The 144,179-nt window shown below is 41.8% G+C and overlaps 2 protein-coding genes and 1 pseudogene across 3 annotated transcripts; 2 read left to right on the top strand and 1 right to left on the bottom strand.

Moving 5' to 3' along the window:
- Window positions 1–12,641: 12,641 nt before the first annotated feature.
- On the top strand, window positions 12,642–43,489 carry SMIM13 (small integral membrane protein 13). Its single transcript, XM_081085609.1, has 2 exons — window positions 12,642–12,721; window positions 42,104–43,489. Exons 1-2 carry the CDS (start codon window positions 12,646–12,648, stop codon window positions 42,289–42,291), a joined length of 264 nt encoding a protein of 87 aa, XP_080941735.1. The 5' UTR covers window positions 12,642–12,645; the 3' UTR covers window positions 42,292–43,489.
- On the top strand, window positions 24,770–25,733 carry LOC308516554 (spindlin-1-like; annotated as a pseudogene). Its single transcript has 2 exons — window positions 24,770–25,309; window positions 25,492–25,733. The product of its transcript is annotated as a spindlin-1-like (transcript).
- Window positions 43,490–98,072: 54,583 nt separating the features above from the next.
- NEDD9 (neural precursor cell expressed, developmentally down-regulated 9) lies at window positions 98,073–124,782 on the bottom strand (the record flags this gene model as incomplete). Its single annotated transcript, XM_081085610.1, has 6 exons — window positions 98,073–100,624; window positions 103,248–103,337; window positions 104,854–106,101; window positions 107,151–107,252; window positions 107,745–107,846; window positions 124,342–124,782. The coding sequence occupies 6 exons, from the start codon at window positions 124,780–124,782 to the stop codon at window positions 100,115–100,117; spliced, it is 2,493 nt and encodes an 830-aa protein (XP_080941736.1). The 3' UTR covers window positions 98,073–100,114.
- Between the last annotated feature and the right edge of the window lie 19,397 nt (window positions 124,783–144,179).

Below are 144,179 nucleotides of genomic sequence, written 5' to 3' on the forward strand. Positions count from 1 at the left end.
ATCCCCTAGAGACTGTAGGTGAAGTACAATGTCCTCTACTCTCCAGCTGGGGCTAAGAGTGAAACTGACATAAGACAGTTTGCCAGGAGAAAAGCGTACACATTTCACTTGGTAATTTTCACATGCACATGGGAGGCTTCACAAGGAAATGAAGCCCTGAAGAAGCAGCCAGGATCCAAGCTTATATTATAGGTTGAACAAGAAATAGTAAATTGTGAAAATGTGACAAGACCAAGGGGTTTGAACTAAGGCAGTTAATCATGGAGACGTGGCTAGGAAGATCAGGGTAACACAAGAAGACTGGTTTGTACAGTTTTCTCTTGGCCTCGATTGCCCATCTGTGGTGATAAGAATGTCTTCCTTCCTCCTGGCACAGGAAGGGCACCTTTGACAGGGCAGTTATCTCCCGCTTTCAGGAAGAAAAGGGAGGTCAGAATGCCCTTCTTGCATATACTATTTTTTTTATCAATATGCCTAAGTGGCATATTTTGAGGTAACATCTTCAGAACTCCTATAAGGCCTAAGATTTTTCCAACATATCCTCCACTCCACTGCTAGGCCTAATATTTTGTGTGTGTTTTGGGATGTTCTTTTTTTTTGTTTGTTATTCCAAGATGTCTTTTTACTTTCTTTTTAGGCTTATTTTTTTTAAATCCTCACCAAGGATATGTTTCATTGATTATTATTATTATTATTATTATTATTATTATTATTATTTAGGAAGGGGAAGGAGGGAGAGAGAGAGAGAGAGAGTCATCAATCAGTTGCCTCCCACACACACCCCAACAAGGGATCTAACCTGCAACCAAGCATGTGCCCTGATGGGGAATGGAACCAAGCTAGGCCTAATCTTTTTTAAACACTATGTCAACCTTGTTCTATCCTTATACTTCATCACTCCTTTAACTTTAACACTCCCAAATATGCAGATGGCTACTTGAGTCCTGACTGCTCTCTTGAACAACCTCCAGACACCCACTAAGAGCTTTCTGCTGAACATCTTTATCCAGGTGTCCCACCATCATGATCTAAATACAGCATGCCAATATTACCTATTCCCTAACTCAAAGATTTCTGTCCAGTACAACGACTTTCAATCAGTCACTGGGGCTAACGATCTGGAAGTTATTGGCTCTCTGTGGCCTCAGTAGAACAGACAACTCATTGGTCCAGTCTTCATGGTGTTGTTCCCTCTGCCCTTCCTTTGCCACACTCAATGTCTAGGTCTTGTGTCTTTTTGCCCAGATGAATAGCATGTGCAATATTATACATTGAGAATGTTGACCTTTAACAAAAAGATAGGAATATACCTAGCCAGCAAAAATAGGTTTATTTAAGAACAACAAAAATTTGCAATTCAGGATGCATGGTTTAATGGTGAACCTCTCAAAAGTCCAAAGAAACAAAGAAGATGAATTTTTTTTTCCTATGGACTGGAGGGGGAGGGGAGTATTGTAAACAAAGAGTTCATTGTAGGAAATTAAGTTTAAAGGGTAGTGACTTTCCATTGGCCGAGTTATGGCAATCTCCCATTGGCTAAGCTCTTACTGGATGAGGAGGAATCTTTTCTTCTTCCTGGCGAGTATCCCTTCTTTTAGAGGATGTCTTAGCAATAAATGAGAAAATAATGGCTTTTTCCTGTGGGGGTCAGTATTATGTATTGAGTGTCATGTGCATGAGAGTCCTCTTCTCCATTTTAAATGTGGTTTCTATTTATTAATTTTCATATGAACATAACAAGGAAATATGAGAAAAATGTATATTTTTATCTTAAAAGGCAAGAGAATAAGCATGCCTAACATTTGCTGTAGCAAATTGACCCTGTGGCTCTCACTTGGCCCATATGCTTTATGGCCAGATGTGAAAGAGAATAATAGGAAGTATCCTGAGGCCATAGTAAGAGTTCCACTTTCGTTGTATTACAATGCATTGCTGTTTCCTTGTTATGAGTTGATTCCAATGGGCTTAATTTTGTAAAAGCAAGACCTTAACATAGTAAGTCATTACTAGACTGGCCAGGCAGCCCTTTTGTACCACACAGGAGTTTTCTGTTTTCTTCTTGGCAAAGCATGTATAGACAAGTTACATTTTTTTCCTCCTCTTAAAAGATGGTGTTGCAGGTTGGGTTTCTGAGAAGGAAATTCTGAGACACAGCCTGCAAGATGATTATGAAGGCATGCCCTTGTTTCAACATGAGTAAAAGGAAGGAGAAGAAGGAAGCAGGGACGAGAAGAAGAAAAAGACAAGCTGCATTGCAGGCCAAAGGCAACCTTGGCTGACCCCATGGGAGCTCTGGGGCTAGTTTGACCTTCCAGGTTGTGCTTAGGCTGAGCTGGCCAGATCTTTCTTTTCATGCATGGGCCAATCCCTGGTGTAGGCCGCCACAGGACAGGGTGTGGAGGAGGCAATCCCTGAAGTACCACCAGAATTCCCTACAGGTAGAGCCACACTCTGACATTGAGGGGGGCACATAAGGATGGTCCATCCTAGAAGAGAACTATACAAGGTTTGCTGGCCTTTTCTGCAACAAAATGATAGCATGGCTCTTTAACGCATACTACATAGCAGGCAGTTCTGGGGGGAATAAAGCACATTTGATCTGTTTCCTCAAGATAAAGAGGATGGCTTAACAATAAATGAGAAAGTAATTGCTTTTGAAAGAAATGCAGCCTATTAAGAGAACATTTTGAAAACATTCCCATTATTTTATGACTTAATTGTCAAAAACTACACACTTGCGTGTCTATCTGCACACATACTTGGAACCAGATTTTTTTTCACTTGTTTAAAAATGTTCCAAACAGCCGAAACCGGTTTGGCTCAGTGGATAGAGCATCGGCCTGCGGACTGAAAGGTCCCAGGTTCGATTCCGGTCAAGGGCATGTGCCTGGGTTGCGGGCATGTCCCCCGTGGGAGATGTGCGGGAGGCAGCTGATCGATGTTTCTCTCTCATCGATGTTTCTAACTCTCTATCTCTCTCCCTTCCTCTCTGTAAAAAATCAATAAAATATATTTTTTTAAAAAAATGTTCCAAACAAATAGTTCCCATGGATTTATTTTATTTTATTTTAGAGAGAAAGGGGAAGGGAAAGGGAAAGGGAGAGAAAGAGAGAAATGTGAGAGAGAGAACATTTGTTGTTCCATTTATGCCTTCATTGGTTACTTCCTGTCTGTGCCCTGACCTGGGAGCCAACCCCAAGCCTTGGTGTATCACAATGCTGCTCTAACCAAGTGAGCTTCACAGCCAGGGCTCCCATGGATTTCTAACCTATTTATAAAAACAGTAAAAATGCATCATCTTCCAATTAGTGTTTGAGAACAATCAACACAGGAGAGATGGAAATTTACTAGCTAAATATAAACAAAAATCTTTTTATTGTAAGTGGGTTGGGATTGAAACAACTTGTATCACAATGTAGAAAGGTGGTCAGGAATGCCCTGCTTTAATTTGCATCCCTGGATATTTTGAGTAATTTTTTACAATTCTGACAAACATTAAAATTAAGCATTAAGATAAACCAAACTTAAATCATTGAGCTGCTGAATTTCAAAGTATTAATCAGCTTCAAAAGATTTTTTAAGTAATGGAGCCTATTTTGTGATTGTTATGGGTTGAATTGTATCCCATGAATATATCAGTGGAAATCCTCACCTCCAATTCTCCAAGATGAGTGACTTGGAAATAGGATTGTTGCAGACATTCAGGTATTCCCCCCTTTTCAAAATTTTGCCTTACCCCACAAAAGACCTACATTAGTGCCTCTTTTCACTATTTGGAAGAAATCCAAAGAGTTTTTTGCTTTTACATATAAAAGGGAAAAACGAAAATAGCATCCAATGCGTGTTTTGCAGAGGCAGCTCCGGGCAGCCCACACCCTGAGCAGCGAGGGTGGCCCTTTCAAGCTCCCTCCCCACAAACCAAAATCAGCATTTCAGCAAATTCGCCAGGGCTGTGGACTGTGTCTGTGACCCCTGCGCTTTATCTCAATTTACTCTGTGCATCTATCTGTTAGCAAGATGTGTCCTAAAGGTATCAGAGCTCACAAGGTGCTTAGTGTAAAATGGGCGTAATTAAGGGTATTTGGTATAATTTGGTCTGTTACCTTTGGGGTCTGGGAACAATAAAAAATTTTTCCTCGCCGAAACCGGTTTGGCTCAGTGGATAGAGCGTCAGCCTGCGGACTGAAAGGTCCCGGTTCGATTCCGGTCAAGGGCATGTACCTGGGTTGTGGGCACTTCTCCAGTGGGGGATGTGTAGGAGGCAGCTGATCGATGTTTCTCTCTCATTGATGTTTCTAACTCTCTCTCTCTCTTCCTCTCTGTAAAAAATCAATAAAATATATTAAAAAAATTTTTTTTCCTTATAAAGTAATGGTAATTGCTTCTTCGTTTCTTTGTTTATGAAAGATGTCATAGGAACATTCTAATTTCAGATAGTGGGTGAAACCTGGAATTAGTTAAATTAACGACTGTTGATCTTATAAAAAGAGAAGACAGTGGCACAGAGGGAAAATAGTCATGTGAAGAAGAGGCAAAGATTGGTGTATGCTGCCAAAGGTCAGGGCATGTTGGGGTTGGGGGAGGCAGTGTCCAGAAACTAAAAGAGCCCAGGGCGGATCCTCCCCTAGAGGCCTTAGCGATGTCATGGCCCTGCCATCACTTTGATCTTGTACTTCCAGTCTCCAGGACTGTGAGAGAATACATTTCTGTCATTTTAAGTTACCCAGTGTGTGGCACTTGTTACCCTGGCAAACTAAACATGAGTATGAATATTGTTACCTATCATTAAAAATAAAAACTTACTTTATTTCATTTCTAGCTCTTTTTTTTGTAAGCAAAAAACCATGTATTAATGTGTGTGCTCAAGAAAATATTTTAATGAGAATGGCAAGCAATAAAAAACTGTTTGCATTTGTGCTGAAAATTACTTTTGAAAGGTCATTTGTAGTAACAATTTGAGGTGTAGGATGTTGAGCTTTTTCATTTGTTTCAGCCAAGCCTTGGAGCTGTAGTAATCCAGGATTCCCTTAATCCAATTTCAGGATTTGAACTTTTAGGGGTCAGCTAGATCAGGCAAAGCTGACCAGGCTGCAGGTTTATTTTTGGTTCCCCCTTTCTCCTGCGGTGCAGCCCTCTGGTGTCTCAGTCCTATGTGCCTGGTAGTCTCCAGGCACCCGAGCCCGGGCCAGCTTCACCATAATCCCCAGCATGCTGGAAAGCACTGCTCAGCCTTCTCTTCAGGACCTTCCAGTGCTCCCCTGGGTAAACGAGCCCCCAATGCCAGCTCACTAACATCGCTGGATTTCCATTTCTGCCTATTCCCCAGTCTTGGCCCAGTTATCCCTCATTATTAGTTTTTCGACACTTAGAAAGATTTATTATCCTATCTAATAATAGACAAACATGGTAATTGACCGTACCTTCGCTACGCCTCCCACGGGCTAATCAGTGTGATATGCAATTAACCGCCAACAAAGATGGCGGCTAATTTGCTGCCGGGGTCCAACCCCAGCAGGTCCAGGGGTCCCCAAAGGCGTGGACGGAGTCGGCGAAGAAGGAAGGACACAGAGGCAGCGTTCAGTTGATCAGCAGCCTAGCCAGGATCTCTAGCCAGGATCTCCAGCCAAGTTCTGGTCTGGATCTCCAGAGAGCTTCTGCTTAGGATCTCCATGTTCTGTGTCCATGTTCTCTTGCTAGGTTCTCCAGGTTCTCCAGCCAGGTTCTGTAGCCATGTTCCCTCTCTAGGTTCTCCATCCAGGTTCTGTCCAGGTTCTCCATCCAGGTTCTGTCCAGGTTTTCCAGCCAGGTTCAGTCACCAGGTTCTAGTCAGGTTCTCTTGCCAATTTCTGTAGTCAGGTTCAGTCCAGGATCTTTTGCCATGTTCTCTCCAGTGAAGTTCTTCTGAGTTCTCTATAGGTTCTGTCTTCTTAGTTCTGTCTCCTGCTGTCTTGTTACATCTGTATTTATACCAGTTGATTCAATCCTATCAATCTCTATTACAAAGGTTAGGGCGTTTCTTATCTCCATTCCAGGGAGTAAAGATTATGTAGCTTAAGCATGATTGTTCGTAGTTAAAGTGATTAATTACCAGCCTGGCACTTAGTTGAGGGGTTTTATTCCCTCCCTAACTTCAGGGGAAAATCCCTACCTGGGGAAACAACCTTTCTCAGAGACCTTGGTTAAAACACATAGTGCCAAGAAGGTGAGCAAACATATTAAGAACAGTATGCCATATATGCCAGGTCCCTTGAAATAGCAAGGATGGACCGGCTCCTGGCAATTTGCATACTGCAGGCAGGGCTGGAAGCGCACGGCATTGCCCGTGGGAACTGGGACTGGACCACTGACCCAGCGAGGTGGGGCCGGCAGCGCATGACGCTGCCCGCGGGCCCCGGGCCCCGGACCCGTGACCTGGCGAGGTGGGGCCGGCAGCGCACAATGCTGCCCGGGGGATCAGGGCCTTGGATCCGTGACCTGGCGAGGGAGCAAAGCTGCTGAGAAAAGGGAGAGAGCCCAGGTGGCAGAGAAGGGAGGGAGCCGAGGGCTAAGTGGCGAAGGGAGGGAGCGAGGCAGTGGAGAAGGGAGCGAAGCCCGCCTCAGTGGGCTTTGCTCCCTTCTCTGCTTTGCTGCGGTCTCAGGAAGCCCTATTCTTGCAGGAATAGGCCCGAGGAAGCCCTATTCTTGCAGGAATCTTCCTGTAAGGGGCCTCTAGTGTATATGTATGTGTGTGTGTGTGTGCGCGTGTATATATATATATATATATATACATATATATATATATTTGATTAATATATATATTTATATATATATATATTATTGATTTCAGAGAGGAAGGGAGAGAGAAAGATAGAAATATCAAGGATGAGAGAGAATCATTGATTGGCTGCCTCCAGCATGCCGCACACTTGGGATTGAGCCCGAAACCTGGGCATGTGCCCTGATCGGAAATCGAACCTTGGTTCAAAATGTTACAGAAAAACTGGAGAAGAACCAAGCAATGCTTAGAGAGATGGAGTTACATTTATTACGTGTGGGCCCAGAGGAAAATGTCTCTCAAATTCTGGCTGCAATCACACAGGAAGTTTCCTGTATTTATACTATCTTGCCCTCTTTGTCTCCCAAATATGGTTTTTTTCCTGTTCCCTTTGCAAGTTCTTAAAGGACCCTATGTGCTGGCGCTTTGAGACCTCGACCAAAGGCGTGACCTGACGCCAGCACTGACAACTTCGTCTGGGGAAGGTTTAATGGCCTCTCTGAAATGGGAGTAGTCTTATTTTCCTTATTATTTAAGACAGCAAGCCAAAATAGCAGGGTTAAAATTTCAAACAGCAGTTTTTATATAAGATGGATGCTTCAATAGGTTGACGCCCAACCACTGAGCTATGCTGGCCAAGCTAGAAAGGTTTTTTAAATTCAGATTTTTAAGTTGTATTGAGCCAGAGGCTTGGCCCCACTTATGTAGTCTACCTTTACCAAAAGGACAATAAAAAAAGGTCCGGAGACCACTCTTCTGGACTATGCCAATGATCTCTTTCCTCACCCCCAATCTCACCTCTACTCTGCTGACAGATCTATGTTTTTAAAATATTTTCATCAAGTCATTTCCTTGCCAAAAAAAAAAAAAAAAAGGAAATAAAAAAGTCTTAGTGACTCTCACTGTGTGGTGGCTTTTACTGTGTCAACTTATCCTGTGTGGTTCTGGATCAGTGTTGGCCATTAGAGACATTTTGGATGCTATTTGGGAGATAGAAATGAAGCAACTGCTAATGATTTTTTCAATGTTTTAATGGCTGGTGGAAGGTGCCAGGCACAGTGTCTCTGATCTGCAGCTAGCCCACCTCCTGCGAGCAGGTCCATGGGGAAGGGTTCCAGCCTCGTCACCCAAAGCATCGAGGTTGGAGGTGAGACGAGGCAGATGTGGGTTCCAGTTAGTAGGTCACAGTTGTCCCCTTAGTCCTAGTTCACTCTTGCTCTTGTCCACATCCAACTTTCCTTCCCTAATTCCACTATAGCCACTATACGCTCGGCACTAGACCTGGAGGCAATTGCCTGTATGGACTGCCCTGCCTTCTTTCTTATAATAATTGCCTTTACTTCTTATAATAACTGCTTTTAATTCACACAATTTCCTTTGATTCTTAAAATAATTCCCCTATTACCTTATGTGCGTATGGTGGTTCTGCTTCTCTGATCAAACCCCAACAGCCTGTATTCCAAATTAAGTAAAAATGAATTGAATAACACCAATCCTGCTACCCAGTTCCTCCATTGTATATTAGAATATATTAGGTTATTGAGATTTGTAGCTAACATTTATTGAAGACCTCCTAGGTGCAGGGCGCTTGTTAAGTAAGCTTTCTATTGCATCTTATTAAATTCTCAAAACAATCCTCTGAAGAAGATACTAGTATTATACTTTTTTTACAAATGTTTACAAATGTCACACAGGCTTAGTAATTCAATCAAGTCAGAAGTCACAGCCACAGCCTAATTATAAAACAGGAGTTCTCAACCACCTGTACTCCAAATTCATTAGAACTGAAAGAAATTGTGTCTTTTCCATGGACTCTTAAGGACCCTCACCCTTTCTCCACATACATACACAAAATGCATGTTCATTACTTTAGGACTTTTCCCTTAATCTTCCCCTTTTCTAAAGAACTTTCCTAATGTCATAGCCAGTCTTGTGGTAAAACAGAAACAAAATTTCAAGCCAGACTGACCACGGGTTGAATGTCAAATCTATCCATTACCTACTACCAAATTTTTTAGATTCCCTAAGCCTCGATATCATCTATAAAATTTCTATGATATATGTGTAAAATAAGATGTAATATTGTCATTTATGTACAGTAAAGAAATAAAAAATTCCTGAATCCCCTTGCTGGAGTATGGATTTTCAACTTTTAAAAACTATAACCCACAGTAAGAATATATTTTGCTTTGCAACTGAATTTACACATACACATACACACACAAATAACTGAAACAAGTTTCATGAGTACTGCTTGCCTTTACTACTAGTAGTACACAGTGATCTATTATTCTATTCTATTCTATTCTATTCTATTCTATTCTATTCTATTCTATTCTATTCTATTCCATTCCATTCCATTCCATTCCATTCCATTCCATTCCATTAGTGGCTGGTCATGACTCACTTAACTGATTTCATGTAGCACAGATGGGTCAACATTGAAAAAATGCTGAGCCGTTTGGATTCTTTTATGTAAGGAGGCATATTTTGTTTATTTTTGTATTAGTTTTGGCACAGAGTAGGCATTTGGTAAATATTTGCTGTAGAACTGGGTTTCCTTGAGGACAGGAGTCTTGTCCTAGTTACCTTGTATGTATCCCACATTTAGTATAATTCTTTCCACAATACTTAGAGAACAAATGACTAAAATTCAGGCCTATTTCCAGGCTTTAGAGACCAAACATTTGGATCAATCAATATGTGACAAGCACCTACTATGTGGCAATACCTAAATGCCAAATTCCTGGCTCCTTCTGTTAATTATCTTAAAAGCAGTGTGGGATCGCTGAGGGGGAATAATGAATACATGTTGCCCAACTGAGAAATTTAAAAAATGAGTAAGACATATGGAGGGCATAATATCACCTTTGTTAATAATGAAGACTAAGTCAGAGAACGCATAATAATGTGAGAGCCAGTCAGGCCTGTTAATTAACCCCTAATTTGAGGCATTGCTGAAGTGGGGTGGCCCTCCCTCATGCCCAAGTAGAATGTGGGAGGAAATGAGCTCAGCAAACCCAGTTTGTTTTTTCTAAATGTACTAATTAGATAAGTCACTCCTCCCCTGACCAGCGACAGAGGGAGTAAAAGCATAGAGAGACCAGACATATTATTACCAATTGAGCTTCCTCTTTTATGGAAGGAAATAGCAGAGTAGACGTTCCCTTTAAAAAATCATATTTTGGAAACGACATATATAGGTGAAATGCTAAATAATATATATGTATATATAAATTACTACATAATATAAAACAACCCAAAAAATATCAAAGGTGGTACCTAATTAATTTTTAAATATAGTTGGTACTAGTGTTTCTCAAGTCTGATTGTTTATCAAAACCTGGAGGACACTATCAACAATAAAAAATATATTTAAAGTGTGTCGGTGTGTGTGTGTGTGAGTGTGTGCGTTCTGAGTGTGTGTGTATTTGTGTATCAGTGGTCCCTCAGGTCCTGGATGTTGCAAACAGTATGAGGCAGGCGCAGGGGGATGGGGAACCACTTAAAAAAAATATATGTATATGTTATACTAGTGTGTGTATATATATATATGTATATATATATATATGTATATATATATACATATATATATATATCCTATATAATAAAAGGCTAATATGCAAATCAACCAAACAGTGGAACGACCGGTTGCTATGATGTGCACTGACCACCAGGGGGCAGATACTCAGTGCAGGAGCTGCCCCCTGGTGGTCAGTGTGCTTCCACAGCGGGAGTGCTGCTCAGCCAGAAGCTGGACTTAGGGCTGGCAAGAGCAGCGGTGCTGGTGGAAGCCTCTCATGCCTCCATGGCAGCGCTAAGGATGTCCAAAGGCTCCCAGACTGCAAGAGGGCGCAGGCTGGGCTGAGGGACCTCCCCGCCCCAAGTGCACTAATTTTGTGCACTGGGCCTCTAGTCTAAAATAACACCCCTATCTTTATCACCTTGTCTTGCTTGTTTTCAATATAGGAATTAACAGTTCCTGAGATTTCCTTATTTACACTTATTGTCTCTATCTTCCAACTATAATAATGATCTTGAGCATAAACACCTTTGCTTGTCTTACTGACTGCTGTACCCCTAGCACTTACAACAGTGCTTGGCATATGTGAAGAATAGAGAGAAAAGCCTTTAAAATAAATTCTTCCAGTTCTGTTTTTTCAACTCTTCAACTAGGTTTTAATAAAATGTGTTTTATTTATGCAATAGAATTGAACCATCTATTAAAAAGGCATCAATTGATTAAAAAATACATCTTAGTTGCACTGGGCTCATTCTCTCCTCATAGAAAATTGTGTTAAATCTTCTGCAGACTCATTATCCCTTAATATTTTCATATACCAGTATACTATGGATTTGTTCATAATACTGTTGTGTAGGGAATACACAATTATTTTCAAATATATCCTGACAAGGTGAGGATATATTTAATAAATCCAGGGATTGCAGCATAGATTCTGTTTTTTGTTTTATGTTTCTTTTTGTGAGAGAGAGGAGAGGGTAAAGGAATTTGTAGAATGGAAAGGTATTGCAAGGGAGCAAGAGTCATAGGAAAACATGAAGGCTTTATCTGGTTCTTTCTAAAAGTGGACTATACATTTATTCTCTCCTCTTTTGGGGGCACCTCCTTAATGAATGAATGTCATCTGGCGGAATTGAAGACTTTTAATTTCAGGTGCAGAGAGAAAACTTGAGCTTATGAAAGTGTCCTGTTTCACAGTGGTTTGTTCAAGCCAGTGCGGCAAAATCTTCAGTTGTGGGTCATCTGTCGCTTGGTCGCAAGGGAGCAGCATGGATTAAACTGACAACTGAGGTGAATTAAGGGCAAAGCAGATGTCCTTAAGTCCCCCGCGGACCATTTCTAAAATACATTATCTTTGAAAACATACAACATCTGTTACAGGGAGAAAAGGAAGCTTCCGTGTCTCAGGCCGGTGTCTTCGGCAGGGATGTGAGGACTTGCTCAAAAGTCCCAAGTATACAACCAGCGCCCCCAGCTATAAAGCTAGGTTCACAGGCAACCAGTTTTTCAGGCAGCTGCCACCCCTTTCTTTCCTCTTCGTGCTTCGTCAATCATGGTTTTAAACAAAACGGCTTTGTATGTGGAGTAATGGTTGAACTAACTCCGGCGCTTTGGCACAGACAACTGCGCGGGTATTGGGAATACAAAACCCGCAGTCTGAAGACAGAGGTTGTGGCTTGAGAAAAACCAAAGGCAGAGAGGGGGAGAGAGGGAGGGAGAAGAAACGCTGCTGAGTCGGTGGTGCATTCTGGGAGTTGTAGTCCACGTGGGACAGCTTTCTCAAGCCTCCACGGGGCTCTGGACTCCATCTCCCAGCCGCCCCTGCGCCACGGAGGAGGCCAGGGGTGGGGACTACGGGGGTTGAACTGCCGCAGGGGGAGGGGGCCTGGAGCTGAGAAGCAGCTGTTAGCGGCTGCCAGGAGACGTTATCGGCCGTTCGTTAGGGCCGAGGAAACCCTCGGGAGGGCGGCGACGAGGGCCGTGTGATCGCCGCGCGTCCCTGTGCCTGTCCTCTCCTTCCACGGGCGCGTGGGGTCCGCCATGGAAGCGCATCCGGTCGCCGCCGGGGTCTCCCGGCACCGCGTCCCAGGCTCCCGGGAGCGATGAGGGGGTAGACTAGAGGCATTCCGCGACCCGCCTCTGCCCGCGCTCCGCCCGCCGGGGCGTGAAGAAGGGTCGGCCGGGTTGGCCCGCCGGCCGCAGTGTCTGCCCCGCGCCGCCCCGCCCCGCCCCCTGGGGGCGCCCGCCTCCCATGCCGCCCCGGCGCCGCGCTGCGCCCGGAGCCCGCCGCTGAAGCCCCGGACCCGCCCGCCGGCCGCGCGCGCCCACCGCCCCGCCGCTCCGAGCCGGACGCCCCTCCACCCGCAAGATGTGGCACAACGTCGGGCTGACCCTGCTGGTGTTCGTGGCCACGCTGCTGATCGTCCTGCTGCTGATGGTGTGCGGTGAGTGGGGCATCCGCCGGGGGGCAGTTGCACGCTGCGGTGCACGCGCCAGCGCTCCTCGTGTTGCTGACTGGCTTGTTCTGTCTGGTTAAAAAAAAAAAAAAAAAATTAAGGCGTGAATGGACAAGTGTCTGAAAATCATCTGTTGTCCAGTTACCTCTCAGGGGTGAGCTCAGCGGGGATGTGCCCCTGACCTGTGACCGCCGCTGGCATCCCGGAGAGGGAGGGAGAACGGGATCCAGGGCTGGGCATCTTCACTCGGGGCTAAACCAGATATTGCTTCACCGGCAGCGTCTGCTCTTGATTGCCATTCTTACCACACTCTGCCCAGATTTTAACCTTGGCCTGTATTCGAAGGTGAAGTGATTGGCTACTCCTTTTTCTTTCTTTACCGGTTCTGACCCTAAAGGTAAATTCAAATCAGGAATAGGATCAGAGTTGGCTTTGAAGCCCATGGGAAATTGTTTGTTTACTTGGAGTTTCAGGCTTCAGCTAAATTCCAAACAGAAATGTTGAGACGAGGCAGAACTTGAAAACGCTGGCTGCGTTAAACTTCCAGGGTTGGGTAACCCGCTCTTAGTTCTGTGATAATGGTGCTGTTTTGTTTGCTGTGAGTTTTTTCCTTCTTGGAAGGACAGGACATAAACTTTCTTCTCAAGGTGCTATTAGCTCAGTTTTAGATCTTTTGGAGTTTTCTTTTTATACACAGTAACTGATAGCCACAAATCTCTTAGCAGAGTGGCTCAACAACTGTGAAAATTTGGGAAGTATTTCAGTGTCATTGAGTTTATTTTTTCATAATTGCATTGACATATGGCTTCAGATTAATGCAGTAACTGGTCAGAATTCAAAATAAATACTATAGGATGTATTCATTACATGAAAAATGTACTAACTGAGTTGGGTTTGGAGAGGATATGTGCGTAAAGTGTGTTTGTAAGTTCCTCCACCTCCCCCGTGGTTCAGGGTTCAGGATCTGGAAGAAGGGCCGCACACAAATGGAAGAGACTAGACAAACAGATAATTTGGAAATTGGGGGGCCAGGCGAGAGCACATCCCAAGAGGATGGACTCTGCTTGTGCTCAGGCCTTGCCTTTTATTGAGTTTGGGATCCACCTATAGCCCTTAAGCAGGCAAGTTCCAGTAACAGGCAGACTATCTTATCAGTAAGGATTTACATGACTATCTGGTGGGGAAGTTGCTTCAGCTACCATTGTCTCCACTGAACAGTGGGTGCATAGCCCTCACCTCTGCCAGGGCTTCAAGGGTCACCAGCCTTCTGGGCTCCCTGTCCACACCTCTCTGCTAGAGAAGACAATAGGCGGCTTCCCACAGATATGGGTGTTTGTGCATATGCATATATATGTGTTTGTATTTACAAACTTGTATGTATATATTTTTAATTTTTAATTTTCTCGCTTTACTAAGGCACCAGAGTACAGCCTTTCTTTTCTGATGATAAAACAATTGAAAAGACTTTCTCAATTTCCTGCTTTTGAAGTCAAGATTTTGGGCTAATTGTAGGTATTTAGGATACTTGAATTAAGGAAAATCAGACCTTTGTTATTTGTTTGGATATGAAGAAGGAAGAAAGCATATACTTTCTTTTCTAATTTGAAGATGCAGGCTACCTGGAGATGGCAGTGAAACACGTAGACTGCGTGATATGTGGCAACACCTTTGATAGAATATTTGCCAAACTTGCCTTTGGGACATTAAAATTCCTAATTGCTACAAATATCAGTCTTTCTCTTGAGACGGACTAGTAAGCCCAGGACAAGTGAAATAGGGAAACTGAGACAAATAGTTAAAAAATCTTGATGCCAAGCAGTTTGTAGACATCTAGCAAATCATGTCTTCCCTAAACCAAGGACACTTAGGAGTAAATGGTTTACACTTCTCCCCAAACAGAGGGTAAATAGCTTAAAACACCCTACTCAGGGAGACAGATAGTGGAAATCCAATTAGTGCTATTTGCCAACCACTCCCAAGGACAGAAGCAGTTGAGACCCTCCCCTAAACACCTAGCATTTTCTTTTTTTAAATTTAAATTCTTTTTTATTTTATTTAAAAAATTATTTATTGTTTAAAATATTACATGTCTCCTTTTCCCTCCATTGACCTCTCCCTGGCTATTCCCACCCTCCAGCACATGCCCTCACCCCCCCTGCTCTCTGTGTCCATGGGTTATGCTTTATGCATGCATACAAGTCCGTTGGTTGATCTCTTACACCTCCTCCCCCTCTAACCCCCACCTCCCTTCTGAGGTTCAAAGGTCTGTTCGATGCTTCTATGTCTCTGGATCTATTTATTTGTGTTCATCACTTTATATTGTTCATTATATTCTACAAATGAGTGAGATCATGTGATGTTTATCTTTCTTCAACTGGCTTATTTTCACTTAGCATAATGCTCTCCAAGTCCAACCATGCTGTTGCAAATGGTAAGAGGTCCTTTTTTACAGCAGTGTAGTATTCTATTGTGTAGGTGTACCATGGTCTTTTAATCCACTTATCTGCAGATGGGCACTTAGGCTGTTTCCAAATCTTAGCTATTGTAAATTGTGCTGCTATGAACATAAGGGTGCAAATATTCTTTCTGATTGGTGTTTCTGATTTCTTAGGATGTACGGTATTCCTAGAAGTGGGATTATTGGGTCAAATGAGAATCCCATTTTTAATTTTTTGAGGAAACTTTATACTGTTTTCCACAGTGGCTGCACCAGTCTGCATTTCCAACAGCAGTGCACAAGGGTTCCTTTTTCTCCACAATCTTGCCAGCACTTGTCATTTGTTGATTTGTTGATGATAGTCATTCTGACAGATGTGAGATGGTATCGCATTGTTGTTTTGATTTGCACCTCTCGGATGATTAGTGACTTTGAGCATGTTTTCATATATCCCTTGGCCTTCTGTATGTCCTCTTTCAAAAAGTGTCTGTTTAGGTCAGGGGTGGGCAAACTTTTTGACTCGAGGGCCACAATGGGTTCTTAAACTGGACCGGAGGGCCGGAACAAAAGCATGGATGGAGTGTTTGTGTGAACTAATATAAATTCAAAGTAAACATCATTACATAAAAGGGTACGGTCTTTTTTTTCAATAGTTTTATTCATTTCAAACGGGCTGGATCCGGCCCGCGGGCCGTAGTTTGCCCACGGCTGGTTTAGGTCCTTTGCCCATTTTTTGATTGGGTTGTTTATCTTCCTTTTGTTAAGTTGTATGAGTTCCCTATGAATTTTGGAGATTAAACTCTTATCAGATATAACATTGGCAAATATGTTTTCCCATGCAGTGGGCTCTCTTGTTTTGTTGATGGTTTCTTTTACTGTGCAGTTTTTTATTTTGATATAGTCCCATTTGTTTATTTCTTCCTTAGTTTCCATTGTCCTTGGAGCTGTAGTGGTAAAGATATTGCTATGACATATGTCTGATATTTTGCTGCCTATTGGTTCTTCTAAGACTTTAATGGTTTCCCGTCTTATGTTTAAGTCCTTTATCCATTTTGAGTTTATTTTTGTGTATGGTGTAAGTTGGTGGTCTAGTTTCATTTTTTTGCATGTACCTGTCCATTTTTCCCAACACCATTTATTGAAGAGACTGTCTTGACTCCATTGTATGCTCTTGCCTCCTTTGTCAAATATTAATTGAGCATAGTGGCTTGGGTCGATTTCTGGGTTCTCTGTTCTGTTCCTTTGGTCTGCGTGTCTGTTCTTGTGCCAGTGCCAGGCAGTTTTGAGAAGAGTGGCTTTGTAATATAGCTTGATATCTGGTATTGTGATCCCTCCAACCTTGTTCTTCTTTCTCAGGATTAGTGCAGCTATATTTTTTTATTCCACATGAATTTTTGGAGAGTTTATTCTAGGTCTGTGAAATATGCCTATGGTATTTTAATGGGGATTGCATTGAATCTGTAGATTGCTTTGGGTAATTTGGACATTTTAATGATGTTGACTCTACCAATCCATGAACACAGTATACTGGTATTCTTCAACTTGTTTATATCTTCCTCTATCTCTTTTTTCAGTGTCCTGTAGTTTTTAGAGTACAGGTATTTTACCTCCTTAGTTAAGTTTATTCCTAGGTATCTTAATTTTTTTGTTGCAATGGTATATGGGGTTATTTTTTTAGTTTCTCTTTCTGAGAGTTCATTATTTTTATATATATAAAAAGCCAGCAACTGGAGCACTGTAATGACCAGAACGACCAGTCACTATGACGCCCATTGTGGCCAGCCAGCCTGCTGATCTTGGGTGGGGCTGGTGGCCAACCTGTGGCCCCTCCCTCCAGCCAGCCCCGACCACGATTATCCCTCCTACACCCCCCCCCCGCCCCCCCCCCCCCCAGATTAGGGGCATGGCCGGCCAACTCACAGCCCCTCCCCACAGTCGGCTCTGCCCCTAATCAGCCCCACACCCCATTCAGGGGTGGGGCCTGCTGGCCAATCACCAGCGGCCTCTCCCCCCACACTCCCCCCCTCCCCCCGCTGAGCCCTGATTGGGCCCTGATTGGGCCCTGATTGGGGCGGGCTGGCTGGCCAACCGCCTGCCATCTCCTCCTCCCTACAAGCCTGGTCCGGATCCACCCGATCAGGGCCAGGCTGGCCGGACCCCATCCATGCACAAATTTGTGCACTGGGCCTCTATATAAAAATACTGTAGATTTCTGGGTGTTAATTTGTATCCTCCAATGTTGCCAAATTTATTTATTTAATTTAGTAGTTTTTTGATGGCGTCTTTAGGGGTTTTTTTTTATGTACAATATCATGTCATCTGTGAATAATGACAGTTTTACTTCTTCTTTTCCAATTTGGATACCTTTTGTTTCTTCTTATCTGATTGCTATGGCTAGCACTTTCAGTACTATGTTGAACAGGAGTGGTGAAAATGGGCATCCCTGTTTTGTTCCTGTTCTTAGGGGAAATGGTTTTAGTATTTTCCTGTTGAGTATGATGTTGGCTATAGGTTTGTCATATAAGGCTTTTATTGTGTTGAGGAATGATCCCTTTTTATCTTATCCATTCAGCCATCCTTTGTCTTTTGATTGGAGTATTTAAGCCATTTACATTTAAGGTTATTATTGATAGGTGCTTGTTTGTTGCCATTTTTATACTTCACGCCTGTGTTCCTTCTTCCCTTTCTATTTCTTCTTTTTTACAACAGTCCTTTTAGCATTTCTTGCATTGCTGGGTTGGTGGTAATAAACTTTCTTAGCCGTTTTTTGTCTGCGAAGCTCCTGATTTCATCTTCATTTTGATTCATAGCCTTGCTGGATAGGGTATTCTTGGATTCAGTCCCTTGTTTTGTATCACTTTGTATACTTCATTCCACTCCCTTCTGGCCTCATGTGTTTCTGTTGAGAAATTATTTGATAGTCTAATGGGAGATTCCTTGTAGGTAACTTTCTGTCTCTCTCTTTCAGCCTTTAGGATTCTTTCTTAGTCATTAACGTTTGCCATTGTAATATTGTGTCTTAGTCTGGGTCCTTTTGGGTTCATCTTGTTTGGGGCTCTCTGTGCTTGTGTGACTTTTCTTCCCCAAGTAAGGTAAATTTTCTGTCACTATTTCTTCAAATAGGTTTTCTATTCCTTGCTCCTCTTTTTTACCTTCTGGTGCACCTATTGTGTGGATGTTGCTTCGATTCATGTTGTCCCAAATCTCTCTAAAACTTTCCTCCTTCTTTTCAGATTGTTTTTCTGCCCTGTCTTCTAACTCGCTGATTTGGTCCTCTGCTTCTTCTAGTCTACTTTTGAAACCTTCCATTGTGTTTTTTATTGCCACTATATCATTCTTCATTTCCTCTTGATTCTTACATATGTGATTGATTTTCTCATCTAGCCAGTTAAGGAACTTTATGACCCTTACTTGAATACTTTCTCTGACATATTGCTTGCTTCCATTTCATTTAGTTCCCTTTCTGGTGATTTCTCCTTTTCTTTCCTTGGGGGTTGTTTCTTTGTCTCCCCATTTTTGCTGTCTCTTTCTGGCCCTGGGCACCCTGTTTGAGGTTTGAGAGGTTGAAGACCCTATCTGGCCAATGGTCTGGATATCGTTAGCCCAGAGGCTTTATTGTCTCTGCTCTGAGTTGTATCCCCTTATCCCATGGATCTGGTCCCTCAGTTGTCTTCTTCAGATGGTTGGGGTGGTGGGAGCATTTGCACAGTTCCTCTCATGTGCGACTTTCTGTGAGGACCCAGAGGCCTCTGGCATGCAGTTCGCTGTGTGGTCCCAGCACTTGTGGTAGGGTGGTGCCCTAAGTCCCTCTGGCAGTACGCTTTCATCACAGTCCTGTTGCCCCTGGCTGGGCACACTGCATTGCTCCAGACTGCCCTAGCAGCACTCTCCTGTGGCCCAGAGTGGGGCATGTGCTTGGTTGCTCCGGGTAGCCCCAGCAGCAAGTCCTTGGGCTCAGGGTGGATTGTGCATGGGTTGCTCTGGGTCACACAGTCCTTGCTTTCCTGTGGGTGGAGTGAAGCGTGAGCTGGGTTGTTCCAGGTTGCTCCTCCCCAGTAAGGAGTGGGCGCAGGTTGCTCTGGGTCACAGTCCGCGGTCTCCTGTGGCCCAAAACACCCAACCTTTTTAAAACCCCCTCAAAACGAGGTCCAGTGTGTTCTCTCCCTCTCACGAGAATCCCTAGCCTTTTGCCTTCCCTCCCCTTCCTCTTGCTACACAGGCATGCACCTCCTAAACTCTAAGGGAACCCATGAGACTTGCAACCAGGGCAGCAATGGGCAGTGGCAGTTCATCCTGGGCAAACCCCCTGACTCTGTCCCAAGATTCCCCTTTCTCCTGACTTCTTAAGTGAGCCAAAGTAGTCTCATTTCCTCAGCCCTTCCTTGTTTCATTGTCCCCAGTTTTAGTAAACATTCTCTAAAACTCACCTGGACTTGTGTTGTGAAATTTTTCCTGCACAAAGTCCAGAAGCCACACACTACCAGCTGGCCCTAGGCAGACCCACTCAGGGCCAGGTCCTCTTTCTAGTAACACTCTCAGCTCTCAGTAGCTATTTGATTTTGGAGAAGTAATCCAAGACTTTCTGTTGGAAGAACTAATGGTGGTGGTGTAGGTGGCAGAAATGACACTGGATGTTAGACCCATGAGGTCAGAGTGGACCTGGGTTCAGCAATCTCAGTACTTGAGTTCTTGCTAGGAAATAATGCGGAGCCAAGACTCAAACTGTAATAGAACATTTATTTATAAAACACAGAGGTTGTTATAGAGGTAAAGGAAGAACCCTTGGAGCTTGGGAGTGAGGAAGCTAATGGTAGCTGTGTGTCAATGTGGGGGGAGGTAAAAGAGGGGAAAAGGAAAGGCCTGGCTGGCTCCTAGGAGGGAGAGCAAGCTAGGTCCTACCTCCTAAGGGTTTTAAGGGTGGAAATTTTAGGTGAGGCTCCAAGAGAATATCTCAGCAGTTTTCCAGGTTGCCCTTTTAGGGTTGTGGTCTCCACTGATTAATTGGCTGGCATCAGGGGAGGGGGTCATTATTCAATGCAGCTGGTCCTGAGTATAACTGTGGCTGGTTTTGTTGCTTATCTGGGCCTCAAGCTAAAATACAACTGAGGCCTAGATGTTATCTCTAGGGTGGAAAGGTCAGGGGGTCCAAACTGCATGACCAGCGATATGCTAGGGGAGGAAAGGTCACTCTGGGGGTCAGGGTGGGGGAGATCCCACCCTACAATTGTCTGTTGCTATGCAATCAGGGCTTTCTATCCCGGTGACCTTCTGTACCTGGCCCATCATCCTTGCTCTGCTCATGTTTATCTAACTGCCTACTGCAATGGGGTAGCTTCATGTTTTGACTTGGGTGGGCCTGGGGCTTGTGAAGAGGAGGGGAGGATCCACCCAGACTTGAGGGAGAAACTAGGGCCTTGTATTACTTTGCTAGGGCTGCCATAACAAAATACCACAGACATTAAACAACAGAAATTTATTTTCTCACAGTTCTGGAGGCCAGAAATCTGAGATCAAGGTGTCAGTAGGGTTAGTTTCTTCTGAGGCCTCTCTCCTTGGCTTATAGATGGCTGCATCTTCCCTGTGTCTTCACATGGTCTTTTCTCTGTGTGGCTGTGTCCTAATCTTTTCAAATAAGGACAACAGTTATATTGGATTAGGGTCCCATCCTTATTAATTTATTTCACCTTAATTAACTGTTTAAATGCCCTATCTCCAAATACAGAACTACAGTTGACTTTGGGGGTTAGACATCTATGACACAGGTCTGCCCCATGGAAATCATAGCAAGTTTATTTTAGAACTCTGATTGGGCTCTTTTACCCAGTGAATTGATTTTCAAATTTCAAATTCCTGGGGAGGTTTTCCTTCTACTGTCTATATTGATTGTGTCCACTTTGTCAGTCTCTCATTCAGTCTAAAATGTTTTGCACTCCCACCATTTACTGAAGCTGCCTTTGTCAAGGTCAGTAACAAATGGCTTCCATATTGCCAAGTCTGTGGTCACTTATTAGTCCCAATTGTACTCAATCTTTTATACAAGTGAGCATTCTTTCCATGAAACATTTCTCGTGGCTTTAGTACATATACTTTCATGGTGTTCTTTCTACCTTTGTGGCTAATTATTTGTCTTTTTCTGGCTTCTCATCCCATCGAATTTTTTAAGTGTTTTTTTTTATCACAATTTATGGTAGGAAATACATTTTATGTTATCCTAGTACATTCATAAGTATGTAAATTATATATATACTAGAGGCCCGGTGCACAAAAATTTGTGCACTAAGGGGGGGGGGAGGGGGAGTCCCTCAGCCCGGCCTGTGCCCTCTCGAAGTCTGGGACCCCTCAGGAGATAACGACCTGCTGGCTTAGGCCTGCTCCCAGGGGGCAGAGAGCAGGCCCAATCCCTAGGTGCAGCCCCTGGTCGGGCTTAGAGCAGGGCCGATTGAAGAGTTGGGGCGCCACCCCCTGTCATGCACAGAGCAGGGCGGATTGGGAGGTTGCGATGCCACCCTCAGTCACGCTCAGGGTATGGCCGATTGGGGGGTTGGGGCACCGCCCCCTGTCACACTCAAGGCAGGGTCGATGGGCAGGTTGCGGCGCCACCTCCTGTCACGCACAGAGCAGGGCCAATCAGGGGGTTGGGGCGCTGCCCCCTGTCACACACAGAGCAGGGCCCATCAGGGGGTTTGGGGCTCCGTACCCTGCACGCACAGAGCAGGGCCCATCAGGGGGTTGAGGAGCTCCCCCCTGTCACACACAGAGCAGGGTGGATCAGGGGGTTGGGGCGCTGCCCCCTGTCACACTGATCCCAGTGCCAGGAAGCCTCTCAGCTCTGCTGATCCCGGTGCTGGGAGGCCTCGCGGCTCCACTGATCCCGGTGCTGGGAGGCATATTACCCTTTTACTATATAGGATAGAGGCCTGGTGCATGGGTGGGGGCCAGCTGGTTTGCCCTGAAAGGTGTCCTGGATCAGAGTGGGGGTCCCCATTGGGGTGCCTGGCCAGCCTGGATGAGGGGATGATGGCTGTTTGCAGCTGGTCACACACCCTTCAGGGTGGGGTCCCCACTGGGGTGCCTGGCCAGCCTGGATGAGGGGATGATGGCTGTTTGCAGCTGGTCACACACCCTTCAGGGTGAGGGTCCTCACTGGGGTGCCTGGCCAGTCTGGGTGAGGGGCTGAGGGCTGTTTTCAGGCTGGCGGGTGACTGAAGCTCCCAACTGCTCCTTTTTTTTTTTTAAATTTTATTCTGGGCCAGCTTTAGCTCTGGCTACAGCTCTGAGGCCTCTGCTGCTGAAAGCAGGTATCTGGTTTTTTTGTGTTCTATAATAGAAACACTATCAACTCCGGCTCTGAGATCCCGGCTGGCTGAAAGCAGGTTTCTGGGGTTTTGTTTAGCTTCTATATTTGTAACAATGTTTCAAACTGCAAGCTCAGAGGCCGGCAAGGCAGGCGGGGAACGTTGGAGTCCTCCGTCACTGAAGCAAGCAAGCCTCATGTTAGCTTCAAGCTGCCTGGCTGTTGGCCGCCATCTTGGCTGGCAGTTAATTTGCATATCTCGCTGATTAGCCAATGGGAAGGGTAGCGGAGGTACAGCTAATTACCATGTTTCTCTTTTATTAGATAGGATATCCATAAATTTATATATATCTTTCTACCTATCATCTCTCTATGAAATAAGAATTTATTGCTCTTTCTCCTTGAGATGCATGCTATTTTGGATTATCCTACCTAATAAAAGGGTAATATGCAAATTAACAGTCACTCCATCACAAAGATGGCGGTGCCCAGTCCCCTCAGCCCCTTCGGAGTCCCCGAGTCCTGGGGGAGCGGCCGCTGAGAGCAGGCAGCGTGAACGGCCTGGCGGAATGCTTGCTTTGTCACTGTGGCGATGAGGCAAGCGTCCCGCCATGGCTGTGGAGGGCCTCTGGGCCATGGAGAGCCTCTGAGCAGTGGTTGTGGAGAGGCCAGGCCCCGCAGAGAGCAGGGAACCACAGGGAGTGGGCCTAAGCCATCAGGGCTCCCAGATTGGATAGGGTTCCCCTGTGGGCTCCCAGACTGGAGAGGGTGCAGGTTGGGCTGTGGGACCCACCCCCCGTGCACGAATTTTGTGCACCGGGCCTCTAGTATTTCTATAATATACTATGTTGTAATGCAAACATATTTCTGCTTTCAACTTCTTTCCTTTCGTTCATATCTATATAATATACTAGAGGCCCTATGCATGAAATTTGTGCAAGAGTAAGCCTTCGCAGCCCCATCTGCCTTGGCCCTCGCAGCCCTAGCTTCATCGGAAGGTCGTTCTGCTGTTTGGCCAATTGGTCAATTTGCATATTATGCTTTTATTATTATAGATTATTATAGATTATCCAGTCCTAGAGACTTAAATATAAACTAACTCTAACTAATGACTAAAATTAATAACTTCAACTTCCACTTCTCTCCTCTATCCCAGCCATGTGCATCAAACTTTTTTCCTTTAAAAAAGTTTTTTTTTTTATTGATTTGATAGAGAGAGAGAGAGAGAGAGGGAGAAAATTGATTTGTTGTTCTGCTTATTTATGTATTCATTGGTTGCTTCTAGTATGTGCCCTGACCAGGGATCAAACCCACAGCCTTGGCATATCAGGATCATGGTCTAATCAACTGAGCTGCCTGTCCAGGAAAATGTTTTTTATTTTTTTTTAATATACCCACTTGGAGATCTAATAAGCATCTCACATATAATACAGGTGGTCCCTCACTTACAATGACGGTTCAATTTAGGATTTTTTGACTTTTTTCATTTACTATGGTTGCAAAAGCCATATGCATTCAGTAGAGACTGTACTTTAGATTATGAATTTTGATCTTTTCCTGGGCTAGCAATATGCAGTTGGATGCTCTTGTGAAGTTGGGCAGCACAGTGAGCTGCAGCTCCCAGTCAGCCACAAGAGCCACCATCACAAGGGTAAACACCACTGGTACTCTACAAGTGTGCTGTGTTGTGTTTTTTGGATATTATATTTTGACATCCCATCATGTCTATAAAAAGGCCCATTTGTGTCTCCTGTTACTGGAAGAAGAGGAAGGCTATTACCCTTAGCACATTTAAGGTAGCTGGGCTATGATGTTTGGTAGGTTAAGTTAATTAAATGCATTTTCAACTTACTATGTTTTTGTTTTGTTTCTGTGTGTGTGTGTGTATGTTTTGCATAACCCCATTGTAAGTTGAGGAGCATTTATATATCTAAAACAGAACTCTTGATTTATACCACCTGTCCCTCCTGTCCATCTCAGATGTTACTGGCAGCCAAGGATTTGGGTGTAATTCTAGGTTTTACCTTTTATTTACTTTCTATCCATCTTCTTTACAAATAGCCACTCCATCTGGAAGTCCAATTTGATCTCTTTAAAAAATCTGATATAGGTCGAGCACAGTGTGGGATGGCGGGGACCGCCGACTGAGGACAGCAGCCTCAGTGGCCGACAGAGTGCTTATGATTTCACGTATTTTTGCTGAATTTGTAAAAGAGGCATGTCAATGATGGATTAACAAGAACGTTGAAATTCTATGCACAGTTACAAATTGGAGCATATTGAATATTCACTTAAATGCAGATGAATGACGACCCCATTTAGGAAGACATCTGGCCAGCGATCCAGAGCTGATGTAGGCCATGCTGGTGTATCTGCAAGCATGATGAAGAAAAGGATGTCCCACAAAAAACACCGGAGTAGCGTGGGGCTGAGCAAACCCGTGTCCCAGCCTCGACAGAACATCATAGGCTGCAGGATTCAGCATGGGTGGAAGGAGGGCAGTGGCCCTGTTACCCAGTGGAAAGGAACCGTTCTGGATCTGTAAACCCTTCTTTGTATCTTAAAAAATACCATGGATTTGACTGTGTTGATGGACTAGAACTTAATAAAGATGAAAGAGTTTCTGCACTGGATGTCCTCCCTGATAGAGTTGCAACATCTCGAATTGGCAATGTACACTTAGCCTACACAATGATTGACAAAGCTGTAGAGGACATGTTTGAGACTGAGGATAGTTCTAAAGATGAATGGAAGGGAATGATCTTAGCACGTGCCCTTATAATGAACGCATGGTTTTACATCATCTATGAGAAAGACCCTGTGTTGTACATGTACCAGCTCTTAGATCAGAGGTCCTCAAACTTTTTAAACAGGGAGCCAGTTCACTGTCCCTCAGACATTCCACACATGCACACTGCGGGCCCGGGATGAGTCGGCTGCCAAGCAGGACAGGCAGCGGTGGCAAAAACACCCGGCGGGCCGGATAAATGTTTTCAGCGGGCCGTAGTTTGAGGACCCCTGTCTGAGATGATTATAAAGAAGTTGACCTACACATTATGCCTGATTCTAATGATTCACCTCCAGCAGAAAGGGAACCAGGAGAAGTTGTGGACAGCCTGGTAGGCAAACGAGTGGAATATGCCAAAGAAGATGGCTCTAAAAGGACTGGCATAGTCTTTCATCAAGTTGAAGCCAAACCGTCTGTCTATTTCATCAAGTTTGATGATGATTTCCATATTTATGTCTATGATTTGATGAAAACATCCTAGATTTTGTCATGAACTTTGCCAAATTTGTGGAACTATTGAATGTGTAATTTGTAGACATAAAGACTCTGCTTGCCATTTTAATGAAAGCTTCAATGTCCCTGCGAACCCACAATCTCTGCCAGCAGAACGGGTTTTGTTTTGAATAGTACAGATTTATGTGAACACAAAGCATTTTGTGTAAGGAACTCCTTCCTCTTAAAAGAAGTCTGTCTGTTTGGAGGGGAGTTACAGGTAAAAGTTAAGCTAGTATCATTGTCAATTAAAAGTGTAATAGATTAAAAAAAAATCTGATATGTTTTCTTTTCCATGTCTGCCACCACCACCACCTTAATTTTTGGCTTGTCTTGGTTTCCTAACTAGTGTTTTTCCACTCCCTCTTTTCTTTATAACCTACGTTTCACATGCTGGTCAGACATTTTTATTCAGAAAACATTTTCTCAAAAGTTTTGAACAAGCCCGCTGGCATGGCTCAGTGGTTGAGCATCGACCTATGAACCAGGAGGTCACAGTTTGATTCCCAGACAGGACACATGCCCTACCCAGGTCTTGGGCTCTTTCCCCCGTGGTGGGCATGCAGGAGGCATCTGACCAATGATTCTCTCTCATCCTTGATGTTTCTATCTCTCCCTCTCCCTTTCTCTCTGGAATTTTATTTTATATATATATATATGTTAATTAAAGGTTTGAACAAAAGAAATCAAGTTAAAAAGTCAGTAGTGTTACTGGAAAGGGGAATTGGCCCTGAGTGGGCCTGCCTAGGGCCAGCAGGTAGTGTGTGGGTTCTTGAGTTCATGCAGGAAAAATTTCACATGAGTTCAGGTGAATTTTAGAGCAGCAATCGCCAACCAGTGGTCCGCGGACCATTGGTGGTCTGTGAGGTCTGATAGGTTGGCAACTGCTGTTTTAGAGGACGTTTATTAAAGCAAGGACAATGAAACAAGGAGGACTGGGAAAAGGAGCCTAGGCTGGGTGCTTTGACTCACTAAGAAGTGAGAAAAAGGGGGGCCTTGGGGATAGAGTCAGGGGTTTACCTGGGATGAACTCTCACTGCCCATTGTTGCCCTGGTTGCAAGCCTCATGGGTCCCTTAGAGTTTAGGAAAGGCATGCCTGTGGGGAAAGATGCTGGCATGCACCTGGAAGGGAGAGCATGTGTTAGGACCTTTGTTTTGGAGGGTTTTAAAGGCGGGGCACTTAGGGGAGGTTCTCAATAGAATATTCATCAGATTTATGCTGATGCATTAAAATGTGGTTTATTCTCTTAACTTAATCTGTCTTTGGGGGTGGTTGACAAATGGCACTAATTGGATTTCTGCTCTCTGTCTCCCTGAGTAGGGTGATTTAAGCTATTTACCTTTGGTTGGGGAGAAGTGCAAATCATTTACTCTTAAGTGTCCTTGGTTTAGGGAAGACATGATTTGCTAGATGGCTGCAAACTGCTTGGCATGCAGATTTTCTAGATGGCTGTAAACTGCTGTTTAACTATCTGTTTCATTTTCCGATTTGGCTTGTCCTGGCTTACTGGCCTGTCTCGATAGTACTAGGGAAAATGCAGTTCCCACTCTCAGTTTCAGTTTCCCCTAGTTAATTACTTCCATATTCCTGAATACTTTATTCATAGTTATTTCTTGATTTTTGCAGTTTTAGACATTAGTAACCATGGTAAAGTCCCCATTTCTTTTCCTGCATCCCATTAATAATGATTATTTGGCTAACTTGATAGTCAAAATTTATATTTTGACTCTGTAAATTATCCCTGTTGGTCAAATAGTATAATTTGACTACACTTCCTTTATTATATGGCTCTCTCTCTCTCTCTCTCTCTCTCTCTCTCTCTCTCTCAACTCCAATTATAAGGGAAAGTTTATTTAGAAGATTACAGAGGCAGTAGACAGAGCGCTTGGAGCTTAGGAGAAAGAGGGAGCGAGACACACCCCTTGAGGGATGAAAGAGGGAGGAGAGGCCCAGGTGTGCTCCAGCAAAGAGAGGGAGAGCACAGTGATTCTCCATTTTTCTTGAGGTTAATAATTGCATTTTTAATTTACCTTGTATTACTGTTTTGTATATACACATTATTTGTTACCCTCCCCTATGTTCCATACTCTTACACACATCCATTAGTAATATTTGCCATATGTTCAAAGAAATTGTTCCTTTCTTCCCCTGTCCCTACCTCCAACTCTCCCACCCAGTCCCAAAGCCCTTCTTCCTTCTCAACAGCTTTTATTCTCTGCCTGCCCTTTACCCGCTCTGCTGGAAACTGCTTTCAGATATCATGTCACCATCTTTCTCAGTTTATACTCTTGTTTTGTTGGAGCACATTTTTCAGTAGCTCTCTAAGAAAGAATTCATGGAAAATAATTTTTTGAGCTAATGTCTGCCTGAAAATGTCTCTTTATTTATTTTATTTTCTACCTTTATACTTGATCGATAATTTGAATAGATTTCATGTTGCAAATAATTTCATCCAGAATTTTAAAATATTACTCCATTGATTTCTAGCTTCCTAGGTCTGATTTTGAGAAATGTAATACCTTCTCTTTCTCTGTCCTTATTGCTATTCTGAAACATCGTAATGATATGCTTTGGTATGTTTTTTCATTTTTCTGGTTCCTTCGATTCAGGGTTTATTCTGCATTTCTGGGAAATTTTTCTGTTATATTTTTGATAATTTTCTCCCTTCGTTTCTTCATCCTTTCTGCAACTTCCGTTGGTTGGATGTTGGATTTCTTGGGCTGCTTGTTTAATTTTATCTTTTTAGCTTTTATTTTCTACCTTACCTTCTTCCTCTCCCTTTCTTTTGGAAGATATTTGGGGTTTTATTTTCTACCTCTTAATTTTTTATTTTAGCTATCTAATTTTTAATTTTAGAGCTTCCTTGTTTTCTGATTACTCCTTTTATGGCAGCTGTTCTTGCTTCATGTGTGTAATATCTTATCTCCATAAACATATTAGTTATAATTGTTTTGTTGTTTTTAATAAAGTGTTTTTCTTTTCCTTGTATTTTTGCTTGTTTTTAACACATATTTCTTTTTGCTTGTTTACTTTGGATCTTTTTGTGACTGGAGGTTTTCTGCAAATGTTTAGTGATCTGTTTTCTGTTCATGTTTAAGGGTAAGGGAGTAAAAGATGGTGATAAATTCTCAGTGTCTGCTTTGGGCTCACTGCAGGATGATAGGGTTTCTTCTTTAGAGGAATCTCCAATTGTAAGTGTCTGGAGGTCTATTCTCTGGGTATTCCATCTCTCCAGGGAGACATCCTCTTATTTCCCTCTTGGGTGTTGTAAACTTGGCTGCCTACAAGACAGTTCTGTAAGTGGGCTTTGAACTCTTCCTTTTTTTCTTCCCTCCCCACCCCTCTTCCCATCGCAAGACTTTTTTACTGGTCCTTATAGAATTTTGGCTCCAATTAGTCTTCCCCTTTCCTGCCATCCAGAGTTTTCTTTCTTTTGCTTTGATGGATCAGTTACCACTCTTAAAAATATCCCTCTGTTAATGGACAGGGCCTGGTCCCGGAGCCTGTCCACCTTGGGCCGGCCTGAAGTGTGTGGGTTCTTGACTTTGTGGAGGAAAGATTTCACAACAGAAACCCAGGTAATTTTGAGAGTACATTTATTAAGGCTGGGGACTGTAAAACAAGGGAAGGCTAAGGACTCAAGAAGCATCGGGAGAGACTAGGTGGGACTGCTTTGGTTCTTCAGAAACGTTATGGGAAAGAAGTGAGCAAAGGCGGGACTGCTGTCAACGCAGTGGAAAGTCAGAGAAAAGGGGGCCTTGAGGAGCTGCTGCCCATTGCTCCCTTGGTTGCAAGTCTCATGGGGTCCCTTAGCGTTTAGGAGATTCGTGCCTAAAGTGAAGAAGAGGGGGAAGGGGAAGTACCTTTGTGCTCTTGGGAAGCATTCTGGGTCCTTTGTCTTAAAGGCTGGGGGTTCAGGGGAGGTCTTAGGGGAGGATCTCAATAAAATATTCATCAGCTTTATGTTGATGTACCAAAATGAGATTTATTTCTTTATCTGTCCTTGGGTGTGGTTGGCAAATGGTATTATTGGATTTCTACTATGTATCTCTCTGAATAGGGTGATTTAAGCTATTTTACCCTCTGGTTGTAGAGAAGTGTAAATCATTTACTCTTAAGTGTCCTTGGTTATGGAAGATAGGATTTTTGATTCACTAGATGGCTGTAAACTGCTTAGCCATTTAACTATCTGTCTCAGTTTTCCCATTCCATTTGCCAAGGAATATTCTTAGCTTCTTACTGCCCTGCCTCAACTCCTTGCTTAAAATCTATTCTCTGATGGTTTCTCATTTCCCTCTAAATACAGTACAGCTTAAATTTTTTACTATGGCCTTCAAGGATCTGTGTGATGTAGCCCTCTGCTTCATGCATCTTTTCTTTTTTCTTCCCACTATTCTCAACAGCCCACCAACAGACTGACCTTGTACCTTCCTGGGTCTTCCATTGGCTCTTCACATGGCCAGTTCCTCTCATCGTTCAGGTTTTCACATCAACTGACCACATAGGTAGTCCAGCCAGTCACTCTATCTCATTTAACCTTAGTTTTCAGAGCTCTTAGCACTCTCTGAAATAAGCAATTTCATTTGTATGTTTTCCCAGTTTTGTAAGTCTCACTTATTGTTTTGTTTTGTATTTAATGGTTTTTGAGTCCTATCTAAGAAATAATTACTTACCTGAAGGTCACAAAGATTTTTCTCCTACAATTTTTTTCTAGGCGTTTTATATTTTAGGTTTTACCTATAGGTCTGCGATCTACTTTGAGATCATTTTTGTGTATGGTTTGAGTTAAGGATTGGGGTTCTTATTTTTTACATAATTACATCCAACTGTTTTTATTGAAAAGGCAATTGTTGCAAATCAATTCACTCTATATGTATAGGTTTATTTCTGGACTATTCTGTTCCATTGACCTGTATATGTCTATTTTTATGTCAACTGTATAGATTATATAGTATTATTAATTTCAAAATGTTTGGGCTATTTTAGTTTCTTTGCATTTCCGTATAAACATCAGAATCAGCTTGTCAAGATTGATATATTGACTCTATAGGTCAAGTTGGAGAGAACTGACATTTAATGTTGAGGACTATGACCATATTATATCTTCATTTCTTAAAGGACTTTAATAGTTTATCTTAGCAACATTTTGCATATTTTGATATGTAGTCTAGTTCTTGCACTAATTTCATCTAATTTAACTGTAAAGGTTTCATATTTTTGATGCTATTGTAAATGGTATTCTTTTAATGTTTGCTGCTAATATGTAGAAACAAATGATTTTTGTATACAAAAATATATTTTGTATATTCTGCAAAACTGCTAAATTCATTCAAATCATTGTCATGCATTCATGTATTTGCATATTGCCTTTATATCCTGCAATCTTGCCAAATTTCACTGTTCTGTAAGATTTGGGGAAGGGAGAGGAAGCAGAGAGAATTCCTTTATTTTTTGTAAATTCTACAGGATTTTTAACCCAGAGTCATGTGAACTGTAAATGAAGATTGTTGAACCTATTGTTTTTAATTTGTATGTCTTTTAATTTTTGCCTCATTGCACCTCCAGTACAGTTTTGAAAGAAAGGGTCATCAACAGATGGTCCTTAGCACCAATTCGGTGCCAACAGGAATCCCCAATTTTGGGTATGGTGTAAGAAGAAAACTTTATTATTCATTGTAAATAGCTCAATTGTGATTCAGCATGGTTGTCAGGACATCATGGCTGTGGAACAGCATAGCTGTGAGGTGACCCTGGAGTGAGGTCCCTCTCTGGCTAGACAGCTCTGCTCTGCTCTGCTCCACTTGCTTAGGTCTGGTCTGCCCCACTTTGCCCTGCCCAGTCTGCTCCGCAGACATTAGGAAAGCAATCTTCAGTCTTTGATAGAAAGGGAAAGTGAGTGTGCTCTTGGAGTCAGAGGGGCCTCTAGTTTTCAATAACAGCATTAGTAGCCTCATGTCTGGAGCCGAGGAGATAGTAACTGTGACTAACATTTGATGAGTGTTTACTATGTGCCAGGCATTCTTTTTAGCGTGTTACATGTATAATTTTTGTTACCATATTGACTCTTTGAGAGTAGGCACTGTTATCTCTGTTTGATAGAAGAAGAAACTGAGACACATAGATGTTAACCTTCCCAAATTGCAAGTAAGTTGTTGAGTTAGGATTCATGGCCAAGCAGTGTGGTTCCCACATGCTTCTAAGATATAAGAGGTTATGGTGATAATCTAGTTGACATAATAAGGATTTGATCTAGGGTAGAGAATGGCACTAGGAACATATAGAAGGAAACAGATGGGTGATGGTTTATTAAGGTGGAATCTGTAGCACTGAGGGGGCGGGGCAGTGTGCCCACTAGAGAGATGGGGAGAAGATATAGTCCCTAATACATAAATATAAAATCAAAAGAAGAAGCTATAAGGTATGGATGAACAATTTGATTGTTATTTGTAATAGAGGTAATATTTGGACCCATGGGAGTGTTGTGACCCCCAAAGGGAGAAGAAAATTGACAAGAGGAGAGGTTTTAAAAGGCAACTTTAAAAATGTCTTAGAGGTTTTGGATAAAAGAGTTTTGGATATGGAGGTATTATGTTTCCACATTGTGTTGATTCAGTAATAGTATCTCTAGTGGCGTATCTTCTGGTGTTGCCCAGTGTGTCATTAAGAACGGACAGTAGAGGGAGCAATAGAAGTGTCATGGTAGGAATTGGAAGAGCATGGCTCTATTTTTACTTAGCTTATATTGTCTTAGAAGTGAGCCTTAGCTGCCTTTAGAGTAAAATGAAAATAAGGTAATAGGATTGAAAATGGAAAAGAGCTTTATACAAATTGAGATTGATAGAGTGCCAGTTAGTTAACAATTTAGATACCATCATGAAGGTGGGATTATGTAAAACTCCATTGGGATGATTCCACAAAGATAAGAATTTGTGATTATTCTGTCTCTAGGCTTTTGACTTAAAAAGATCTTGAGTAATGAAATCAAATTCTCATTCCCTAATTACCTTACTTTCACCATGAAAATCTAAGAAATCTGATACAATTTTTAAATTCATTGCTTTGTTTTGCCTGGCTGGCCTTCTTCAGTGGTTATGAGTCACTTTTGAGCCTTTATTTTATCTAGAAATTGGGGATGATTCTGAGTCCAGTTAATTCAGAGGCTTAAATGGAATGTTGAATGTAAGAGCACTTTGTGAACTGTGAACTCTGTTAGAACTATTCCTCTATGTTTGTGGTGTGTTGATGATGAGGATTCATCACTCAAGTTCATTACTACCCTCCTGCTGCCAGCCCATTTATCTTGCATAGAAAAACAATGTATAGTATAGTTCATTTTTTTGAGCCAACTCTTGGCATACACAAGTGAATGCTCCTTTGCTTATCCCAGAATACATACCCTCTGTTACAAGCCAGTTTTTCTGATAAACAGGGCTTATTCGGTATGAGCTTATTAGGTGATCTGGTCACATGTTGTTTCATCTCTTCCCCACTGGTGCTCCATTGCTAATCCTTTCATCCTGGAGCAAGGCACAGACTTGCCTTAATTTAAACTATAAAAAACTGCAATACTTGTTTTAACAGTCTAAATAATTGGACAGAGTATAAATTTCTGATTAATTGTAGACAGTCCTTCCCCAGACCTCCACACTTCTTTTTTTTCTCTCTGTTCCCATGTTTTCATACTAAATCCTAAGACAAGCTATAAGACACATGCCTCATAGAATAAGGACAAGTAAGGAGTTTCTGGTCTGCATATTAGGTTTTGGTGGGAGGAATTTTATGAGCCATCTATATATAAAATAGAAATATGCTAATTAACCAGGACACCATAACGGGTAGACCAGACAGGAGGAGGTTGCGCACAGCTTCGGGGGCGAGGTGGCAGGGGCCTCTTCGTGCCTGTGCTGGGGGAGGGCCTGATCAGCAGCGGCCGTGGCTGCTTCAAGGGCTGGAGAGGGAGGCAGGGCCGGACTGGCAGCGGCCGTGGCTGTTGTGGGGTTTGGGGAGCGAGGCAGGGCCGGACCAGCAACTTGAGGGTGGGCGGCTCTGCGCGATTCAAAATCGCGTGCTGGGCTCCTAGTACTTCGATAAGAGGTTCTCTCTGCTATAGGCATGTAGGGTACTGCAGGAAGGTCCCTTTTAGTAAGAGGTAGCCTGAGTTTTATTTAGTGGTATTATTTCTCCTATCCTGCTGCCCCCTAAAGACACATATACACACCTGGGAAAAGTTAGTCATTAAAGCCCAGAGTCCAAGTTAGGTTTGTCTATTCCAGTGGTCGGCAAACTCATTAGTCAACAGAGCCAAATATCAACAGTACAATGATTGAAATTTATTTTGAGAGCCAAATTTTTTAAACTTAAACAATATAGGTAGGTACATTGTTATTAACTTAATTAGGGTACTCCTAAGCTGGCCTTTGCTAAAAACGTCCTCAGTCTGATTGAGGTACGTTCGCTGAGGTCGACTCCTTCCAACTCTCCCATCCACACTCGTCTTGTATACTTGTTTTGTCTATCTTTTGTCACCCGCACGCGATTTGCGGACGCAACTAGCACTAACCACTGCACAATGAGACTGCTGACTGACTGGCTCACTCAACTCGTGCATGAATTGCGCATGCCTCCCCCGCGCTGCGTATCCCACGGCCCGCCTGCACCCCGTCTCCCGTGGCCTGACCGGCCGACACCCCCCACTTCTTCTAATGCCACTTCTTCAAAATAGACTCGCCCAGGCCGAAAACCAACTTCTGTGCATGGGCCACGAAGTTTCAGTCGCACTGTACGTGCGCACCCGCATGTGGTATTTTGTGGAAGAGCCACACTCAAGGGGCCAAAGAGCCGCATGTGGCTCGTGAGCCGCGATTTGTCGGCCATGAGTCTATTCTTATGGTAAAGTCAGAGTGAACTGGTGATTCTATCCCTTGGGTCTGTGGTACCTCTCCCCCTCCCAACACACACTCCAGTACATATTCCTCTCTCCTTATTTGATGATCTCTTACAACCAATAACATGTAGATAGAATGTGATGCTTCATTTTATATTATGTATCTTTCCGCATGTTTTCTCTTATATTCATAGTGTACAAAAGAATGAACTCTGACTACATAAATGTTATAATAAACCATTCTGTTTAACCAGACAATACAATTTTACTTGGAACAAAGATATTTAAAAAAAATATTTTCATTTATTTCAGAGAGGAAGGGAGAGGGAGAGAGAGATAGAAACATCAATGATGAGAGAGAATCATTGATCAGCTGCCTTCTGCATGCCCTCTACTGGGGATGGAGCCTGCAACTGGGCATGTGCCCTTGACTGGAATTGAACTGAGGACCCTTTAGTCCGCTGGCCGATGCTCTATCCACTGAGCAAAACTAGCTAGGGTGGAACAAAGATATTCTTTATGTCCAACTTCTGACCATCCATTGCATCATTCATCACACATCCATTGTCTCCTTGCAGCTTTGCCCCACCCATCAGCAATATCTGGGCAGTGTCTTTATAGCTCCCCTTTATATACTCTGTCCAATTACTAATACTAAGGTGGCTTTTCCTGCCTTTCTGAAGTAGGATCTTCTCAAATAGGTGATCTGGTCAGTTGTTGTTTCATCTCTTCCCCACTGGTGCTCCATTGCTAATCCGTTCGTCCTTTTCCTTGGCCAATCTTTGTAATTGATCTGCAACAGTACTCATGGTTCTTCTTAACTCCATTTGTCTTTTCCAAACTTGTGTGTGCATCAGAATCATCTAGGGGACTAAAAAAATGAGTAAACACAATTTCTGGAGATTAATTTGGGAATTCAGGGAGAAGTTGCTGGGAATCTGCAATTTTTCGAAGCTCCGTAGTAGAATAAGATGAGTGCCCAATCTGAGTGATTCTTCCTGTAATTGGCTGTAATGTGGTAACCACATTATCTCCAACTGGGGTAATTTTGCTGGATATTAAGTGCTTTTGAACTTCCCTTGCATTTACATGTGCCCTTTTCTCTAAAAGAGATATATGACTCATCTGATGCCATCTCCACCGCTACCCTAAGTAGTTCTTCTGCTACAGAGGCTGAGGACCTCTTGCTGTGTGAATATTCATCAAAGGTCACATATGTGTTGAGATTTTAAAGGAATTGAGGCAGATCCCAAGAAAATTGAAGGTTTGGGTTACACCTTACCCATTAAAAGAATTGCCTGCCAGCTCAGGGATTTGGGGCGTGAGTCCCTCAGTTGAGAACATCCTCCAGGAGCCTGTTCCCTAATAAAAGTAGAGGAGACATTTTACTGGAGTTCTTTCTGTAGGGTATTTTACCCACTCCCCTCCAATCTCTAAAATCACTTGAACTTTTAAGAGTAGGCCCTACAGCCATGTTCACAATACCTAACCCAGGTAATGCACATTGGTCTTGGGGCTTACACCTGACCCAAGTTGGGACAGAGATTCCAGGTTGCTCTTTTGAGGATATGAACTGAAAAGTCACATAGAGCTTGGAAGAAGCAGCCATGTGCAAGAGAAGCCTAGGAGAGAATGAAGCAAGCTTGTAGAAAACACAGTGCTGAGAGAATGGTGTCAGTTCAGAGTAGCCTAGTACGAGTGCTTCCTTCCATGTGTCCTATGAGACACTTCTGTAAACTATAGCAGTTCTCCCCTCTTTGGTTAAGCTAAGTCAGGGTTTCTGTTACTAGAACTAAAAGCTGTCTTATTAAAGTAACAGGAGATGGACTATGTCTGCAATTTTTTGCTTTGTGTTTATCATAAGATCAGAACAATAAAATACTGTAGGTGAATAAGTCAAGGCCCTACTAACTAGCCACAGGGCGTGTGACATACCAGGCGTATGTGAAGGGATGTTAGTTAAATTACAATTTGGTCATTAAATGGTATGTACAAAGCATTTCCTCACAGTACCTGTCCCAAAGTTAGCTATTATTATATTTCCATGTCTAATTAAAATAGCCAGTGAATCTTTTATTAGCAGTTTTATCTGGTGCTGTACTATATCCTTTTTTTTTTCTAAGTCATGCTTTTCATGGTATATACCCACTGGAGTTTTAGAAATGGTACTTTTTCCAAAATACAGGGTGGGGCAAAAGTAGGTTTACAGTTGTTCATATGGAAAATAATACAAGAATTAATAAATAAAATATAAGAATAAGTAGTTTTACATACTCACAACTGTAGACCTACTTTTGCCCCACCCTGTACATATGTAGTGTGTAGTTCTTCCATTCAAACTGCCTGGCATTTTTATTTTAATATATTTTATTGAATTTTTTTTTTTTTTTAACAGAGAGAAAGGGAGAGGGATAGAGAGTTAGAAACATCAATGAGAGAGAATGAGAGAGAGAAACATTGATCAGCTGCCCCCTGCACACCCCTCATTGGGGATGTGCCCGCAACCAAGGTACATGCCCCTGACTGGAATCGAACCCGGGACCCTTCAGTCCGCAGGCTGACACTCCATCCACTGAGCCAAACCGGCTAGGGCTGCCTGGCATTTTTAGTATTGTCCCTAGTTCAGACTCTTAACACTGATAAAGAATCTGTTGTAGAAGCATTAGATTTTACTAATTATAGATACTGTGATATGGAAATCCCCCTCTCCCACATCTTCCTTCCACCTCTCTCCCCCAAATTACAGCTATGTAAGAACTTAGTCATTTTACTTAGAGGACAACTTGTTGAACTTCCCTTAATGTAGTGAACACTACAGCAATTCTTATCAACACTACAATTTATCCCTTAACGTTGCCTTCCCAGCCTATCATTAGAGTAGCCATTGTAAAAACCAAGCACAGTGGGTATTTGTTCTTTGTGGCTGCCCCACAGATGAACTCCATATGTATATTAGGGGAATTCTCTATCATGATTTTTTTTTTTGTGGGAAACAGTGTCACTGTCCACATGCTCCCCCTCCACCCTACCCTTGCACACCTTATACCCAGGGAGAATAGGGGGAAATAAGCATACTTTTCAGGGTTGCTTAGCCCCATATTTGGGGGTAAAAATGAAAGAGACGTGGAGTCGAGTGGTGTAGCTGGTGTGGAGGGCAGTAGTAAGTGTGGAGGTAGTGGTCTTAACGTGCTGCTCCATGCTCCACACTGGAGTTTCTCTCATTGGCCATCATGTTCTCAATTTTGACTTTACGATCGAATCCCTTATATTGTTTGGTTGTTACAGTGATTAAAAAAATTGGGGGGGTTTGTTGTTTTATTAAAATTAGGAAAGAGAGTTTGTGATCTAATTGAGTGCTCTTATATCTCCCTAAACTGACTCCTACAGCTATCATCAGTTCCTTGTTTTTATAGATTTCCATGCTGGGAGACTTTGCTTTCTCATAATCATCCCCAGGGCACTACGGTATTTTATGGTGGGAACTCCAGTGGCGACAGCCCTTCACCATAGTTTCTTTTTAGTCAAAAGACCTTTGGTAACCTCCCTTTTCTTTGTGGTCATTTTATGCCTTGTAGCCACTTTTGCAATCTTTCATCTTTATGAGGTTAAGACTCTCATCTTTGAGCTTGACTATAATTTCCTTCATGGTAAATTCACTTTCATGATCTCTGTAGCACAACACCTTGGGCAAATGAGTTCTTTTAACTTTTAGATTGGGTTCTCAAAACTAACCTAAGAGTTAATAAGGGTTTTTCTTAGTATATGTTGACATTAATTGGCTTTATTAATTTAAGCCACTTAATGGCATTGGGCTATTTAAAACATAAGTCTACAGAGTATTTATTATTTAGTTATCAATTTCTGATTTTTCTCCTGATTTTCCTGATTATCAAAACCACATGTGCCCATTGTGGAAAAATTTGGTAAGTACAAAGAAGTATTTTTTAAAAAAGTATAGATCCCCACATTGATCTGCAGATTCAGTGCAGTTCCCTTCAGAATTCTTGCTGCTTTATTATTTTTTTTTTTGCAGAAATTGACAACATAATTCTAAAATTCACATTGAAATGCAAGGGACTCAGATTAGTCAAAATAGTGTAGTAAAAGACAAAGTTAGTGGGCTTATACTTGATTTCAAAACTTAACACAAAGCTACTGTAATCAAGATGGTGTGGTACTGGCAATAAGGATAGACATACAGATCAATGGAATAGAATTGAGAGTCCAGAAATAAACTATAACATTTATGGTCATTTAATTTTTGACAAAGTTTCTAAGAGAATTTAATGGGGTTGGGAGGAAGAACAGTGTTTTCAGCAAATTGTTTGGGAACAACTTGATGTCTGTGGGGAAGCGCCGGACTTGGGTGGAATGTCTGTGGGGAGGATTCTCCGAAAGGTCGGGGCCTTTGAGAGGACCTTGCTGAAGGCAGCAGCCCCTACCTTGACTTTTCCAAACAAGTCTGACCCCCTCCTCCCCTGTGGTGTTTTGCTAGGATTTCAATGTTTAGTCTTTAAAGACCCGACCTTGTAAAAGCATATACTTTCTCAAGGATGTTTACCTTGCTAATTATATCTAAAGATTAATTTTAATTCAAGCTGTTATGACAATAAAAGCTAAAGAAGACAGGCGAACAGGGCTACTTGGAGGCGATAGCCAAGTAGTGCCTTAGCCCTCTCTTTCACAGAAACGTATATTAGAATAATCATTCATTCATCGTTCAGTGTCTGCCGGTCAGCCCCAGCAATATCCACATGCAAAATAATGAATTTGGAACTCTCTCACACAGCATTAACTAAAATAGATAAGAGACCTAAATGTAAGAGCTGAAACTATTAGAAGAATACATAGGTATTCATGACCTAAGTTTAGTCAGTGGTTTCCTACATATGGCACAAGCAACCAAAGAAAAATTAGATAAATTAGATTTAATCAAAGAAGAAATGATAAATTATGCTTTATGATAATTAAAATCTTTTGTAGTTCCAAGGGCATTATCAAGACAATGAAAAGATAACCCACAGAATGACAGAAAATATTTGCAAAATCATACATTTGTTAAGGTTCTAGAGTCAAGAATGTATAAAGAACTATTACAACTTAATTATAAAAGAAAAACAACCCAATTTAAAAAAAATGGGCAAAGGAATTAAAGAGACATTTCTCTAAGAAAATAAACAATAAACACATGAAAAAATGTTCAAATCCCTAGTCATTAAGGAAATGCAAATAAAAGCCACAAGGATAAACAATTCACACCCACTAGGATGGCTATGATAAAAAAAAGGGTGGACAATAAAAGTCTTGGTGAGGATGTAGAGAAATTGGAATTTTACATTTTGCTGGTGGGAATGTAAAATGATGCAACTGTTCTGAAAAACAGTTTCACAAATGGTTAAGCATAAAGTTACCATATGACCCAGCAGTTCTCATAGATATATACCTAAAAGAAATGAAAATATGTCCATGTGAAAACTTATACACAAATTGTCATTGCAGCCAAAAGATGGAAACTTCGTTTTTTATAATAGCCAAAAACTAGACATTAGCCTTATGTTCATTAATTGGTGAATGGATTAAAAAAAAGTGATTTATCCATACAACGGAATAATATTCAGCAATAAAAATGAATGAAGCAATGCAAGCAATAACATGGATGAAGAATCTTGATGATCTGAGTGAAAGAAGCCAGACACAAAAGAAAACATCTTTGTTCCATTTATAGGCATACATCAGATATTGTGGGTTTGGTTCCAGACCACCACAATAAAGTGACTAGTGTATTAAAGCGAGTGACACAGATTTTTGGTTTTCCAGTGCATATGGAAGTTAGTTACAGTATACTGTAGTCTATTATGTGTGCAATAGCATTACTATATATATAAAAGCCTAAGTGACCGTCGCAACTGAAACAACCGAATGGACGACTGAACAGGCTGTGTGGGGCGGCCAGGCTGGCAGGGGGCTTACTGAGGGACGACCAAATGACTGAGCAGCAGGCTGTGTGGGGCGACCAGGCTGGCGGGGGTGGGGGAGCAGTGAGGGGCAACCGGGCCGGCAGGAGGGGGAATTAGGGGCAACCAGGCAAGTGGGGGGGGCAGTTGGGGGTGACTAGGCTGGCAAGGGGGGCAGTTAGGGGTGACCAGGCCATCAGGGGGGGCAGTTAGGGGTGATCAGGCAGGCAGGCAGGTGAGCAGTTAGGAGCCAGTGGTCCCGGATTGTGAGAGGAAGTCCGACTGCTGGCAGTAGGACATCCCCTGAGGGGTCCCAGGTTGGAAAGGGTGCAGGCTGGTCTGAGAGGACCCCCCGCTTCATCCCCCGTGCATGAATTTCATGCACCGGGCCTCTCGTATCTAATAAAACAGTGTACATACCTTAATTGTAAAATACTTTATTGCTAAGAAATGCTAATCATAATTTGAGCCTTCATCAAGTCATAATCTTTTACTGGTGGAAGGTCTTTCCTTGAGGTTGATAGCCTCTAACTGATCACAGCAGAGGTTGTTGAAGGTGGGGGTGGCTGTGGCAATTTCCTCAAATAACAATGGAGTTTGCCACATCAATTGATTCCTCTTCTCATATACGATTACTCTAGAGTGTGATGCTGTTTGATAGCATTTTCCCCACAATAGAATTTACTTCAAAATTGAGTCAGTGCTCTCAAACATGCTGCTGCTTTGTCAACTAAGTTCATGTGATAGTCTAAGTCAGCGGTTCTCAACCTGTGGGTCGCGACCCCTTTGGTGGTCGAATGACCCTTTCACAGGGGTTGCCTAAGACCATCCTGCATATCAGATATTTACATTATGATTCATAACATTAGCAACATTATAGGTAGGAAGCAACGAAAAAATAATTTTATGATTGGGTGACAACATGAGGAACTGTATTTAAAGGGCCAGAAGGTTGAGAACCATTGTAATCTAAGTCCTTTGTTGTCATGAGAAAGAAACACCAATCGGTTTCCTCCTGTACATGCCCTGCCTGGGAATTGGACCCGAATCCTTTTGGTATACGGGACGATACTCCAACTGAGCCACACTGGCCAAGGCTGTTTCTTTTGTATTCTCATTGAAGAAAATTTGCTTTTAGTCAATATTAGTATTGAGGTATGAATTTCCAAGTGAATAGCAAAGTGAATTATTTCTTCCCAAGAAAAATGCTCTCAAATATTTTATTTTAATATAATAAACACTTTTACTTAGGTATGAAAGCTCATTATAATTTTAATGTAGATGGACTAAGCTTGGATTCTAAATTCTATTAAGGTAGAAACTGTTTCTGCCATCCTTTATAAATTCAGAGTTTATCTGTATGCCTTGTCCGTAGTAAATGCTTAGAAAATACTTGTTTTATAAATGTGTATTTGTAATCACTTTTATGTATAATAATGTTTTGTAATATACTCCCCACAATTAACTGGAATGTTGTCAATAACATATAATTATTCTTAATGTTTTTGTCTCTCTTTAGGTTGGTATTTTGTGTGGCATCTTTTTCTATCGAAATTCAAGTTTCTGCGGGAACTGGTGGGAGACACAGGATCCCAGGAGGGAGATCATGAACCTTCAGGGTCTGAAACTGAAGAGGACACTTCCTCATCTCCACACAGGATCAGATCTGCTCGCCACAGGAGGGTGCCGGCTGAGGAAGGCCACTGACCCCCACCGTCATCCTGTGGGAGTGGCTGATGAAAGGCAGCGGTCCTCGGTCTTTGCAGTTGCTAAAATATTGAAGAGCATTTGTACTTGGACTTCGAGTCCAATTCAAAAAAAGATTTACATGTAAGCCATATGAACATAAAGGGAATTTAAACCAAATTGGACCATTACAAATTTTATGTTAAAGATAATCTTTTGCTTTACTAGCTTTTACTTATATACTTATTCCTTGGCTCTTGGGCTTATTGTTTTTGCACTATTGTGAATCTGTTAAACATTACAGGCTTGAACACTGTATTTTATTAGTTCTATAATGTACTCCCCCCGCCACATTTTAACTTTTCTGAACTTGGGCTACATCTTACTATTCCTGTCAACCAGGCAATAGTTGATGTAATTATCCTAGCCTGTGTGTGTGTGTGTGTGTGTGTGTGTGTGTGTGTGTGTGTGTGAGTTCACAGGTTGTCATAGTGTCATCACTGTGTCATTGCTATCAAATGTGTCAGATTTAATTGGCACTTAAAAATGTCTTCTAAAAGATTTCACTATGATTCAGCACTGAAATGACGTTGAGTATGCAGGCAAGCATGGAAGCAGAGCAGTGGGGCATACATTTGATAGTAGCGAAGAAAATATCCGTCGCTAGAGGAATGACCGCAATTCCATATTTTCTTGTAAAGCAACAGCAAAATGCTTTATAGGCCCTAAGAAGGGAAGACACCCACAAGTAAAGTTGTACGACATTCTGTCACTGAGACACATGCAGAAGGATTGCCTGTCACACGCTGAGTGCTGCAGTGAAAATGGGAGAAATTGCCAAAATCTTGAAATTAATGAAACACAACTCAAAGCAGCGAGAGGCTGGTTCGATCGATTCCTGTCAGGCAGGACCGTTGTCGTTAAGGTGTCAAACATGTTTGTCCAAAGCTTCCTGCTGTCATTAAGCAGAAGACAGTGGTAGAGCCTCCTTTCCAGAAATGCTTTTGAAGACGCCAAGGGGGCCATTGTGAGGAGAAGGCAGGTTTCAGTGACTGATGTAAGAAGTGATTCAGAAAAGTTGCACTCAGAGTATGAAGTTATAGTATAACTTAACCAGTTTATTTCATAACACTTACATATGCACAAGACTGTGATAAAAGTCTGTTTAATTCAAAAAGTTCTGTTTGAGTAAATATAAAATAAACAGTCTACGTGATACGAAAGCATTGTGTCATAATTTGATGGCCTGTGTTTTTTCCTTAGTGATAAATATGGTGCATCTGACAAGTGATGGTATCTTAGCTTAAATAAGAAACAGTTTGTACATTTATTTTTTTCTAGGATAGCAGTTAATTACTAACTTAATTCTAACTCTTATAATGTTAAAATAGTTATCCTCTATGAGACATTTTTTTGGCAACCTATTCAAGACTTGAGTAGCTTTGGAATCTGAAAACTGTCTTCTACTTTAGGGAGGTAGGATTAGTCACTCCCTTTGTATGGAAGGACTTCATGCTCAAGGCATGTGTTGTGGAGAAAACACTTCTTCACAAATAGCAATTGAGTGGCGAGATCCCAGAGACAGGATTGAGGGAAAGTGGAGAGTGGGTGGAAATGCCTGCTTTACTGTAAACTGACTTGCCAGGTCTGCTTGTTTGTCCTCATGGAACTTTGGACTGAGGGTTTACTGGGGAAGAGATATGGATTAAAGAACATTTCTGTTCACTGTTACCTGCTTTGTACAAGAGTGAATTGTAAAGCCAACTTATTTTACTAATTCAAGTTATTTTTATATGTTTAACCTTCATTTCTAAAGAACTAGTCACCACTATTTTATGATGGTGTGTAATTATGTTTGGTACCTCATACTTCATGCTGACAGTTTTGTTAATTAACAGTTTACTTGCTTTGACCCAAGTGATATTCCTGGTGCACACTTCTGTTGTCATTGTAGCCTTTTGTATATATGGAAAGGGAAAGATCCCTAGCAGCTGAGAGTGGGGCGTAATCTTTCTATTTTCATTTCCTTATTGGATGTCGTTTTCTATTTTTATGTAGGGATTAAAAACAATGACACAAGTTTCATGCATTAATTTTAGTGCTTCCTACTAGCTAAATATTGCATTAAAATGATAATCAGTTAGGGGGGAAAAAAAAGCCTAAAAATCTTTTTGGTACTGGGAGGATTCAATTAGATCTTTCATAGTCTAGTATTTTGAACTGTGGATTCTGCTTTATAGTGGACTAGAGGCTCAGTGCATGGATTTGTGCACTGGTGGGTTCCCTCGGCCTGGCCTGCAGGGATCAGTGGACTTCTGCGCCGCCTCAGCCCTGCCTCACCTGCCAGCTCGTCAGGCTCCAGCTTGCTGTCTGTATTGATCCTGCACAGCATGAAGTAGTGTGAGAAGCGGCAGGCGGCAGGGGAGGGGCCTGAGCCCGGGCTGGGCGCTGCGCAGCTCCGGCTCATCCTGGCCCTGCTGAGCCCACCACTGTGGCCACACTTGGGCATGCAGGGGGAGTGTCCACAGGAGAGGCTCACACCACCCCAGCTGCACTCACCAGCTGTGAGCCTGGCGGCTGGCGCCCGTTTATCAGCTGAGCGGTGCTCCATTGTGGGTGTGCACTGACCACCAGAGGGCAGCTCCTGCGTTGAGTGTCTGCCACCTGGTGGTCAGTGCGCATCATAGCTGCCAGCCAGTTGTCTGGTTGTCTGGTCGCTTAGGCTTTTATATATATAGATATCTTAGGTTTAAAGAATAATTGCTGACAACTTTTAAGTAGCTGGCCGAGCTTCTATACTGTATCAGTATTAAAAACTGATGGCTGACGTAATCCCCCAAAACCTACAAGTGTCATCCACAAATTAATTTAATCCATGTAAAGGTATATATCTTGCTTGGTATTAATATTTATGCTTCAAAAATGTTTTTTTAAAAATAATTGTAAGAAATGTCCTGCTTTATTTTTGGGGGAAATATAGTCAAAAGCATACTAACAGCTCACACCCTACCATGTTTTAACTCTCAAGACAGTAAAATCACTGATGCCAATATGAAAATCCTCCAAACTAATTCCTTTGTTTAAAGCCTTTTTCTCCTCTGTACTCCTCTGCCCCCAATATTCTCACTATAGTACATATTTCTAAGGCCACTGAAAGAGGAAAGAGAAATAGTTGTTAGCAGAATTATTTGTGTGATATAGTGTTTGTTTTTTTACCCGTTTTAGAGCTTTTGTAGCTGAATTTAGCGGAACTTCATAAGGGCATTTTCAGTTTCTCAGTAGAAGATAGACTGGCCTGTGGTTAATTTTAAAGTTCAGAAGTTCTGAGCATTAAAAATGTGGTCAAGTGTTAGTCGTGTCTAAATACTCATTAACAATGTTGTTGATCAGGTATACCATCTTTTGAGGAGTAATTCTAAAATTGAGGACTGGTCAGTTGTTTTTATTACCTTCCCAACTAACCATTCCCAAGTCTTTCTCTCTGCCTCTGAAACTCTTGTGAAAATTTCAGGTATCAAATATATTGGTAGCATTACTCTGACTTAAATGCCAAAAAACACTAAATATTTGTGTAGCACTATTAAGTGAGGTTTTTAATATTTATGTCCAGTTAAAAATAGAATTCATTCAGTGGATTTTATAGTGTTGTTTTCATGGTGGAAACATAAATATGTAATTTGGAGGATAGCCAATTCACAGGTGTGCCGACCCATTTCTTTAGATATTACTGGGTTTTAAAACAGCTTCAAACTGTTACTTTGTTGAAAGTTGAGAATATATTAAATAATGTTTTCACAAATACGGCATTTTAAAGCAAAACAGGTTAAGTGATTTGAAAGTAATGCATTTTTACTTTTAAAAGTAACATTTAAAAAATTATTTTAAGTCAGTGATACAGTATTTTTTGAAGTCAGTTTTTCTGAAGTTATGTTTTAATGTAACATCATGTAACCAATGTAACTTTAGATTTTCACTGTAAACGTTTATATTTGAAGTTCACTTAAAAAGCCAATGAAGCCTGGTTGGTGTGGCTTAGTGGTTGAGCATTGACCTATAAACCAGAAGGTCATGGTTCCATTCCTGGTCAAGGCACATGCCTGGGTTATGGGCTTGATCCTCAGTGTGGGGCGCACAGGAGACAGCCGATCAATGATTCTCATCGTTGATGTTTCTATCTCTCCCTCTCCCTTTCTCTCTGAAATCAATAAAAATATATTTTTAAAAAAGCCAATGAACAGTACTAAAATATTATAGACTCAAGCAGCTAATGGAATAGTATTTTGTTATGGGGTCTAGAATGAAAGCACCTTGTATTGTCTGCTTCTAAAGTATCTTACAGCTTTTAACTTACAGCATAAAGAGTAACATTTTTTTTCTTAATAAAAGTTATATTTTCCATGTGTTAATGTACATGTGCTTCCTGTTTTATGGCCAATGTTGAATATTACCCTCCAAGTCAGTTCTATGCATAACCACTCACCAAATACTGCTCCTGTGGTTTCTTAAAGGAGACATTCTGTGCTGTGCTATGACGCATTGTCATCTGGCTGCTTGACAAATAAGTTTATAAGGAATTAAAATTGTGTTAATAGTCCTTTGTATAATAATATGTAAAATTAGAGATGAGGAATGATCATTCACTGTTTTTGTTTTAAAACTGGTCAATACTATACCTAAAGCCTCTGTGGTTTGTTTATATGATGTTTTAATTGTTACTTTAAATCGCACAGAATAAATTAAAATGAACACAAAAGTTGTGTATGTTTCATTGATAAAGTATAACTATAAAGGGTACCTTGGACATAAAGAGATTTGAAAGCAGCCATTATTCCCAGTGCTCCATCTTTTACCTCATTTTTCAAATTCTAAAAAGCTCTAGGAATTAAGACAGCAGTAATAGTTTGAGTGTCATGAAAGTAATTGACTTAGAACCTGAAGGATATATAGCATTACAGCTAAATTACATTTACCATATTTAGCCTTTTTATTTCTTCTCATCATAGATCATGTCTTATATTTTTATTAGTATTAACCACCAGGAAGACTGAGTGAGAAAACTGACCAAAACCAAGAAAAAAGATTGAGGAATACCTTTGAAAACTACTTTGAGATAAGAAACCATTAGTTGTAGTGGCTGGAGGCCAACTTTTCCTTTTGCTCCAGTAGTGCTGAGCTGCCAGGAATGAAGGATGGGAAAAAACAGATTGTGCCAGGATCCATCTTTGTAAGATAGGGGCGTCTAAAGGGCAGGTCATTCGAGATTGTCAGAGAGTGGCTTTGGGATATGGGCTGGGTTGTAAGAGAAGTCAGATCATTAAGGCACTGATTAATTGGATGAATGTGAAGGGGTTGAGATTAAGGATAAAATGAGTGTAACATTTGTGTATATGGATAGAAGGAAGTTTGGGGCGCAGACTAGGATTTTAGAGGTGAAGCAGTTCTGAATAGTTGACACTACAGCCAGAGAAAATGGGAATCTGAGAGCCACTCACTCTAGGGCCATGGTGTGGACTGTCAGCATGGCCACTAATACATGATAGCTGAAGTTAGGATGGAGAAGATGACATGCCCTGGAGACCACGTCAGGGACTTGAAGACTTACCTCAAGTTCTTGGGATGACCAGGAGGAAAGAGCCAGAGTTTTGGCTCAGTGGATAGAATGTTGGCCTGTGGACCAAAGGGTCCCGTGTTCGATTGTGGTCAAGGGAACGTACCTCAGTTGCAGGCTCCTCTCTGGCCCAGGCCCTGGTCAAGGTGCATGTAGGAGGCAACCAATTGATGTGTTTCTCTCACATCAATATTTCTGTCTTTCCCTCTCTAAAAATCAATGGAAAAATATCATCAGTGAGGATTAAAAAAAAAAAAAAAGTTCCCTGAAAATGAAAGAGGAATGTTGGGAGCTGTGAGAATATTTTCAGCTTGCCCTCCAACCCCAGCTCTATAGGTCAGTGTATGATTGTTAGGTACAAATAAGTACTTCAATTATAAAAACGATGCTATTTATGGAGAACTTTGTTGGGGGGAGAAGAAAAAAAGAGAAGAACAGCAAAAGTTTCTCTAAAAATCTTAAAGGGAGAAGTAGGCGTTTTTCTGGTAGAGATGAGAAGGGGATTCCAGAGTGAAGAAAGAACATATGCAAAGTCAGTGTCATAGGAAGGTGACTTGTCTGGAGAACTGTAGATAGTTGATTATTCCTGGAATAGTGATGTTATGGGAGACAGTGGTTTGAGGCTGGAAAGATCTAAAGTACAATGGCAAAAGCTGTGAAGTGTTTGCTATATGTGATGGAGAGCATTGCAATATTTTAAATTGAGTGAGAGCATTGAATCACTTGTTTAACATGTATCGAGTGGCTACTCATGCAGGCATCTGGACTGGGTGCAGATGGCTTAGAAAGTTCACAATAACTGCAGCAAAGAGGATTGATTTGTAGGCTCTCACTGTAGTCCAAGCAAGAAAATAGCTAGTGGCAGACTGGAAATGAGTGAGAACCATGGGAGATTTGAAGACATGAAGAATCAGTAAGACTTGAGATTGGAGTGTGAAGGCGAAGGATAGGTGACGGATGATTTGAACGTATCACTTTGAGATTGATAACATTGAGGGATGCATAGAGAAAAGAAGTAGGTTTGAGGTTGGTCTCAGGGATTGAAGGTGGAGAGTCCAGTTTGGGGCATATCTACTTGAATTTGAGGTGCTTATAGGCCACTAGGTAGAAATACTAAACAGTCGCAAAGTTAATGAGGGGGATGGTTGAAAGCAGAGTTGGTGAGCATCAGTATGTGAATGTAGTTGAAGCTGTCGGCAAAAAATAGGATCTGCTGAGAGGTGCTAGAATAAGAGACCTAAGGAGTGGCCCCTAAGGAGCATGGAAATTTAAGAGGCTGGTAGAAGAAAAACAGGCTACTAAGGACACTGAGAAGGACTAGAAAGAGAACCAGGGACTTATGTGGAAGAAAGGTGCTAGAAGCAAAATGAAAAAGGAACGTGAAGGAGGAGCCAAGTGTTCAGCTCATACAGAGTGAAGAATGAAGCTGCCCAGAACTGACCCTGGAAGAATGTGGCAGCAGGAAGTTTGGAGCAGTCCATGCAGCAGGTGATGTGGATCTGTGCAAGGCTGGCAGTGAGGGGAAACTGAGTAGATATTGATGGAAGCCAACTTGACAGATTTGGTGATTGATTAGATATGGGAGGTGAAGGACGAGGATGAATCATGGATGGGTGGCTGGTGGAGGACATGGAGGTGGAACATGTTTGAGGATACGTCCAAGTGTAGTAAGGCTAGCGGAAATGGCCAATTTAGATATGAGGATAATAAATGCCAGGAAAACTGAATTTCTACCCAAGTTCTAGAACTTGGTAGTTGGCAATTTATTTAACCTCTCCGTTTCTTGGTCTGCTAAAGGAGAATGATAATGCCTAGGGTTGTTATAAGGAGTAAAATTTTAAAAATACCTGTCAAATAGCAAATTTCTTACTATTAGTAGGCAACCCATAATTTAATCCCCCTCTCTTTTTTCTTTTTTTTTAAAAAAAATATTTTTATTGATTTCAGAGAGGAAGGGAGAGGGAGAGAGACATAGAAACATCAATGATGAGAGAGAATCACTGATTAGCTGCCTCCTACATGCCTCTTACTGGGAATCGAGCCTGCAACCTGGGAATGTGCCCTGACCAGGAATTGAACCGTGACTTCCTGGTTCATGGGTTGATGATGCTCAGCCACTGAGCCATGCAGCCGGGCCTTTCCTTCTTATTCACCTTTGTAACCATAGAAGCCTTCTTAACGACAACTTAGTCTAGAAGTTGCTCAGTTCATATTCATCCTACACTGAGGTAGGGAAGGCTTTTATTCATTCCTTCCTTCCTTCATTCATTCATTTACTGAATGTAGATCCATTAGAGTTCAATCTTATTTTTTTTTTGGTAAAAGTCAGACTTACAATTCTGTGATTTTCTGTTTTGTTCTCTTAAAATTGGGTCAAGAATAGAATAGAACCTTGCAGAGCAAAAATTTTTACTGTATTTTTCCATCTTTTACAGTTGCTCATTCATCCCTAGATGCACAGGAATTTTTAGCATCTTGCCTTTTATACAATTTTCCCAAAACCTTCAACCTAAATTTTCATAGAAACAGCAGTTCTTTTGAAAGCAGATTTGAAAAGTTGAAATACTCATATTTCATTGTAATGCTTAATTATGTATTTATAATATCAGGGACCACCAAAATAAGCAATTCTGGGAACCATTTCAATTAAACAAGTGATTTGGTGAGGACAGAAATACGTGAGCATACGAGGCAGCAATCTCTGCCCACCCAGGCAGGTACTATGCACCTCATCACAGAGCAAACGGAAGCCTCAGCCTGGAGTCCCCTCACCCTTCTGCACTTGCCCTGCTGATGCGTGAGAGGACAAGTCCATCTGCCTGTCTGAGATGCATCCCCCTTCCCCTGCTTTGCTTCCTATCTTCCTACCTTTTTAGCAAATTAACAGTCAGTTATTTCTTCTATATACCCAGTCACTCTGTCAATTAGATAATTCTCTTCAACATTAAAAAAAATCTCATTAAATATATTCTATCTTGAAAGAAAGACTTCCTTCTACTCTGCTGCCTCAGCTGCCCTCAACTCTTCACTTCACACCAGACTCCTCTAAGTAATTATTTCTGTGACCCTGACACAAACTTTGAAGGACATTTTCCTGTCCTCACCTTTGCCTCTCCCCTGACAGCATTTGTCGTGGTTGCTCAACCCTTCCTTGAAACATTCTTTTCCTTTGGATTTAATGATACTAACTTCTGGCTTTACTGGTTTTAATCCTGTCTGTCTGGCCACACCTTCTCATTTGCAGGCTTATCCTGCAATTAAATGCCAGAGTTTCCAGGGAGGCAATCCTATCTGTGACTTAACCACTCTCTCTCTTCACCAGTGGGGCCCCATTCCTATCTCCAACAGTCTCCTCAGTTTCTCCTCTTGGTTTTCTTACATGCCGGTCAAACTCAACATCTGCAAAGGCAAATTTGTAACTCATTCTGAACCTGATTTCCTTCAGTTTCCCTGTATGGTTGCTAAAGTCCCATATTCAACACATCATCTTGTTAATTTTACTTCCAAAAAGCTTTTGAACCCACTTTCTCCATTTTTAAATAACCACCTGCAGGCAATGCAGTATAGTGGTCATGAGGGTGGCCTCTGGAATTAGACTTCTGGGTGCTTCGATTTCCATCTGTAAAATAGGTGTAAAATAGTACCTATCTCATAGGGTTTGTGTAAGGATTAAATGGATAACACACACACACAGCACTTAGAATAGTGCCCCGCATATCGAGCATTCCCTACCATTCCACTCACCTGGGTGACTGCAGTAGTGACTGTCTCAGATCTGTTAGAGCTCCTTCCAGTCTTTTCTCCTCATTGCTGCCAGAATGATCTTTTTGAAACTCAAATATGACCCTGTCATCTCCTTACTTGTAACATATGAATGGGTTCCCATTGCTACTAGAAAAAGGTAACAAATCCTTAACAGGCCCAGGGACGCGCCACAGGATTTTGTTTCCCAGCCTCTCCAGCTCATTCATACCACAGCACCATGTGAGCACCCCCAGTTACACAAGCCTGTGGTGCTCACCCTGCACTCCCATCACTGGTTCTTCCCCCTGACTTGAACACTCGCCATCCTCCTCCCCTGATCAGATTTCAGCTCATAATTCACCAGTCAGGGAAGCTTTTCTGAACCCACCCCACCCCCTTTCCAAGCAGTCCCATTGTTACATTGCACACAGTCTTCTTTTCCTCCAGTCGTGCGATCCCCCGACAAGAATCGAACATTTGTTGGTGGATTTATTTTATCAAACACCATCATCCCCACTATACTGAATTAATATTTCAATGTAAGGTAGAATTTATGTCAAATAACATTCTAATCCACAAACTACATATATTTAACCTTTTAGTCAGAATCTGAGTCTCAAATCAGAGTCCTTATCAGCATCTCCAGAAAATGGTTACCATTTTATTTAATAAATGAGCTCAAAAGTGTATGTTAATGAGATACTTTGCAAGCCCCTTAGTATTTCTGTGTATTCTGTGTTACTACATTCTGTCTGAAAAGATGAAAAGGTCCTGTCAGCTCATAACCACTAGATGGCGACAGATTTCAAGAGTTAGCAGGTGAGCAGCTAGGGTGAGTATATCAATCATTGATCAAACTGTACTATTTTGACAGTGAAGGGGTGAGGGTAGATTATTCATCATTGGGCCAGGACGACAGGGCTGTTCTGGCCACATGGGAAAGTTGTTCCCCTTCATCTGAAGCTGAGGTGAGCCAGATGATACTATTCGTAGTCGTAATTCCTGCTGATGTGAATTTAAAGTCAGAGAAAGGAGTGCTCACAAAAAAAGACCCCGGATAGCCACAGCAAACTTGAGAAAGAAGAACAAAGTTGGAGGGATCACAACACCAGATATCAAGCTATATTACAAAGCCACTGTTCTCAAAACAGCCTGGTACTGGCACAAGAACAGGCATATAGACCAATGGAACAGAACAGAGAACCCAGAAATTGACCCAAGCCATTACTCTCAATTAATATTTGACAAAGGAGGCAAGAACATACAATGGAATCAAGACAGTCTCTTCAACAAATGGTGTTGGGAAAATTGGACAGATACATGCAAAAAAATGAAACTAGAACACCAACTTACACCATACACAAGAATAAAGTCAAAATGGATAAAAGACTTAAATGTAAATTATGAAACCATAAAAATCCTAGAAGAAACCATAGGTAGTAAAATCTCAGACATCTCAAGTAGCAATATGTTTGTGGATACATCTCCTAGGGCAAAGGAAACTAAGGAGAAAATAAACAAATGGGACTAAATAAAAAGCTGCTGCACAGCAAAAGAAACCATCAACAAAATAAAAAGGGAGCCCACTGTATAGGAGAACGTACTTGGCAATGCTACATCTGATAAAGGGTTAATATCCAAAATATATAAGGAGCTCTTACAACTTAACAAAAGGAAGATAAATAACCCAATTAAAAATGGGCAAAGGACGTAAATAAACCCTTCTCCAAAGTGGACATACAGATGGCCAAGAGACATATGAAAAATGCTCGAAGTCACTAATAATCAGAGAGATGCAAATTAACATGACAATGAGCTATCGCTTCACACCAGGGAATGGCTACCATCAACAAATCAACAAATGACAAGTGCTGACAAGGATGTGGAGAAAAGGAAACCCTAGTACACTGCTGGTGGGAATGCAGACTGGTGCAGCCATTATGGAAAACAATATGGAGTTTCCTCAAAAAGTTAAATATAAAACTGCCATTTGACCCAGTGATCCCACTTCTAGGAATATATCCTAAGAGACTTGAAGCGCCAATCAGAGAGAATGTATGCACCCCTATGTTCATAGCAGCACAATTTACAATAGCTAAGATCTGGAAACAAACTAAGTGCTCATCAATAGACTAGTGACCTGGTGCATGAAATTTGTGCAAGAGTAGGCCTTCCTTTCCCCAGCTGCCAGCACTGGCTTCCCTCTGGCACCCGGGACCCAAGACCCGTGCTTCCCTCCCAGCCCTGGCTTCATCCGGAAGGTCGTTTGGAAGGATATCCAGAAGGTCATCTGCAAGGATGTCTGGTCTAATTAGCATATTGTACTTTTATTATTATAGACTAGAGGCACGGTGCATGAATTTGTGCAAGGGTAGGGTCCCTCTGGGTGGCCTGCAGGGATTGGGCCAAAACCCGCAGTCCAATGTTGCCTGCAGCTCCTGCGGGATCAGGCTGAAACCAGCTCTCCGACATCCCCCGAGGGGTCCCGGATTCTGAGAGACTGCAGGGGGGCTCTAGGGCATGTCTAGCCCATCTCGCTCAGTCCGGATTGGCCGGACCCCAGCAGCAAGCTAACCTACCAGTCGGAGCATCTGCCCCCTGGTGGTGAGTGGACGTCATAGTGACTGGTAGAGCAGTTGACTGCCCACTGGTGGTCAGTGCTTATCATAGCCAGTGGTTGAGCAACCTTAGCATATCATTAGCATATTATGATTGATTGGTTGTTCAGTTGTCCTGCTGTTTGGTCTATTTTCATATTACCCTTTTATTATATAGGATGAGTGGATAAAAAAGCTGTGTTACATTTACACCATGGAAAACTATGCGGCAATAAAAAAGAAGGATCTCTTACTCTTTGAGACAGCATGGAGGGACCTGGAGAGTATCATGCTAAGTGAATTAAGTCAGTTAGAGAAAGACAAGTATCACATGATCTCACTCCTATGTGGAATCTAAGTAACAAAATAAACTGTTGATCAAAATAGATCCAGAGACATAGAAGCATGGAACAAACTATTGAATCTCAGAGGGAAGGCAGGGATGGGTGGGTGGGTAGTTGGGAATTGATCAACTTGTATGCATATATGCATAACCCATGGACACCAACAATAGTGTGGTGAAGGCCTGGGGCAGGCTGGTGGTGATGGAAATGGGCTAGAAGAGGTCAATGGGGGAGGGGATATTTGTAATATTTTTAACAATAAAGAAAAAAAAAACCAAAACAACGAGTGCTCACAAATAGCATTTGAACTTCACCTCCCAGAGCACAGCTCCAGAAACTGGACAATTTGAGAAAAAGTGATGAAAGGGTGATTGCTCCAAAGGCCCCTGCGTTTACTTGCGGGAGGAATCTCTGCCTCTGCTAGGTGTCATGAAAATAATAAATTTTGGTGTTGAATAGTGTCTTCAGTTTGCAAAATTCTTTTCTTATATTGCCTTCCCCAAACCCCGCAGCTTTGTGAGGTGCAGGAAGGCAGGGAAAATGTGATCCTTACTTTACAGGTAAAGACACTGTAGTTTAAAGAGTTAACTGCTTGGCTGAGGATATGATAAGTGCCAAACCTTGGGCTTCCGCCTGTTGATTAGAGATGGGAAACACATTTTTTTCTCTTTTATGCTTATTGATTTTTAGGGAGACAGAGAGTGAGAGAGAAACATCAATGTGAGAGAGAAATATCTATTGGTTGCCTCTTGTACACACCCCAACTAGGAATCGAACTCGCAACCTGGGTATGTGTCCTGACGGGTAATGGAACCTTTCAGTGTATGGGAGGACACTCAACCAACTGAGCAACATCGATCAGGGTAGGAAACACAGTTCTTTTTTACTTAAAGTGTCCAAATCGCCTTCTGTCATTCAACACAAAGGAAAATAAATACATGCTCAGATACAAGCACAAGATGAAGCCCTAACTTACATGAGCATACATGTCAGGGTGAGCCAACTGAGAAAGTCATCGTGTTTATTTTCTCTTGTTTCCTCCTCATGCCCAATAGAACTGCCTGTCGGTCCAAGTGTCCTGTAACTCGGCCTCTCCCTCACTTAGGAGGGACTCAACTGGTGTGGTTACTGGGGATCTAAGGCTGATTTTCCCACAGGGAGAAGGACTTGCAAGGCTTGGGGAAAAGGGACATTTAGGGAAAGTGACTCGATGCCTTGTGGGGAATGCTGCTGAATTCCCAAGGATTGAAAGCAGAAACTTGCACCTGCTCTCACAGCCCAGAGGTGGCAGGTCTCTGAAGGGGGTGCCTTGCTGATAGTGGGATCTTAACGCTCAGCTCCAGCTTTGGGAGCTGCAGCCAGGTTTTCTGTGACCACACTGGGCCCAAGGAGTGATGCTGTGAGTGGAGTTCAGGGGTCGAATGTCAGGCATCTCAAAGGCAGCCCTCGTGGCCTGACGAGCAAAGGCTTTTGCTAAGGTTTTGGATTGTGTACGACCCTTTCAGCTCTTAGGAAGGGACATGTTTTTGCCAATGATGATTAATATTGAATGTCTCACCTGGTGAATAGACTCAGCATTACAGTTCATTTGCTTTAGACACAAAACAAGGCAAAACAAAATACCTGAGTCTTGCACTGAGTATTGTTAATTCATACTCAGTAATGACCACATGTAAAAACAAGCTCCCGGACCAAAGGAGAAAAACAGAAAGAAACCCAGGCCCCGGCCTTTCCCGCCTTCTTCCTCTCCACCCCACACCTTGGGTTCTTTAGAGGCGAATACCGTGCTGTGCTGCTGCAAATGCCTGATGACCCTTTCAATCCCCCTCCAGTGGCCGCCTCTTCCCCGCAGCCTTCCCTGCATGCCTATAGCCCGTGCTGCTGTGACCTGTGCTGGCACCTCTTGTAGAGCAATTCCCACTTATCACCGGGATGCTTGATAAATGCAGATTTTTGGCCTTTCTTCAGTCAACTGAATCAGAATCTCGGAAGGTCAAAATAAATATCTGTATTTTTAATGTTTTCTCCCAGGTGATTACTATCCTTCCCCCTCCCCCCCCTTGTACTGGGTTGCATAGTGTCCCTCCAAAATTCAAAATTCATGTGCACCTGGAACCTGTAAATGAGACCTTATTTGGAAATAGAGTCATTGCAGATGTAATCATATTAGAATGAGGTCCCACCAGATCAGTGGTTCTCAACCTTGGCTGCACATTAGAATCACCTGGGAATCTTTTTAAAATCCTGATTTCTGGCCCTCATCCTCCAGAACTTGTTTCTTTGTTACTAATGTGGCCCCACCCCATAACAAAGAAACAGAATTTCCGGAGGATGAGGCCCAGAAATCAGGATTTTAAAAAGATTCCCAGGTGATTCTAATGTGCAGCCAAGGTTGAGAACCACTGCACTAGATGGAGTTGGGCCCTAATTCAGTAACTGGTGCCCTTGTAAGAAGAGGGAAGTTCAGACACACAGAGGCAGAGCCTTGCGAAGGTGGAGGCAGAAACTGGAGTGATGCATCTAGCAGATGTAGGATGCCAAGGGTTGCCGGCAGCCAGCAGCCGCTGGGAGAAGGGCCTGGAACAAATTCTCCCTCGGAGCCTCCAAAAAGGAATCGAGCTGCCGACATCTTGATCTTATACTTGTAGCCCCCAGAGCTGTGAGAGAATACATTTCTGTTGTTTTAAGCTATTCAGTTTGTGATACTTTATACTGCAGCCCTAGGAAGCTAGTGACCCCCCACCCCTTTCCTGCTTCTATTGTCTTGGGTTATCTTTATTTCCCCCTTCCTTCTACAGGAAGTATAGCTTCCTATTCAAATTCCTTTAGTGCTCTAGTGCACATATGTACATTTTTGTAGTGGTCCAGTGGGTGATCTCATTGGGGTGTTCCCTGCTACTTCTTGCATCTTTGGGAAGCTGAGCCTGCTTCTCTCTGTAAAAGTGAAAAAGCTCGCTGCTTCCTGTGACCTTTCGAGGCTCTAGGAGGGTGCCAGGGAGCAGTAGCTGCAGGGTCTGATTCCGGGGCAGCTCTGGCAAAGGTTCTGGGGTGGCCTGTCTGACGCCACGGCCCATGAGGGCGGTGCAAGCTGTGCGGGCAGCGGTGTCCTCATCAAGCTAGCCCTTTCCTGCTGAAATCAGCACATTGGTTTCTGTCGCCAGCTACTAAAAAGCCTCCTTGTCATGGGTGGGCTTTTTTTCTTCTTTTTAAAACAAAGATGCTTGCACAACAAAATCTACAAAATCTAAAGATAGGCAATAATGTTTCATCCTCACTGCCAGGACCTTATGAGATAGTAAGTATTCCATGCTGTCCATCTTTTATTTTATTAGAGTTGAGGGTTTTTTTTACCCACCTTAATTTTTAACAAAGTCATTAATTTTTCTGCATTTTCATTATTACTAGTGGCCTGGTGTACGAAATTCGTGCACAGTAAAAAGGAATTAATTAGAGGAAATATTTTAATGTTGCTATTTGCCCTTTCTCTATCATAGAAGTGTCAGAGATGAAAGAAAATTAGTAAAATGTATATGAAAATCTCCCTCCTGTCAGAGTCTGGGGCACGCCGCAGGACACAGAGTCAAGTCCCTGCCCACCTGTGTGCGCCTCAAAATTGCATGAGACCCAGACCCAGCCAGCCCCACCCCCATCAAGCCCTGCAGGATGGGGGGGGTGCAGGCTCAGGTCCCCCATCAAGCCCCACTCGGTGGAGGGTGCAGCATTAGGTCCCCCAGCCCGAAGCCAGGGCAGGGGGTGTGGCCTCAGGTCCCCTGGCCTGGCCACAGGTCCCCCTGGTCCTGGTGCAAGGGCACAAGGGCACGATGACCATTTGCATATTAGCTCTTTATTATATAGGATAGTTTTTGAAGTTTATGCTTCTTTAGTTATACAAACATATTTACTGATTTTTTTGCTCTCTTTGTTTCTTGAGATTCAGTTCTTCCTTCTGGCTTCGATTTCTTTTTCACCAAATTAGTAGTTCTTTTTTTCTTTTTTTAAACCTGAGGATATTTTTTCCATTGATTTTTTTCTTTTTTTACAGAGAGTGGAAGAGAGGGAGGGTGAGGGAGAAAGGGAAAGAGAGAGAAGAAGAGAAAGAGAGAGAGAGATCCACATGTGCCAGGGGTCAAACCTACAACCCAGGTACGTGCTCTTGACCAGGAATCAAACCCAAAACCCTTCATTGTGCAGGCTGACACTCTAAGCATTGAGCGACACCAGCAAGGCTAGTAGTTCTTTAGGCTCAGATTTTCATTGGGTGTACTTTCAGTCTTGGTCTGAACATATCTTTTACTTGCCTGCTCTAGTGGGATGAGCTGGTTATAGAATTTTAGAATGTAGTTATTTTTCCTTAGCATTTTTAAAACTTAAATCTTCATTGTTGAAAGTATTACATATGTCCCTTTTTTTTCTCCCATTGACCCCTGTAGCCTGCCCCTGCCCTCTACCCCAGGCCTTCACCACCCTGTTGTCTGTGATACATGTTCTTTCGTTGATCTCATCCCACCTACCCATCCACCCCTATCTTCCCTCTGAGATTCAACAGTCTGTTCCATGCTTCTATGTCTCTGGATCTACAGCGGTGCCTTCACTTACGAGTTTAATTCGCTCCAAGACCGAGCTCGTTAAGGAGCTCGTTAACTCAAATTACTCTATCAACTCAATGCAAAAAATCGGCCGAGAGACAGCTGGTATCTCAAAAAACTCATTAGTCGGGACACTCGTAAGTCAAGGCCCCACTGTATTTTGTTCATCAGTTTATCATATCCATTAGATTCCACATATGAGTGCGATCATGTGATACTTGTCTTTCTCTGACTGGCTTAGCATAATACTCTCCAGGTCCCTCCATGCTGTCTCAAAGAATAAGAGACCCTTCTTTTTTCCTGCTGCATAGTATTCCATGGTGTAAATGTACCTTAGCTTTTTTATCCACTCATCTACTGATGGGCACATGGACTGTTTCCGGATCTTAGCTATTGTAAATTGTGCTGCTATGAACATAGGGGTGCATACATTTTTTCTGATTGGTGCTTTGGGTCTCTTGGGATATATTCCTAGAAGTGGGATCACTGGGTCAAATGGCAGTTTCCTATTTAATTTTTTTGTGGAAACCCTATATTACTTTTCATAATGGCTGCACCAGTCTGTATTCCCAGTACAATGTGCTGGGTTCCCTTTTCTCCACATCCTCTCCAGCACTTGTCATTTGTTTATTTGTTGATGGTAGCCATTCTGACAGGTGGGCAGTGATATCTTATTGTCATTTCAATTTGCATCTCTCTGATGATTAGTAACTTTGAGCATTTTTTCATATGTCTCTTGGCCATCTGTATGTCCACTTTGGAGAAGTGTCTATTTAGGTACTTTGCCCAGTTTTTAGTTGAATTGTTTGCCTTCCTTTTGTTAAGTTGTATGAGTTTCTTATATATTTTGGATATTAAAACTTTATCAGATGTATTATTGCCAAATATATTCTCCTATACATTTTGTTGTTGGTTTCTTTTGCTGTGCAGAAGCTTTTTGTTTTGATGTAGTCCCATTTGTTTATTTTCTCCTTAGTTTCCTTTGCCCTAGGTCCTAGGGGCCTAGGAGATGTATCCACAAACATATTGCTACTTGAGATGTCTGAGATTTTATTGCCTATGGTTTCTTCTAGGATTTTATGGTTTCATAACTTACATTTAAGTCTTTTATACATTTTGAGTTTATTCTTGAGTGTGGTGTAAGTTTGTGGCCTAGTTTCATTATTTTGCATGAATTATCCTAACACCATTTATTGAAGAGACTGTCTTGATTCCATTGTATGTTCTTGCCTCCTTTGTCAAATATTAATTGAGCATAATGACTTGTGTCAGCCACTTCAATTTTATATCTTCTGTGAGTTATCTTCATGTCATTTGTCCATTTTCTATTTTCTGTTCTCTTCTTGTCAATAAAAGGAATCCTATATAATAAAAGCCTAAAACGCTAAGTGTCTGGTTATCAGGTCATTCGTTCAACCAATCAAAGCATAATATGCTAATGATATGCTAAGGCCACTCAACCACTTGCTATGATGTGCACTGACCACCAGTTGGCAGACGCTCTGACTGGTAGGTTAGCTTGCTGCTGGGGTCTGGCTTATTGGGACTGAGTGAGATGGGCCAGACACACCCTGGAGCCCTCCCTCGGTCTCTCCCCATCTGGCCAACCTCCTGCGTCCCTCCCCAACCCTGATCATGGAGTGGGGTCCCTTGGCCTGGCCTGCATCCTTTTGCAATCCAGGACCCCTCAGGGGATGTTGGAGAGCCAGTTTTGGCCCAATCCCACAGGCCAAGTTGAGGGACCTCACTGGTGCATGAATTCGTGCACTGGGCCTCTAGTATTTATGTATTACAGATACAAACATTTGCTCTATTGTCTGCATTGACACTATTTTTTTGAATAATTTTTGTTTCTGGTATCTTTTGACATGAAGCTTTTATTTTTTATTTTTATTTTTTTAATTTTTTTATTGCTTAAAGTATTACAAAGGGTATTACATATGTGTCCATTTTATCCCCCCGCCCTAGACAGTCCCCCAGCCTCCCCTATCCCCCAGTGTCTTATGTCCATTGGTTATGCTTATACGCATGCATACAAGTCCTTTAGTTGATCTCTTACCCCCCTACCTCCTGCCCCGCAACCCTCCCCGGCCTTCCCACTGCAGTTTGACAATCTGTTTGAGGCAGCTCTGCCTCTGAATCTATTATTGTTCAAAAGTTTATAATGGTCTCTATTATCCATGAATGAGTGAGATCATGTGGTATTTTTCCTTCATTGACTGGCTTATTTCACTTAGCATAATGCTCTCCAGTTCCATCCATGACGTTGCAAATGGTAAGAGTTCCTTCCTTTTTAGAGCAGCATAGTATTCCATCGTGTAGATGTACCACAGTTTTCTAATCCATTCATCTACTGATGGGCACTTAGGCTGTTTCCAAATCTTAGCTATGGTGAATTGTGCTGCTATGAACATAGGGGTGCATATATCTTTTCTGATTGGTGTTTCTGGTTTCTTGGGATATATTCCTAGAAGTGGGATCACAGGGTCAAATGGGAGTTCCATTTTCAGTTTTTTAAGGAAACTCCATACTGTCTTCCATAGTGGCTGCACCAGTCTGCATTCCCACCAGCAGTGCACAAGTGTTCCTTTTTCTCCACATCCTCTCCAGCACTTGTCGTTTGCTGATTTGTTGATGATAGCCAGTCTGACAGGTGTGAGATGGTACCTCATTGTTGTTTTGATTTGCATCTCTCGGATGATTAGTGACTTTGAGCATGTTTTCATATGTCTCTTGGCTTTCTGAATGTCCTCTTTTGAAAGGTGTCTATTTAGGTCCTTTGCCCATTTTTTGATTGGATTGTTTATCTTCCTTTTGTTAAGTTGTATGAGTTCCCTATAGATTTTGGAGATTAGGCCCTTATCAGATATGACATTGGCAAATATGTTTTCCCACACAGTGGGTTTTCTCGTTGTTTTGTTGATGGTTTCTTTTGCTGTGCAGAAGCTTTTTATTTTGATGTAGTCCCATTTGTTCATTTTCTCTTTAGTTTCAAGTGCCCTAGGAGCTGTATCAGTGAAGAAATTGCTTCGGCATATGTCTGAGATTTTGTTGCCTTTGGATTCTTCTAGAATTTTTATGGTTTCCTGTCGTACATTTAAGTCCTTTATCCATTTTGAGTTTATTTTTGTGTATGGTGTAAGTTGGTGGTCTAGTTTCATTTTCTTGCATATATCTGTCCAATTTTCCCAACACCATTTATTGAAGAGACTATCTTGGCTCCATTGTATGTTCTTGCCTCCTTTGTCAAATATTAATTGAGCATATTGGTTCGGGCCGATTTCTGGGCTCTCTATTCTATTCCATTGATCTATATGCCTATTCTTGTGCCAGTACCAGGCAGTTTTGAGAACAGTGGCTTTGTAATACAACTTGATATCTGGTATTGAGATCCCACCTACTTTGTTCTTTTTCAGGATTGCTGCAGCTATTCGGGGTCTTTTTTTATTCCAGATGAATTTTTGGAGAGTTCGTTCTAGATCTCTGAAGTATGCCGTTGGTATTTTAATGGGAAGTGCATTGAATTTATAGATTGCTTTGGGTAGTATGGACATTTTAATGATGTTGATTCTACCAATCCATGAACACGGTATGTTCTTCCATCTGTTTATGTCTTCCTCTATATCTTTTTTCAACGTCCTGTAGTTTTCTGAGTAGAGGTCTTTTACCTCTTTAGTTAAGATTATTCCTAGGTAGCTTAGTTTTTTTGGTGCGATGGTAAACGGGATTGTTTTTATAATCTCTCTTTCTGAAAGTTCACTATTGGTGTATAGAAATGCCTCAGATTTCTTGGGGTTAATTTTGTATCCTGCTACATTGCCAAATTCATGTATTAAGTCTAGTAGCTTTTTGATGGAGTCTCTAGGGTTTTGTATGTATAATATCATGTCGTCTGCAAATAAGGACAGTTTTACTTCCTCTTTTCCAATTTGGATGCCTTTTATTTCTTCTTCTTGCCGAATTGCAATGGCTAACACTTCCAGTACTATGTTGAACAGGAGTGGTGAGAGGGGGCATCCCTGTCTTGTTCCTGTTCTTAGGGGAAATGGTGTAAGTTTTTGTCCATTGAGAATGATGTTGGCTGTGGGCCTGTCATATATGGCTTTTATTATGTTGAGGTATGATCCTCCTACTCCCACCTTGCTGAGAGTTTTTATCAAAAATGGGTGTTGAATTTTGTCAAATGCTTTTTCTGCATCAATTGATATGACCATGTGGTTTTTTTCTTTCAATTTGTTTATGTGATGTATCACGTTTATTGATTTGCGGATATTTTACCATCCTTGCATCTCTGGGATAAATCCTACTTGGTCATGGTGTATGATCTTTCTGATGTACTGCTGGATCCGATTTGCTAAGATTTTGTTGAGGATTTTGGCATCTATGTTCATGAGGGATATTGGCCTGTAATTCTCTTTCATTGTGTTGTCTTTACCTGGTTTTGGTATTAGGGTGATGCTGGCTTCATAGAATGAGCTTGGAAGTGTTCCTTCCTCTTGAATTTTTTGTAGTAGTCTGAGGAGGATAGGTTTTAGTTCTTCCTTGAATGTTTGGTAAAACTCCCCTGTGAAGCCGTCTGGTCCTGGGCTTTTGTTTGCTGGAAGCTTTTTGATGACTGCTTCAATTTCTTCCATAGTTATTGGCCTGTTGAGATTTTTAGATTCTTCCTGATTGAGTTTTGGAATGTTGTATTTTTCTAGGAATTTGTCCATTTCCTCCAGGTTGTCTAGTTTGTTGGAGTAGAGCTGTCCATAGTATTTTTTAACAATCATTTGTATTTCTGTGGGGTCTGTTGTTATTTCACCTCTTTCATTTCTGATTTTGTTTATTTGGGTCCTCTCTCTTTGCTTCTTGGTGAGTCTGGCTAGAGGTTTGTCAATCTTGTTTATCCTTTCGAAGAACCAGCTCTTGGTTTCATTGATTTTCTGTATTATTTTTTTGGTCTCTATGTTATTTATTTCTGCTCTAATCTTTATTATCTCCTTCCTTCTGCTCACTCTGGGGTTTTCTTGTTGCTCTCTTTCTAATTCTTTGAGTTGTAGAGTTAGCTGATTTACTACCATTTTTTCTTGTTTTTTGAGATAGGCCTGTAGAGCTATAAACTTCCCTCTCAGGACTGCTTTCATTGTGTCCCATAGGTTTTGGATTGTTGTGTTTTCATTGTCATTAGTTTCCAGGATGTTTTGAATTTCTTCTTTGATTTCATTGGTAACCCAATCAATATTTAATAGCATGCTATTCAGCTTCCAGGTGTTTGAGTATTTTGGGTTGTTTTTATTGCAGTTTATTTCTAATATTATGCCATCGTGGTCTGCGAAGACGCTTTTTATGATTTCAATCTTCTTGAATTTGGGGATACTTTGCTTGTGACCCAATATATGGTCTATTTTTGAATATGTGTCATGAGCACTTGAGTAGAATGTATATTCCGTGGCACTGGGGTGAAGTGTTCTGAAGATGTCTATTAAGTCCATCTGATCTAGTGAGTCATTTAGTATTGCTGTATCTTTGCTGATTGTTTGTCTAGAGGACTTATCCAGTGATGACAGTGGTGTATTAAAGTCCCCTACTATGATTGTATTGTTGTCGATCTCTCCTTTGATATCTTCCAGAAGATTTTTTATGTATTTGGGTGCTCCTGCATTGGGTGCATATATGTTTATCAGGGTTATATCTTCTTGTTGTATTGATCCTTTTAGTATTATGAAGTGGCCTTCCGTATCTCTTGTTATGGCCTTCACTTTGAGGTCTATTTTGTCCGATATAAGTATTGCTACCCCAGCTTTCTTTTCTTTTCCATTAGCCTGAAAGATAGTTTTCCATCCCTTCACTTTCAGTCTGTGTGAGTCCTTTCTAATGAGGTGGGTCTCTTGTAGACAGCAAATGTATGGGTCATGATTTTTTATCCATTCAGCCACTCGATATCTTTTGGTTGGAGCATTTAGCCCGTTTACATTTAAAGTTATTATTGAAAGGTACTTGTTTGTAGCCATTTCTTTTTTTGTGTGTGTGGCTGTTTTCTTTCTGGGATTTTTATTTCTTCTTTTTACACCAGTCCCTTTAGCATTTCTTGCATTGCTGGCTTGGTGGTGATAAACTCCCTTAGCCTTTTTTTGTCTGTGAAGCTTCTTATTTCCCCTTCAATTTTGAATGATAGCCTTGCTGGATAGAGTATTCTTGGATTCAGTCCTTTGCTTTGCATCACTTTGTAAATTTCCGTCCATTCTTTTCTGGCCTGATGTGTTTCTGTTGAGAAATCATTTGATAATCTAATGGGAGATCCCTTGTATGTAACTTTCCGTCTCTCTCTTGCAGCCTGTAAGATTCTCTCTTTGTCCTGAACATTTGCCATGGTAATTATGATGTGTCTTGGTGTGGGTCTTTTCGGGTTCACCTTGCTTGGGACTCTCTGGGCTTGTGTGACTTTTTTCTTCCCCACCTCAGGGAAGTTTTCTGATATTATTTCTTCCAATAGGTTTTCTAATCCTTGTTCCTCTTTCTGTTGTTCTGGTACCCCTATTATTCGTATGTTGTTTCGTTTCATGTTGTCCCAAAGCTCCCTTAGGCTCTCCTCCTGTCTTTTAATTTTTTTCTCCAACTGAAGTACAGTTTGGGTGTGTTTTGCTTCCCTGTCTTCTAATTCACTAATTCGGTCTTCCGCTTCTCCTAGTCTACTGTTGATACTTTCAATGGTGTTCTTTATTGCAGCTATATCGCACTTCATTTCTTCTTGGGTCTTAGTTAAGTTGTCGATTTTTTCATCTGTTTCTTCTTGCTTCTTGGATAAGTTGTCGATTTTTTCCTCCATCCGGTGTATGCACTCTAGGACCCTTATTCTGAATTCTTTTTCTGTCATGTTGTATGCCTCTGTATCACTTAGCTGCTTTTCTGGTGAGTCCTCCTTTTCTTTCCTTTGGGGATTTCTTTGTCTACCCATGTTTGATCTCACTGATGTATATAGATATTGAGTCGTTCAGTGGCTGCTCCCTAGGTGGCAGTGGCTCCTCGGGCTGTGGTTGCTCCTTGGGCGGTTGTGGTAGCAGCTGCTCCTCTGTTGTTAGCGGGTCTTCTGATGGGTGCTGTTCACAGCTGTTGTGGCTCTTCTGGCTGGTGGAGGGAGGCTTCACCCACAGCAGCTGTTCCTCAGACAGAGCGTGTGGAGATCAGGAGGCCGCTGTTGCTTGGATCTGCTTTCTGTGGGGAGAAGCCGAGTTCCTCTGAGTTCACGTAGTCGCGCTGCTTGAGAGCCGTTGTTGCCGGGTTAGTAGCTGGTCTCTGGATGCCGGCGACAGTCACCCAAGATGGCACGGTCTCCGCGGCTGTGCCGGCGCACCTGGAGAGGTTTCAGCCTCAGCCTCTAACTGTTCCCTTTATCTAGGATTTCTCTGTCTTTCCTGGCTGCAGACTGTCTCAGCTGAATATCCTCTGCTTATTCAGGCTGTATGCTACCCGTTTCAGCTGCCCGCCCTTATCTGCTCCGGGACAAGGCACCGACACGTCTGTCTAAACCTCCGCCATTTTCTCTCCCCGACATGAAGCTTTTAAAAAGACTCTTTATAGAGGTAAATATATCAATCTTTCTTACACAGCTTCTAGGTTTTCAGTCTTGGTTAAGAAGGTCCCCCCAGATTTTCTTGCAGAATTTTGATGTTATTTTTTATATTTAATTCTTTAATCCATTTGAATTTATTTTTATGTGATATAAGGTAGTGATCTGGATTTATATTCTTTCATACTCCCATATGGCAGATGACTAAGGTTTTGATTTCACAAGGATAATTTTCCCCCCCTTCCTAAGATGCATAGATAACCAAATCTCTTGCCTCTTTCTTGGGCCAGTTTGTAGAACTTTCTAAACGTGGCTCATTGACTCATGCCTGGGCTTGGTTCCAGTCCCTCTGCCCCCGGCAGTGTGGAGGCCATGTCTCCTGCACACGAGTGGCCTTCACTCTCAGGTCCCAGTGCATCTGAAAGAGCCCAGCCTCAACATTGCACCCAGTGGTGCCTAAGTTCCCTTTTTCTGCTCTAGTTTTTATTTCTCTCTTTCTTCCTGGCCCCTGGTCATCTCCCATTCTTTTTTTTTTTTTAAATTAAATCTTCATTGTTCAGATTATTACAGTTGTTCCTCTTTTTTCCCCCCATAACTCCCCTCCACCCAGTTCCCACCCCACCCTCTGCCCTCACCCCCCACTGTTCTCATCCATAGGTGCTCGATTTTTGTCCAGTCTCTTTCCGCATCTCCCACACCCCTTTCCCCCCCCAAGAATAGTCAGTCCACTCCCTTTCTATGCCCCTGATTCTATTATAATCACCAGTTTATTCTGTCCATCAGATTATTTATTCACTTGATTTTTAGATTCACTTATTGATAGATGTGTATTTGTTGTTCATAATTTGTATCTTTACCTTTTCTTCTTCTTAAATTCACTTGTTGATAGATGTGTATTTGTTGTTCATAATTTGTATCTTTACCCCTTTCTTCTTCCTCTTCTTAAAGGATACCTTTCAGCATTTCATATAATACTGGTTTGGTGGTGGTGAACTTTAGCTTTTCCTTATCTGTGAAGCTCTTTATCTGACCTTCACTTCTGAATGATAGCTTTGCTGGATAAAGTAATCTTGGTTATAGGTTCTTGGCATTCATCACTTTGAATATTTCTTGCCACTCCCTTCTGGCCTGCATAGTTTCTGTTGAGAAATCAGCTGACAGTCTTATGGGTATTCCCTTGTAGGTAACTGACTGTTTTTCTCTTGCTGCTTTTAAGATTCTCTCTTTGTCTTTTGCTCTTGGCATTTTAATTATGATGTGTCTTGGCGTGGTCCTCTTTGGATTCCTTTTGTTTGGGGTTCTATGCGCTTCTGGACTTGGAAGTCTATTTCTTTCACCAGGTAGGGGAAGTTTTCTGTCATTATTTCTTCAAATAGGTTTTCAATATCTTGCTCTCTCTCATCTTCTGGCACCCCTATAATTCGGATGTTAGTACACTTGAAGCTGTCCCAGAGGCTCCTTACAATATCTTCGTATTTTTGGATTCTTTTTTCATTTTGCTTTTCTGGTTGGGTGGTTTTTGCTTCTTCGTATTTCAAATCTTTGCCTTGATTCTTGCGATCCTTGTCTGCTGTTGGAACATAATATCCTTTATTTCAGTCAGTGTATGCTTAATTTCTAGTTGGTCCTTTTTCATAACCTCGAGGGTCTCACTAGATTTCTTGAGCGTCTCACTACATTTATTGGCAGTCTCACCAGACTTTTTGAGTGTCTTACTAAATTTATCAGCGGTTTCTAGAAAGTTCTTGAAAAACCTTAAAAGTGTGGTTTTGAACTCTATATCCAGTAGTTTTCTTTTCTCCATTTCTGTCATTTGTGTCCTGTTTCTTTGTCTCCGCATTTGTTATGCTTCCCTGTGTTGATAGAGTGGCTTTGTGTGCTAGGTGTCCTATAGGGCCCAGTGGCTCAGCCTCCCCAATTACCTGAGGTGGACACTCTTGGTGCACCCCCTTGTGGGCTTTGTGCACAGTCTTGTTGTAGTTAAGCCTTGACTGTTGTAGGTATCACTGGGACGAATTGATCTCCAGGCCAATTGGCTGTGAGAATCAGCTGTGTCTGCAGTGGGAGAACTTCTGTGCTGGAGACACCCCTCCGGGGCAAGACTTGCTTCAGTGGGGCTTTGGTGCTCACTGAGTCTGCCACCTGAGTGTGTCCTTTATGGATCCGAGGAGCTGAAATCTGGATGGTCCCACTCTGACCACTGGGCACACTGGCTCCTGGATCTCTAAGGAGGTGCTAATCTAGCCTCTGCCTGAGGATACCCAGCAGGAGCCAGCTGTGAAGCAATGCAAGTTGCCTTGGGGCCTTGGGCCAGCTGCAGTTTGTTAGGTAATTTTCATATTGCAAAGGGCCAGGCCTTTCATATACAAAAGCCTCTGTGCATGGCTTGAGGGCGGGGGTGGGGTCCCAAGGGATCAACAGGGTGGAGCAAGCAGCTATGGCTGCCCTCAGAGGCCCCGCTTCTCAGTGCCCCGGCAATCACTGCAAGCACCTCCGAGAGAAAGCTGCCCTCGAGTTCCGACCGATGCCAGACAGTTCAGTTTCTCCGGTATGAGTCTGGGTCCCCAGAGACTTGCCCAGAACTGGAGCTCAGAGCTTGAGACTCCCTCCCAATTGAAAAAGACAACCGTGTCCTCAGCCGCCAGCCCTCTCCACGTGCGCCTCCGTACCTCTGTACTTTACTTCCGCACCACAGCTCCTCTGAGTCTTGGTATGCTTTTCTCTCTCCTTCTAGTTGTAGAATTTCCACTCAGCCAGCCTTTCAGTGGTTTTGGATGATGTCTGTTCCGTCTTTTAGTTGTATTGTTGAAGTGGTTGTGCGAGGCAGCAATCTCTGGTGTTTACCTATTCATCTCCCATTCTTTTTTTTTTCCAGCTGGATTATAAAATATTGCAATTAGAAAAACTGCTTTACATCCAACTCTTCTATGTGTGTGCAGTTGAAAGGAAGGCCTGTCTGCATTACCTCAGCCTGTTGTGTTGCTGGAAGAGATCCCTAATAATGGATATTGTGCTTGAACATTGGAAATCAAATACTGCACTTCTGGGCCCTCCATGGAATGGGCCCACCTCTCCATCATTCCTGAGATTCTCTAAAGTTGCCACTTTCAGGTGCTGCTTCAGCACTGCCAATTCCCATTAAATCTCATATTCTGTTCCAAATATATTAGCCAGACACCTGCTCAGGGGACTCACAATCTCCTTTTAAAACCGTAACAAAAGTAGTTGGTTCAAATTCTTAAGTATTCTTGTTAAACCTATGAGGCATGCTTTTGAGTGACCTTAATGTGCATGAAAGAAATTAGATTGCATAACTGTGGGAAAGAGTCCCATAAAAGTGTACGGTGCAGGCAAAACTCCCACATCATATTGTGTTTGGTGAGATGATAAAGGAGCCTCAAGCGTTTTCTTTAAGTAAAAAAATAGAGGTGCCATATGCTTTTAAAATTTCTTTTGTAGTTTTGTTTTGTTATTTTTTTTTTTTTAATGTTTTTGCTTGTGTGTGTGAGGAGAATGAGTTCCCTGTAAAAAAAATTGCTTAGGCAACAGGTAAGAATCAAGGAATATAGCTTAGCATTTTCCTAGGAGAGAATAACATTTTCTGCGCCATAAAGAAAATCCTAGGAAAGTTTAGATAATATACAGGGTGTCCCCAAAACATGTCTACACACGCTAACAGTTGATAGCTCGTAGCTCAACTGATGTTTCTTTCTTTTCAGCCAGACTAAGCTTTGAACAAAGGAAATTCATCCTAAAGTGCTACTGGAAGTTTGAAAACGCAGTTGAAGTGCAGACACTACCTTTATAATTATTCAAACTCTGTATACATTTTTTGGGGGATACAATATCCCCCCAAAAGTATACACACTTTAACAGCTGACAACTCACTTAATTTTCACTCCTTTTCAGTTTTAACTGATTTGAAGTAATGGGTGAAGCCAGACTAAGCTTTGAACAAAGAAAATTTATCCTAAAGTGCCACTAGATTTTTTTTTTATGGGAATACATAAAAGACAAAGTTCACAGTACAAAATTGGCAACAGTCGAAGAATTGAGGGCATATAAATACTGAATGAAATTATTCTTGATGTTTGTGATTCCATTGCTTTGCATTATCAGCAGTGCCTGGACCAGAATGGTCAACAGTTTGAAAATTGGCATTGATGCCTGGCCGGTTTGGCTAAGTGTTTGAGTGTTGGCCTGTGAACCAAGAGGTCCCTGAATCAATTTACCGGTCAGGGATCCCCATTGGGGAGGTATGAAGGAGGCAGCAGATCAATGTATCTCTCTCATGTCTCTCTCTTTCTCTCTCTCTCTCATTGATGTTTCTCTCTATCCCTCTCTCTTCTTCTCTCTCTAAAAATCAATAACAACACATTAAAAAAAAAGAATATGGGCATTGATAAAAATTACTCATTTCTGGAGATTCTCTTAAATTTTGAAAATGAACTGTATGTTAATAAACACTGACTTCATAATTATTCAAAGTGTGTACACAATTTTTGGGGACTCCCCATATATACTGGGTAAAATGTCAAGATGTGACTATAAAATTATGCTACTTTGTGGGGGCATATGGAAATAAACTTCATTATTTTTATTACTTTTTAGTCATAAGAAATTTATGCTGTTACTTATTTGTGGAGAAGTACCTGTTTCTGAATGATAGTTCAAACATCTGGAAATCTTCACACATTGAAAAATGTGACTTCAAAAAGTCTGCTTCTTTTCTTTGTTCTTTTCATTGATTTTGAAATTTATCTTTAACCCGTTGTCATCAAATAGGAATGCTGCTTTTGGTAACAGAAGACCAGGTGATTTAGACCAACCCTCTTGCTAAAAATAAATCTAAAACAAAGCTCGATAAAACATAAAATTCATTTTTTAAAATCATCAAATAATTGACAAGGTAATGAGAAATTACTGGTCAAGGTCTGGGAGAAGACAGAAATAAGAGAGTGAGCCTAGCATTTGGGGCTGCCCTTGTCCAGGGACTTTTACAGTTCTTGAAAGGGGACTGGATTATTGAGCTGTACTTTTAAAAGTCTCTGAGGCTAGAAAGAGAAAGCTATGGTCCAGGCCTGCTAAGGTCAGGGGCCTGGGTGCATCCCAACTTGGGATTGGAACCCTAAAAATAAGAGTGGTCTAGAACTAAATGAGTCCTCCTCTGAACTGCAGCCTCTCTTCAAGACGTTTGAAAGGCCTAGAAAACCTAAAACCTTAGTGTTAGAGTAGGATTAGTCTGGATTGTTAATAGCGTCCCCATGATTATGATATAAGCAGCAAAAGTCTTCTCTGGAGAAAGACATGTCATCCAGGCCTCTATTTCTACAAACAGTTTTTTCAAATACAAATGTATAGCATGCAATGAAAAATTAACATGGAAATGCTTTTTTAACCTAATAAAATCTCTCTCTCTCTCTCTCTCTCTCTCTCTCTCTCTCTCTCTCTCTCAGTGTAACAGTCCAAAGCCTGCATCTTATCTGACTGTCAAATCTCAGACAGTTTAGGGAGTCATCCCCCTGGAGTCGGGAATAAGACAAGGATGCAGATACCGCTGCAGCTATTTCCCAGTGCACTGGAAGGTTTGCTAATGGAATGAAGCAAGAGAAAACAATTAAACGTGTAAGCATTGGAAAGGAGGAGGCAAACTTTGTTGATAATATATCTGAAAAAACCAAAAGAATCAATGGAAAAGTATGACAAACCATAAGATAATAAAATAGCAGGACATAAAATTAGCATTCTAAAATTGTTAGCCTTCATATATATATAAACTACAAGCAGTTTGAAGATATAATGGAAGAGAAGAGCCTGCATACAATAATAAATTTAAATACCTAGACGTAAAACTAATAAGAAATATGCAAAATAAAAGAAAAACTGGAGAACACTCTTAAAAGATATAAAAATAGCTTTAAACAGATTGAAAAATACTATATTCTTAAATAGGAAAACTCAATATCATAAAAATGTTACTTCTCCCCAAATTAGTATAAATTTATTACAACCTTATTAAAAAATTTCTCAAAAATTTCCCCAGAACTAAGCAAGTTAATTGTAAACTTTACATGAAAGAATAAAAAACTGAGAATTGTCAGGAAATATTTGGAAAAAATATTTAATGTATGGTTAATCCTATCAGAATATAGTAAAATATTTTAAAATCCTTCAAATTAAAGCACTGATGTGCTGGCTCAGGAAAAGGCTTATAAACCAATGGAGCAGAATAGGTGCCCAGAAATAAAACTAAGGAAAATTTAGCATATGACAACACAGGCATTGAATGAGAAGGAAGCATCGATGTGAGAGAGAAACACCAATCAGTGGCTTCCCATATGCACCCTGACCGGGGATGGAATCTGCAACTTAGATATATGCCCTAACCGGGAATCAAACCCACAACCTTTTTTTTTTTTTTTAAATTCTTTATTAGTTAAGGTATTACAAATGTGTCCTTATCCCCCCCATTAACCCCCATCCTCCCTCCCCGCCACTCATGCTCTCATACCCCTGTTGTCCATGTCCATTGGTTTGGCTTATATGCATGCATACAAGTCCTTTAAACCCACATCCTTTTGATGTATGGGACGAAATTCTAACCAACTGAGCCCCTGGGCCAGGGCATATGGGTGAATCTTATTTTTATAAGCCAAGAGTGGGCATTTTTAACTGACTAAAAAAAAATCTGAACTTAATAAAAAGAAATTTGACAAGATAACGTGTAACAAAATAAGAAAAATCTCAAGAAAATTACAAATTGGGAAAAATTTTGCAACTTATATCAGAAAGTATTAATATACTTAACATAACAAAGATTTCCTAAAAATTAAGAAGGAAAAAAATCCACAACCTGATTTTAAAAGTAAGCAAAGTTATGAATAAAGAGTTTACAGGAAAGGTCAGCTAATAGCTTTCAGTCACAATAAAAGAAATCCATGTTAGAGCTACTGAGATACTCTCTCATCAGATTGGGAAAAAAAATCTCCAAGTTTGACAGTGTAAATTTTGGCAAAGCTATGTGAAAACAGGCACTTTTATATACTGCAGGTGGTGACACAAAATGGTACAATTTCTATGAAGTGAAATTGACCATAACCAGCAAAATTACATGTGCATTCATTCTTTGATCTGGCAATCATACTTCTACTCTAAAACTCTCACTCAAATATTCAACAGTACATATATAAAGGCATATGCAGAAGGCTATTTATTGTGGCCTTGTTTTTTGTAGCAAAGGCTGGAAACAACCCAAACGTTTCTTAGTTGAGAACTGGTTAAACTATAGTATACCTACAAAGTGAAGTACTTTGCAGTTGTAAAAAGAAACAAAGAGAGAACTACCATTTCCAGATATAATAAAGTAGTGAGTAGAAAACTGCTGGTTCCACTAAAAACAACTAAAAAAAGATGGATACAATTAAAATTGATGTGTTTGAAATTTTCAGAGAGCTACCGAGACAGCCTGGAGTTGAAGGGTCAAGATACACAGAGAAGGGAATCTTACTGAAGTGAGCCCAACATTCTGAAAGTCGCCTTTCTCCTTTTGGAACCTGAGGTGTATGTTGAGAAACTTGGGCGAGGGTGGACACTGTGAGGCAGAGAAGCAGCCCAGCTCTCAGCAGTCTCATAGGTCTGAGTGTGGGGTTTCCAGATCAGCCAGGATTCAAAAAGCCAAGGTTCCAGAAAAAAAAAAAAAAGGAGGTGCAGAGGAGTAAGCCTGACATTTGATGGTTTTTGTCTTTGAAGTCTTTGGTAATTCTTAGTCATGTGAAGTGAGAGCGAAGAAGCTGCGAAAAGCAGTTGGAAAGCACAGTGGAATTTTTGGCAGTCTTTTGTTGTTGTGGAGATAAAAATTGGAAATCAGGAACTGACTAGGAAGCAGCACTTAAATGTCCTAGGGTTTCAGTTGGGACCCTTAAGAGGGGGTTGATTAGAGTAGATAAAGCCTTACTACAACTCAATTTTGAGTCATCTTAGTCCCTGATAGGGTTGTGATAAATTGTCTCTAATGTAGCTGTCTGCCAGGCCATAAAGTAAATCCTTTCTGGAGGAAATGAACTTCATCCAGAGTCTTTATACTCTTTCAGGCACAGTGACCAAAGTTATTAGGATCCAAGAAAGAAGGCCAGGTGAAAAAACACAATAGAAATATACTCATGATGTCCGAGATTATTGCAGTTATCAGATGGAGATTTAAAAGTAATAATAGTTAGTTTCCCCCTGCCTGCGTGATCCCCCTGCCCCCTTTTCCCTCCCCTCCCCATCCCCTGGCCCCAGGCCCAGAGGCTCAAAAAATAAAAGTAATAGTAATTAATGTGATCAAGAAAATAAATGAAAATATAATTTTATTAGAGAATTGAATCTCTATATATATATTTTAAAAAGCAAATAGAAATTATAGATCTGAAAAATATAGTAATTAAAATTAGAACTCAATAAATGGGGTTGAACAGCATTTGGACATAGCTGAAGAGAGAACTGGTGAGCTGGTGATAGGGCAGTAGAAAACATTTTGACTATAATACAGAAAGAAAAAGGATGAAAAATAAAGAAAATAGTGTAAGAGGTGTAAGAGACATAGCCTATCATATAAAGCATTCTAACATGTAATTGGAGTTCAAGAAGGGAGGAAAGTGAGAATGTGGCACAAGCAGTATTTGAAGAGATAATAACCAAGAATTTTCCAAAAAGGATAAAAACATTTGAGTTACAGAATGAAAAATCACTAAGAACTCTAAGTAGGATAAAAACAGCAAAACTGTACATAGGCATATCATAATGAAACTGCTGAAAATCAAACACAAAGAAAAAATTACAAAAGCAAATAGAGAAAAAAAAAGATGTATTACTTTCAAATAAGCAACAATAAGACTGAAAGCTAAGTTCTCAGTAAAAATTATAGAAACCACATGAAGGAATAACACCTTTAAAAGGCTGCAAGGAAATAACAACCAGCTCAGAATTCTATAACTAGTGAAAATATCCTTCTAAAATGAAAATGAAATAAAGATATTTCCAGAAAAATAAAAACGAGTATATATCACATATGTCATCAGGATACATATTAGAAGAAATATTAAATGGAGTGTTGTGTGTGTGTGTGAGTGTGTGTGTGTGTGTGTGTGTGTGTTTGTTAATCCTCACCAGAGGATATATTTTTAAAAAAATTATTTTTATTGATTTCAGAAAGGAAAGGAGAGGGAGAGAGAGATAGGAACATCAATGATGAGAGAGAATCATTGATTGGCTGCTTCTTGCATGCCCCACACCGGGGATCGAGCCTGCAAACCGGGCATGTGCCCTGACTGGGAATCAAACTGTGACATCCTGGTTCATAGGTTGACACTCAACCACTGAGCCATGTCAGCTGGGTCGAGGATATTTTTTCCATTGATTTTTAGATAGGGTGGAAGGGCGGGGGAGAGACAGAGAGAATGTGGATGTGAGTTACATTGATTGGTTGCCTCCTCCAACTGGGGCAGAGGATCAAGCCTGCAACTGGGGTATGTGGCCTTGACCAGAATCAAACCCAAGGCTCTTCTAGCCACTGAGAAAAACCAGTTAGGGCTAAATGGAGTTTTTAAGGTTTGCCTCATGATTGTCGTGGTGGTTACATGATTTTATACATGCATTAAGATTCATAGAACCAAAGTCAATATAATTTTTTTAAAAGGAATGTGTTAGGCACAAGGAAAACAGCCCAAGATGGAAATATAGAAATGCAGGAAGGGATGAGGAACAATAGAAAAGATAAATATATGGGTAAATGTAAGTGAATATTGACTGATTACCATTAGAGATTGCTAGGGCATCAACTATTACTCTGAAGATAATCAAACATTTGTCTTGCTTTTCCTTTCAAATTGCATTTCAGGGTAACAAAATAGTTTATGAAGAAAAAGTATTCATTATGGAAGAATTATAACTAATAAAGACAGAAGGAAAGTTTAAATAAGAAAATAACCATAATTGTAACCCTCATGAAATAATTTCAGTAATGAACTGAAAAAATAACTATTGTTTAGATTAACAAGAAAACCTTGAAATTATAGAACTGAAAAATGAAGAAACTAAAATTAAGAATTTAATATAGCAGTTTAGATACAACTGAAGAGAGAATTAGCAAACTGAACAATAGGTCAGAAGAATGAAGCACGATGAGACAAAAAGATGAGAAGTATCTACCAAAGTGTAAGAGACAAATATGATCAAGTGGAATGATCTGACATCCATTTAATTGATGCCCAAGAATGAGGGGAGAGAGAAAATGGGTCATAGTAATATTTTATTTATTTATTTACTTATTTAATTGGTTGTTTTTTGTTTGTTTGTTTTTTTTTTGTTAATCCTCACCTGAGGATATTTTTCCATTGATTTTTAGAGAGAGTAGAAGGGAGAGGGAGAGACAAAGAGGAAGAAATATCCATGTGAGAGAGACATATAGATTGGTTGCCTCTTGCATGCGCCCTGACCAGCACCAGGGACCGAGCCTGCAGCCAAGCTATGTGTCCTTGATTGGAATTGAACCCATGAATCGTCAGTCTGTGGACCAATGCTCTATACACTGAGCTGAACTGGTGAGGGCCATAGCAATGTTTTAAAAGATAATGGCTGGAAGGTCATATAGCCTTAGGGGCTGAGGCTGCCATTAGGGAAGCATGGTGGACCCTATATGAAAAAAATGAGTTAGTAGATATTCTGAGAAAACAGAATGAATCAAATTTGGGATCATGCTGCTTCCAGGGAGACAAGGGTAGAGACTTAAAGACAATAGCTAGCTACCTTGTATTCTGGAATTTTGGGGGGTCCAAGTCTAGTCTCTTGTGAGGTCCACCTATGTTTTCTATTCTTTGGTTTTCTTAATTTTTACAATAAATTCCCCTTGAATTAAGCTATTTTTGTTTAAAGTGATTTAAAAAATATCTTTATGGCTGTATTACACTGGTTAGATAAGTCATTCTTTTCTTGTTTTAGATCTTTGTGGAAACGGCATTATTGTTTCATTAATCTGTATGCTGTTTGCTTTTGGTTTTAGATTATAGAAGCATCTTTCTATTTTAGTATATAAAGAGTTTTTGTATGTTAGAAATGGATGTGAAATTTTATTGAATATTTTTTTTCATATTTTTAGAGATGGTCATATGGATTTGTTTACCTCAATTTATTTTTGTGATGATTTACACTGACAGATTCACTACTGTTGTACGAGCCTTACCTACCTGGACTGAACTAACTCATTATTCTTTTAATGCACTGAGGTATATTATTCTTTTAATTTACATGTCCACATATTTAATTTATATTTTATCTAAATTATATATTTAATTTAATATCTTTTATGTTTAGAATCTTTGCATCTGTTTTAGACTACTGTGTGTTTCTTTTATTTTTCTTGTTTTGGTATCAAGATTATTTGATCCTTTTCTGTATTCTGTAATAGTTTAGCTCATGAAGGATTATTTATATATTTCTCAAGACTTTGATAGAACTTTCCTTAACATCCATAGGAATCTATTTTCTTATTTTGGGGGTAGTTCTTTGAAACTTTTTCAATATTTTCCCCCTAGGAATTATTTCCCATTCAGGTTTATGTCTCTTCCTGATTTTTCTCTGATGATTTAAAATTTCTAAGAACTGTCCTATTCACCCAGATTTTCAAACACATTAACATAATTGTATATAATAGCCTTTCCTCTATACTATGACTATATCTCTTTCCTTTCTAATGTTACAGATTCATGCTTTTTTCCCTCTGCACACAGTTGCCAGGGATTTGTCTCTTTTTATTGGGGTTTTAAAAGCAAAAATCTTAATTTTACTTATGAATTCTACTTTTGTTTGTTTTCTAATTCATTACCTCTTGCTTTTATTGCTACTAATCCTTTTTATCTATTAGTTTCAGTTCATTTTACTTTTTTCCCTTGTTTTTGAGTGAAAATTAGTTTATTTAATTAGTTCTTTAGTTTTTGATTGCTTTTTTTGGATGTTGTTTTTATTTAAATATGAATGAGAATAGATGCTTTCTCATGAGAACTAAAAACATTTCCTAATTTCAACTATGGCATTAAATTAATTATGCTATCTTATTCAAGGAGTCAATCTGAGAGAGTTCAAATTAAAATATGAAGTTAGATCTGCAAGAAAGGAAGGTTGTAGTTAGTTTTGTAAATTAAAAAGATATTTTTCTAGGAAAACATTAAGAAATGTGAACTACCATGTTTTTTATTCTGTTATTTCTACTTGAGCCTAGGATTATCCAAATTCCCATTTCCTGAAACATCTTTCCTTTAAAAACCTCAACCCACTTAACCAAAATTTTTTATTATTAATATTATTTGACAACTCTCATTCCTTTTGGACCAACCGTTCTACAAGTTCAACCAACTTCGTTTAGAAACATTTAAAATTTTTATAATGGGGAAAAGTGATTTATTTTAATTGAAGAGAACTTGTTCAGAATTTTCAAAATGAAATTTGAACTTACACAAAGAAAGCCTCAGACAGAAAGCCTAATTTTTCATAAACTACTGAAAACAGAACGCAGAATGGATGTCTGTCTGTGACCCTAGTGTGTTTGGTTCCTGCCACAGAACTGAACTTCCATTCTTTATTGTTCTGTGACTGAGCCCTCATGCATGAATGAATACTTACATAAAAGAGAGGCACACCGGGGGGCAGTTCTTCACTAGTTTAAATTGTTTATAGTTTCTTTTGTACCTATAATTCACAATTTAAACATTCCTCTAAGTGCATTTGTTTGTGTTACTCAAGCTTAACATTGGGACTTTCGAGAGGTTCCTATGTACTATCACACTGAAATATCTTCTTAGCATAGAAAAGAAGACGGCGAAGGGATGGAGAATATGACCTTACGCCCCAGAACATGTTCAAGAGCCCAGAATGTACCGTGGGAGTCTGGGGAAAGAAGTAATTCTTTCCAAAACTGCATGAAGAATATAAACTCCAGTATTGAGGAGGGTGCACAGGAGGAAAGAGCCTATGCTTACAAATGGGCAGAGGTGCGAGGTGATTCCCGAATGATGAAGAATTAGGTCAGTGAAGAAACATGATAATTGTCTGCCAACCGGGAGAAATACAGTGAGCGAACTTAGGTGTGAAATGGCCCATGTGTGAAGAGGAGCTTCATGCATCGCTAAAGCAGTTGTGGGTAGAATGGGAGGCAGGAGGGCCTTGTATGCTATACCATGGAAAGCATTAGAGTACCCCTGAAGGGTAGCACATTGGAATTAGAGGAAGGTCACCCAAATTCAGGATGGAGAATGGGTGGGCAAGGGCAGGGTGCACAGAGGGCGATCAATTAGGAGGCAGTATTCTAGCTGACAATGATGGCAATTGGCATTAAGGAAATAGCCATGGGAAAAATAAAGAGGTCAGATTCTGTCATATTAGAGGCAGATTTTTATTATTCTCGGTCACTAGTAGAATATGGAGCCTGTAGGAATAGAATGACTTTTGATATCTAACTTCACCAACTGGGTGGATGTTCATATTCACTGAGATAGATCATATCTACAGAAGTTGTCTGCCAAATGCGAGCAGAGTGGTAATGCGTGCAGGAAGATGTGAGGAAAGTGGAAAATGCCCGAGACAGCCCCATGGAAAATGAGTGAGAGAGCTGACCAGAAGCTTGATAAGGAGTGTTTGGTTCAGCTGCAGGTGGGGACCATGAATGTCACAGTCTGCATGGTTATATGATGTTTGTCCCGAACAGGTGAGAGAGGCACATGCTAACTGATGCCTGGGCTTGGTCAGGTGTCCCTTACATCAGAGCAAGTGCACATAGATGCAGAAGTGTCCCATCCGACAATAGCCAAGAGGTGGAAGTAAACCAACTGTTGTTCATCAGCTGAATGGATAAACAAGAAGTGGTATGTACTTGCAATGGAATATTATTCAGCCTTAAAAAGGAAGAGCATCTTGTTACAGGCTATAACATGGGTGAACCATGAGAACATTATACAAAGTGAAATAAGCTGGTCAAAAAAAGACAAATACTGCATGATTCCACTCATATGAGAAGTGGTCAAATGGCCCAGCCGGCGTGGCTCAGTCGTTGAGCATTGACCTATGAACCAGGAGGTCACGGTTCCATTCCTGGTGGGGGCACATGCCTGGGTTGTGGGCTTGGCGGTCCGTGCAGGAGGCAGCCAATCAATGATTCTCTTTCATCATTGATGTTTCTATCTCTCCCTCTCCCTTCTTCTCTGAAAAAATAAATAAATAAATTGGTCAAGTGACTAAAAACAGGAAGTGGAATGGCCGTTGCCAGGGGCTGGGGGAAGGGAAAAGGGGGGCAGTTTAACTTCAGTATGGGAAGATAAAGAAGTTCTGGGGCCTATTACCCAGCAGTGTGAAGAGATGTAACAGTGCCGACCAGATCACTAAAAACAGGGTGGTAAACTTTATGTTATCTGTTTTTTAAACCACAATTCAATGAAAAGACATACTATAAGCAATAGAGATGCTTAGCTTGATTTATAATTTAGAAAAAAACGTCCCATCTGATCCTGCTGAGCAGGTCCTCCCACACCTTCTTCTCACCTTATTCACTTGGCTGGTCCTGGGGTCGGCTCAGCCCAGTGTCTGCTCACCTGACACCTGGGAACTGACCGTGACCATGACGTGAGGACTTACACTGGCCTCCTGCAGTGGATTTGCCTTTTCCTATGGCCTCCCAGCACTGACTCAGAAAGGGGGGCATCAGGTTTTGCTTTTACCCGCTAGTGGTAGGTGAATGACACAGGGCACTGATTCCTCTTGTTACCGATAGAACGCTATCATGCAATATTTAGCAAAGGTCACCTATATGGTTTATTTATGCCACCACATTTTATTAAGCATTGAGAATAGCTTAGCAAAGCATTTAGCCCTTTGTAACTACTTTTTAAGATGAACAAATCAGTGCAAGAGGAAAATACGGAGAAAACCATAAGAACGTATGTTTCCCTAAAATGCATGTCACAAGATCTGTTGCAAGTAGAAGTGAGCCTTGCCTTTCACTCTGAAAGTACTGGGATCATAGCTCTGAGAAAACACTCGTGGTTCCAAAGTCTATAAATACTTGCCATATGTTGTATTCCAGACTCTGAGAATACAAAACACTGGGCAAGACAGGGAGGATTTCTTCTCCCGTGGCATCATATTTTAGGTGGAAGTAGACAGAGATAAAGGAAGAAGTATAAGAGCTAGCAATAAGGGTTCTGAGAAGATGAAGGGAAGTGAATGTGCTAGAAGGTGAGAGGTGACATGGATTGGAAGGTTGTAACTGCTGAGCTCTGGGTCACAAAAAAAAGCCTGAGCTTGACCATCTGAGGGGAGGCTCAGGGGACGACGCAAAGGAATGACTGGTTTATGTGAGAACAGGAAAGAGGCTCCTGTGGTTGGAAAGTGGGAGGGGAGGGTGAACATGGTCTATGCCAGTGATGGCGAACCTATGACACGCGTGTCAGAGGTGACATGCGAACTCATTTTTTTGGTTGATTTTTCTTTGTTAAATGGCATTTAAATATATAAAATAAATATCAAAAATATAAATCTTGTTTTACTATGGTTGCAAATATCAAAAAATTTCTATATGTGACACGGCACCAGAGTTAAGTTAGGGTTTTTCAAAATGCTGACACGCCGAGCTCAAAAGGTTCGCCATCACTGGTCTATGCTGAGGTCAGGGGTCAGGATTGATTATGAAGGACTTTAAAAGTCAAGGTTCCAGTCAAAGGGCAAAGTGGACAGGAGGGCACTGAGTGGGCGGGTACCAGAATGTGATTGATGTCTTTAAAAGGTTGTCCTGGCTGCTATGTGGTAATTACATTGTGTATGGGACAGTGTGGAAGCAGGGAGGCCAGTGTGGGAGCGTTTGCTCTGCCGAGCAGAGCGACCACTGTAGCTCATTCGGTGGAGAGTGCCGTGTAAGATCCTTTTGGAGAAGAGGAGGCCTAGAACCAAGCCCCGGGGCCTCCGATAACCAAAATAGCCGTTCAGGAGCGCTTAGGTTTTCTAGGTCTGAGACTCAAGAGAAATTTCTCAGGAGGTCTTTATGAAGGGATACTCGTGTACCCCAGATTACTTCTCAAAAGCCTCAGTACATTCTCCCTTCTCCTCCACTGCCATCTCCTTCTGCCCTCCTTCCTGTACAGCTTCTGTTGGGTGCAGACCTGGCGCTTCTTTTGTGATTCAACAGCTGAGGGCTCTCCAGCGCTTCCCATGGCTGACGCAAAACCAAGGGGACAATGAACAGATTCATTTGAAGGAGGCAGGCAGGTTGTTCCCTTGAAGATGAAAAGAAATCCAGGACTCCTGAATGAATAAAAACCTCATGGGAATGACAGGACTTGTCACTGAGGCAGATCAAATTCCAATTGGATGGGCAGATAATCGATGAAACAGATGCACCTTCATGCCCAGTTGGAAATGAAGGATGAGAACACAAATGTGCTGCTTCATGGCACAGCTTACAGACAAAAACCGTCCTCAGAAAAGCACGAGTTGATTACACAGCCCTCTGTCTGGCACATAGTTTTCTCCACCCTGTCCTTTCCCCCGCTCCCCTTCCTGGGGTGTACATAAGGTAACTGGCATGTGCAACTAGGCCTATTGTACTGTTATTATTTTTTACTAAGATGGTCATTGATATACATTCAATTGACATAAAAAGGAAATGGGGAAAAGACTGCCTCTGTAAAAAGGCTGTTTGTGTACTCATTTGACTTTTATTTTTATACTTCATTAAGTTATGATTTTAAAATATGATTTTATTGATTTTAGAGAGAGATGAAGGCAGAGGGAGAGAGAGAGAAACATTGTTGTGAGAGAGAAACATCGATTAGCTGCCTCCTGCACACCCCTCTGACTGGAATCAAATCTGTGACCTCTTGGTCCATGGCACGATGCTCAACCAACCGAGCCACCCTGGCCAGGGCTGTCATTGTTATTTTGTTCTCATTGCTTGACAAATGACAAAAATGACAACATGCATCCGTTATTTGATTGGATAATTTCAACATATTTTATTTATTACTGTAAAATCAAGGACAATTTTATAATTTTATTTTTTTTGTACATGGAGGCGATCTGTTTTTAAGTCAGAATAAATTTCTCTAAAGGGAATGAATTCTACATAGCTTTCCTTTCTTGTCAAGTGTCTTGTTATCTAAATAAATTTCTTGTTTAAAATAACTATAAAAATCCATCACTGCAACAGCAGAATAGCTAAGCTATTTCTTACAGCATGTCCCTCAGGGTGAGGTTGCAGTATCAAGTCAAAGAGTAACAGCAATTCTGTGAGATATGAGAGGCCAACCCAGTACATTCTAGATGCACAACTCACTGGTGGACTGGTCTGATCAGGACAAAGTTTAGCACAGATTGTTGAACTGCACACCTCTGGAGTCACCCACAATGAATATTCATCACTGTCTCCATGCTGCAGTCACCTTGACTTGCTTGGCTGAAGGCACTGACACCCACCTGGAATGCTATAGGTGGCATTTTTTTCTGGAAGCTCCAGGGCCAGCCCGAGACACAGGGAGGCCTCGGATGGAGGCTGCCCAGCCGCCCAGGGCTGGCTGAGGATCAGGTAACCAGGGCCGGCCAAGGCTTGTGCTGCCGGCAGTGGCAACAGCAGAGGCATGATGGGGTGTCGCCTTCCCCTGATTGCCAGGTTGCCTCCCACCCCTGAGGGCTCCTGGACTGTGAGAGGGGGCAGGCTGGGCTGAGAGACCCCCCCCCCCCCTCCAGTGCATGAATTTTCATGCACCAGGCCTCTAATCTATCATCTATCTATCTATCTATCTATCTATCTATCTATCTATCTATCTGAAGCAGTCTTCATTTTGCATTTGTCTGATGTTTCATCATGATGAGGTAAAGAAATTCAGCTTTATATAGGCCATGCTGTGACCATGTCAGGGTCTCACTCCTGGAGGCACATGATGCCCCCTGCGCCTCACTGGTGGTGTTGATTTTGCCAGCATATAATTACTCTTTTTCCATGACAACTAATGGGCAGTCTATGGGAAGACTGAAGGATGTTTGTCTGCCATTTGGAGGCACCAGTCACAGGGAGAAGTGTATTTCTGTGAGGGTGCAAGGAAGTTCCCTCCTTCCATGCTCTTCCCTGGCCTGCAGCTGGAGAGTTTGCACATCTTTGAGTTATGGAGCTTACTGATGTCAAAGGCCATTTGTTAGGGCTCAGACATTGCTTTCAGGTAGAGCATTTGGGTCTTGGATGTTTCTAGGTACTGATAAGTCAAGCTTGCATCTATGAAATGATAAAGTGGCTGAGGTGCCTCCTGAAAGAAAAGGGAATGAGATATTAACCCTTAACACTATCTTTGAGGTTCAAATATGTCAAAGCTTGTCTAAGACCTGATTTCAGCAAAGGGTGTTAGTTCTCTGAAGGGAGACTGACAGCAGCAGAAATGGAAATCTGGACTCTTCCATACCCAAGCCTGGGAAAAGTTGCAAGAAAAGTTTGATTTAGGGTGTGAGAAGTAGCCAATAGAAGATCTTGTCCCATCCCAGCACCCTGGCAGTGGGTCTGCACTACAGGAGAGAATAACAATGAGGCCAATAAGATTGGCCCAGCCCATTCTATAGGGAATATCTTGACTGGGCAGAAGGAGAAGCAGAGCCCATGTTTCTTTACACACCCATGAAAATCTGAGCTCTTACCTGCCCAAAAGAGTTCACACGAACACAACAATCTAAAAGGGGGAGAACAGTGAATAACGTAGGTAGAAAAGATTAGATAAAGAGAAAAGTGAGAAGCCAGATATTCAAGCCATTAGGTACTAAATAGTTACTAACACTGGGTATCAAATTTGTCTCTGATTTTTTTGGTAGTAAAAGGCAGAAGGGAAAACATGATCAGTTAGCTGCAAAAATCTCATGTCTATGGCAAAAATCTTATCAATTATCCAGGAGAAACAAAGCATTTCTTGATGTTTAAACATGAATAGGTCTACCTATAATTTGCTTATTGGTAATAAAGCTTTTCTTCCATTAAGCCTTTTGTCAATTTTCTTGGTAATTGTTGTTTTACTTGTATGCACCATGGTTGAAAGGTTTGTAAATGTAATGTGCTAACAATTTGAGTATCAAGATAGGGACGTTACAAAAGAGTTGAGTCATGTGCAGAGAGCACATGGGTTGATGTAACATCACAGTTAACCAAAACCATGGATTCTTTTTTTACGTTTTTTTATTTTTTAAATATATATTTTTATTGTTTTCAGAGAGGAGGGGAGATGGAGAGAGATAAAAACATCAATGATGAGAGAAAAATCCCCTACTGGGAATTGAGCCCGCAACCTGGGCATGTGCCCTTGACTGGAATTGAACCCGGGACCCTTCAATCCCCAGGCTGATGCTCTATCCACTGAGCCAAACTGGCTAGTGCCAAAACCATGGATTCTTTTTATTTTTTTTTAAATTAAATCTTTATTGTTCAGATTAGTACATTTGTTCCTCTTTTTCCCCCCATAACTCCCCTCCTCCCAGTTCCTGCCCCAACCTCCGTCCTCACTCCCCACCTACTGTCCTCATCCATAGGTGCACGATTTTTGTCCAGTCTCTTCCCGAATCTCCCACACCCCTTTCCCCCCCAAGAATAGTCAGTCCATTCCCTTTCTATGTCCCTGATTCTATTATGATCACCAGATTATTTATTCACTTGATTCTTGGATTCACTAGTTGATAGATGCGTATTTGTTGTTCATAATTTGTATCTTTACCTTTTTCTTCTTCTTCCTCTTCTCAAAGAATACCTTTCAGCATTTCATATAATACTGGTTTGGTGGTGATGAACTCCTTTAGCTTTTCCTTATCTGTGAAGCTCTTTATCTGACCTTCAATTCTGAATGATAGCTTTGCTGGATAAAGTAATCTTGGTTGTAGGTTCTTGGTATTCATCACTTTTAATATTTCTTGCCATTCCCTTCTGGCCTGCAAAGTTTCTGTTGAGAAATCAGCTGACAGTCATATGGGTATTCCCTTGTAGGTAACTGAGTTTCTTTCTCTTTCTGCTTTTAAGATTCTCTCTTTGTCTTTTGCTCTGGGCATTTTAATTATGATGTGTCTTGGTGTGGTCCCCTTTGGATTCCTTTTGTTTGGGGTTCTCTGAGCTTCCTGGACCTGTAAGTCTATTTCTTTCACCAGGTGGGGGAAGTTTTCTGTCATTATTTCTTCAAATAGGTTTTCAGTATCTTGCTCTCTCTCATCTTCTGGCACCCCTATAATTCTGATGTTGGTATGCTTGAAGCTGTCCCAGAGGCTCCTTACACTATCTTCGTATTTTCGGATTCTTTTTTCATTTTGCTTTTCCAGTTGGGTGTTTTTTGCTTCTTCGCATTTTGAATCTTTGCCTTGATTCTTGCGCTCCTCTGGTCTGCTGTTGGGAGTCTGTATAGTATTCATTATTTCAGTCTGTGTATGCTTAATTTCTAGTTGGTTCTTTATCATAGCATCCAGGGTCTCATTAGATTTCTTTAGGATCTCACTACATTTATCGGCGGCTTCTAGACAGTTCTTAAGAGACCTTAAAAGTGTGGCTCTGAACTCAATATCCTCCATTGACAGTTTTGTCCTGTTTCTTTGTCTCCACATTTTTTATGCTTTCTTGGTGCACCCCCTAGTGGTCTTTGTGCGCAGTCTTGTTGTAGTTAAGCCTTGATTGTTGTCGGCAATACCAGGGGTGATTTGACCTCCAGGCTAACTGGCTATGAGAGTCCGCTGTGTCTGCAGTGGGAGAGCTTCTGTGCTGGATCTCTAGGGCGGTGCTAATCTATCGTTTGCCTGAGGCTATCCGGCAAATGGCTCTGTGCAGGGCTTGGGCGGGGCGGGTCCCCGGGATCTACAGGGTGGGCCGGAGCGAGCAGTTATGGCTGCTCTCAGTTCCATCCCTAGGGGCTCTGCCTCACAGAGTCCCAGCAACCGCTGCAAACCTCGGAGAGAAAGCTGCCTTCGAGTTCCGACCGAAGCCAGATAGTCCCGCTTCTCCCATTTTAGTCTGGGTCCCTAGAGACTCGCCCGGATCTGGAACTCAGAGTCTGAAACTCCCTCCTGATTGAAAACAACAACTGTGCCCTCCAACTCCAGCCCGCTCCGTGTGCACTCCGCACCTTAGTATTTCACTTCAGCACTGCGCCTCTTCTGAGTCTGGGTATAATATTCTCTTTCCTCCTAGTTGTAGAACTTCCACTCAGCCAGCCTTCCTGTGGTTCTGGATGATGTCCGTTCCGTCTTTTAGTTGTTTTTTGAAGTGGTTGTTCGAGGCAGCAATCTCCGGCATTAACCTATGCCGCCATCTTGGTTTCAAATCCATGGATTCTTAATTCCGAGATAGAGGATTTGGTTTAGTTACACCAATGTCGCAAGGCAGTGAGCTGGAGCTGTGTCCACAGGGAGCTCTGAAACATGAAATCCAACCTCAGAAACTTGCAGGCAGAGAAATCACAGTCATCCAAAAACAACAACAAAAAAGACACTATAAAGCAAATGATGGAAAATTACTTGTATAAAGTGAAAAATACAACAGTGGCTTATGGGGCAGTCTAAATCCTGCCCTTTGGAAAGATTTCAGTTTTCATTTGTTATCTTTAAGGATATCCTGCAAAGTCCTTTTGTTTTAAAGGGCTCTTACAATGTGGGATGGGTGGGGGCGTTTGGGTGGTGATTTCATTTATTTGTTGACTGGTCAGTTAGCCAGTAAACAAACATAAATTGTGCTCCTGTGTAAGCCAGGCAATGAGATGGAGAAGATGAACTCAATATGCTCCAGATCTGAAATACACAAAAGAAGAGGGAGATATGCAGACAAAGAAATAATGGTACTGCTACATGTTCATAGAGCACTTAAGAATTATTTAAAAAACTAGAGGCCCAATGCACGAAATTCATGCAAGGGACTCAGCTCTCACAGCCCCACTTCGTTCAGAAGGTCGTCCGGAAGGTCATTTGGCTGTCCAGTCTAATGAGCATATTACACTTTTATTATTATAAATAGACTAGAGGCCCAGTGCACAAAAATTTGTGCACTCGGGAAGGGGGTCCCTCTGCCTGGCCTGTGACCTCTTGCAGTCTGGGACCCCTTGGGGGATGACCACCTGCTGGCTTAGGCCCGCTCCCTGGGGGTTTGGGCCTAACCTGGCAGTCAGACATCCCTCTGGCAGCCTGGAAGCCCTCGGGGGAAGTCCACTTGCCAGTGGGGAGCAGGCCTAAGCTGCAGTCTGACATCCTTAGCACTGCTGAGGAGGCGGGAGAGGCTCCCACCACCACCGCCATACTGGCAGCCATCAGCTTGGCTTGTTGCTGAGCAGAGCTCTCCCTGTGGGAGCGCACTGACCACCAGGGGGCAGCTCCTGCATTGAGCGTCTGCCCCCGGATGGTCAGTGTGTGTCATAGTAACCAGTCATTCCCAGTCATTCTGCTGTTAGGGTCAATTTGCATATTACTCTTTTATTATATAGGATTCACAACATTATGCAAGGTCTACATTTAAGTCTCCATTTCAGTCAGGTTGGTGGACGAATCTATTATAAAAACCAAATTGTCCTCCTGGGCCTTTTGTTTCCCTCCCAGGCCACAAGGGGGTGCTTTTGGGGCTATCATTCAGGCTCCCAAGTGAACTCTGCTTTCAAGAGCAAAGTGCTTTTTCCCCTTAAATCTTTATTGTTGAAAGCATTACATATGTCCCCCACGCCCCATTGACCTCTTATAGCCCACCTTGCCCTCACCTTCACCACCCTATTGTCTGTGTCCATGGGTTATGTATATATGCATACAAGCTCTTTGGTTGATCTCTTCCCACCCACCCACCCTCCCCTACATTCCCGCTGAGATTCAACAGTCTGTTCCATGCTTCTATGTCTCTGGATCTATTTTGTTCATCAGTTTATTGTGTTACTTAGATTCCACATATGAGTGAGATCATGTGATACTTGTCTTTCTCTGACTGGCTTACTTCACTTAGCATAATACTCTCCAGGTCCCTCCATGCTGTCTCAAAGGGTAAGAGATCCTTCTTTTCTACTGCTGCACAGTATTCCATGGTGTAAATGTAAATGTACCACAGCCTTTTTATCCACTCATCTACTGATGGGCACTTGGGCTGTTTCCAGATCTTAGCTATTGTAAATTGTGCTGCTGTGAACACAGGGGTGCATGCATTCTTTCTGATTGGTGTTTTGAGTCTCTTAGGATATATTCCTAGAAGCGGGCTCACTGGGTCAAATGGCAGTTTCATATTTTTTTTTTTTTTTTTTTGAGGAAACTCCATACTGTTTTCCATAATGGCTGCACCAGTCTGTGTTCTCACCAGCAGTGCACTAGGGTTCCCTTTTCTCCACATCCTTGCCAGCACTTGTCATTTGTTGGTTTGTTGATGGTAGCCATTCTGACAGGTGTGAGGTAACGAAAAGCTGGACACCACCCTGGGTGGTGTCCAGATAAAGACATTGTTAACTGGAGTGAGCGGGGTGCTGGCCATTTGCACTGGCAGGGAAACAAAGGACGCTCTGAGGCCTCTCCCAACAAGGGCAGCCACCTGGGAAGTGTAAACACACACAAGTCCACTCTCCTTTGTGAGCAAAGGGGCATGATTACTTTTTCTAGAGTTTCCCTTTGCAGGGCAGGACCCTACAAGCCGTCTTCCCAAAGTTCCTTGCAGACCTTTTGTTTTCTGCCGTGTTGATTTTCCTTTTGCAAACAGGATTGAGGGACCATTATTCAACGAAAACCTCCTTTTGTCAAATCTTAGGCCCTTTCTAGTGTTGATTGGATGTCTAGACAGATAGATGGAAATAACTGCCCAAGGGCAAGGACAATATTAATTAATTGCCCATTTGCAATTGTACATCCTCATGAAAATACACCCACAACAGTCCTTTGTCTTGCTATTTCAACACTGCAAGTCTCTGGAGTGGCTGCTACTCTTACCAATGTTTAAATGTCCATTCACAACCATTGTTCATAGAGACTTCAACTTTACTAGGAATTTAAGTCACAAAGGGCCCTGGCAATTCTGAAAAGCCCTATGCTCCCAGGCTCATAAAGGAGACTCATAAACCACTTTTGGATGGTAAGTGCTGTGGGAGGGAGAGATGGTGTCTGGTGTCTAATGGTATCCTAACTGCCAGGCAGACCAGAGAAAATTAGGGGTATGTTTTCATTTAACATTATTCCTTGCTGACTCTTGTCTCCCTGGAAAATTGTCCATGAGGAGACAAAACAAGATGCCCTTTCTGTTAACTCAGTGTTCTTAATTATAGTTGTTGGGAGATGACTTAAATCATGTTGTGAGGTATGGGTTCTCCCACCCCCAACCCCCCAAAAAAGCTACAGAAGAATTTGTTTTACAGACTGGTAATAGTAAACGCTGAGATAAAAGTCAGCATGCTAAATTTTTGTTGTTGCCCTTTTTGAGGTTTCTGCCCTGTATATTGGCCTCTATTCATTAAAATCCTTTCAAGGCTGTTATTGTATTTTCTTCTTTACTTTCTTTTTCAACCACAGAATAAGCATGTGCCCACACGTTCAGGACCTGGGAGGATTGGGGGGCGGGGAGGGGCTCACATAGCCTTCTCCGGATACAGTTTGGGGTTTCTCGGCCAGTGTTGCTTGCTTCCGCTTGTTCTTGGCCCAGCCTGAAGTTCAGTGCCAGGGAGGACTCCACAGCTGGTTCCTTGGAGGTGCTTGTTGATTTCCCCTCCCACATTCCTAGGATCTACACACTTCTCTCTCTTCTTCACCTTTCTAGTCCAGGCCCTTTCTCCTAGAACTGATCAAAGAGCTTCCTAACTGAGCTTTCAGGACTCACCGGGCCCCAATTAGCACCTTCCACAGGGCAGAATGCTATTTTCAGAACAATGTGTATCTTGCCTCTTTTATCATTATTGCACACTTTTTCAGGAAACCTTTCTACCTCCTCCCTGGTAGGCCAGTCTGTCTCTATCTATATTTCTCTTCCCATCTATATGTATTTTATTTTTCTTTCTTGGTTACCATCTGAATCATACTTTTATTTAAAAGTTTATTTTATTTTTTCCATCACTGTTTTTCCCCTCTATGCTCTCTTTCACCTTCTCTTCCCTTTGCCCCCGCCGCCATCACCACACTGTTGTCCATGTCCATGAGTTCTCTAGTTTTCTTTCTTTCTTTCTTCCTTTCTTTCTTTCTTTCTTTCTTTCTTTCTTTCTTTCTTTCTTTCTTTCTTTTTTTTTCTCAAACCCTCTACCCCCTACCCAACACCCAAAAGTACTTTTATTTTATAACTCCTCATATAGCCCAGCTGGTGTGCTCAGAGGTTGAGCATCAATCTGTGAACCAGGAGGTCCCAGTCAGGGCACATGCCTGGGTTGCAGGCTCGATCCCTAGTAGGAGGCATGCAGGAAGCAGCAGATCAATGATACTCTCTCATTATTGACGTTTCCATCTCTCTCTCCCTCTTCCTTCCTCTCTGAAATAAATAAAACTATATTTTAAAAATTAGATGTTTAAAACAAACAAACAACACAAAAAACTCCTCATATAAGATTGACCTTCCCAAAGCATTAAAGAAAAATGAAGAAGATGAAAGAAGAAATCTTAGTTCAAAGGAATTATTTCGGGAAATTCATCCAAAATTAATCATGGGTTTGCTTTCTTTCCTTTTACTTCAGGCCTCATCCTTCTGTGGTGGGAGGGAGACAGAGACAAACTATCTGCCATCCTAGACCAGATCTTAGGGTAAAAAACAGTTTTGGGAAACAGTAGACAAGACAGACTTCTTCACTGAAAGGCTCCTTAGAGCTTTTAATATACCCACGAGTATTATGTTGCTCCAGGTGAGCAATACACCATAGTGGTACCTTCCAACATGACAACACAACATAGCAACTAACAATTTGTTTCTCAAAATTTCTCAAGAAACTAGATTACCAAAGAATAGAAAATATTGCTTTAAGATCTACATCTCTTGACGTCACTAAGTGTTTCACTGACTCTTCTGATTACTCTGTCATGTGTCTTCCCGCTGCCTCTTCTCTGTTCTTCTCTTCTCTCTCCACCTCTGCCCTTCCCTCTTACTGTCCCTTTTTTCTCTTTCTCTCTCCTTCTCTTCCTTTTATCCTTTCATAGTCTTCATTGTCTTTATTACTTCTTTTGTCTCATCTTGCCCCCTTAGGCTTGCTCTTTCTCAGACATCTCTCATAGCAATATGTTTACGGATACATCTCCTAGGGCAAAGGAAACTACGGAGAAAATAAACAAATGGGACTACATCAAAATAAAAAGCTTTTGCACAGCAAAAGAACCATCAACAGAATGAAAATGGAGCCCACTGTATGGGAGAACATATATGGCAATTATAGATCTGTTAAAGGGTTAATATCCAAAATATATAAGAAACTCATGCAACTTAACAGAAGGAAGACAAACAATCCAATTAAAAAATAGGCAATTGGAGGAAAACCAAGATGGCGGCATAGGTAAACACCGGAGATTGCTGCCTCGCACAACCACTTCAAAAATACAACTAAAAGACGGAACGGACATCACCCAGAACCGCAGGAAGGCTGGCTGAGGGGAAATTCTACAACTAGAAGGAAAGAAAAAAGCATACGGAGACTCAGAGGAGGCGCAGTGCTGAAGTAAAATACAAAGGTGCGGAGGTGCGTGCGGAGCGGGCTGGCGGCTGAGGGCATGGTTGTCTGTTTCAATTGGGAGGGAGTCTCAGGCTCTGAGCTCCAGTTCCGGGCGAGTCTCTGGGGACCCAGACTCAAACGGGAGAAGCGGGACTGTCTGGCATCAGTCGGAACTTGAGGGCAGCTTTCTCTCCAAGGGGCTTGCAGCGATTACCAGGAACTGAGAGGCAGAGCCTCTGGGGACGGGACTGAGAGCAGCCATAACTGCTCACTCGGCCTGCCCTGTTGATCCCCTGGGATCCGCCCCTCCCAAGCCTTGCAGTGAGGCATTTGCTGGTTAGCCTCAGGCAGAGGCTAGATTAGCGCCTCCCTAGAGATCCAGGACAGAAGTTCTCCCACTGCAGACACAGCTAATTCTCACAGCCAATTGGCCTGGAGGTCAAATCCCTCCCAGTGTTACCTACAACAATCAAGGCTTAGCTACAACAAGACTGTGCACAAAGACCACAAGGGGGTGAACCAAGACTGTCTACCTCAGGTAATTGGGACACTTAGCACAGAAAACCACTCTATCGACACAGCAAAGCATAAAAAATGCTGAGACAAAGAAACAGGACACAAATGACAGAAATGGAGAAAAGCAGGCTGCTGGATATAGAATTCAAAACCACACTTTTGAAGTCTTTCAAGAGTCTTCTAGAGACTGCCGATAAACTTAATGAGATGTACAAGAAATCTATTGAGACCCTCGATGTTGTGATAAAGAACCAACTAGAAATGAAGCATACACTGACTGAAATAAAGAATATTATACAGATTCCCAACAGCAGACCAGAGGATCGCAAGATTCAAGTCAAAGATTTGAAATACGAAGAAGCAAAAAACACCCAACTGGAAAAGCAAAATTAAAAAAGAATCCAAAAATGCAAGGATAGTGTAAGGAGCCTCTGGGGCAGCTTCAAGCGTACCAACATCAGAATTATAGGGGTGCCAGAAGATGAGAGAGAGCAAGATATTAAAAACCTATTTGAAGAAATAATGACAGAAAACTTCCCCCACCTGGTGAAAGAAATAGACTTACAAGTCCAGGAAGCACAGAGAACCCCAAACAAAAGGAATCCAAAGGGGACCACACCAAGACACATCATAATTAAAATGCCAAGAGCAAAAGAAAAAGAGAGAATCTTAAAAGCAGCAAGAGAAAGAAACTCAGTTACCTGCAAGGGAATACCCATATGACTGTCAGCTGATTTCTCAACAGAAACTATGCAGGCCAGAAGGGAGTGGCAAGAAATATTAAAAGTGATGAATGCCAAGAACCTACAACCAAGATTACTTTATCCAGCAAAGCTATCATTCAGAAGTGAAGGTCAGATAAAGAGCTTCACAGATAAGGAAAAGCTAAAGGAGTTCATCACTACCAAACCAGTATTATATGAAATGCTGAAAGGTCTCCTTTAAGAAGAGGAAGAAGAAAGGGGTAAAGATACAAATTATGAACAACAAATACACATCTATCAACAAGTGAATTTAAGAATCAAGTGAATAAATAATCTGATGAACAGAATGAACTGGTGATTATAATAGAATCAGGGACATAGAAAGGGAATGCACTGACTATTCTTGGGGGGGATAAGGGGTGTGGGGGATGGGGGAAGAGACTGGACAAAAATCGAGCACCTATGGATGAGGACAGTGGGTGGGGAGTGAGGGTGGAGGGTGAGGTGGGAACTGGGAGGAGGGGAGTTATGGGGGGAAAAAGAGGAACAAATGTAATAATCTAGACAATAAAGATTTAATTAAAAAAAAATAGGCAATGGACCTACATAGACACTTCTCTAAAGTAGACATACAGATGGCTAAGAGACACATGAAAAAACGCTCAAAGTCACTGATCATCAGAGAGATGCAAATTGAAACGACAATGATGTATTACCTCACACCTGTCAGAATGGCTACCATCAACAAACCAACAAATGACAAGTGCTGGCAAGGATGTGGAGAAAAGGGAACCCTAGTACACTGCTGGTGGGAATGCAGACTGGTGCAGCCACTATGGAAAACAGTATGGAGTTTTCTCAAAAAATTAAATATGGAACTACCATTTGACCCAGTGATCTCACTTCTAGGAATATATCCTAAGAGACCCAAAACACCAATCAGAAAGAATGCATGCACCTCTATGTTCATAGCAGCACAATTTACAATAGCTAAGATCCGGAAACAGCCCAACTCAGTAGTTGAGTGAATAAAAAAGCTGTGGTACATTTATACCATGGAATAGTATGCAGCAGTAAAAAAGAAGAATCTCTTTGAGACAGCATGGAGGGACCTGAGAGGATCATGATAAGTGAAGTAATTCAGTCAGAGAAAGCTAAGTATCACATGATCTCACTCATATGTGAAATCTAAATAACAAAATAAACTGATGAACGTAGTGGATCCAGAGACATAGAAGCATGCAACAGAGTGCAGAATCTCAGAGAGAAGGTGGATGAGGATGGGAGGGTGGGAAGTAATCAGCCAAAGACCTTGTATGCATATATGCATGGCCCTTGGACACAGACAATGGGGCGGTGAGGTCCTGGGGTGGGGAGTGGGGGCGGACTGGAGGGCATCTATGGGGGAAAAAAGGAAACATATGTAATACTTTCAACAATAATTATTTTTTAAACATTCACTTAATAGAACAGTAAAACAACAACAACAACAAAATAATAGTCTTTTCATCATTCCCAACAGCTTCCCCGAGCTCCTTTGTAACTCATCCCTGACACCAGTTCTCTTCCCAGTCAATCACTGATTGCCTTCTGTAACTGTGGTTTGCATTTTCTAGAATTTTGCATAAATGAAGACATGCCATATGCACTCTTTTTTTTTTTTTGGTCTAGCTTCTTGTATACATCAGTTCATTCATGTTGTTTTTTGTTTCAATTTTTTGGTTCCCTTTTATTTCTGTGTAGTATTCCATAGTGTGGCTATATCACATAGATGGACACTTGGGTTGTTTCTAGATTTTGGCTACTACAAATAGAGTGGCTATAAATATCCTTATAAGCGCCTTTTATTCCTCTTGAGTACATACCTAGGAGAGGAATGCTAAGTCATATGGTAGGCACTAACTTAATTTTTTAAGAAACTACCAATGAATTTCCCAAAGTGTTTACCATTTTACATTCTCACTAGCAGTGTATGAGAGCTCCATTTGTCCTCCTTTCTTGTCAGCAGTTGGTATGGCTTGTCTTTTTAATTTTAGTCATTCTATTTGTTGTGTTTATATTTCTTTTAAACATATTTTTTATTGATTTCAGAGGTGGAGAGGTAGAGAGAGATAGAAATATCAACGATGAGAGAGAATCATTGATCGACTGCTTCCTGCATGCCTCACACTGGGGATAGAGCCCGCAACCTGGACATATGCCCTGACCTGGAATGACACTGTGACCTCCTAGTTCACAAGTCGACCCTCAACCACTGAGCCATGCGTGGCTGTGCTATATTTCATTTACTTATGTTTCATTAGTTCATTCATGTTTCTTTTGTGAAGTTTCTGTTCAAAATTTTTGCTCAGTTAAAAAAAAATTGGTTGTCTGCTTATTCTGATACATATCCTTGGCTGATACATGTGGTATAAATATTTTCTCCCCTTCTGTACCTTTTTGTTTTCTTAATGGTCTCCTTAAGAGTGAAAGTTTTTAATTTTGAAGAAATCCAGATTATCAGTTCTTTCTTTTATGTTTATGCTTATTTATGTTTTATATAAGGAAACTTTGTCTACCTACACAAAATTTTCTCCTTTGTTTACTTCTAGAAGTATTAGAATGTTAAGTTTTAAATTTATTTTTATTTATTGATTTGAGAGTGAGAGAGAGAGAGGGAGAGAGAGAGAGAGAGAGAGAGAGAGAGAGAGAGAGAGAGAGAAATGGAGACAGAGAGAGAAAAAAAATACACATTGATTTCTTGTTCCACTCATTTGTGTATTCATTGGTTGATTCTTGTGTGTCCCCTGATAGGGGATTGAACCCACAACCTTGGTGTATCAAGATGATGCTCTAACCAACTGAGCTACTTGGCAATGCCTTAAGTTTTACATTTAGGTCTATGATCTATTTGAGTTAATTTTTGTGTGGGGTGTAAGGTAAGTATTCATTTTTTTCTTTCATGGAGAGATCTAGTTGTTCAAGCATCATTTTTTTTCGAAACCAATTAATGTTTATAGATGTGGGCAAGTGATACAAGGTATATTCAAACACTTTACCTATAAATCCCAGTAGGATACCTGAGTGAAAGAGCAGTCTAAATATTAAAAATAACTTATGTGGTTATAAATCTTTTTTTTCATCAAATACATTTTATTTAAAATTGTTCTTTATGTCTGTTCCATAATGAATGGAACAATTTCCTTTGATTCTAAAACCACATGAATGGCAGTATTCACATTGTAGCAGAAATCATCCTTTCCATCACTTAAAAGTACAGGCTTTCTGATGAAGAGGAGCCTTGTTCCAGATATTTGGGTTTCGTAATGTTAACAGATCGCAGATATTTCTTCAAATGCAAATACACTCTGAAGTGACACAAGATAAAAATATACACAACTCGATTTTCCTAAAAAATCCAGATCTATAGTATCGATAAAAATGACTCTGTATGAGGAGTGCCAAGATAAGCCTGTATTTAATTTTTTGATAAGGAGGGAAATATGAAAAAGAAAACCCAGTGGCTATGAAAACACAGATCTAAAAAATTTAATGATTTAAAATAGCTTCTACATACACAAGAACAAAGAGAGTACTACATATTGAACATTTTGGTTTTACAAACATGAAATGTCACCACTTAGAACAAATCTGTCACCTCTTAAGAAATACACATTTACAATGAAATCTACAAGGACACACTTTTATACTTTTCAAGGGTTGTCGATTTTCAGCAATCCCCTTCCTCCCTACACATTTACTTATCATATAACAACACAACTTTTAATCCTATTTTGGCAGAGCAGAACTTTGAGAAGTACAATAGCGGTTGTTTTGAAAAGCACCTTCTATGATAAGTTTCCCTGGTATTTCACCATACTGAGATTACACATTCTTCTCTTTAAATCTTGTGCTGTTCCAATGATTTGGTTGTTTAAAACAAGCAAGCTTAATTCTGTTAAAGCATACATTGTAAATAAAAATGTTTTCAAATAGGCTGGAATAAAACCATTAAATAAGCACTGGACTGAAAGACCGTAGGTAGTGCGCTTCATTTTTATTTTATGTTTTTATTGATTTTAGAGAGAGGGGAAGAGAGAGAAACATCAATGAGAACCATTGATCTGCTGCCTTCTGCACCTCCCCCCTCCACACCCCCCTACCACTGGGGATCCAGCAGGCAATACAGGCATGTGCCCTGATCAGAAATTGAACTGGTGACCTCTCAGTGCACGGGATGATGCTCAACCAAACTGAGCCACACTGGCCAGGGTGATAGCATGCTTCTTGACTTGGTAATATGTGAATGCATTTTCTCACCAGGCAGGAAGTATTTCATTTGCTCTATGATGAATCAGGTGGCTTGTGGTGTGTCTGTGCTGTGCCAACACCAGCAGGAGCAAGGGGACAGACTATGGAATGGATGCTGTGTGAGTGGTGGGCTGTATATGCAGGATTGTTGTCCAGACAGAGTTGTAAAGATTAAATGGGCTCAGTATAGCTACTCTAAGTGTAAAGTCTGCCATGGTTTACGGAGGGTACAAGACGAAGCAATAAATTCTCTTAGAGTCGGATGTGGCCTAGTGGCTCTAAAATTCTGGTGACCAAGGAACTGGCCGGCTTCCCTCAGGTAATGGAGGGGTAGTAGCACCTAAGCGAATGCTGAGAGTCAGAAAGGCCTCTACTTACACCTGCAGACAGAATCATCCTTCTTTTTGTGGATGATTAGAGCCTGATGTGTCTTTATAAACTCCTGCTGCAAGTAATATGGTTTTTGCAAATCTGAAAACATCATCTGGAAAATCTCATGGCAAAATCACTCAAAAATACAGACCATTAAATAGTTTCGGGAAATACACTCTCTCCTTTTATCGTGAGGTCCGCACAGTGTTGAAACAACCCAGTGCTAACTGGGACTTGGCTTCTTACCACACGTGTCTCTTCCCTCTCCAGCTCCCAGAATATAGGAACTTAGATCACTTTCTGAAACCCTTTCAACCAGAAGTGAGACAGTTTGTACTAATGTGTCCAAGATAATAAATTTTGGAAGGGGTTTCAAAAGAAGGATAAGTTATATCATGCCTTGTTATTTGGTAGGTGAGCATTTGCAAATAAACTATCCTTCCCAGACGTGGAAGTGACAGGCTCAAAATAAATTGCTAGTATATGTAGGTATATTACAACCAGCTGGCATGTTTTCTAAAAAAAAATGCAGCATTAGGAGGTGCTTATTAAGGTGCTTCTTAATTCATGTTTTTGAATGGAATGTATCAGACAAACATCTACAAACGAACATGAACACAGGCACACACACGCACGTGGACAAGTTTCTGTACAGTTTATGTTCAGGATGCTTACATGTGTACACAAGAACCACACACACACACACACACACACACACACAAAGTTCCCTCTCTAGCTCCCTGAAGTTCTGAATGTTGTCTAACCCATAAAATGTTAAAATATTTCATTTCCATATAAAATATATACAAAAATAGATATCATTTACAAAAACCAGATAGTATTTCCAGTTTTCCTTGGTAACCCACTCAGTCCCCCTGTCCTCCTTTTCTTCTCAGAACGTTGCCATCTCCAGCAAAGAGCGCTTGAACTGCAGCGTGTTCCTGGACAAGTCTGTCACTTGGTGCACCATTTCCTGCAAGGCCGTAGTGCTGGGGTAGTGGAGGGCGGCCTTCTTAGTCGCCAAAACTATAGTCTTGAGCTGTTCACAGAGCTGGTTGCTGGAGTTCATCACTTTGTTGCGAATGTCCTGGGCAGCAACCTGCCTTGTCAGCGTGTCTCCAATGAACACCAGTTTGTGCGCGCTCAGAATGACAAACTTGCTGTGTGCCACGAAGATCCGCGGGGGCTGGGCGGAGCTGACGCAGCTGAAGAGAGCATCAATGGCATTGAGAAGGGAAATGTAATGGGTCTCACACTGGTCATAGTAGAAGCAAAGCAACTGCCTATCCTGAGCGCCCACGCTGCTGTTTACGGTGGGGAGGCTCTGAGAGGGCTTCCACTTTGACATGTCGTTTTCCACAGGCTTTGTAATTTCTTGTTCCAACAATTGGAACTGACTTAGCTGCAAGGAAGACAAAAGCAGATTTCATTGAGGGTAAGGCAGTGTGCTGTAATGGAAATTAATCAGAGGTGGGTGTTAAAAGACAGAGGTTTTAATCCCAGGTGCTTATTAGATATGAAGCCTTGGTCAAGTCATCTTGCTTTCCTAAAGTGTAAAATGTAGAAGTTGAGAAAGGTGATCCCTAAGAAATCCATCAGCTCTGACTTTCTATGATTAGATGATTGGCCTCCTCTGCCCTTAGACTGAAGGCCGCACAGGGTTTGAACCTGGCTCTGTTACCTATACCTTTATGAAAGTTAAGCGAGTTATTATTTACAAAGTGCTAAGAATGATGTTTGGTATAGGACAGCCTCTATGTAAATGTTTATAAATGTTGAGTGGTGCAGGGGAAAGCAAATGTAGGGATCTCTTTATCAAGTAAATTGCTGACAGGAAAGCTTTGACTCTGTCCTTCAAGATGCTTAGACAAATGACAATCCATGACCCATTTCTTGGTACAAATGACAACCCATGACCCATTTCTTGGTACAAATGACAACCCATGACCCATTGCTAAGATAAATGACACTCTATGAACCATTCCTACTCTTTCTATCAAGATTTATATATGTCACTAGAGGCCTGGTGCATGGATTTGTACACATCGAAAGGAAATTAATTAGAAGGTGGCCAGTGGGCGGGACAGGGTGAGATGGGCCAGACACACCTTGGAGCCAACCTCCCGCAGTCCCTCCCTGGCCAGCCGCGCCTGGGCCGGCGCTGCAGCTCGAAGGGCATCTGCCGAGTGAGTGGGGTCCCTCTGGCAGGTGGGGTCCCTCAGCCTGGCCTTGAGGATTGGGCCGAAACTGGCAGTCGGACATCCCCCAAAGGGTCCTGGATTTCAAGAGGGCACTCTGCAAAGTTGCTGTCACTTGGCAGCTCCTGCGTTGAATGTCTACCTCCTGGTGGTCAGTGAGTGTCATATCTACCGGCCGGTGGGCTGGTCAGCCGGTCGCTTAGCCTTTTATATATATAGATTATCCAGCGCTACAGGAAAGACTAATGCACCTAACTATATGTGCACTGTGGAAAAGAACATCTCTAAGGAAATCTAAATGTTAATTGTGCATCATAACAGTTCCACAGAGCTGCTGAAAGAAAACGACATGCCACAGAGTCAGACTCCACAGTGTTAGCTTTCTTCCTTCTCTTATTACAACCCCCAGATGGTGTATTATTTAAGTTGCAATAATAATAACTCCCAGCTATCCCACCGGCTCTCAAGAGAGATTGTCTTTTGCAGGTAAGGACTATCTGTAACCTGAGCTTAGGACTCAATCTTTCACCCTGAGGTAGAGCAGGGTGACCTTGCCCAGCTCCTTCCCTGAGAAATGCACAGTGAGCTTTACTTTCCTACAGAATCTGTTTTCTTAGAAATTACTACCGTTTCAATAAGTTACCTAAAGCCCTGCAGTTTTACTTGGCCTAATGCCAAAGCAAACATCAACAGAGATAGGGTGCTGCTTCAGAATACTGAATTTATGCTTTTGCAAATATGTCTATAAATACATCATCTCATTAGATAGAGGGCTGAGGGATTTCTCATTTTATGGAGAAGTTACTGAAGTTCAGAGAGGTTAAATGACTTGTCTGAGGGCACATGGCTGGTTAGTCAGAAAGGAAGGATTATAACTCTGGTTTCCTGAGTGCAGTTGCCATTTCATGTCTCTATATGCCATTCTATGTAATCTAAAAAAGGGCTTATATATCCTCAATTGGTTCCTCTTTATTTTTATGCCCTTGCACCAGCAATACCTATCATTATCTGCCCCACTGAAGCTCTACTTTTGAATGACTCTGTCTTGCCCAAAGTCCTTAGTAAATGGACTTGGGTATATTTTGAAAATGTTGGATCCTGCCCTCCTACCCTTAGATTTGACCAAGAGCAGCCAACCCAGAGGCTTGTGTTGTAGGGGAGTGATAGGTAGGTAGGGAAATAGATAGACAGATAGACAGATAGACTGACAGACAGAGATAGCCTAATCAGATTCTTTTTTAGGAATTTGATGAATCACAGCAGAGGTCGACTATCAGGTGAGATGAAAAGCCATCTATAGAAAGGGTTGTGAGTGGCCATTTATGGGTTCTGTAAAGTTACAGGGGAGCCAAATGAGTAGATAAGCAGGGGAAACTATAAGAAAATAGGGAAGAAGGAAGCAAATTTAAAGAGAAGCAAAGGAAGTACAAGAAGGAGAAAGAATTTACAGTCCTAGTTCTCGTTGGACTTGGATATGTCTTCATTTTCTGCTCCAGAATTTCCCCGACTAGAGAACCTTTTTGCTTGGGCCAGCTTGAGTGGGTCTTGTTCATTGTGATCAACAGCCTTAACCCAAACAGTCCTAATATGGTAGATGTACAGGCTTAGCCTGGAAAAATTGTTGTTTGGATGTAATCCAGGTATACCAGCTGGATTACTAAGATCATAAACCTTCTCTTTGTTCTTATGCTCTATTGTATGCCTTGGGGCTTATTTATACTAAAGTGTGCTGGAAGGATCAAAATCCCGATCTTTTGAAGTTATACCTTTCTTATTAAGCAGGAAATCTTTTCAATACCAAGTGGTTTTTGTCCTGATTGAACTTACCTGATGATGTTCCAGCTGCATCTTGTTCTGTTTGATGATATTTTCTTTTTCCAGCAGCTCTTTCTGTTGCCTTTCAAACTCCTCTTTACCCTATTATTTTTCAACATAAAGCAAACATTACATCACCACTATGATTCACTTATGCTAACAATTTCATTGACAAATGGTTAAGTACTGTTTCATTTTCCACTGCCTTGGTAATTTCCCACATGCCCAATTAGACTTTATAAATCCTAGACAGGGATGATGTGCTTCTCGGCCAGACCTCCACAGTGGCTGTGTTAAGTTAGGGCTACATGTAGGATGCCACCTTCTCTGTTCCACTTTACCATTTTCAGAGAGCTATTCATGATCCCCTTCAAGCCTCCTTATCCAGTACTATTTCTTAGGCTTCTTTTCTAATAGATTATACTTGAACCCATTAACCTCCTAACCCAGGTTTAAATGTTGCACTTCTAATTTCTTTGAATCATCTACAACTCTACACCGTGATAATATTTCTCAACATGCAGAATTGGACAACCAGCCCTTTCCTTAGCACTAGGTGTGGCTCAGTGCTTCCTTCCCCAGTATCCGGCACTCAAGGGAATTGTAGTTAAACACTATAGTTCTCAGAATAATCTTTGGCTCTTAGTCAAATGGCAGAGTAAGAGAGTAAGCTAAATTCTAAATAATGGTTCTTGGTAGAATGTTTCAATCCCCCAAAGTGAAAAGGCAAGTTTTCAAGATCCCAGGTCAACTTGGTGGAATTTCCACCTGTAGGAGGCAGACTGTGATTGCCCAATTTCCTATATCCAGGTTAAGTCCTAGATCAACTGGCAAATGCCCAGTGGTCTTCAAGGTAAGTCTGGGATGAGATTAAGTTTTCTGTAAGTAATCTCACACACACACACACACACACACACACACACACACACACACACTAGATATGATGGACCTTAGAAATTCTCTAGTGCAGAGGCTTTCAATTATTTTTTTCTTAATAAACTCCCTGTCCCATCTTTTAAAAAATAAAATGTCATTTTGAACTATATCATAAAAGGCAAATAGAAGTGGAGCTGGTGTGATCCTCCAAGGGCCCACTCTACTAGGGAGTCTCTTCTATCAGTAGGGTCAAATACAACCTTGTGCTTCAAATGAGGACAATAAGACCCAGGGAGGTTACATACATTGGTCACACAATTAGTGTCAGAGGAAGGTCTCAAACCAAGGACTCTAGACTATCAGGCCAGTGTTCTTCCCTATGTACACTGTCTCCAATTAGTGAACTGTTTGGATTATTAATCATGTTCTCTCCTCTGGTAGTCCAGCCTGCCAGCTTCACAGGCCTTACTTCTAGGCTCCCTGAATGTGACGATAGGTCAGTGGTTCTCAACCTGTGGGTCGCGACCCCTTTGGCGGTCAGACGACCCTTTCACAGGGGTCGCCTAAGACCATCCTGCATATCAGATATTTACATTATGATTCATAACAGTAGCAACATTACAGTTATGAAGTAGCAACGAAAATAATTTTATGGTTGGGTCACAACATGAGGAACTGTATTTAAAGGGCCAGAAGGTTGAGAACCACTGCTATAGGGGGTTTAGGAGTCTGGTTGCTTTACCTGTAGGTGGACATAGTCATAATCATCCATCCAACTCCTTTCAGAGCCATCACTGCTGCTACAGTCAGCTACAGGCTGATCCTTGCTCAGGTGTGGGGGCACCGCCTTATTGAGGGCCTGGGCCTTGTGGTCTCCAGGATGCAGCAGCTGCATCTGGGATCCAGCATGGGGGTACTCAGTGGAGTTCATGATGCTCTCGGGCCCATTCTTCACATGGGAGCTGCCGGGGCCTGGTCTAAAGAGGGCTTCTGCATTGGTGTTGATTGTTGTGGTGAGCTGCTTGGCATCATCAGGCACCGATTTTGCCACCATCACAAAGCGGTCCAGATCATCACACTTGTTTTGGGGCTTGTTGACCGCCAGGATATTCAGGGACCAGCTGCACTCATTTAAGTCATGGCTGGTTTGGCTCAGAATCTGGTGGGAGTCTTCTACTCTCTGCAGCTCCCGCTTCATTTTGTTGTAGAGGGTGAGTTCCGGGAGGCAGGAAGCATTTGCTACAGCGCCCTTGGCAAAATGCAGGTAGTCCCTCAAGAACAACTCCACCTTGTCCACTGCGGTACGTATCTCATTGATGTGTCGTTCCATGTATCCATAGCACCTCCAGTCCGTGGTCGTGACCAGTGCCATTAGGCTGGAGACGCCCATCTCCAGGGTCTGCTGGAGCCGATGGAGTCTCTCAATGGCTGTGTCTGGGTCCAGAAAGAGCCTTTTGTCCTGAGATGGGGAGGCTGACAGTGAAGATTCCTTTGAGGTGGTGGAAGACGTGGACATGTTACTCCTGGTGCTGCCTGTACTGGAGAAGGATAATCGGTTGATGCCATCTACCACATCCTGAGAGCTTTTGGCGTCCACTGGGTTGTGCAGAGGGACATCGTAAACACCGTCTCTTTCTTCAGGGTTTGCTTTCTCACTGGTTTCTGCTGGTGGTTCCAAAAACTGTACCCCTCGAGGGACATCATACGCATCATTCTGAGTGCCCCCTGATGGTCCCAGCAGTGAGGGTGGGTGTTTCAGGGAAATGCTTGGGTGTCTTTGTGCTACCAGTTCAGCAGCTCCCGTAGCATCACAGTTATATTTCATGTGAAGGTCATTTCCCACCAGTTTGGTACTGGTCGGGGGGATGTCATACACGCCCTCAGGTCTGACATCTGGCCTTCCAGCTTGTCTCATTGGAGGGGGGAAATCATACTCTTTTTCCCTGAGCCCTGCTTCATCTCGGCAAGCAGAGGGTGGAATGGCATATACCTGAAAAGTAAGTAGAAACCGAAGCTAGTTTGTTGAGTTGGCTCATGTGAACATGGGGAAACAACTACACATTAAAATGAAGGCCTGATCCTGGACAGTGTATCTCAGTGGTTAGAGTGTCAGCCCATGCACCAAAGGATCCAGGTTTGATTCCTGGTCAAGGGCAGGTACCTGGATTGCAGGTTTGATCCTGGGCCCTGGTTGGGGCATGTGTGAGAGACAACCAATCAGTGCGTCTCTCTCACATCCATGTTTCTCTCTCTCTCTCCTTCCCTAAAAATGAATGGAAAAAACATCCTTGGGTGAAGATTAACAACAACAACAAACAACAAAAAGAAAAAAAGAAGAAGGCCTGGGTTTTCAGTCCTGTTTACTGCCTCCTTTTCTTCCACCCCAACCCACTAATGAGAGGTATTTCCAAGGCCCCACTCTGCTCCCACTTCCGTCGTCCTTCCCCTGGCCCCAGTGCTGCCTGTTGTGTGCGCTCTGATAGCTGAGTTGCTCTCTCTGGGTCCCAGCCTTGGAGGATTCAGGCTGAGAGGCAGCGTATGCATGAACACACTGCACTAGGTGTCAGAAGACCTCAGGTCTCTCCCTGGGTCTACCAGCTGTGTGATACTTCATAAGTCACTTGGGTGTTCTGAGACACACTTCCCTCATCTGTAAAATAAGGATAACTGAACTTCCCATGTAGGCCTCCTCCTGAGGGTAGCAGAGTGAATCAAATTCATTAACACAAATACATGGACAGAGTGTGCTGTGACACCCTATATACATATGACATATATTAGTTGCTTGCCAAACGGAATGAATGATTTTACCTTCTTATTGACTCTCCTTATTGACTACCCCATTTTTTTGGGGGGGGGACTCTAAATATGGAATCCATAGGGTTATCTTTAGTTATTGTCTTTTCTTCCTCACTTTCTCCTTCCCTCCCATCCCTTTACTCTCTCCCAGAGACTAGTTTTCTTTTGGTTTGTCCTTCCTGCTTCATCCCAGTAAATAAACACACACACTTTTTTGCTGCTCTGTAGGAGCTCACTTACCCCTTTAGTAGGAGGGATGTCATAGACCCCTTGAGGTTTTATCTCTCCCCCTGGAACTGAAAACACCGGGCCTTTCACTGATGATGGAGGGATATCATATACCTGAAAATAAATACCTGAGTTTAGGGATGTCTTATATTTGTCATTTTTTATGCGTTCAAGCTTTGAACTATGGATTTATTTACCATCTTATGTACATCCTTCCTCTTTTACAGCATTCTATATAACATGGAGTTGGTGAAAATTTTTTTAATTTCTTTTTTTTTTTTTTTTACTTAGATTGAATGTAAAAATGATCATAAGTGGAATATTACACTGTCTGTACTTTAAACTGTAGTTGATATTATATACTTCCTGAGATAAAATGATAAATTGATAAGCAACAAAAGCGTTGTCAGATAAAAGCCTAGGATTTCTTGATAAAGCAAATCCAGAAAATACAATTTAATAATGTTGGCTACAAGGGCTCCTGAATAGACAAATCAAGCTTCATATGAAATGTACATAATTTGTAATTTTATTTTCACATGTAGTGCTGAAGGAATGCCACCTGAAGTGCTCCTGTCCCATGGGGACTATGGGCCTGGTACGTACCCCTTGAGTGGAATGGGAAGGAGGGATATCGTAGATGTCCTTTTGGTATCTAGATGGGTACTCGTACACATAGCCATGGCCTGTCCTCACGGGGGTTACCACCTGTGGGCAAGAAGACAGAGAAGTGTAAAATTCCAAGGCCAAGTTCTAAGTGAATCTCCTAGCCTCCTCATTGGACACTCTTCCCTCATTCCCCCCATCAAAAGAAAGAAAAAAATAACGAAAAACAACAACAACAACAAAACAACCCAAAGAAACAGAAAAGAGAGAAAAGGAAGGAGACAAGGGGACACGAGGCCAATAAACTTTAATTCCTCCTGAATCCCCATGAAGAACAAGTCCCTGAAATATCTCTATCCCCCTTCCCCATGGTAACAAAATCATCTCAAAGCTGGTCAGATAAAGACTCAATTCCCAAAATGTGCTTGAAGGGAGAACCACTTTTAAGTTATGAATACCCTAGATTATTGCTTTGGAGCCTCAAAAGCAGGGCATAGTGAAAAAAAAAAATTTAAGGCTCTGAAACTATTTGTAAAATGAATAATGCAAATTGAGTTCAGCCACTTAAAATTCCTCTCATGCCTTCCCCAGGACGCCTCTTCATCTGCCATTCTTATGATTATAACTGAAATGCCACAGGTCAGTAGAGTACTTTCATGAAACCAATGCTCACACAGTGCTGCCTTTAGAAGCCTCCAGTAGCTTTCAATCTAATGTAGGAAACAAATTAAACACGGAGTCAGGGAGTCCTAGGAACAGGGCGCGGGGCTCTAATCATTCTCCCGTTTCCACCAGGGAAGCAAACATCGCAGACAGTATGCAAGTCCAAGGGCCGGCAGAAGCCAAATCCACTCATCACAAACCCGGGAGCCAATGTCAATCACACCAATGGCACCCAACAGGCTTGCGTTTTCATATCTACATACTTCACTGTGTCCTAAGCACGGATAGAGAAATTATTTGAACTTATACTCATTTTGAAATGTATTTAATCCTCCCAAGGCTTCTAAATTGCCAGGTTCTTATTTCTGCCTAACCCCTGCCCCTGAATGACTAACGGCGCCCACCTCGGTATTGCCCATGGAATTTTTGAGAGCAGATCTTGCAAATTAGGAGGAGTTGATTGTTCCCTAAGAAATCGTCATCTTTAATCCTTTCTCTAATATGAAAACTCTGGCGTCAGGCTGCCTACAAACGATGTGAAAAATGCTCATGTCTGTCTTGTGCTGAAAAGGGTGGAACTCAGCCAAATGCACCAATGCTCTTCTCCCCAGCGGCTCTAAAATGCCCCAGTCCAGTTTGGTTTTAAAACCCTGATGCTTGTGGCTGATTGCTTCTTGCAATGAAGGTAAAAGAGATTAGAATGCAGTCACCACTCCATCAAATCTCTCCACTGCCTTCAGTTTTAAAAAAAGAATCTGTTGCTTTACGGTTTGTTGGCACAGAGCATGCAGAACTATTCTATCGCATAGCCACTGTGTTGTGCAGAGCAAACCTTCCTTTTTAAAGCAGGATGCCCTTTGCTCAAGAAAAACACACTGTTCCTAATGCCCCTATATATATATATATATATATATATATATATATATATATATATATATATATTTCACTACTGTTGAGGAGAGAAATAAATATCTTCTCTTTGTCTTTCTCATCAGCTCCTCTATTTATAGCTCTCTATTTTGGCTTTATAGTAGCACACGCTCACAACGCAGCTTTTGTTCATTCTAAAAGTTTCTAATAGTAGATTCTCTGCAAGGTTGCCAAGTTAGCAATACTGCTAATGGAAAACCAAGGCTGGCTATGCCAAACAGCTTCATCTTTAGTTTAAGAAGGGAGGGGGGTGGGCGGTGTTGGGATCTGAAAATAACCTTTGGTGAAATGTAAACACAGGGCATGACCTCAGGAAGGCGGGGCATGGACAAGGCTTTTCCTTGCCTTTGTGGCGCTTCCCTGGCAAAGCATTAATGCTTCCCAGTATTTAACTTCTCACTTCCTGACAAATGCCACGGAACCCCAACTTGCTCTCTCTTTCTCATTTAGAGGATGCCTGTGGTCATCTGTTTTTTTGAAAAACTTTGTATTCCAAGCCAGTCATTTTCCCTTGTTTATGCATTAAAAGAAACAGATGGTGCGAACCGCAGGGGGATAAAGCCAACAAAACATAACCTCCCCGCTTCCAGCATTCCCAACGTTGCCATCTAATTCACATTGGTCCACAAATGGCCTTTACATGGGACCAGCATTTGCATCTGGTCAGACACATCCAGGGAGTACAGCAATGCACTCTGACACCTGAAAGAACCTGGAGCTGGAAATGGACTTTTGGACGCTCCCCTCCCCTGCCCATCGCTTGGGTCGCTTTCCTGCCAATTAATTGTGTGTTCTCTCCTCAGGGGAAAGTGCTGACTGTTCTGTACCTTACAAAGTATCCAGTTTTGTGGTCCATCAGGCCTTTGCTTCCTGCTTGACGTAGTACACAAAAGCCTTCCTACTGTCCCCGAATTACTGAACCCCAGCCTACGAGGGACACCAAGGCCTGCCAAAAGGGACAGAGGTTTTGGAAGAATCCTCCTGAGCAGCTGCCAGCAAGGTACTGGTGCAACTGCCACACAAAGGGCATTTTAAACTAATTCCCTCAATGAAACCCAGTTATGTTTTCATTCCCTTACCCCCTGCCCCTCCCCGTTCATTTTTCTTTTCTGCATTCCTTTCCTTCTATGTATTTATTTATAGTTACAAGAGCTCAGACTTAGGAATGACCAAACTGACCTCCTAGTTCATTAGTGCTGCCACCAAGGGGCTAAGCTGTGGGATTCCTGGGCTCTATGACTGACGCTGCTGCCACTGCTTTCCTGATCACCCTGGAAGAGGACTGGCACTTTCCAAAGCTGGGTTTCCTGTCCCGATGAGGAATCGGACCTTCCTCAGCTGTCAGTACCATTCTTGTCAGCTAACGAAGGAGTCTGAAGATGGACACTGAGGCAGAGAGAAAGGGCTGACAGTAGACATTCAGAACAGCGAGAGTCCATTTAATAAATCGCCGACCTCTCTGGCAGGGTAGGATGAACAGTGCAGGGACTGGGTTGTGTCAGCTTTCTCACTAATCGGCTGGGCCTCAGGTCCTGGGCAGCATGAGCTGTTTTTAGAGATGCTTTAAATACGTCCACATCTCCTAATTTTGAGAGCCGTGCATGCTGACATTTTAAAGAGGAGTCTATCTTTGGGGTAGCAGCCAGATCTAGACAACCCTGACAACTAACCCATGTGGGAATCCGTGAGCTGGAATAGAGGCCCTTGGGGTCTGTCATTCATGTCTCCACATTTGGTTCAGCTGAGCTCGCACCTGGCCTGCCGCTTAGACACCTGTGGGGCTGAGCAGCTAGGGTGAAGGGAGAAGCAAGCTGAGTTCTGTGTAGAGGAGACAGACATGACACCCTCCTGAAAAGAGGCAGCTATTCTTCAGTTCCAGTCAACTGCCATCCTGAAAAAGTACCGCCTGTGTTCCCAGATCTTTCAAGTTTCAGAAGAAACCAGAAATCTGGATTTTTAGGTGAAATCTGATTTTAGAAATTGGCTGAAATATTTCAAACAGCACCTTGGCCAAACTAAGCATGCCTCTGCCCCCCTGGCTGCCAGTCTTCGCCTTCACTGGTGTGTTCCTGCCCTCCTCCTTCAGTACCTTGAGAGCCTCTGAGGGAGGCTGGACAGCTCTTCGCTGAGTCCGTGCCTTGGCAAGACTCTGCTTTTAATACACATCCTGCCTTCACACCTCTGTGCCTTTGCTCATGCTGTGTTTTTGTCCAAGATGCTCTTCTTCCTGTTCTCAGATTCAAATTTCATTCAATTCTCAAGGCCAAGTAGGGTGCCTCTGTCCCATGAAGCCTTTCCCAGACGGATACAAGAAGTATCTCCCTTGGCACTCCAGGAGCATGTCCTCCATCCGTATCTGAGGACATGGTACTCATCCCTTGTGGTTTGACTGTTTCAGTGCCTCATCTCAGCATTGTGGAGACAGAGATCATTCTTCTTCATTTAAAATTTTTTTAAATTGATTTTTAGAGAGAGTGGAAGGGAGAGGGAGAGAGAAACATCAATGTGAGAGTGGAACATAGACTGGATACCTCTTATATGGGCCCTACCAAGGATCAAGCCCACAACTTGGGCATGTGTACTGACTGAGAACAGAACCAGCAACACCCAGGTGCAGGGGACTGTGCCCAACCAACCACTGAGCAACACCAGCCAGGCCATTTTTATTTAATTTATTGATTTTTTACAGAGAGAGAGAGGTAAAAAGAGGGAGAGGGAGAGAGAGAGAGAGAGAGAGAGAAACATTGATTTGTTGTTCCACTTATTTATGCATTCATTGGTTGATTCTTATATGTGCCCTGACTAGGGATTGAACCACAACCTTGGCATATCAGGAGGATGCTCTAACCAATTGAGCTACCCAGCTAGGGCCTCTTCTTCATTTGTATATAAGCAGCAGTTTAAAGGCCCCACACTGTGTCTTGAATATAGCAGATCTTAAATAATGTATTGACTGAATGTATTAACAAACTAAGGAAAAACTCAAGGCTTTTCTTACCAAGATGATATGGAACTAGAGAGGATACTAAACAAGGTCTGCCTGTATAGGATAAGACTGGTTTCCAGGTAAGTTAAGCTTTAGGTTGAGTGGGATCCAAGGGACAAAGGGGTAGAACTGTGTCTTACCAGCCATGCATGGCAGCTTCGGGCAAGTGAGGAAGTAGAGTGACTGTTAGATGAAGCTGAGAAATCAGAACTCATGGGAAAATGATCGCCTGCACTGCATTTGGCGCAAACCACTAGTGGAGGCCAACTTGGGCCACTGGATGGTTTCCTTTCCCCAAATCTAGAGCCTGCATGTGACACACACACCTGTGTTCTTTTCAGCCACAAGCCAGAAACAAATGCGGGAGTTGTGCAAAAAAGAAACAAAACCGAACTCTGCTTTTTACCTTAACATCAGAAGGAAAATACAATAGGAAGGACCAGGGGCCAAGCTTTCTCTAGTTGTGAGAATATGCGACAGGCCCGTGTCATGGGACGCTGTGTAGCAGAGGCCATGGCCACACTGGGCCTTTAGCTCATCGAAAGGATTAGGTCTGATGAGGGCAGTGATTGAGAACCTCAGCTGGATTCAGACAGAGCTGCATCTAAACCCTGTTTCTACCACTTACTAGCTGTGAGAACATGTCCAAGGTATTTGTTCATTCTAAGCTGTTTCCTCATTAATAAAATGATAATAAAATACTCATAGGATATTATGAGCATTAAATGAGATCAAGTTCAGAAAGTACTCAGCAGAGAGTAAACCCTTAAGCCTTAGCTCTTTTTAATATAATTGTTATCTAGGTTGACCTATTTTACCTATGGACTTAAAATTGTGAACTAGGTCATTTAGGTCAAACATTCTATCAGAGATTGCTTAAGAAAATGAGAAAAAGATATTAAAAATCTTCTTAATAGCATCAAAGAGTTAAAAGATAGTAAAGAATTACCGGGTCCAAATTTGGAAGCAGAGAAGGAACTCATAGAGCCCACATGTTTCCTACACTGGATTTATTAATTCTCTGTGAGCCCAAATTTTGAGGTTGCATTTTCCTTGAGGACATTTGCTGTTGTCTCGATGCTACATTGTGTTTTTTATAGCTCTTCTGGGTGATGGGGGATATGAATGTTAGGTAGTGGCTTACCAAGGTAGAGACCCTGATAACCATGCCCCACTTTGGGTTGGGACCTTAAGGGCTGCATGCTAAAGTGAAAATGAACTGAACTCACCCTTGCATAGGCTGAGACTAGGTTTTAATCATGAGGGTTGGCAAGAATATCTCAATGTCTGAAATTAGAATTTTGTATGCCTATTAGGCTGAAAAAAGAAAATAAAATCCACTCTCGAAGTAGAGAACATCTTTATAGGATTTCTTAAAGTGATTTCTGTAAATATCTCAATAATACAATGTCCACCACACAGTCAAAGATAGCCAGGAATGCATGAGACAAGACTGGGGATAAGACAAACAGCAGCCTATTGTTGCTTTCTTCCTAATATGATGAGGATGTTGTTTGTGTCTTAATGATAGATTTGAAGGCCATTTGCTTCAAAATGTTTCACGATTAAACGATGGGAGAGAAAAATGTAATTATTCTTAGATTTAAGTCAGATAGAAATTAATCTTCACAAATGCATGAAGTGTTCCTAGTGAGGCCTTCAAGACAATGGGAATTTTAAATCGAAGCAGTAAATGACAAGAGACTTTGGCCCTTGATAACCATCAGCAGCTTTACTTGGGTTACTATTTTACTTGGTCATATCAGTGTTGCCATTGTCACATGTATCACTATAACAGTCTAAGACACTCCAGTGGAAAACCCCAGGAGAAAACATGCTTTATAAGGCTTAGAGATAAAGATGTTTATCCAAGAGAAAGATGGCAAGGTCCAAAACCCAGGGCACTTTATTGAATTTCTCTTCAGATAAGGCCTTTTCAGTGGAAGATCACAAGTTGGGTTTGTCAAGAGGATCTCACCAAGAAGTAGGGCGCATACCTATCTGAATATCTAAAAGCAAGATACTTCTCATGAGATAACTTGTGCTCACATGGGATCACTTGTTCCAAGGCCTCAGCAAGTCTGCTTAGGGGCTTTTTCCTTGGGCTTCACCTTGCCTCCTTAAAGAAGAGCTGGTGGGGGCCTGGGATTGGGGCATCTCAGCAGCAGAGGCCCTGAGTTTAGGAGAACTTCAGCTTCTCAACTGCATGCTGACAATCCAGTAGAGCGCTGAGGGAAGGGGGATGGGGCAGGTGTGCCATTCATGAAGTCAGATCCTCCTTGCCCCCCCAAATCCTGCAAAAGCTCATTCTTAGAGTTTCTGGCCCTGCCACGTCTGCTGTGCGTTTTTCTGATGCCAGCTCTACCACCAACCTACTTATCACAACTTCTTTTTTTTAAAAAATATATTTTATTTATTTTTTACAGAGAGAAAGGGAGAGGGACAGAGAGTAAGAAACATCGATGAGAGAGAAACATCGATCAGTTGCCTCCTGCACACTCCTCACTGGGGATGTGCAACCAAGGCACATGCTTTTGACCGGAATCGAACCCAGGACCCTTGAGTCCACAGGCCGACACTCTGTCCACTGAGCCAAACCGGTTAGGGCTTATCACAACTTCTCATCTCTCTCCTCCAATAGTTGTCCCCGTTTTGACTTCCCTCCTACCATGCTACCAGCAACCCCAAGGAAGGATAAAGGCAGCAACAACAACAAAAAATATCTAGATCAAGCCCTGATAATTGACCAATGGAGTGTACCCATGAATCTAGCAGAGCATGAATGTGTGTGACCAGCTCCTGGTGTTTGGCCCCCAGGCCTACTCAAGAGCTAGGCAACCCAGGTGGTGCTCAGGAAATATAATGAATAATTGATGACAAGTTAAAAAGTGCCACTGTGCCATACTGATTACAGTACATATTTATAACCTCGACATTAGCAGTACTTCAGATTGTCAGAATTCAAAAGTGGGCTTCACTGGTTCACAGCCATCTATTTGCATTTTTCTTGGCATATGTGGAAAGTAAAATTAGATTGCTTCCTGTCTATCTCTAATCCCCCCACATCCCCTATTTTACTTAGAATTTTAGACTTTATTTATTTATTTTTATCTCTGAGTTTCATGCATTAATAAGAGTATTTAGATTTCTAAAACTGCCTGTTGGAAAGGACTTATTTCACTTAAATGCCCTTAAAAAGCATTAACAGAACCACCACAATATAATAACCTCTTTGTCTTCAAGCCCAGGAACGATGTGATCCTTTCCCTTGAAGAAAATCCTATGAAAAGAAACATCCTCATTATCACTGTCCGCCCATTAGAACTTGGATCCAATATTCAGAAACTGCAAAGTTATAGAAATTTGTCGGTTTAAAATCCAAGATTACTAGTTGCTTTTTCTATGACCAGAGAAAAAGCCACATGTTTCCTACACTGGATTTATTAATTCTCTGTAAATTCTCTCTGCCCAGCTTGGGTGTAGCAGTGAGCTCATTTATTTACTTGCATAGCAACAATATAATGAGAACTGTGTCTGGCCACCTTCATGGCCATGGCCATGGTTAACCCTGCCTAATGCTTATCTTGTGCTCATCAAGGTTTTTCTCTCTGTTTTGGGGAAGCAATTTACTTTCCTTTAAAGACATTTTGATGTTTAATTTTATGCTAGAACTATGCCTTTGGTTAGACACATCTAAATTACGGTCAATCTCTTTTTCAAATGAGGAAAAAGTAACAACTGAAAGCTCAAAAGTGGAACGGGGCTCTTGGGTCACTTTCATTTGACACAGCATTTGGGCGGCGAACCACTCAATGGAAACAGTGCCCTGATTGTTAAGGCCCTAGCACGTCTCCCTGCTGCTTTCAGGAAGCTCTTTGTGTAGTGAGTGCTAAAGCAATATTTAGTTATGGAGTGACCAAGCGCCAAAGAGCAGTTAGAAGCTCTTTAATGTGAAAGGACATGATGGGAAATGACGTCTGGGTGCCTAAGTAGTTTGGTCTTTCTCTGGACAAAGCCTAATACAGCCCGTGACAGTTGGCTACAGCAAAGCTGTTTTTTAAATAGCCCATGAACCAGAATGTTCTTTGAATGAAAACTAGAAAAGGCACAAGCATTTTGGTTCTTTTGATGTCCAAATAAATTCAACAGGACACTAAACACTGAATCTGGATTTTTGAAGTGGATTTTAGAGAGATGTCCACAGATGCCCTAAAGGGGATATAATTATGGAAAGAAATCAAGGAATGAAAATGTCTGGACCCAAATGCCCATGGGTATCGTTCCTTCCTTAAATAGGAGACCTCCCACGGCTTAACTGGGAGGAAAGACAGGCTGGCTGATGGAGCAAACTGACCACGTGGCAGAGTTTAGTGCCAGGTCTGAAGGGAACTGACCCAGAGTTGTCGCTTCAAGAAACATCAGACCCACCAAGAGCCTCTGCCAACCCCACAGGATTAAAGAGGAAAATGGGCAGAAAATAATGAGTTCCAGTATGAAGTACTTTCTTAGCTCTTTGTAACAAAAAAGAGAGAAGAGTTCTTAATATCCAGACCAGGTATGGAAGCTGGTCTGCCAACTCTTTCTCCCTGGCTTAGCATACCCCAAACCTCCTCTCTCTGTTCCTGCCTGCACCCTGCTTTCTACTGACATGGTTCTATCTTCTACAGGAGACTGTGGTTTCTAGGAAGGTGGATTGAATCCTAAAGGAAGAGTAAGAAGGATTTGCCAACACTTTAGGGTCAACTGAAATTTACATCAACATCTGAGTGTCTTTTGTTTAAAAAATTTTGAGTCCAGGTCATTTCATTAAACTTTTCAAGCAACTCTGTGAAAGAATCAGATAAGGATATTTGGATCATAAAATTTTAGCAAAGACCATTAAAGACAATCCAGCCTTATTCCCCATTTCACAGTTGAGGAAGCGAAAGTTCAGAGAGGTTATTCAGCTCATTAATGACAGAGGAGTGAATGAGAACCTTGGTAGTTAGCTGGGCCCACAGCATGTCCTGTTGCCTACACTCATAAGACATGTTAAAAATTTACTACTCTTCTAATTTCACAAACACTCCCAGAGAAAGTTACTTCCTTATATGAGAAGCAAAACCTAAGATCTGGGTCTCTTATTTTTTGGGGTGCCCCTTTTACTGGCAAGCCCATCCTGGGAGATTTAACTATGCCTGGTTAAATGAAGTTTCCATTTGAAGCAATCTGAAGTTATTTGAAAAGATTCTTTTCAGCGGCAGAGAAAGCCAACATAGCAATAGTCTCAGCCATGTCCCACAGACTTTACATCAGCTTCATGGCTGCTCAGGACTTCTGGATCAGCCTGCCACGAAACTGACCACTGCAGCGGGGAGGTGGGCATTTCTTCATCTCTTACTCAGATTCCCTCAGTTTCGAGGTGACTCTAAGCATCTGAGGTGGGAACCTTCTGGAGTGACTTGAATTCTTCCTGGCCAACAGGATGCGATTTAGCACCCAGGATTCTGGTGAGCTGGACTTGCTAATGAAGTGTCTAAATATGCCATCTTATTTTAGGGCTTGGCAACATCAACCGTTAGCGGGGATGTAAAAATCATTAGTTTCAGAGTCAGACAGACGCAGGCTCAAATATCAATCCTGCTGCTTACTAGAATTATGTCCTTTAGCAAGTTAACTTACTCCTCAGACCGCAGCTCCCTCCCTGTAAAGTGAAGGTTGTATGGAACACCTTATGAGGCTACTGAGAGGATTAGATGAGGTTATGGATATAATGTCCCTAACATGGAGCCAAAGCTCAAAGGCACCATTGAGTCATGCCCACTTTAGATCTAAAATTATCTTGAAAAATGAGTAACTTAATAACATTCTAAATGCTGCACAGTTGATTGGTGGTAAATGTGAAGACGAATAATTATTCTGATAAATAACTGGTTTAAGCACCAGGCTGTATGAAACACATAAAAATTATCCAAATAAGTCAGATGTGATTATGGCATTGCTAAAGGAGACTTTGCTTCAAAAACTGATTGACTCCGGGGTCCCTTGAAAGAGAGGCTCCTTTGTACTCTTCAAATGTTACTGGGGTTATAACTTTTAAGAAAGACACACCCTTCTAGATGTGAACCTTGACAACCAGGTTTGTGGCACAGCTATTTAGAACCCAGTGTGTTCTGATGGCACCCCTCTCTGCATTTTGCCCAATGTACTCACACAAGTCCGTTTTCAAAGATGAGTGCAACCAGTACTAAGTTTGCATTTCATCATCCAATCAAATAAATAAATAAATGTATTCTTTTCTTCTCCCTCACAAATAGAGCTTAACCACTTAGCCTGACATCATACTACACACAATATCTGACCTATTCACTCTGATAAGCACAGTCACTCCGCATGAAATCATTGAAAAAGGAAGGAAGATTACCTCTGTCTGCTTTGGTGTGGGTTTATAAGAAGTTACTAATGCACTCTTAGAAATATGCATTATCTCTGAGCTTTATAACAAATTGCAACTGAGTTTGAAGGCCTTGGCATTCATCAGACAAAAAGGACCTTTGTTCATTTTTAAGGAGATATTACAGTTTGCTCATTCTACTGGCGTGGGTGACTCTACTGGGAAGAGACACTTCTCATTTTCAAAGTGAGCTCATCAAGTCCTGCCCTTGAATTGCTCAAGGGCTTCAAATTTTGTGTAAGATTTAAAATTTATCTTGATTCTTGAGGGTAGAGATATTAAATAAAAGTTCACTTCTCTGCATAGTCCCAAAAGCCACGTGTTGAGGAAATAAATTCATTTAAACTAGGATGATTTTTATACAGAAGTGTACAATTCTGGGACACGGTTGTACTTGACTGAATTTATAAGTGACGAAACTAGAGGTACCTTCTGTTCTGTCAAACCCTGCTATTTTTCAGGGTGTGTATGTGGTGTGTGTGTGTGTGTGTGTGTGTGTGTGTGTGTGTGTGTAGGAAGGGAACAAAAGAAAGTGAGGTGAAGTCAGAGTTTATTTTCTCTGGGAGCTTTCATTTCCTCTAAATCTATTTTTACTTGTCGTTGGACAAATCATACAGCTAATATATAGCAGTTAGTTGGCTAGTAACTGAGTGTTGCTCTGGGCAACCAGATTTCACAATGCTTTCAATCCCAAAAAGGGAAGGTCTCTGTTTTTAACCAATCAATGGCTATGGGTGTGTATGTATGTGTACGTGTGTATCAGCGTGTGTGTGTGTAATTTATGATGACTCAGTGTCTAAGAAGGTACAAACATTGTAGTTAATCTATTTCTGGTTCTTATATTACCTTTCAGGAATGGGCTGCGAAGACCTGGCTAAAATCTTTGAATCATTTCCTGCCAACATATGGCTGTGTCCCATTTGGAAGGTCAGCAATGTAATGGGGTCTAGATAAATTTTAATATTACTTGAGTTTTCTGAGTGCCACCCCTGAAGCAGTACTGGCCCCAGCCTAGCCCATTATACACATGATAATGGCAGACTACTAGAGTTTTAATGACCCCATTAGCTTGATATTAAGAGAAATATATAACATATTTTGGAGCCATAGAGGAGGTAGACACTGCTGGGGTACAGAGAGAAAGCTTCACAGAGGAGATGAACATTAAAATGGGTTTTAAAGGATGAATAGGAGTTTACAGATAGAACAGAGGAAAGGCATTCTGGGGAAATAACAGCATACCCAAAGGAAGCTTTGCCCTTCAGGAGAAAAAGTGTACTTTTTCTCTTTAGCTTACTATAGAAGAGTTCACTAATACTGTTGTCTAAACTGGGCAAAATGCATAAAAGTGAGGTCCTCAGATAAGCTGAACTGTACATCAATCACACTTTGGATGCTCATTTGTTGTGTATAGATAGATATGGTTACGGAAAACAGATGGTGACATTCCCCAAGACCCTTCTGGGGGAAAGCTACCATGTGTAATCTGACATATGTCATAACAGAAGGTAATGAGCTGAACCATGGGATTTGAACAGTGTGTGATGGTGAATGGGTGATAAGATCAGAACCACTTTTCAGTTTATTTAAAGGTCAATTCAAATTAAACGCTTCATTTCTTGCTTTGGCCTTGCTCGTTGGGTGTTATCTGGGTGCTGATATTTTGCGGGGAGCTTGGCCTATAGCAGTAAAGAGGCAGCCATGGCCCCTGCCTGCCTCAATGAGTTAATAATTTAGCCCATAATCATCTTCAGAAGGACTCAAAGCAAATCTAATTCTACCAGTTAGAATAAAGGCAACATGTCCAAACATAACCAGAGAAACACATGTGATTCCCTGTGAAGATCAAGCATGAAAGGGATGAACTCAGGGGCAGTTTTACTGATCTTTGAAGTAGAGAAATGAGGCTGTGTTAGACCTTCGTAGACCTTGGGCTTCTTAGGTTTGGGGGCTCCACTCCAAACCGTACTCCCATACTAAGTAGGATTTTTGCTTTTAAAAACTCAGCTTTTCAAATTATTGGGCTATGACAGTGATGGTGAACCTATGACACGCGTGTCAGAGGTGACATGTGAACTCATTTTTTTGGTTGATTTTTCTTTGTTAAATGGCATTTAAATATATAAAATAAATATCAAAAATATAAATCTTTGTTTTACTATGGTTGCCAATATCAAAAAATTTCTATATATGACACGGCACCAGAGTTAAGTTAGGGTTTTTCAAAATGCTGACACACTGAGCTCAAAAGGTTCGCCATCACTGGGCTATGAGTAACTCATTTAATTTAGAATTGCCTCTGAGTTCTTGGAAATCACAAGGCATATTTAGAAATCTTAGCAAAGTAAGAAAAATCAAACCTACAATTTATTTTTAAATATAATCAATTAGTTATGAGCCCTAAATGTAACAATGAGATTGACACGATATTGTTTTCTATACATCTGTCTGCAAATTAATAAACACTTACATTTGTTTAAGTATTTATTAATTTCTATTTTGTAGTTTTCCCCTTTCATATTTTGGAGCCAAATTTTTCATTCAGCTCTCAAACATTCTCGTAGGCCCTGGGCATTCTGCCCACAATGCCTAATGGATAAAATGGTCTTGCACACAGAACCCAGAGTGAAATGACCAATGAAATTAAGTAAAGGTGTCAGTGTATATGGTTTCCAAATAACTTTGGGAGCTCTTTTCCACTCTGCAAAATTCTTATAGAAGCAAAAAGAGAGGCACACACTGAAAGGGAGCAGTCTCAGTTAGCAATAAAGTATTTGCATAGCCCAGCCAATGTGGCTCAATGGTTGGGCATCAAACCAGGAAGTCATGGTTTGATTCCTGGTTAGAGCACATGTCCAGGTTGCTCACTCCCCAGTAGGGGGCATGCAGGAGGCAGCTGATCAATGATTCTCATCATTGATGTTTCTATCTCTCATTCTCCCTTTCTCTCTGAAATCAATAAAAAAAATATTTTTAAAAAGTATTTGCATGTTTGGTGTAGAGTGAGAAACACAAACAGGGCTGATGCAGTTCAAAATAAACTGTAAAGGGAAAGGACAAGGCGAGGGGAACTAATATTTTTAAGCCCTTGCTATGCTAAGCACTGTGCCAGGTCCTTTCTATGTATTGCTTCATTTAAGTGTCACACGAACCCAATGATTATTCCCATTGTACAGATGAAGAGAGCAAAACCTGAAGAAGTTCAGAGACCTGCCAAGGAAGAATTGCTATGAAGAAAACAGCCAGGAGCGGCCTACCTCCAAAGCCCTTGCTTTTCCACAGTACTCATGTGTCTTCTTGTTTCACGAAAGGGTGGGGGTCATATTATTTGATTATCTTTTCCTAACCGCTGATTTAATGAGTGATGAATGTCTTTTCATGTGGATGGGGTGTAAGAAGGGGGTAGAGGCTGAAGTTTCCCAGAGAGCAAAGTTGAAGTGATAGAAGGCAGAATTCACTGTCTTTCTTTCCTCCCTCAGTGATTCATTAGTAGAAAAAACTGTGGTGGATAACATTTCTGAAGCCCACAGTCTGTTTGCAACATCAAGGGAATCTTTAACTATGGAAAGTCCCAATTCACAATCAGATTGGAACATGCCCAATATACTACATGGTCCACCCCTTTACAGTACTTCTCAGAGTGCAGTCTTGGACTACCTCCCCCCGAACTAGCCAAGGAGCTTACTAAAATGCATATTCTTAGGCCTGGGCTTGGAGAGTAAGGGAGTGCATTTGCTGTGTAGTAACAGCAAATAAAATGGGAAGAAGTCTGAGGTTTATAGACTTTTCAGACTTGGAATGAAAAAGGTTGAGTCTAAAAAAGAAAACATGTCACCTTCCTGCCAAAGTAAACTGTAATGAAAGTTTAGACCCCACCACCTCTCAGCCAAGCATTTCCTGTTCTGGTCTCCCCTGTCTGCCTCGCACAAGCTCAGATGAAGGGAGAGCTATTTTTAAGGTGCAAACAACCAGCGCTAAGAATGAGAGAAGTTATTTATTTATAGTTACACCTTTCGACTATTCTTGTTCTCCTCTGGAGACAGAGCCTGGTTTGGCTTTCCCTTTGAATCTGACGTCCGTGGGGTAATGACTTTGAAAGGTCATGGCCAGTCTACCCTCTGCAGACAGGAATCATTGTCTTGGGCAATGCTAGTCAGAAAGCTGTTTACCACTTCTTGAGGAATTCCTCCTAATGTACACCCACACCCACCGAGTTTAGGCAACACGTATTCTTGAGAAGTGTTTTGTGAGACATAGTTTATGTGTTAGAAGGTGATTAAGATTCATTTGTGGCTTTGTTATTTAAGAAATCCAACTGTAAATCCCCTCCCCCTATTTTTTTTCAACAGAGGATTCCATTATCATGCAAATAGATATTCTCTAATTTATATGGATTTGTAAATTCAGACTTTGAATTAGATTTTCTTAAGGCAGTACACCTGTGCCTGTAGTGTTCTCAGAGCCAACAAGATCTTTTTGGCATAGAGAGCTGCATCTTTCCTCTTCTGATTCAGAGGTCTTTTCTTATTCCATTCTGTTTGCCATTCTTAATACCATTCTTGGACCCCTGTAGGCCTTTGGAATTTGCTAGTAAACAAAAGAGAAAAGCCCTCCCTCTCACACTCAGGTAAGCAGCAGCATCTTGGTGTTGGCTGTTACCCCCATAAGCTCACTGACATTATTTCCTTCCCAGCACTGACAGTACAGTGTCTGCTTATGTCACACACTACAATGTAAGCATCGCGAGGGTTTGGGTCACTTTTTAATTCGTCACTGCATCATAAGAATAAAAACTACACTAGATGCTTAAAAGTCATTCAGTTGACACATTTCCATTTATCTCAAATTGTCATCACATTGGAATTATATAAAGTGCTGATGAGGTCATTCCTTCCCTTTCTTTTTAACATGATGTCTTTCTAAATATCCTAGCTCCACTCTTTTCACCCACTGGCTCAGGCATTATTATGGGAATTACTTGAGGATAAGAGGATGACTCCTTTCTAAATACAAGTATCTCTGTGTTTTAAGCGAATCAAACTGTAAGCCAGTAACTGCAGAACAAGTTGGTTGGCATGACCCACTCCCAGCTTCCTTGCTTCCTCTACTTCTAGTGGGCTCTTGGTGTGCCAGACCAATGGGGTCATGATTCAGCTTTTGGTGAAAGGAGGGTCCCTGCTGCCTCACTGCGCTTGTACAAAATTTGGTGCCTTGTACCACTTAGGGAAGAAACAGAAAGACTAGAAACTATTTGAGGGTAGAACCTAGGTCTAAAAGCAGATCTATCAGAAAGATGGAAACAGCTTAATGATCCAGTATGCCCTGGAATGGCCCAGGAATCCATGGTGCCTTTGGATCAACAATAGTTGGCACACAGTAGGAATCCAAAAAAGTTTTGCTGACCAATGAATGAAAAAAATGATGCAAAAATAATGCTGAGCTAGCGTATTTAGATATGCTTACCGCTTGGAAGACATACTTACTTCTTGGAAGGGTCAAGTTCTTATTTTGGGAACATTTCTATTACTCTGAGTGCAGTGGAAAAAAATAAATTGGAATAAAAATCCAGTCAGTTGCTCACTCACCTTTTTACTAAAGTGGGGACCATTAGCCCCTCCAATGCCTCTTTGCACTGATGGTGGTACTTGATATACATCTTGTTCCTGGGTACCATGGCCAGTGGGTACTTGATAAATTCCCTGATGTTGGTAGGAAGGTGGTACTTGGTAGATGATGTCTCGAGGAGCACCCTGTGGGTTTGGCACTTGATAGAGCTTCTGTTGGCCAAAGGTCTGGTGCATCAGTCCAGAAGTAGGCTGGTCCTGACTGGAGGATGTCTGCTGTACTGGGCCAATGAGAAGCTTCACCCGGTTGCCTGGGACAATCCCTTGCCGGCCATGTAAGGAGCAGAGCCACCATCCTTCCAGTCCTCCTGTGTTCTGCTCTATGACAGTCAGGATGTCTCCCTTGCGGAAGGCCAGCTCCTCAGCACACTCTGGGACATTGTCATATAAGGCTCTTGCCATAAGATTCTAGGAAGGAAAGGACAGAGGGGAATCATGTTAGAATAGTAGCTTAGTCCCTTTAACACCTGAAGCTCATGCTCCTATGGAGAGGCACACCTCCTGGAAAGAAGAGAAGAATAAATCTAAACGATTGCCTGTAAGGAGAAAAACAGATGGTGCAGACAAAAGACAGATACATGCATTCTGCGTCTGCCACCAATGACATCAGACTGCCTCGTTGGAAAGGCTCAGAACACCACAAGAGCTCTTTCCTCTCGCAGCCGATGCCGTGCCAAGGAATTATGAGCAGCTCTGTAAAGAGTCAGAGGATGGTTCCCTATACAAAACATTTTTCTTCCTCTCCCAAAGCCAGCTTAGGAAGAAAAATATTCCAAGATATTCAGATATACTACAACTGACATATCTCAATGTTTTCATGAAGAGTTAAAGAACATCCCTAAAAACCAACAGTATGAATGGCATTTATATTCGGAGTTAAAATGGAAACAAAAGTACACTTATACATGCCTTGGCAGCGCTTACAAATTCTCATTCTCAGTTGATCACAAGGTCCTTGGATACGGGAGAATCTCCAAGCAAGCATTTTTCCACGATCCATCAAGCATGGAGCACAGTGTGACAGTATTTGCATCTCCAGATTAGATGGCGGGGAGCTACAAAGAATGTCTCACACGTGGGTAGCTGCCATTTCTTTCTCTTTTGGTCTTTTATTCATACCTTTCCTGAAGGCCCCTCCTCACCGTGCCACTATTTCCTTGAGTCTCGCCATTCACATCAGAAAGGCTGTGCCTTTCCCTTTCAGGGGCCCGAAACACTTTCTCTCTTTGTATGAAGGCCTGTCTGGTACATTCAGTACTAAGCAGACAGCCAAAGTAGGCATTCAGCAGAGAGTGGGCAGGCAGTACGTGCTGACATTCTTGGAAGCCTTTCAAAGGCTCCAAAGATTTCATTTCTTGGCGTTAGTAATGTTTCGCAGCATGATGGCAGCCATCACCACATGCCTACTCCTTCCCAGCGCACAGAGGAGTCGGGGAGCGTTGTAAATTCACTGCAAGCACTCAGAAAACTAAAAGTGATCCCCCTAGAGCTCCACTAAAATGTCTGGATGCACTAGAAATTGCTGCAATGATGACCATTTGTGGGAGGAAGGGCTGCCGAAGGGATGGAACATGTTTGTGACTTTGCACAATAGTGGAATTTGAGGTTGTTGTTTGGACTTCTGTGCCCTGTTTTCTTCTCTAGAAATGTGGACTTGATCTTTGAGTTTCATGCTTTGCATTCCTTTATAACTGACACACATTAATCATCTCCCCCCGTACGGTGCCCCATAGCCGCAGGCCTTGCTCTGTGTGCTGGTTCTCCACTATGGAGCAGCTGTGCTCTATAAGGGATCTCCCCTCTGGTTGGTGGTTGAGATGGGGTCCTCTGTTTACTCTGTTCACCAAACTCCTTAGTCAGCACAACTACTTAACCTAAGGAAAGGATATAAGGCCGTAGTGGTCAGTACCAGGAAGCCTAGTGATGCTCTTTAAGGATAAGGTTAAAGTTTTGAGCTCCAGGAAGTCAATGTACCCAGGTGAGCAGTGAGGGAAGCCAAAGGGAAACTAAGGGGTTCGTGTTCCAGGTGAACGCTTTACTTAGTATTTATATTCTAGGAAGCTTTGGGTTCCTTTCAACAATTAAAAGTTCATTTAATAAAGACAGAATCATGCATTATTTTATTCTGCTTTGAGGAGCCATTTAAGAATGTGTCCTAATCTCAATATCTCTTCTGTTTCTCTTCTTCCATCTTTCGGATGTTCTGTAGTTTAAAAGAAAAGTCATAGATTACAGAAGACAGGATTCTGGTTGTTTGTACCAAAATGATTTGAGGAAAATTACTTCCCAGAGTGGACTGAAATTATAGAACAGGGAGAGAGCTGACGCTGAGTCTCTGTTCCTTTTTCCAAGGCCCATTCAACAACTGGGAATGGCTGGTAAGGAGGCCCCAAGATGAAATCAGAAGTGATAAAGAGTAGGGGCCAGTTCTACGGGAACTGAGGGTGGATAGCTGTGCAATTATATTGGATTCAAAGTAAGGAAAGAAAAGAAACAGAAAACAATAGAAAGGCAGAAGGCTACAGACTTAATCAGCATGAATAAGTAAGTTGAGGCTTCGGGAGTTGGCTCTGCCATGGGATTCATGAAGCACTGAAGTAGAGCACAGACCATGCGTGATCAGAGGCAGGCAGAAGTCCTTGTGTCAGGGTGTTCTGGATGGTTTGTCTCCTGTCCCAGTGACCTTCCCACCAACTGGTAAGCAGCACGCTAATGTTTCTAGATGTGCCCCAAGAGCTGCTTCTCTGGGAATACTTTCAGAGCCTATTGTCCTTGCTAATGTAGCTGCCTGGGTGAATTCTCCTGATTAGTTGTCCATGATTTCCAAGCAGTCCTCTTTACTGCCTATGGAGATCAGGACTTAGAGAGAGTTTGGCATGGCTGTTAGTGCTAGGCACCCCATTGCTAGCTTGACAACTCACACATGGATAGATATTCTTAGTCTTGGCTGAATAGGAGTGAATTATTTAATGTCTATGCAAGCTACAGAGAGCCACCGTCTACACCCAGCCACTCTCCCAAACAAAAGATTCCAGCTACAGAGAACTTTAGAGACACCTGGACCCAGCCTCCCTGTTTTACAGACAAGGAAACAGGTCTGGGGAGGGCAGGGAGTTTATCATTTGCCTAAGGCCACACGGCTGGTGTCTCAGAGGAGAGGAGAACTGTGGTATCAGTCCAATTCTCTCTCCAGAACTCTAAGCCACCTTAGCTCTACGACACAGTGTCCTCCTGACTGGGCTCAATTCCACTATATTTCGTTCAGTAAAGTTCTAAAGATGACCAATTCTTCTTGTCAGGTCTATAAATAGATTCTTGGGATTTGGTGTCCTAACTGTGCAACTTTGGCAGACTACCTCTCCCCTTGTGCCTTAGCTTCCTCATCTATAAAATGAGGATGTGAATAACAGCACCCACCTCATGGGTTTGCCATGAGGATTAAATGAGGTAATTCAAGTCAAGTGCATTAACACTGACAGAGACTTAGAAAGTTACTATGACTAATTTGCTGGATGGCACTTTGGCCTTGGGCTTCCTACCCTGTTCGCCTCCTCTCAGTTCTCTGTTAAAGACTGGTCCTACTCTAATGATGCTACTATATATACATATCTGATATTTCCCTTGCTCACAGTTACATTTAGGAGAACCATCTCTTAAAACAATAATGCTTTGAATTGATAATGAGTTCTAGGCATTGCAACCTCTTGTTGAGTATCTGCCTACAAGCAGCAATAATGAAACTGCTTGGTGCATTCAGGAGACCTTCTAAGGCAAAATACGAATACTAATACAATGATATTACTGGGCAAATTTTGAATAAGTATTATTAGATTCTAGCAGAGTACAAGCCATCAAAAGGGGAGGGAACATGGATAAGGGCTTGGCTTTTGGAAATACTTGGTGTGTTAGGGCAGGAGTTCAGTAAGATGATAACAGCAAAATTAACTTCAACCAGACCACAAATCTCTCATTCAAAAGAGCACATGCAATTTATAAAGAGGCGAATGAAGAGTTTAATCTGCTACCTAGGCGAAGGTGGGGGAACCCTCTCCTTCAGTGCAAAGGTATGAGTCCGTAAGGCCACAAAGTCAGAAGGTACTGAGTATCTTAGAAAAACCCAGGAAAGGCAGACCTACTCTTTCTCGCCCCCACCCACCCCATATTTACCTCCATGGCAGGAAAGGTCAACACAGAAACAACTCAAGGAGAGATAAGAGAGCTATACAATTCTGTATCTATTTGGATGGTTAGCCTCCAGAGGCTGGCAGTTAGAAGTGCAGCTTGAGCTTGGCAAAGCACCAAACAGTGGGGCACAGAACTTGAAAGCCAGAGGAGCTTTAAACAACTATAGTCAAACTCCATCACTTTATAAATGAGAAAAACGAGGTTCAAGAAGTTAATGATTTGCCAAAGTCACCTGGCAAGAAGGACATGGAGCTGGGACAAGAATTCAGGCTTTCTGTCTCCAGCTCCAGAATTAGGACAGCATTGAATCCAGTCAAATACATATGCTACAGAAGTTGTGGCTCTAATCAGGATTCTAATTGGCCTTTAGGGTCATAAATCCTGTTTGAGGGGACCCTAATTATAGCAGCCTCTCACATGGATCCCCATCCCAATATTTCTTGAAACTATTCTGGCTTCTACTTCTCTCTCTCTTCTCTTGTTCTCATGACCACTCACCTTCCTTTCAATTACAGGCTAAAAAAAATTTGGCTCATTCCTTAAGTGATTATATTCCAAAGGGATGTCTCCTTGGCACTTGTCTCGCTCCCTACAGGCAATCTCATCCATGGTGGTGGTATCTAAACACAGATAGCACTCTGATCCAGAGCTCCAGCCCAGATATTTGTTCTGCATGCCAATCCCACATTTCCAACTGTCGAATGGGTTCTTTACTTCAAAATTAACAAGTGCAAAATTCCCTTTCTCCTGCTTTATCTTAGTTAACATTATGCACGCAGCTGAAAACCTCTGAGATCTGAGTGTCTTCACAACCTGACACCCAATCAGCTTGGACCCATTCCCCCACTCACTGCCACTCCTAGTTCAGGCCCTCAGCAATTTTTGCAGGGAGTAAGGCAATTGCTTCCCAATGGTTTTCTTGCATTTGAGGTGGTCTTCCCACCTCAAAATCTATCTTCCACATAACCAGAATAGTTATCTTAACAAAACCTATCTAATCGTGTCTCTTCCCAGTTTTCTGTAACAGTAGTTCTTACTGTATAACTTGTATTAACCAATTCAAGATTGGAAGCTCCTTAAAGTCCAGGGAGACTGTCTTATTGCTTTGGCCTTTTCAGAACTTTATAGCCCAGTGTCTGAAACAAAATACACACTCATTAGATGTCTAAATTGAAATTGGTTCTGGATCGGATTTCTTGGTTCTCTACAGAGAGGGTAAAATTCTTTTTTAGAGAGATCAGCATGATATTTGGTCAAAATTTCCAGATGGACATGGGAAGGTAAACTAATGGGACAGAGAGATAAGTGGTGTGTCCAAGTCACCAAGCCTCACAGCCAGAGAATGTGGGAGACAGCAAGCAGGAAATTGCCTGCCCCTCCCTATTAAAACAGGATAATGAAGTAGATGGGGAGCCTGAATCTAGTGTCCACAACCACTGAGCAAACAGGAAGGCCAAGAGGAACTGACCATCCCAGCCAGATTAAATACAATGTTTTCTATAAGAGCCTTTCTCCCTTCAATGTAGCAACCCACATATGGCAGCAGGTGACTGAACACATTCATACTTTGCCAGAACATTTGGTTTCTGCTGTTCCTGGTTCCCAAGCTATGCCTAAGGAGTGGGAAGAAAACTATACAACTAGCCAGAACAGTGGGTACAGAGCTGTAGGTCACATGGTAACTCCCACATCATCCCCCACTCTTCCCTGCCTTTTTTCCCCTCACTGCTATCGAAATGTCAAGAAAGCTTATTACTCCTACGGCCAGGGAAACTATCTGCTATTCCAAATACAGAGAGGTGTGACTTATAATTTCCATGACCATTCATGCTGTTCTTTGAAGAGAAATTAGACACAATGGCTGGTGTGTCACCCCACTAGCACTGATAGCATCATCAATGGCCCAGCTTCCTCTTATTATTTTTACTTTAGTCTATATTTATCATGTAGGAGCTCCTGCCACAGCCTTAGGGCTGCCACATTCTCAACAACATGACTTTCCTGTACCCAACCCCCTAAACTTTAGCCTTGGGATCTGGCAGGGTATGCAGCATGCGCGCCCGTGTATACACACACACACACACACACACACACACACACACACACACACACACACTTTGTGCAGGCCAGATCGTGAGAAACAGACATAGTACAGAAGGAAATGGCCATCGTCAAGGAAATAAGTTCTAAAGGAAGTGGCTGAAGGATGAGCATCAAGGTCAGTCTGAGGACACAGGGGAAGAGAAAGGCTTGTGTGCTTTTGTGCCTGCTGACAAAAGTCAGCTTCAGGCTGAGGGTCGTCAAACCACTTTGACTTCCGCCCACCATCACCTTTAGGGTATCAGGGAAGTGGAATTTCCCAAAAGAAAGAAACAGTTGTGATCAGAACATATGGATATCTACAAGTGCCTGGATTTCGCTTCCTGGAATACTTGGTTTACACCTAGGTTCTTTCCTTGGATGATCTGGGATGTCGAATTAACAATTTTCTTGAGATTGTTAAGTAGTAGACACAAAGCTTATAAGTTTGGGAGTTAGAAGATGTGGTACACAGCACATCCAAGTGGTTTCTCAGCAATATTTATCAATTGCAATTTGACACACTTTCATGTGATCTGAACTAGTCACAGAAAGGCAGCAGCAGAATCCTCTTTGGCCTCATGAGTCCCTTGTGCTGCTGATTACGTGAGGAGCATCCAATATTGCCACCAAAGACTGTTCTGGCACCTAGACCACATTTCAGCCAATTGTTTTTATTTTCTGGAAAGTGCTTCTAAATTCCTCTGATGGATACAAAGTGTACCTTGGACCCTCTCTGATTCTTCATGTCATTTACTCTGCTACAAGTCCTTAAGTTTTCTTAGATTTCCCAGTCTTGTGAACTGTATCCATAGCATTCTCTTTGTGCATTTCTGAGTGGGAGATACTTTAAAAATGTGACATCAGACAGTGGACTCTCCAAAATACTCTTTGACATGCAGCAGCCCCCACATGCACGGATGGAGTGCACCCTGTGATGGCCCATAGGCTCCCAGGTTTGGGAATCTAACATCTCTTCCATATTGACCTGTTTCTATTCAATGAGGGAGCATTCAGAACCCAGCATTACTTCGGTGGTTCATATGCTCAAGTGACACTGCTTCTTAAGAGTTGGTTGCCGAAACCGGTTTGGCTCAGTGGATAGAGCGCCAGCCTGCGGACTGAAAGGGCGCAGGTTCGATTCCGGTCAAGGGCATGTACCTGGGTTGCGGGCACATCCCCAGTAGGAGATGTGCAGGAGGCAGCTGATCGATGTTTCTCTCTCATCGAGGTTTCTAGCTCTCTATCTCTCTCCCTTCCTCTCTGTAAAAAATCAATAAAATATATTTAAAAAAAAAAGAGTTGGTGAGAAGATCTGATGTTTTTTGTAAATTTAGATATTTAGATTTCAGAAAGAAATACCTGTCTGGCCAGATTTGGTAACATGATATGGACAGCGGAGATGTGAGATTTAAAAAGTTTCTTTAAATTCTGGGTTCCTTTTCTTTCCCGCCCTGGAACTAATGTCATCTATTCTCCCTTGATTTAAGGTTGATTCAGGACAGAAACATTCACATGCTGAGATTTGTTTACCAGGAAACCAACAAGAGCCCAGAGCAAATTCTCTCTTTCATGTAAAAACAGTGACAAATGGACTGGTAGGTTGGTATGCACGTGTGAGTGTATGTGTGTGTCATAGTCCCCTTCTATTATTTCTAGGTCAATCATGGAGGATGAATTTGATTGATGAAAGTATTTGAGAAAAATCATAAATAATGTATGTATCTTTAAGAGCTCAATTCCTCACTCTTCTGTGGTCTTTGCAATTAATCTAAGCAACTCTGAGTGTCTTAAAGAAGGTGGATGGACACCAAGGTTTCTGTGAGTATTGGAACCAGAAGTTACCCACAGCTTGACCACACCAACTAGACTAGAATTTCAGACAAAGAAGGGATCTTAGAGATCATTTTAACCCAATCTTGTTTTACAACCCAGAGGGTCTTCTATTAGATTAGCCGCAGAGCCAGAAATAGCATCTGGGTCCCCTCTTAACCTAGGATTTTTTTCCACTGGACCAAGATGTGCTTCCTGAGAACCTTTTCCATCTTGAATTTAGTTCTGTTACTAGTAAGCCTTGGAATTTATAAGCATTTGTCCCAGGTTGCCTGGTTTTGATAGATTTAAGCATAGTTTATTGGCAAAGGATCAAAAACATGGGGCAGGCACAAACTCTTTTCAGGGTTCTGTCCCTAGATAAATCTGACAGGCGCCATATAATGATGAAGGCCTGACACCCACTCACCCAAAAGATAGGTTTTATTAACAATAAAACAACCATCTGGATTTCAGCCAACATGACAGTGTTGGCACCGGATCACATCTATCTGCCTGTCTAGACAAATCCCTCCAACCTCCAGGTACTTAGGGAAGCAAAATGAGAATTGTATAAAGGAATAGGAGACTCCACTCCATTATAGTATATTTTCAAAACTCACATCATTTCTCAGAAGTCAAAACACACAAGTTATAACACCTAATAAAGTATTTGCACCAAGGTATGCAGCCCCCAAGGTCTTAATTTATATTCTATATTATAAAAGGCCTGTGGCCATAACGCCGTAACGACAGGACGGGGAACCACGGGGAACCGGGTGGGTGGCAGCGGTGGTCAGAGCGAAGCAGCCTGGGTCCTGGGTGGGTGCCTGGCGGCGGCCGGAGCAAAGCAGCCCCAGTTCTGGGTGCCAGAGGGAAGCCGGTGCCAGCAGCCGGGGGAAGGAAGGCCTACTCTTGCACAAACCTTTGTGCATCGGGCCTCTAGTCTAAGTATAATATGATACAGTAGCAATATCTAAATACAATACCAGTACCAATACATACACATCCTGGCAACCGTTGCCTGTCTCCCAGCCAGAACCCAACTGATGTAACTGGGATGCCAATGCTCACTGGAACTCTTTTAGATATCCCTGACCTAGATTTGGAGCCTCATTGCTAGTATCCCACTTGTGAGGTCCTCAGAGTTTTAAAACATGGATCAGCACACGTGGCTGAGAGGGTGTTGCAATCACATGCTGTCACCATTGCAACTTCAGAGGTGTTTCAAGAAAGAATTTTAGATACTGCAGCTTCTCAACTAGAAGAGGGAGAAAAATGATAGGAGCAAATGGGATAGGAAAAACCTCCAAATGCATTGTTCAATGGCTAGGTATACAGATAAGCTCCCACATGTAGATATACACCAGTTTATGGGACTAAAATAGCTTTCCTTAAGGCCCAGTTCTAAATGCATTATATGGAGATATATATATATATATATATATATATATATATATATATATATATCAGACTGTCTCTATGGCAAACTTTATTCTCTGAAATCTGTCTTCCATGGCCTGATGGTTTTACATGTGACCTGAGGGAGACCTTCTGCTTCTTAGTATTTTGAGGTATTTGCTCAACAAATTGGTGCTAAGCATATAATGGGAAGTTTCCTTTTGGTTCGGTCCTGTTACATAAAGCTCAGCCTTGGTCATGATAAAATTATGGCAAACAGATCTACGATTGTATTTTTGTGCTTCTATCACATCAAACCAGTAAGGCAACTATTTTTAAGCAGACGAAAGTCGGGGAGATTAGATCAGTGATTCTTTTTATTTTTTTAATATATTTTATTGATTTTCTTTACAGAGAGGAGGGGAGAGGGATAGAGAGTTAGAAACATCGATCAGCTGCCTCCTGAACATCCCCCACTGGGGATGTGCCCGCAACCAAGGCACATGCCCCTGACCAAAATCAAATTCAGGACCTTCCAGTCCGCAGGCCGACGCTCTATTCACTGAGCCAAAACAGCCAGGGCTAGACCAGTGATTCTTAACTAGAAGGGATTTTGTCTTCCCAGGTGACATTTAGCAATGCTAGGGAACATTTTTGGGGTGTGTGTGTGTGTGTGTGTGTGTGATACTAGTGGGCAGAGGCCAGGGACACTGGCAAACACCCTACAAGACACAGGACAGTCCCCCACAACAAAGACTTATCCAGCCCTAAATGTCCCTAGTGCCAATGATGAGAAACCCTGGACAGAGGAATGGACACTAAATTGAATTAACAGCCAAGTCTTGGTCCTCATATTGGAAGACTAATGACAACAAAATCACACTGCCTTTTGTGCCTCTGTTTCCCCATCTTCAAAATGGGGATAATGAACAAGTTCTTTATAATAATATTAGGAGGAGACATGAAATTATATATGCAAAAGGCCGATTTCTTAATAAGAAAGGGTCTCTATAAAAGCACAGCACAGTTATTACTGCACTACTATGAGCTCATGAAATTGTCTTAAGAACTGTACTCCTCCTCAAAAAAAAAAAAAAAATTCCTCCAGGAAAAGAAAATAAACCAGCAATGATCTCATCATGATTACACCTGCCACACCAAAAAACAGACACAGTTCAGAGAAACTAAATTCTTTCCCTCCAGCAATGAAGTAAGCTGCGTCTGTAATTAAGATCTTAATAAGGGAGCAGGAGGCTTGGGCAGACGCTGCAGGCTATGAGGCTCAGCTACCTCACCAGGTTTGAAACAAGAACAACTGAAATACAATCCCCTGCTGCTTAATGCTCTCAGGTGCTCGCTGCACAAGCCCACACTGCAAAGTAGGCTTTCCATCATTTCCAAAGATGCCTATTTCTGCAAGAAAAAAAGAAAAGGACCACCTTGTTACTTACAAGTAAATGTAAAAAAATTTGCTTGCATCCACTTTTTAAAAAAGCTTCTTAGATAAAAGCTGTCAAGAGGCTAACATAAGGGAAAAGAGATAACGCTCTTGGCAGTTGACTGATGGCCGGAGCAGCTCATGTTGATGGACTAGTGACCATGTGTTCCTCAACTTCCCAAGACAGTCCCAGTTTCAAATATCCTTCCCATTGTTAGACCATATGTCCCATTTTTAGGGTTTTTGAAACATGGATACATACCCACAGAAATTACATATATATTTAAACTAAAAAATAAAAGATAGGTGTGCAAGTACATACCTTGCTAACAGGTCTGCCTTGGTTGAGTTTAGGATTTGTGAGAAAAAAAGATACATAGGTACTGATAAGAGTCTTTGATTCAGTCAACAGACATGTTCTCTAAATGACAAGGTGATCTTTACAAGGAAATGAGATATATTCCAGAGGCATCTGGGCCTCTCTGAGACTGTGTGCAATTCCAGCTTCACAGTGAATGGGCTTATTAAGAGAAAGAATGCTGTTGGGCTAACTGTATTCCTATTGTTGTCTTCCCTGACCCCCATTCAAGGGTGTGTTCATCACACTTAACTCTGAGTGAAAAGGTTGGAGAATCAAAGAATAACATGGAAGTTCTATCCCAGGAGAGCACTCAAGGGAAAGAGGACCTCAAAATGCTTCTATGTATGCCAATAATGTTGTGATAGTACTGAAATCCTGCTGGTCCATCAACTCATTTCCTGCCAAACTCTAAGTCACACCACAAAAGATTAGTAACAGCCCCCCCCCATCCCCCCCAAAAAAACCCTCATTGACAGATTACTAACATACTGTTAGATACTAAAGACTCTGAATGCCAAGAAGCCCAGAGTGTCTGTAAGTCTACTTTACTGCCTTCCCAGAGTGCTTCTTATGAATACTGGGGGTTGGGAGCTGGGGCCTGGGGTATCCAAGCTCATTCTTTCAGTAGAGTGCAGAGTGTGGGGACGGAAAAGCCTACAGGATTCAGCCACATCTTTTGGGGCTGGGATGGGGTGAAACACTAAATTTCAAACTGACTACCACAAATCAATGAGATTAAGGCTAATTCGCAAAAGAGATAGCATAGGGTTTCCACATAACTAAAAGAAAATGGGGAAAAATGAATGACAGACACATCATCTGGCCTAAGTACATATTGCTTTAATAAATAGAAAGATCTGGTTCAAATCTTAACCTTATATGCCTTTTGGTTGCTGCAACTTTCTATTAAGTTTCACAAATAATCCTCCCCCACACATGTGAAGAGTAAAGAAAGGAATTAAATTCAAAAGGAGCTATCAAACATTTTTGTGCAATGTTTGCACTTTTACATATTCATGGTTGCTCAATCTTTATTTCTGGTAAGCATAAGCATCAACATTCCACATCAGGAACCTTTTTGGCAACATAACGATGACCTTGGCATATTAGAACTATCAGGAGGAACTCTCATTTGCAGCATAAACACCAAGATTTACAAAGAAATAAGACACCCCCAAATCAGTGGGCCCAGCCTTTGAATAAGGATCATGAATCACCTATTTCAACACTATTTAGCACCATTAATGGTTGGGGAGGTAGGTGGGTGCGGGGTGGGGGGCGGGAGGGAGCGGCGCGGGAAGGGGCCAGCTCTTTTTAAAGAGCTAGTCCCACCCCTGGTGGGGTCCAGGCATATACTGAAAACATTCCTATGGCAAACACTCCCTACCTTAACCAGGAAAATCACTGTCATACGTCATCACTACTCATATTTTCTAGAGTGCCTGTTCTGTCTTCCTTAAAGTCCAGGCTTCAATCCACCTGGATCACATTGTCCTCTAAAACTACGTTCTAGTGGAGGGTGGAAAAGGTCACCAACAAGGCCATTTATCTAGAAATGAAGATTCCTCGGGAAGACAGACTTGCAGGGAGGCTGTCATGTTCCCCAGGCGCGCAGAGCCCTCATTAACCAGTACGAATTACCGCAGGGAGATGACTGGAATGTTCAAAGTAAATAAGATGGAGGCGGGTGTTGTTGACAAAGTATAAACAGTTTTTTGGGGGGAGGGGTCCCCTTTCCAAGCTCATTGTCTTTGCAATCATCCATTGCCTAGGAAACCAGCAGCTCTTCTCTGGCATTTTAAGTTGGAAATATAGTATTTCTTCCCAGTGGCCCTGTTTGTTTATCTTGGCAAGGAGGCTTGATAATTAAGTCTATATGTTACTGCAGAGCAATGCTATGGTCCCAGCGACTGGCATTTGAAATCAATTTGTTCAGGTTTCTTTCTAACCCTAAAAGGGATCTAAAAATAGATAACCAAGATCTCTTACTTTCCATAAACTCGCACTATTGACTGTGATAGGATAGGGATAGAGTTTATTGTGAATTTCTGTAACCAGCAACTCACCACCTTTGCATTTCACCTTTGATTTTTTTTTTTTAAAGTGGTGATTTTTTCTTTTCCTCACTAATATTTTTGTTTTGGGAAAACAATTCTTGTGATGTTTCCTCTTAAATTTTTATCTATATAATGCTTGTATATCTATATATCTGTGTATATATATCTTATAATGCACCATAATAACTACTATTTTTAAATGCCTACTATGAGCTAAAAGCTGAAAAAGATTTTCATATCTTACTCCCTTACAGTTATCTGATAAGACAGGTATTTGATAAATCCCATTTTTATAAATGAGGAAACAGAGGCTGAAGTAGCTTGCCTGTATATTGTTAGAAAGTAACCGAAGTGGTATCTGAAACTAAGCCCATGTTCTTTCCACTATGCCATATAGCATTAAGACATTTTCAATGGCTATTGGTATAAGTATTTTATGTAACTCAACATTCCATTCAATATTTGTTGAGTATGTACTATGATCAAGGTCCTGTAATTACAGGAAGATCAAATGTTATTAATAGCAGTGAAGATACCAAGTCATTAATATATTAGTAAGAGGGTACATAAGTGTGCTGGTAATTTTCTATGTGTGGCATTTGTGTCTCTACACTACACATCCAGGCCTATGGAATACTCAACAATACTCAACCATCTTAACCTAGTAACTGGGATTTGACATAATCCTGTCACCAAGCCTTGAGGCCACACTATTCTTTCGGCCACACTATTCTTTCAACATCTATTGAGCACCTACTGTATGAGGAGAGCTGGAGCCGACTGGCATTGTCTACATCAGCGATGGCGGACCTATGACACGCGTGTCAGAGGTGACACGCGAACTCATTTTTTTGGTTGATTTTTCTTTGTTAAATGGCACTTAAATATATAAAATAAATATCAAAAATATAAGTCTTTGTTTTACTATGGTTGCAAATATCAAAAAATTTCTATATGTGACACGGCACCAGAGTTAAGTTAGGGTTTTTCAAGATGCTGACACACCGAGCTCAAAAGGTTCGCCATCACTGGTCTACATACTACACGCCAGGAGTCGTAGTAAGTATTTTATATTCATATATTCTCTTGTTTAGGCCTTAGAACAATAGAATGAGGCAGCTAATACCTCTATTTTCAGATAGGAAAACGAGGCTCAGAGAGCTTACCTTGCCCAAGGGCACAGAGCATTAAATCACAAGAAGTAATGTCTTCCCCCCAAGCCCACACTCTATCTTGTCTTTACTACAAGAATATACGAGACCAAGGCCCTGCTGCCTCAAGGCAACAGGTTCTCGATCATGCTTTTTATTCAGCGACTTGTTTATTAACCTGCCTCTACTTACAAACAAAGGTCACCCTTTATTTCTTTATTTCTTGTGTTCAATGGGGCTTACTTAAAGCTGGACAGTCCCCTACACCTGAAACTAAAACAAAATAACACTGAATGTTAAAAAAGAAAAAGCTGACGCTGGCCAGTGTGGCTCAGTTGGTTGAGCACTGTCCTGTGCACTGAGAGGTCACCGGTTTGATTCCCAGTTAGGGTTCCAAAAAAATGAAAAAGCTGTACAGACAGCTTCAGTGGATAACCTATGTGAGTTACAGGTAACAGTTAATGGAAAGTAATTTGGTGGAAAGGGGTTAATAAGTTAGGCAGTGCTAACAGGGCAGGGCAGAGGTGGAAAAGCCCATTTGTAGGGATTATAGGACAGTCAAGGAGACAAAGGTTTGGGCTTTTGATTGCTTCGTAGAGAGGAGGATGGGTGAAGAGACTTGACCTGTGGGAAATGACAGACTGGCCAAGTCACAGCGACGGAAAGGGGACAGGGGCAAATGAATCAGGGAGCAGCAGAGTCAAAAGATTCCCCACAGCAGAGTCAAAAGAGGGTGTACTTTGAGAATGTCATGTCTGCATGTATTGGGAAGGCAAGCCCTACAGAAGTCAGCTACTAGAAAAGCATAAGGAATGATTGAATGAAAAAATGAGAGACAATGAGGACAAAAAAGGGGAGGGAATTTGCAAAGGGGATTGAAAAGTAGAGAGGAAGTTGTTTTTAGAAGTCTCGGGGGGAGGGGTGCAGACAGGAAGCCACTGATGAATTCTGAGAAGACAACCCATGTATATCCCAGCAAGAAAAGGGTGCTAAAGGCATCTTGGTATGTTTCACACTGTGCAACTTGCTACATTTGGTGTTATCAGAACATCTTCAGCTCTATGAAGACTTTCATCTCTGTGTAGGTAAGTCATTTAGCTCCAAAAATGGTTTGCTCAATAAATAAATAAAAAATATTAAAACAAATCATTAAGTGAGGATTTTTCAAAGCACTTTTGAGTGCTTTTAAATTTATAGATTTCACGTAAGATTTAAAAGTGTGTGTACTAGTATGTGTGTGGGGGAGGGAATTTCTAATTTGAATTGGGTACAATGAATTATCTAGAAGAGAATAAAGAAATGAAACCAAAATGTCAAAGCAAGGAAAGAACTGGGAATCATAAATGACCATATCGACTAAATCGAAGACCCTCAATAATTTTTTTCTCTAACTTCAGTCCAAACATTTAAGAATGAATTTGTTGAATGGCAGATTAGATAAATAATTTGGAATTTTAATGGAGGCACATAGTGTTCAAAAATTTGGCAAAGCCACAAAAGCTGCTCAGCCATTAGAGCTCCTACAGGCAGTGCCTGCTGAGAGCACTGACCAGGCCTGGGCCTGCACAGAATGGGCCCGTCTCCAGCCTCTGCTCAAACACAGCTGAGCACTGGCCCTTCAATTACCTCCTGGCAGACAGCAGCCACATTCACCTCCACCTCCAGACCCTCAGGAGGAAAGCCTTCCCTGAGCAAGCCACAGCCGCTCCCACCCATTTCAGAACATGCTCTATATTCAGAGGGGCTTGTGGAAAACTCTTAGTAAGTAACGCCTCCCCCAATAATTATCACCACAGAACCTCAGACTGAATCCTTTAAGATAAATGGAATACTGAATACATATGAGAGTGACTGCAGTCTTCCTAAGAACAAATAAAAAAAAACCATATAATGAAATAAAAATAGACTAGGTAGGTGCTAACCAAAAATGTTTACCAAAGTAATAGCTGACATTCCACAATTTCAAGATTATTGTAAATACATAGCTGGCTGACCTGGAGCTGTGTGTAAGTGCAAAATGAGTGCAGGTTTGGTTATTGTCCAGTTAGGACCGATCCCTGAAGTAGCCAAACCAGATAATCTAGTTTTAAAAAAAATCTTATAGTGGCTGGATTACAAATCTCCCAGTGACCATTTTTAAGTCTGTGCTAAATTTATAGTGTATAGCACAACACAGTATGTAAAAGATAATTTCTGATTCCAGGAATTTACACTTTAATAATTATCTGGCTTTTTACTGCCTAAGTGGCTCAAATTAAACAAGTAACTATGAAACATGCATTTCACTTTGCTTTGAGGAGATACTGCCTAAAAAAGCAAAGCAAAACAAAACAAACCCACCACCAACAACAAAGACTCTAACCTGCTGGAATAGTTGCAATGAAATGGTCTTAAATTTTCTGGGAGAAGAAAACAGCAATCACACAGGACATCTTAGAGAAGTCACAAATGGTTCTTTTTCTTTAATAGTGATTTCAAGTCACAAGTTCTGGGACCAGATAGTCTTGGTTCAAATCTCAGCTCCACAATGAATTATCTAGATAATTTCATCTCTGTGTAGGTAAGTCATGTAGCTCCAAAAATGGTTTGCTCAATAAATAAATAAATAAATAACACAGCTGAGCACTGGCCCTTTTTACCTCCTGGCAGACACTTTTTAGCTGTGTGGCTTTGGATAAATTGCTTAGCCTCTCTATACCATAATTTCACATTTGAAAATGAGTATAATCATACCCACCTCATAGTTATTGGGAAAATTAAAGATGACAATGCTGTATTGTCACGGTGTCTTAAGAAATGTTATTTATCACTGCTCTACCTTTGTGTCACCTCCTACTTAAAATTACAAACTTCTCTCCTTAAAGTTGTCTCTTATTAACTAGAGAGAAAACAGGCTGATAAGAAAGGGAAAGTAGGTTGCTTCAGCTATTGGCTCATTTTGTAGTCACTCCAAGGTGTCAACCTGTCACTGTGGTCCGTTGGAGAAGTCAGTATTTTTATCTGGTGAAAGTGTCCACAACCTAATAAAAATGCCGTCTTTACATCACTTGGCAGGGTACTCAACACCAGTAAGGCCCGGCAGAGGCAGGGTTTCTCCGTGAGCGCCAGTCATAAGTTACATCACCTGTTGCTATGATGTTTTCTTTCCGTTCCGTCAGAGTAAAACAGAATATGAGGAGGTCGCTGAATAAAAGTGACCTTAGACTTTGTCACTCTCTAGATTGCAGCGCTCATTGTTAATTTCAGTCACTTATACTTTCCCATAATAAATGTATGAACATAGTTTCTCTCTTTTCCCTGCAAGCCAATTTTTATGAACTAAAGCTCAGCAACAGGGGCGGGGGCGGGAGGGGGCGCATACTCACTGCAGGCTAAGCAATGTCTAGTTCTGTCATTGCTCTGAATAAGGAAACTGTGGCTGTACGGGGTGAACAACATTAAGAGAACGTTCCTGTCAGATGAAAGTGCTTGTTTCTGGTTGCATCTTGAAGTCAAATATTAAGATTACCCATTCCTCTGATCTTTCCTATTGAGGCAGATAATGGAAAGCTGATAGTAGAGTGATAACGGATACCTGTGTCTCCAAATTTTAAGAACTATAACTCATACTTTATAAGCAAAGACTTTCACCATGTAGATTTAGAGCTTTGAGTAAGATTTATAACTTCTGAACAAAAGATTTATCACTGAGGTTAGCTAGTGGCTATTAGCCAGATCCAAGTATTTACAACATCACATTAAAAAAGATGGGCCCGAAGCTACACAGTTCAGAGAGAAAGCAAAGTAGCTCCCACCTGAAGGTCAGACAGATAATACAAATAGTCAATCCCAACGCATAGCCACCTGGCCAGAGTTCATTTTAATAATAGCACTTTTTTTTAAAGCACTAGGAGTTGTATCTATTCTGGAACAGAAATATTTATACTCCAAGGAAAATTCACACCCTATTCATTGCCATCTGCTTCGGTGCGGTGTCCCTGGGAGCTGCTTGCCTCCTAAATGGGGGGCGACTTAAAATGGGATATGCTGAGCAAGTTATAATCCTTTTGCCAAGAATAAACACACAAACAATGGTGTAAATGCATGGGGAAATGCTGCCAAAGTGTTATGGCACTTTGCAAACTTCAGGTCCAAAAACTGGCCTCAGACTTCAGACCCTCAGTCCATTCAAATGCCAATAAAAGTGTTTTCAAGAAATAGGCAAACACTCATTTGTTCTTACAACCAACATCATTCAAGGATGTCAAAATTCTTCATCATCAGCTGTATAGTAGGACCTGGGGCTTTTACTCTCTCCCACCAACAGTACACATGGCAAACTGCTTCCCAGACCAAACCTTTAAAACATGGGCTGGAAACTGCTTCAGGAGCCGGAGACTCAGCAGTGCTGATCCCTCTCTCATTACATCTCCGGGCTCCCCCAGGCAGTGGAGGCCAGGCCCGGGGGAGCCGGGAGACTTGAGCTAATGCGTGCTCAGCTTTAAGTCAGACACCCTCTGCTCTACCGTGGCTGCTGCAGACCGGCTCTAAGACCAGCTCTCCAAAATTTTCAGAGGAGATGGACGCGGGTGTACGGTGAACTCCGGGAGTGAATCTCAGAGACTGGGTCCTGCCTGCTGGCTTGTATGCCAACCTCAGTGACTGAGACCCATCTCAAAACTCTCTCGGGCACACAGGGCTCTCTGCAGAGTCGTCACAGTAGGAAACACACACACACACACACACACACACACACACACACACACGAAACCTTATGTAAAAGGCACTCTCTTACCTTATACTTCATCTCGGCAGCGGTGAATTGAGCCGTTTTCCGACACACTAGTTAGACTGCATGAAGCACTGGCGTGTCCGCCCCTCCATGGAGTGCAGTGCTAAATGAAAGTGAGACGTCCCGGGCTGGGGCCGGTTTGTCAGTGCAGCGCAGAGCTCAGGCACAGCTAAGCTCCAAAGCTTCTGAGCTCACTGTTTTGACTGAGGCGGGCCTATCACGGACTGTATTTGCATACCGCCCCACCATTGGCTAGTGGGCCAAGGTAATGAGATGCCCCGCCCACTTCTTAACTTATGAAAATTCCTGACAAAGAATTTGTAATGCGATCATTTCTCCTTACATTATCAGAAAGGGTGGAAATACAACACAGTGGGGAACCGTCTCCAACTTGCCTCCACCCCCTCCCCCCCAAAAAAATAAACGGGAAAAGGAGATAAATTCTTAAGATTAACCTAAGTTTTAAAGAAATCGAATTCACAAAGCAGTCTGAAAGTCGTGCTTCCTGTGACCTAGCAACTCCTTCATAAACCCATTTCTTCTG

Source organism: Myotis nattereri, assembly GCF_964212035.1.
Source record: "Myotis nattereri genome assembly, chromosome: 3".
In the NCBI taxonomy this organism is placed as follows: domain Eukaryota; kingdom Metazoa; phylum Chordata; class Mammalia; order Chiroptera; family Vespertilionidae; genus Myotis; species Myotis nattereri.

Bases quoted from the DNA above. Each gene is read 5' to 3' on its own strand.
- SMIM13 (XM_081085609.1), top strand. From the start codon at position 12,646: ATGTGGCACAACGTCGGGCTGACCCTGCTGGTGTTCGTGGCCACGCTG. The intron at 12,722-42,103 runs GTGAGTGGGGCA...GTCTCTCTTTAG, and splicing joins CCTGCTGCTGATGGTGTGCG to GTTGGTATTTTGTGTGGCAT.